Genomic DNA, 144,179 nt, shown 5'->3' on the forward strand with positions numbered 1-144,179 from the left:
TTTCTAATTAAAACGCGTCGCAAATTTCCAACTGAAGCGCAATTTAGTACACATCAGAGACAAAATAAGGACAAAATAAGAGAAACGCAAAATATTTTGTATATATCGATAATATTACGATGTTTACCTGATTGCAGTAGATAGAATCTAAGTGGGGTCTCACATTTTTAATTAAAATCTTTTTCCCACGTAGTTAATAACGCACATACGCGTACTTATGGCATTACAGATACGAGAGAAGTAAGTAGTTTAGTGTATTTTTGTAACATTTCCATATTTACATCATTCAGTTCCACGTTTTGTAAGCGATATAATGCCGAATAAATAAATCACACATTCTTCGAGTATTTAATCGTAGCATTAAATATTTTCAAAGATTTAGTATAGGAAATAATGTGATAAAATGTCAAACTACAATTATATTTATAAATATAATTATATTCAGTTCCACGTTTTGTAAGCGATATAATGCCGAATAAATAAATCACACATTCTTCGAGTATTTAATCGTAGCATTAAATATTTTCAAAGATTTAGTATAGGAAATAATGTGATAAAATATCAAACTATAATTATATTTATAAATACAAAAATACCTAATACGCTCCGTTTTAACGATTCATTCATTTTTCAATTTATTTCATATCGCTTTGTCTACACATGCGATACAACGAGGAAGCTTTGTTTATTCGTCGTTTTTTATTTACATTCGATTCGCGGTTTCAACCGATATATGATAAACATTGCCAGAAACTATTTTTATATCGTCGACGTTCGACCGTCTGGCTACGCCAATGTTTGATATCTTCGTCTAACTATCATCTTGAATGGAAAATGGAGAGTTTAGCTCCGAGGAAGATGAATGGTATGGAATAAATTGGAATGCAACATTGCTACTTTGTCGACGAGGAGACGAACGATGTGGAAGCACTTGATGTGACGGCGGGAGGGCGAATTAGGCTCGATCCACAACGCACACTGTAAATGTAACTAACTTCATATCATTCGGTGTCTTATGATGCAACCGGATTACCAACGTTTACCGATCTATGCGATTTCTGAAAAAGCAAAGACTCGAAACAAGATCTTTTCGTTACAAAAATTTCTATCACGTCGATAACTTTAACGAATACCATCTGTTGTATGAACAAATCTTAAAATGGTTAGAGAAATTCACGTAGAAGGGGCAGGGCAAACGACCAGCACTGCGCGACCAAGCGAAGATCGCATTGGCGTAACAAACTTTGAATCGCTCATGCGGCCAGACGTAATGCTTACCTTAGACGGCAAAGGACCGACTCATAGCATGATATATCGAATAGAGATTGCCATTTATAACTTGAACAAGACAGGGATCTGCTGAAGACAAGCTCCAGACATTGAAGGACTTATTTTTTTGTGTTTCGTTCGACCGATCTCATCGCTGACGCGACGTGTCTTCCTTCTCGCACACTGATCCTCTCACCTTCGCTCGCGCACCATCTTTCTGATACCTCTTTTCGTGCCCTTTTTACTTTGTCGAGTACGCACGTAGCCAAGCCTCTGGTTCCGTCTTGCATAAACGACGATGCACCGGAGCTAACCACTTATCTCAATGTCATTGCACTTACACCTCAAAACCGAAAGGTTCGTTGTCTCTTGAACTTTGATTTTTATCGTCTGAAATAGGAATACCAAATATTTACGAAACTATGGAGTAATTACGATTATTTTAGATACGTACATCAAGTTAAAACTCGCTCCACTTTTTATTAACGGATTCAGTTAAAATTAAATTAGTCTATACGATATGATCGGTCTATAACGTATAGTCTATAGTCGATAAAAGGGTAGTTCGAAGACTTTCATATAATTGTGCCTCGAGAGCAATTACCGTATAAAATTGACAATAAAATGAACACTGTGATAGCTGAGCAAATCTTAAATCTATTTTCATTAATATACACTATCAATAACATTGTCAGGAACAAATCATTCCTGGGTACCTTCACAAATTTTCTCTTCGTCATCTTCTTCGCGTTACTAAGCTCCAGTTTTTATCAAATTACACATAAGTGAACTTCCTATGTATAGGCACTGGCTTTCTGTAATAGAAAGGGGATTACATATTCTATAAAAAAACTGGTGTTTTGGCAGAATCTTTTTTAATAAATTATGTATGTATGTCTGTATATATATATATATATATAATAAAAAATATATATAAAATATATAAAATATATAAAATATATAAAAAAAATATATATATATATTTTTTTTTTTTCGTATATCCGTGCGTACTCCGAGTGGCAAATCATATTTCGATCTTAAAACACGGTGGCTTGACGTTAACGACAGTCAAAATTGAAGAAGAAGAAACTTCGACGCAAGTCAAATGTTGCAACGTTAATCGTGGAATTAGAGAAATATCAATATGATTTCTCTTTTGTTTCCCACGCTGAAATTTCATGACTCTATTCGTCAAGATCCGTTTGGTCGGGTATCTAGCAGGCGATTAATCGCTCGTTTTACGGTCTGTGACCGTGTGTTGCTATTAGAAGACGCAGAGCTACAAACTTTGTGTGTAATTAGTTATGTCACTATGGTACTTAACAAGAGAAAATGATGAGTACTAGGGAGTGCAATAAATTAAGCTTTTCTTACAAGAGTAACTAGTAATGCATGGGTTAAGAAGATTGATTGCTTTGCAACTGCGTTTTCGAGGAACTGACATTCGCTGTAGAATCGTCGGTGCTGGCGAAAGAAAACTTCGAGCAACTTTACTACATCGTAGCATTTTTCTTTGAAAAAATCTATAAAATAAAGCTAAGAGCTGTACTAATACCATTCGAAAAGATCTGGACTGTTCATTTTGTAATTACTTGGAAAGAATTCCAAAAAGATAATGTATTCCATTGAGTATCATTTATAAACCGTATCCTATTATTAGGCATTGCGTTACCTTCGATTCGTTGGCGCATTCGTACAGTTCTGAAACCAAATATCGAATTGTTTCATTTATAAACTAGCTGGTCGCCCGCGGCTTCGCTCGCACAGTATTTGCGTTTATGTTTATTGCTCATTGTTTGAACACTCTTTAAGAGTTGAATTTTAAAAAACGGTCCAACACACGTTTATTTATTTTTAACGAGGAGTTGATATGTCGAACTTCACGTTTCTAACTTTAGTGGACATAGAGATACGATTATTCTGTAAGAAAAGTTTCACCCCTTTTTGTTCCTCCAGGGTCTCATTTTTATTTCCACAAATCCTTTCTTATTCCATGTCCAAATTTTACGTATCTAGATACAGCGATTTAGGCTGGGCGTTTATAAGTAGATCAGTCATTTTTACATTATATATAAATACATAGAGATGATTGAAAATCCAGCAATTACGATGCAAGGGGTCAAACTCAAACCGTTTGTGTTTCACGAGGCTACGTGGAGCGGACGAGAACGAAGCAATCAATGAATGCGAATACCGGAGTCATGAGGACAAAAGGGTAAACGCGTGAACAAGCGGCAAAAAGAGAGGAAAAGAAGGCACGGTGACGGAGGAGAAGAAATACCGGTAGAATTTGTAACCTAAGACGGTGGCAGCATTGGCAAAAACCTCGACGTAACAGCGACATGAATGTGTAAACCGCAGCAAGGTATTTTATTCCAGAGCACAGAACAATTTACGATGTTGCATGCCTGTGTTAACATATGACTACGAGATTGTTGTATGTTCAGGATGAGCATTGCACGAGAATGCAGTGACCGAATCGTGCGTATACGTAAGACAAACATGCGATCGTATGTGCATGTTTCCCGAAAAAGATCATCTTTGATGACACTTTATAAGTTAGCGAAGCGATAAGTAAAATTATAAATTGAAAGATCAAGCAGTGACATTGATTTGGTCAAGAGTCGATATTTTATTTCTGAAACACATTTTTATTTTAAACAGTTGTCATTTTCTAAATGTTCGATATTTTGCAAAGTCTATATACTCCATTTATATATTCCTTAATCAGTGTAATCATTGCGTACATATCGTTCCTTAATGATCTTACCGTTGAAATAACTTGATAATTATTAATAATTCGTGAATTATGAACAATTTGACGAAACTGACAATATCGGCTACAATTCGTTATGGTCACATCGATGGATTAATACGTTCCTTGTATGCAAATTATAAACCAGTTCCTGCGACTACTTTTTTTTTTTATTTAATACGAAAGCAAAAGTCTTAAATAGCAGTAGTGAATATAATCATCTTTTCATGCCAGATTATTATGTTTGAATTATCAGAGACGGTTGACGCGAACGATGTAACCTTAAACTTTGGATATACATCGATGGGACGTAATTACCATTATCGCTTCCTGCGTCTCTGATAAGACACATTCTCGTTTCTATACCACGAATCGTACTATCAATATCGTTTAGTTGAGTTGTTAATTAGATCTTGTTATGCATAGTTTTAGATTAAAATTAACAACAAACCTAATGCCCGTGAATTCAAATAAACTAAAATACTAATTAAATATTTATAAATATATTTATAAAATAAAAATATTAATTCTGCAACTAGGCTATTATACAGATTACCCGTTTAGTAATTGTACACGTTTCATTATGAAACCATTCATAAATATATTACACTTATACAAGATATAAAATATTCTATTGTATACCAGAAGAGAAATTTGGCCCATCTATGGTAAGATCGTATTTTATTTGTTTCCACACTACGAAAAATACAGAGAGCATGTTACCTCCGGCATTAGAAATTTGCAGTAGGGCTCAAAGAATTTTTCCGAACGATCGAAGTTTTTCTAACGAACGATGAAACATTGTATATCCGTTTTTATAGATTTCGTCTAACGGTACACTGTATTCTTATTTCGTATAAAAAAGATGCCAAGTAATGAGAAATTGTAAGATATTAAAAAAATGACATTATTTGTAATATCATCGTTTTTCTCAATTTTTCAATTTATGGAGTTGATCGTCATGGCTTCTGAACGGCTCAAATACATATCGATGATCGTTATTAGCACCTCTACTTGTCGAGTGAAATAAAGATACTTATATGTAATTGGAGTTCATATAATAGCAGCTCACGTTCAGATAAGTCAATTCGACCAATATAATCGGGCATTAACTGAGATTTCGTTTCAATAAATAGAATTTATACGACTATACGTAATTAATCGTCTCCGGATACGGAATAATTTCGCAAGTAGCAATCCTAACACTCGAAGAAAGTCAAAACAACGTTCAATTTCCAACTAACGACCGACATGTCTAAACTCTGAGTGTTGTGCCATTCGAGTAACATTTTACAACCATGTGGCGTTCGTTCTTCGAGTAAACGGACACGCTTCGTTTGGGACGTATTCTGCAACCTGCAAAACAATTTATGAGACGCGTATTGTCCCTACACGACGTATATACCAAGTTGTCCGAAAGCTTTCTTACGTTTTATAAGGAAATAATAGGAAATAATAATAATAATAAATAATGGGAAATAATAATATTTAATAATAAGATACACAACATTTTTTGTTTTATATTATAAATATGTTGTTATAAAATGGATCATACATAATTCAATAAAATAATATAAAACAAAAAATGTTGTGTATCTATTATTTTCTTATAAAACGAAAGAAACTTTTAGGACAACCTAATATATATATTATGACGATCCACGTACATTACGTTTCTCGTTCATGCAACGGGTATGTATAATCCACGTTAAACGAATCAAATCATATACAACCAGATCGGCGATCAACTATTTCTGCCGGTACAGTCGTGGACAAAACGTAGTCAACGTCACAGGTGATCGTCAGCCTGTCCAGTTCAACCGCGACAGAAAAGTTATATTTTGCCGCCGTGTGATGATTAATCATTATAATCGGTACTCTTTCTTTTACTTTTCAACCTATTCTTAACTCGCGTTCACGACCCTTATTCGTTTTGCAGAAATAACTATAATCGAGACGAAGATCAACAATACGCGCTGTTTCGCGACCATCTGCAGTATTTGCATAGCATCGTGTGTGTCATCGATTCGAATTGCGGGAAACGCGTGCGAAGAAAAGAAGAAGAATGAAAAGAGAAGAAACGAAAAAGTCAAACGGTGTTATTAATTCGATTGCTACTCTCAAAATGTAAAGTTAGCGATCTATGGGAAGAATTAATAAATAAAGTAAGATTTCACAAATACATATCTACGTACTTCTTGCATATAAAAACTATGTAATTGTTGTATATATTGCTGAAGAGTGGCAAAGGGCTATACGAATAATTTAAATTAGAATACTTTTCTCTAACCTAGCCTATTTTCCATATGTTCCGATAATCCTATTTTCCAATAATGGTGGAAGCAACTTTTATTTAACGTTACACAACGTAACGACACGACGGCACGATACTGTTTTATCATTGTGCGAGTGACAAATGTGTATTCTACAAACCGTAATTTTATAGAAAGCATGTAGTTTCGAAAAGTCGACATTAAGAGCAATAGACAAATAATTGAGAATGATCCAAATATTCTGGCAATGAAGTGTTTCGCTCTCCCTTTATAACTGCACTAGCTGTGCCAGACATACGCACATCGTATAATTGATACAACTGATTGTGAGTGTAAACACCAGATGAACAGGTGACAGATAACGTTGCCAAGTACAGGTTAAAACAGTGTATAAATTTGTTGTGTCTAATACAGTATACAGTGACTAAACTTGGTCTGCGACGTAGTTATGTGCTGCATCTTCATATCATTGCGCAATTTTATTTACCATTATCTTAATACACTATTACTAGCAATCTTGAAATAGTTATTTATTATTTTCCATATTGTTTCACTGTTTCTTTTATTATATATCAATATTAAGTCGCAACGAACTAGCTTATTTGTTGATAGGACTGTACTGACAATTACACCATTTTTAATATAGTAAGATGTTAAATATGTTATAGTTTGATTAAGAGTTCTTTTCTTTACAAATATTTCTTATGTACTCTTGCTTTCTTTTCATGTTTTTGACAATAATTGCCAAAATACCTTCGAAATACATTGGACGAATTATGGCTATCATTCTCATCATAAATATAATATTTATCAAAACAATCAGTGCTTAAAGAGGTACTAATGAATATAGTAAACAATAAGTAAATGTTGTTTGTTAAATTGTTAAATTATCTAGCTGGAAAACAATACACTCGAAACGATAAACTAAATAACATGTAGCTCATGTCCGATAGCTTAGTATTCCACAGATTCTTGGAATCAACAATAATTCCAATGCACGACAGCAGTCGTCTAAATGCTGGCTTCGTTTAGGTGCATCTGGTATTGACAAGAATACACGTAAGACACTTGTAATTTCATACCATCTCTACCATGTAACCAATCCACGTTAATCTACAGGACTTTGACCTTGATTTGCGTAAATTCTGCAGAAAATAAGCACTGCCCACACGAACAACTGACGCTCCAGTGCTCGTCAACTTTTTTCTTTAACGTCGTTCATGGAGATACAGCGAGACCACATCGCAGAGAAATACGTTCACCTAGAAAACATAGTCGATCGAAGGACATATTTTGTCACATTCAATATACTATACATGGATTGTAAACTGTTCTACTCAAAACAAACATAAAAAAAATAGTTTTGCACGATGTGATAATTTTATTTGATGTTTCTAATAACTTCAAATCACACGTAAAGTCGATTAAGTCAGCTATAAATGAATTAGATTATTTGGCAGAATATTTTCTTAGTCAAATCCTTGCAAAAATAAGAATTTACAATTCGTACTGAAATACAAAAAATTGGATATATAAATGCAAATCTAGAATTGTTTTAAAGTAAAAATATAGTAAAAAAAACCACCGCGTATCTTCCTATGTTAAATTTGCATACGATAAACATATAACTATATACAATAAATATGAGAATTCTAAAAGATCTATAAATTATTGGTTGTTTAAGGGAAGAGTTAAGAGGAAAATATATGCCCAATATATTTTACCATTTTCTTCTTCGATAGTACACAATATTATTTTAATTTTTTTAAGACACATATAGACACGTTAAACATTCTATATGCAACGAAACACGGAATGGCTGTAAAAGTGATAAAATCTGATAAAAATTCATATTTCCATGTACGTAGGTAACAATGCAATTTATATGTCACCGAAATGCAATATACATTCAACATAAATTACATATAATTGAGAGGGATGCAAAAAGACACAAAGAAAATTGAAATGCACTGGTTCGAAAACATATCTTTAAGCATCTGTGCGTGCATACGAACACGTATATGTACATAAACTTGTGTAAACGTGTAATATCGCATATACACATGTTGGTTGTTTATGAGTAACAAAAAGGCAAAAGGTAAGATAACAGAGTAACTGGAGAGAAGGAAACACGTAAACCTTACAAATGGTGTGTAAGACCCGAAAGCAATGAATAAAACGGAACAAAATAAAGAAAAGAAACAGCATTTCCAAAAAAAAAGTAAATACAGAGTTAAGAATAGAATAGAAGGGGATAGAGAAAAGAGAGAAAAAATTGTGACAAATAAGCAAAACAGACACGAAAACTATCAATGGATAAACAATGTGTTCGATGGCAAAAATTGTTTGCAGCGCAATATACACATCATAGTTAAAATATTTCAACGTTAAATATACAAGATCTTTTCAAAGATCTAAGTTCCATTAATATTTGGTCCTCGCTACATCGTGCAATTTTCTATCAAAAGAGAAATTTAAAGGCGTTTGGTTTTTACACGCGACTCCTCTCGTGCAGTTTCTAGATCGTCAAAATAGAATTGTCTACTATCACGCAAACTTTAATCAATATCTTCTTGTACATGTAGCTATTTTAAAAGCTATCTTTTAAACGGATTCATACAACTTTCTCCTGACTACGTATCTCATAACTTCGTTTATTAGCATCATAAAAAATAGGATTGTTATTCTTGATATATCAGATAAAGATTAATTGTTTCGAAAGGTAATAAATTCCTCAAGTCGTAGTTTCTATCATGTAAATTTGAATTATTTTGTATTGTAAAATATATAATCAAATATTTGTATTACTACCTAACTAGTAAAATTTATTATACAAGTTATTTACGTTGTATTATGCAGGACATCTTTTCACGAATTTGTAAAGTACACGTTATGGACCGGAAAACGTTAAAATATGATACTATAATAAATTCGAAAGTAATTTTAAAATACAGTATTATATCATTAAAGACAGTAAAATAATTTGGTAGAAACAAATTTTTAACGAGTAAAAAATATAATTTAAAACAATCAAATGCACAAAGAAACTTTTGCACTTATAATATCAAGAAACAATTCAATTGCCAAGTGGTAAAACCCAAAATATGCCAGTTTTCATGTAGTCCTACAATTTCACATAATCGTCGAGCAGCAAATAAAATAAGCTAACTCGACTCGCCGCTGTGCCGGAGTCTCCGCAGTTTTGTTGGAGCCAAAATATCACTTCAATTACAGGCGTCGAGATTCTCATTCTTTTTTTTCACGAAAATCTTTAGCCATTCGTATCGCACGAAATATGCTGCGTTGTCATTACACGCATGAAGAACTTTTATGCCGATTTTGCTAACATATTTTTCTTTCACAGTTTAATCACCAGTAATTTATAATAAATTTATAATTTTAAAAGATATGGTTACACAGATTGTTTCTTGATTAAATTAAAATCCTCCATAATTAAAGACGGATAGGAGATTTTGTAAATACCAAATCTGATAAAAATAAATATACAGTCGGTCACAAAAAGATCTAGACACTGTACAAATTTAATTTCTAGGTACTGTATTTTCAATAAATGCACAAAGACCAATAAAAATGTATATCATTGTGTTACGCTACATTATATAGATAATAGTGGAAAAATCTTCCGAGTTATTAATTATCGTTGTTTAAATATTAAAATAAAAACTGAAAAAGGACGCATTTTTCCGTCACAAAAAATTTCGAACAATTCAAATGGCAATAAAAGGGGATAGGTCCTTATTATTATTATTTTTTATTATAATCCACCAGTATCAGAATTGATTTTCAATAATTTCGATCTCAAAGACGCAGCACGTTCTGGAAAGCCAGTTGAGGCTAACGAACACGAAATAAAGGCATTGGTCGAAGCAAATCGTCGCATAACAAGACGGGAAATTGTTAAAAAATTGAGTTTACATAACTGAATAAAACTGAATAAAAAGATCGTCTTCCATTCTCATACAAAAAAAAGAAATTACATTCCAAACAACTCAATAGGTGAACTGCATCATCAAGTATCGTATTTTTCAAAGCATCGTCCCAAACGATACAATTTAAGTAGTTACACACTCCAGTGTAATCACTACGTTTGAAATCGTACTTATAGGTAACATTATTATTAGTAAACGTTGCGTAGAGTGATGGATGAACGTGCAATTGCATGGTTAAGGCAGGATAGTATAAATCACATTGGAGTAAGGGATCGACGGATATAGATATCACAACGTCATTGATGTTAGAGAAACTCAAATCCAAGCAAAAGGCAAGAGAGTTCCACGTATGGTTCATTTGGGCTAAACTGCACCAAATATCCGGGGAAGACGCTATCCCTCGAGTAAAACCGAATTCTAGTGGAATTTGACCACTCCACTTAACACAGGGCTGATTAAAGTCACCCTATGTAAATACGTAATTGTTAAAATAGAGGTCAACAATCTCGATAATACTATTGGAAAAATCTGAGTATAGGGAAAGTGGTGATGCTGTAGACAGGAATAACGAGAGAGAAAAAGCAATAGAAAATGAGAGTCATTGAAAATTAGAATAATATATACCCAAACATAAATATAATTGTACACCAACACATACGAGTTACGATGTCAACAGAGTCGAGAAAACAATGGCGAGTTACTGAAAAAAAGAGTTAAAAGGAAAAGAGCAGAAAAACTGAGTATTTAGTGACTTGTGATCGCACCAGCTAATTGGATCAGAAATACCATTGATATACAGGTATACCAGAACATAATGAAGACATCCAGGAGATGTTATCACCATATTGACGGGGTAAAAAAGTATATGTAGTTTGAGCACTGAATAGCAATCGTGACAATAATACGTTAATAAATAATCGTGAACTACCTACTAGTTGAGACGAAACTAATTTCATCTGCCAAATCTTTTGATCCACACGAAAATCGATAATTTTTAATTGCGCAAGATGCAATCAGATTAGTCAGAGGGATTTACGATTTAACTGGAAACAATTTGACGTAAGTGCTCCACGTAAAGATTTTTGTCACTGATCCGGCATCTGTGGAATGCGTAAAATCCGTTTCTACCGTAACGACAACAATTGTCGTGGTTCAATCAGTAAATTTAGTCGCAAGTAAAGTACTGCCGGGATATCGCATGTGCACACGTATCTTTCGTTGGCTATCGCACGGTGAATCCACTCCGAGAACGTTTTACGATCGTCATTTCACCCCAACCACTAATCCTAACTTCCAAGTCATCTAAACTCTACGTTCACCCCTGCAACGTTCCTATTTTCTCAAGTCACTAGTTAAGAACATTTGCTGTCCTGTCTTAATTACATATATGCACTGACCTATCTAAGTGATAAATATCGTAATGGATTCAAACCAAACTTTGTGATAATTTGAAAATTCTATATATGATCAACGTATTTTGTGGATTTTTATACATTGTATGAGTTAAATTTCATACACGCTTACAAGGTAAGCTATTCGTTATAATATTTAGTAAGCAAAACAAATTTTTGCCTATGTTTCATTTAATTTATTACCAATTGATAAACAAAAGTACTGGCATAGCAGGGATTTTCGTATAAAATTCTTTGTAAATCTATATATCTATATATGGATTTATATAGACAAACACACAGCCTATATTGTTGGACAATGGATAATTTTTAGTACATCGCACTGTACGATCAATTTAGTGATCAAGTATACTCTTACGACTTTATATCGAAAAGCGTATCCGAGGAAAATCAATATTTTTATAAAATTAATTTAAAAAATAACAGTACTGTAACAAGCGTGTGTTAATTAGACAGACTTAGTTAAAAGATAAGAATCAAGATTTATGTAGAAATTTGTAGCGATATTTATCTATTTAATAGTAGAAAAACAGTGGCTCGCATGTCCATAAACTAAGAGAAAGATATATAAAATATTTTATTTCACATTGAACGATTGCTATAAGCGCTTTGGTTAAGTACATATCTATAAAGCAAGAACGCTAGAACGAATAGAGGCATCGTTTATATAAAACGAAGGAAAGAGGGATATTAAATATAAAGCTGATATACATATATCAAGTCATTTTTGTACGGCAAGATTCGTTTTATGACTTGCAGCTTGTTTGCGACCACATTCGCACGTACATACTCTGTTTCCAGACTTGCAATCTTAATATCATCGGTAAATAATATATAAAGTTGCGTGAACTGTGTCATTAAAATGCATGTCACGTCTATCGTGATAGATTTGAACGTTGAAAGAGAAATTCATTATTTGCGTTACAAAATGTGAAATATTGCAATATCTATGTATATTGCTTATAATATATGAACAGAAGTATTATGTATAGTATACCTTTTCACACAAAAATTAAAATATTTATAAATATTCTTAAATAGGAATATTCTTTTGATTGAAAGAGAAAATTTGTATAAAAACTATATTTTACGATTTACAAATTATTTTAGAATATTTCTGGTTCCTTTGCAAAATAAAATGAATAGCTAATATTTAGGAAATCAAGTTCTATTGCTTTAGAGGAATGTTATTATTCCAAGCTATGAATATTCCCTGTGTGAATAGAAGTAGCAAATTATAATATTTAACCTTTTCCTTGACTTCAGCTGTATTTATTTAGACCGTCGATACATTGCAGCGTTTCAAAACACACAAAGATGTACAGCAGTTGTAAGAAGTTAGTGTATTGCATAATTAAATTAATTTTACATTTATGGGGAAAGTAATTATATTGTTACTCACTCAGGCGAATATTATCAACTGCACAGGTTACTTCACAACGGCTTCACGTAATTACATTTGATTTATTAATAAACTACATTTATGGTATTATCGAAAAATCTATCTTTCTCGTATCGTGTGATTTAACATACTACGATATTTGAAACTTTATTCTACACGCCATATTAACAAAATCTGCTGCGATACTAATCGAAGTTGATCTCGATGGCGTTCGATATATCATCGAGTTCGTTTGCTGACGATAAATGATGCATTTAAAGACGCAACACTCTTCGCGCGCAAACGAGCTTCTTACTTCTTACCGACGACACATGCTTTTGTGCACGTGCGTCAGTCAGATAGATTCAATCGTAAAAACTTGACGTTCATCTAAACCCGCGTGCCACCTCCATTTATCCAACCACCACTCTCGATCGAAAGACCTCTCGCTCTCCTGAAAGCCGAGTGCCCAACGTGCCTCCTCCCAGTGCCAGAGACGTGCCCCCTCCCAGCCGGTACCCGCGGGCTACCATGCACCTCGTCGGCGTGCCGCTGCTACCAGCACTCTTAGTGAGTTACGGGCCGCATGCAAGTGCGCATTAAATGTGTCGGTAGTGTGTCGTATTCGTTCCACTCGCACTTTTCCACGTTTCACCATCTAGATTCTTCTCTCAGTATATTACCAAACCATCGCTTTTCATTCGAACGTATTCCACCCGATGGAGCTACATCAGCCGGATACTCGGCGTGCTTCTTCACGCTCCTGCACGCTGTTGTGCGATGTATCGTGATATTTCTTCGCTATAGTGTTAGAAAGCTTTCCAAGAAGAGAAAGGGATTCGCGTAGAGCAATACGGTCAATTTTCTATACAGACTCGTAGTCTCGTGTTTTGATGGACATCATCGACGAAAAAAGATAAAACGAGAATCAATTGTAATGTATTCCAATGGAGGGAACTGCCGCTTCTCATTACATGAGGGGGAGAAGCAGAAGTAGGAGGAGAATAGAGTAACACACGGGCATGAGAAAGACGACGGTACGGGACGAGACACTTGAAGTGCGCGGCGCGCAGGCGGAAGTTCGACGTGCGTTGTTATGTTTTTTGCGGAACTAAATGTGCGACGTTGTTATTTGCCACGGATTTTTTGATCTGTCGTTTTCATTTCAAAACTAGTGTGTGGTGTTGATGAGATCATGATCTTTGCTTGAATTGCCTTTATGAATCGTTCGAATCAAGACAGAGAGAGAGATAATATGAAAAGACTGAGCAGTGCAATAGACCAGCGAGACAGTGTAATAGAAACAATTAAAAAATAAGAGAAGGTGACAGAAAGAAGAAAAGAATATTTGCCAACGAACCGGTGATCGCTATCGTATTACGTAGTTTTGCGTTTGTGTTGTTAATAGCAATGTGCATGCGTTGACGTGTACGTGTACGAAAAAGACAAGACAGAATATAGAAACATGTCGGTCTGCTGCGCGCGCATGTGATTGTTCTCCCGCGAAAATGCAATACAAGGTTAGTACTCATCGCATGGTATCAACTAGTATACGTATTTTTATAAAATGCGTGTAACGCGTTATTTTATCGAAAAAAACTGTCATTCGGTGAACACATAAAATTGTAATTCAAGGTTATGTGTAACATAGTGTTTTCCTAACGGTTGTGTGGTTTTATACTTCAAGCATCAGCTTTCATTGGTTGCCAAGAACCTGAAAGTATAACAAACAATCTCGTCGGAAGCAAATTTTTACTTCGATAACGTTGGGTAAGATCACGGTATTTTGTATTTCTTTTTGCTTTGCTTTTGGTTTCTTTTTATTCTAGTAAAGCGTTGATCATATCTCAAAGTAACTATCAATTTCATGGCCGTTCATTTAGGCGTGTCGCTAAATTGTTGGTTTCTGTATACGGTAGCTGAGTCAAAGCTCTATACATATTTTGTACATATAGCCAGATGCGTCTGAGTTGGTAATAACTTTCCCACGAATAATGCATCGCAACCATTCGTTTTCCCTTGCGCTATTGCAAAGTTTTGAAAAGGAGACACGACTGCAATATTATTGTAGCTATGTACACATATTCAAATAGATTCTTTAAGTGCTTCATGTGCAATATACACTTCATGATACGTAAGGAAATTAGGGAAAATTATCATTTACGTCATATAATAGTATTCTACATACACATAATTCTGCATTCTATTCGTAATTGTAGTCCCAAGAAATTTGACTATTAACTTAAACGTATACTATCCGCAACAAAATTATAAAACATGTTTCGTGTTTCTTAGTCTGTTATTTACCAAAAATTGTTGGTTAGCGCTTCTCGGTGTAATAAAGTGACAAAAAAATCAGAATGAACAAGTTAAAATATAATTTTTCTTTCGTCGACAAAATTTCTTGTGTTTTTAACACCAGGTACAATTTTTTTTTAACTTATTATATAGAATAAATTGTAATAATTATATTGTGAATAATAACATTTGTATCGCGAAATTGATAGTGCTATATTTTTCAGCTTATCTGAATATTTTGAGTTTTATATTACGGAAGAGTCGATTATTAAATACATAAACTAACTTTAAAGGAGATTTAAAGCATTCACTACATCGCATCATAAAATTATCAAAATTATCAGGGATACATCTTTTCAGAAGACAGCGTACAGCCAGGTGTCTCGTTTCTGTTAATACATACGTACGAACTCGCAGAAAGATATTGAAATGGAAATAGAACGCTAAGTCGGAAGCTATTTGTAATTATTTTACAATTTTAAATAATATCTATTTTCCAGTTAAAATTTTTACAAACGGAAAAATTATCTGTAAAAACTTTAATTACGCTTTGATAATTTTGCAATACTATGCAATTATGTAACGATAGTTATTAACATCATAGATCATACATCAGAGTGTTTTTACAGAACTACTTTGCTATCAGTTAATGTGTTTAGTAAAATAATATCCCGATATTACTTTTTACATAATACTATCTGTCATCAAAAGTGTTTTTTACACTTGCCACTAATATATCCTTATTTACAATTACAAAATTTTATGCTCCTTTATATAATCGAATTATAGATACAGTTGACCTTTGACCGATCACTCACGAACCAATCTATTCAACTTGTTTAAAGTTTTTATCATGACAAATAATGAGATTGAAAGAAATTGAAAAGACCTGTGTTACTTATAGACTATTAATTGTAGTCAATTTAGCAGTTATGTTATTAAGCGAGAAATAATAAGAAAAAGATGTAAGAAAGAAATAGACAAATGAAGAATATAGAATGATATCTTTCATTTATTATCGTAATCTTCAAAATTATCTGTATTCTTAGCCATTTAATGAGTAAATAGTATAACTAATGTACGTTTTCTCTTCTTTATTACTTTCAAACAGATTTCTTTTTTAATTGTGGGAAATATTTTGTGTTTGACTAATTACTAATGATATTAATAGATAATTCAAAGCAGATATAATGTTAAAATTTAAGAGCAGTTTCACCAAAGACAAATATATTTATCATTCAGTCAGTTAATAAATTTTAAAAGACAATACTATGTATTGTGTATACCCAACATTGTGTATAAAAGTTAATTTGTTTAATAATGCTTTTTTCAAAATTTACTTTACTGTAAGAACGCAATATTTTATTAATAGCATAGAAGCTAAGCCCTTTGATAAATAATAGATTATTGTAGATTCATTTTTAAGGAGTAGAAGAAGTCGTCACGTGTTTAAATCCCGCATTATTCAAAAGTTAAATATAGTTTTCAATATCCTGAATATCTTAGTGCCAATCATGTGATGTACCTATTTATTTCCGCAGAAAGCATTCTTAGTAATAAATGTGTGTATGTTAGTTATTATAAAGTTTAGATACGTAGGTTTATGTTGCATTACAACATAGACGGCTAATAACTGTATGTATATCAGAGAATATATCGCACTAAATGTAGTATATCACTTTTGTATGTTTGTTATCCATATTTGTTAACCCATTAACAGAATCATCCTTTAACCAGAAATTTTTGGTGAAAATCTCTTTAGAATAATTACAAAACTAAAAATTAATAAAAATAAATCTGTTTTAGTTAACAAAAGCGAAGATTTGTTTCACCGTTAAATATTATAACGACTATAATACACGTATTTCGAATATCTTGTAAATTACATAGATAAATATAGATAACTCATTTACCTCGGTTAATAGGTTAAACCGGGAGAAAATATTTGCTGATAAACATTTTTGCCCTATTCTTCGTATCGTATCATCCCTTACTAAACGTTGTTTGGAGCGTAGCTAAGTTGGAAGAGAGAGCAGGGACGATTAATCATGGTCTTGCCGAAACGAAGCGAGAATCTGCTGAATGTATACCTAACATGGCGCAACATGTATTTCTTGCCTCTGAGAGTGCGGTTTTTCGATAGAGTGAATCTTCACGGTGAAGATTCATTGAGAAACAAAAAGAAAAAAGAACCGAAAGAATTAAACTGGTTGATATATAAAAGAACAAAACGAACGAATGAAGTATTCGATTCGCGTTTCGTTCGAAATTGCCCGATACGGTTTGATATTGCAGAAAGAATGAAAGAGGAGGAAAGGCAGTCGATAAGAAGATTGCGACGTTACTTAAATAAATTTCTGTTAGTGGTTTTTAATATTGTATGATATATCCAAATCGCATGATAACGATAAAATAAAAACAAAAAAATCGATAAGTAAAAAATTGTAGATACAATTGAAAGAGCATTTTCTTTTATGGCAATTTTATAATTTTTTGTCAGATCGAATAATCGACTAATTTATAATTTGTAAACTTTACTCGTAAAGTCTCATTTGTTTTATTAACAAACTTGTTATTGTTACGCAAAGACATTTATTAATACTAACAATTAGTGACTTGTAAAATTTCGCTAACAATACTGATTTAATTGTGCGAGACAGCCCTGACCGTGTAAAAATATACTTTTTCTATTGTCACTTAATTGTCAATAAAGTAAAAGTAGTTTTTGTTTATATAAGATTTTATTTTGATTTAAAATTGCACTTCAGAAAAATGTAAATAATGTTGGTCGCTACAGTAGAATTTCTCTCTTTATTTATCTGAACGATTTTGATTTTAATTAATTGCCGGTTTACTGAACTACCGATTAAATTTATTTATCCGAGCATAAATACCTATTGAACGAGAAATTATAGTTATTTTCTGTAAAATCGTTGTTTCTCATTCAATAAACATTCAAAGAGGATACAAATAACGAAAAGCTCTACATATACATTTATTTTATATTAATAAATTTTTAGTATCATATTCTTGCAATCAGGGATATCTCAAAACACAGTCTGTTATCAGAACTGTTTTTTTCATGACTGTTGCAAGTAATTTCTACAGATATTTATAGTGTGTTTTAATAGTGATAATTCACATTTTAGGACAAAATCTGGTAAAAGCAGAGTCTCCATATTTTTGAACAAATATTTATACATACTTTTACATGATTTTCGCGAAGTATATCAACAAGAAACATAGTTGGCGTTGGAGAAGACATTGTTTATTTCGTGACCGTTGCAGAACTCAGAAGAAGGTTACTCGTTTGTTTCCTTTTGTTGGGCTGGATCGCCGCCGGCACCTTTGATGCTGGTACCCGAATTATGTATCATTTCTATGAAAATGTAAAGGTTATAACTACGAAGAAGGCAGAGAAAGAGGAAAGAAATAAAACAGTAGTTCTGTGACATTTTATGTTTCCGGATTCTTGTTTTACCGTATTAAAATATAATGTAATTTTCTCCAAAAATCATCTTAAGACTTCTTTGTTATCTGAAAGAAATTGTAACGAGTTGGTGCAAAATGTTTATACTATGTCCAATGTTAATGGACAAAATTCAACCAGATAAGATATTCGCGTTATAAGATATTAAAATTCTTTATTACCTTATTTTGTTCTTGCTCCTATTTGATACTCGCTACTTTACGTTTCTTTTATGTTGTTTTTACCGACTAACCGTTCCACTGCGCTTCCTGTCGCATTGTTTTTTAACAGCAATAATTGTAGGTAAGAAAATACGTTTCAAAGTATGGCGATTACAAATTCCTGAAAAACATGTGCACGAACAATTGCGATGAGATTTTGAACAAAAGTGGAATATGTACCTTAGTGTACAGATACATATATGAATTTAATTGTAATTCTGATTTCATTCATCCATTTATCATTATGATTTTTTTAATGGAAATAATAAAGAATAAAGCAAGAAGAAATAAAAAATTAGCCTTTGACTTTACAGACAAGTATGAAATTTAATATAGCGTTTACTACATAGTGTAAATTAATGAATAAAATGTCTTTATTAGTTGAACACTTTAGTACTAAATATTCTAGAATATCTGATTTTCTGAAATCGAAGCACTTATGCAACTGAATTGAAAGTTTTCACTCTTAAATATGGAAGTAGACTAAGGTTTATGTATACAAGATACAAGCAGTTATCGATCCATATGTGTATCGTGGAAACCGAGACTAGCATGTATTTTATTACTTTGTTCAATGCGATAAGATAACTTTTTTTAAATGATTCCACTATTGATAAAGATTTTTGCAAACGTTATTTGTAGTCATCGAATCATAGACAAATAGAAATTTTCGAAATTATTTCGTAAATCAGCATAATCCATCATCGCTATCCACCAGCATTTCGCAAAGTACTTCGTACAATTATAATTATTACAAATAAAATAAAGAATTTCAGTCGCCATAATTATTGTTTCAAATATTCTGCCATTTTCTTTGAAATACAATTTATTTCTCTTTAAAAAATCATTGGTCCTTTTTGCTTTTTAATACTAATCTAGGTAATGTACCAATTTTAAATGAAATTACGCGATACAAAATGCTATATTATATAATACAATTTTATCGTTATATTCAATGTGATTTTAGCTTACGATATAAAATATATAAAAGAATAAGGAATCGATACATCTGAAAATTATTCAATACGAGGTACTGACTCATTTTCAAAGATTAGTTGCTGAAGTGGGGAGAAGTTGAATATAAAAGTATTATTACTGTAATTTAAAATGTAATGTGTATTATGCAAAATAGCAATTCATTTTTTAAGAAATGCTTTGAAATAAAAATATATATTTATTACATAAATATGTAAATATATACTTTTACGTGAATAAAGAAAAACAAATATATGCAATACATTGTGATTACGTCAATTGATGTTAAAAAAGTTTAGATTTTAAAATAATCTTTCCAGTTCCAAGAACGAGTGACAATAGCAACGACTCTACACTGATTCAGATACCATAATCCACAATTATAATTTACAGTTAATTCACAGTTAATAATGTTCTGTTTTCAATGTAATCCATAATAGCTATCTATTTACGTAATAGTTTAATTTATAATATATAATAGTTCTGTTCATAATTATACAATCAGTACAAATAGAACAAACTCTAAAAAAGCTACAAGGGTCAAGACCAACTATGTGCTATATGTATCAATGAAATTATATATATATACATTATATATGAAAAATATAGTTTAAAGATATAAAGTTCAGGTTTCTCTTACATTAGAATAAAGCAAGTTTACCAAAGAACTAAATGTAAATAAGAATTTATTTATTAAAGCAGTCCCGAATTTTATATTTCTAAATTCTTTACGATGCATCTGACGATACATCTGAAAACATTTCCGAGACGCATTATCATTCGGTCAGAATAAAACTGAAAGCGACTTACTTGACTTTATTAACATCTAATATCGTTGCGACCTTCGTCATTTCATCCGATGATTTTCTTATATAGGACAATTTATAGATGGATATTAGACTGTATGTTAGATACTTTGCGGTTAATAATTTATCTGTACCTTCCGTGTAAGTTTCCAACTCTCGGCTTCTAAATGCCGCACTTTTTCAACGAGTAAACTAACTGTTTAATTGGATTCTGTGGATCTTGGTTTTCCTCGATACGCGAATAGCGGGTCAGACTCGAAATATTCTCTGGTCACTGGGCGATCGGTGCTGACGCGCTGATTTGCGACGACTGCACGTTGCCAGTCGAATTCGTCGCCAAGCTTTTCTTCGTTGCCACAGTTGATATCTTTCTCCACAATAAATCAATTTTTTTATTGCACTATCACTCATCCTCGTACTAGCGAATCGTCTAAAGTCGTCGTGCTCGTGAAAGACGCCTTTAGCGAAATTAGGAAACTACCAAAGCTCCAATGCTCTTGCTTCGGTCAATAGAAGAACCAGAAATAAAATAAGAATGCCACACGTTCGTGGGTTTAACGTACCTTACGTACTGTGAGTACTTAAATCGAACAATACTGAATCCTATGACGACGGACTAGTACTGCTTGTTGATTGGCTATGCTTCAGGATTATAATGTATGATTACTGTGCAAAAGTCTGTGGTAATAATAGCAACAACGATAACTTGCATAATCTCTTTTTTCTGTAGATCTTTCTGTAGATTTTTAGCTCGGATATAGTCAGAGTTACGTTCTATAAATAGGAGAAAAGAAACTACTTGTGAGAAACTGTTATGCTATGTAGTTACACATTGTTCGTAATATATGTAGACATATATGTACATACAAGTTACATATGCTTAGTATTCAATAGGTTTCAGATTTCTGCCGAAAATTCTGTTAACCGCTGCTACAGCCTCTCTAAATACATACTTGACAATACTTCTATTTGGTTGTATGGCACAAGCACTAGTTTCATTTCCTATTGTATCTTTTCGATAAACCGCTGTCTGCTGTTTCTATTAACCATTCATAAATTCTGGCAGGAAGCTTTCATTATGCAAGCATCGAACTTCGCGTTTAGCTTTTCTGTATCTTGACATTCACGCTATTTTTTCTTATCGATGCTACTGTTTATCTCTTGATACACGTTTCTTTCCTTAAAACGAATTTTCTCAGTATTTTTTTGTTTTTAAACGAACAGCGAAATTGCTATATATAGACGATGCCAGTTCTTAATGTTATCATAACGTAATATCAGTTAATGGAAATTTTCAAGATACTTTTTCATATGGTATATATTTTTAAACAGACATAATAATAATTAAACACAAATACTTGCCAACGTTCAGGCATAAAAGAAGCACCATGTGTTTAATGTGGCAACATTTGATTGGACGGTTCGGTTGTATAGTCTATCGATGTTTTTATCATTACTAGGTATTTCAGTGAAAGGTAAAGTTGTTCAATTAAGCGGTCTTTCGTCTAGCTGGAAGTAAATGCGTTTGTACAATTAAAAAAATATTTCTAGATAACACTATTTGCCATCATCTCGGTTCATGAAGTTTGAACCGCGACCTTTTGGGTTGTCAATTGAGTAGACTTAACGTAAATAATCAACGCAATGCAATGACACTGATGCGACGAATGAACTCCATGTATAGATATCGTAATTGAACGAGATTGTTATTATAATCTTTTATACATTTTGTATTATTTATAACATTTTATAAATACCACTATCGTTGTATTTTTAAAATAAAGTAAACCTTTACGTAGTACACGTATCTATCGTGAAAACGCCACAACCTTTCGGAACTTTTTATTCTAAAAGATATATTCTCCTTTTTTCGATATAACTCCTAGTAGCTGTCGCAGATAGTAAAACATTAATTTGATTATTTGTGACACCATATCAATCGCTTATCTACAAAAATCCTGTCTTTTTTCATGTTGCAGAATGTGAAACTCGAATTGGATAGGAACGTACGGTACCGAGGATCGATTCTCCGCACCTCGAACGAACGATACATGTAATGTACATCCTTTCGACAAGCATAAAATATTAGAAGATTAACGAATCGACAGCTTAGCGTAGAGCTGTGCTTGAAATATCTCCTCGAAATTATTCTTTGTAACGAGAAGACTTCGAATCGAGGTCACCTATGTACCGTGAAGAGAACGAGCAAAACAGAACCGCAAACCTGGTTCCCCAGCAGTCAAATGGTGCAAACACGTTTGAGCATCTGGAACATTCGCAGGACAGCATGGAAAACGGGGACGAGGTGGTTTCCACACGGGTCCAAACGGACGCATCGTCGTCCACCAACAGCACGCCAAGACCACGTGCACCACGAAATTGTGCCCGATGTCGCAATCATCGGCTGAAGATCACTCTAAAATCGCACAAGAGGTACTGCAAGTATCGTTATTGTAACTGTGAGAAGTGCAAGATCACAGCCGATCGGCAACGAGTGATGGCGCAGCAGACAAAGCTAAGAAGACAACTGGCGCAGGACGAAGTCAAAGTCAGAGCGGCAGAAGAGGTTAGTCTTTTTCTTTTTCCTTGTAAGTACACTGGCGGGCATATAGATAGCAATATTTTGTTTTCATAATTCGTATAAAATATATACTATTTATTCCTAAAGTAATATTATTACACTATAGAGTAAAATATTTGCAAAACTGTAATAACTAGTCAAATAATAAGAAGGTGGTGTAGGCAAAAATATATCTGAAATGTATGAACAAAAAATTATTTGCTTTATTGTTAGAAAGTATTTACTTACACCTATCTATATGCTTGCTAAGTATCTTTGTGAAGATTTTTTGTTATTCATATTAGCGAGATGCTTTTATCTTTTTGAGATTTCTTAACATAGATAGTTTTTGAATACTTTATGAATTCTATGAATATCTCTTCTATGAATTTTATGCTATGTATACTATGAAAATATCTCTTTTATAAATTTTATGAATTCTATGAGTATTCATCAATATTTGTGTATCTGTACAAATTGATTGAATATCTATACAAATTAAGATAAAATGCAGTCAACTCTTCTTAGATAGAATTATGTATTTGATATTCATGAGTTCTGCTCAGTTTAGAGTCGAAATGTATTTAATGGCTCTGATCGGAATTTCAAAATTTATAGGTTTCCTATTGTCTTTATAATTTTGTATTATTGGAGTAGATTTAGGATTTTAGATCTTTCACTACGCAGAATTGTATCGATATCCATATATTTCAATATTTTGTGTGTTATTATATTGTAGAAATTGAAGAAGACGAAAGTTTGGAGATCATATGAAACAGTAGGTACATTTTTAATTTACATATTAGAAATACATACAGAATTTAAAATTTACGTTATTATTTAAGATATAAAAACATCAATTTTTTATGTCTGCTTTCTACAATATAATAAACAGTATGTACTTGATCACAATGTAAATTGAATGTTACACATATATCTATACATGCAATATCTTTTATTTACTTAGTATGTGAATGTATCTATTAACCACTATACGTATAAAGAGAATTAAAATTTTCCTAGTTATAACTATGATACAATTAGTTGGAGCTTCATTAATATCATCTAATTAATTGTAGTATACATAACACTTGAAATAATAGTTTCATGCAATGTTTTATAATATTTGAATAAAGGTGGAATTTTCATTCAATCACATATGAAAATACAACTTAAAATCATATATAAATAACAACTATTTTTTAGAAAATTTAATTCAGAAATATTAACTAATACGTAATTTTGATCTTTCAAAAAAAAGATTGCACAAGGTGACAAACTTGCAACAAATTTAAACAATTTAAAGGAAATTGAAGAAAAGTATTTTTTAATTTTCCTGATGAAAATTAATCATTTTTATCAATAATTCTGTAAATAGCTGTATTTATATATATTTCACACTCTCGTTTCACCCAGACGTTCTAACTGTTATCACGTCTGACAAAGCGAATAGGCCAGATCGTATAAATCTCACGGAACCTGCATGCCTTTCAGAAATAAATCATCTGATTAAGGAGTACACCATTGGTCTGAACCTTTGAAACGTTGATTTGTAATTGCTGATACTGTAATTGCACGAATAAAATTGCGAGAGGCTATGATTATTTCGTATTTCATCACGCTTTTAATACCGGGTTAGGATACTTGTAATAAAGGAAAATTGCTATTATGTTTCCTGTATAGCTCTCAGCTGCTATAATTTCAAACAAGTCGCTTGTATCTTGTCAACTTCCGATCGTAATTGATCTTTCCTTAACAGGTGGATCCACTGCCATTTGGTGCAGAAAACGATCGAGTTTCGTCTATTCCTCAGCCAGCTATAAGTATCGAGGGTAGTTACGATAGCAGCAGTGGCGATTCACCGGTCAGCAGTCATGGTAGCAACGGCATACACACTGGTTTTGGTGGTGTCATCAGTATTCCTCCTTCCAGAAAATTACCGCCGATGCATCCCCATACCGCAACGATCTCCCACTTGCCGCAGTCGCTAACCAGTGAGTAGTAATAATCTTCCTACTATTATTTTATCTTTTGAGCATATCGGTATTACGTACAATGAATTAGTTCCTCATATTGTGTATATTGTATTAATGATATCAACGTATTTTGCTATAAACTTGCTTTCAAATAGCGTATGGTTAGAACGATGTGCGTAGAATTTGATATCGGACATTTATAGAGGTGACTACATTGCAAAATATTATTGCAATATATTTTACTAAGAATAAACTGCATTTTTAGTTTTTTGTATAATAAAACCGCAAACTTCTTTAATGAAGCTTTAAAAGTTTCATTAAATGTCACGCAAGCGCGTAATAATCAAGGACTATTGTTTGAGAAGCTCGTTTCGCCAATTCATTCGTTCGTCATCTTCCGAATCGCAGAACATAAATTACCATTAAAATTTGAAAGTGTCCATTAACACAATATTTATAATACGGGATCGTAGTATGGTTGACTCTCCATTTGCATTACTGGGTCATTTTCGAGCAGTAATTTTAAATAATTTTTCATTTTTTCTATATTTTCGTTTAAATTTCAATCTACTTAAGAAAAATAAGGTAAAACGAAAAAATAAAACCTATTGGATGATATTCTAGAAATTTTGAAAAATATTCAAGAATTTTTTAAAACATAAAATCCTAAAAGGGACTGCATGAACTTAAACGAACCAGTATGCAAATGATGTCAGTAAAAATAAGATTACAGACGAAGGGGATGGGTAAGGGAAGGATACATTTAATACGCATGCTCATAACCTATTTACTTCCATGTACTTGCCTGTTGATGAATATACATGTAATGTGTACGTAGATATATACACATTGAAAACCGGGATTACCTACCTGTTGCTTGCGTTGACTTTTAGCTATGACTTTTAGCTCCCCTCTTCTTCACCTATGAAACTTACCCTCCATACACAGAGCAATCAGTCTCTGTTGTTTTCATTATCTCGAGCTCAATAATAAGATTGGGGGCATTACTATTATACATACTATCGCACATCTCGTTTCATGAAACGTTAAATTTGTTTATACACGAGTATACATTAGTATATATTATACTGAAAGTGATGGATTTCAATCCCATTAAATTATTCCAAATTCCATTAAACACATTAGCACATTACTGGTTTAAATTGTATGGGGTGTTTTGTTTGTTCCGAGTTTCTTTAAATCTCTTACATTAAAATAAAAATAAAAGTCCCTTAATACATTTTTTATATGATTTTGATCATTTTGCTGTGCTTCAAGTAATTTCCTTAATAACGATAGCGTTTATAATATAATATACTTCAATTATGTTCGAAACAGTAAACGATCATTTTTCTTGACAAATTGCATAGAAGTCGAAATTTGGTTGATAAATTATTAGCCGCAGGTTATTTTAAAGTTGCTATAAATCAAACTGTTTCTGCTTATTTTAAAACATACATATATACCGATCGCTTATATTATTGCTAATTGTATCCTCATGTTCATTAATTGCCTGACTGTTGATTAATTTGTTTTTCAATCTGACTTTCCAAATATTCATAATTCTCACCTGATAAGTAAAATCTATTCTTGGCTAAAGGAGAGATAATTAAATAAATGAACCAAATTATAAATTTAATTTACATTTTATGTTTGATATATTTTTATTTCTATATTTATTAAATCGTTATATCTATTTTATTGATCGGAATTACATTTAAAATAAATCTGATTGTTTTGTAAAAGATGTTATGAAGAAGTAATGAAGACATTTTATTACTTGAGAGGATGCATAAAGTGTGAATCATTTACTGGTTAAAGAGCAATTGGTACTTTCTCATTGCTACTTTCACATATTTGTATCGCGTTCTCTTCATAGGTAATCTTATTTCGCTTAAAACAGTGTACCTACATACTACTTACAAAGTATAGATGTTCAGATAGTTTGAAACTACTACAATTGAAAACAATCTCAACGACTTTCTTCCATCTTGCAGTTCCAACGTGTCAGTCTTTAACCATTCCAAACTAAAACGAAATAATTGTAAAAAAATTAACGACTAGATAAGAAGACCTCCCTTGTTGGAAGACTTTGAAACAAAGACCAGTATTGAGTAGTCGTTGTCAGAAGACTATTACTTAGCTGTGTATGCATACACGAGCTATTATATCGATTGCAATTACCGTATAAAATATTATTTGAAGACGTTCAGTTAATGAAAGATCATTATTCTTCTCGAACACAATTCGACCACTATACTCCACTTCCTCGAATCGAACGTTTGTTACTGATTACCTATAGCTTTCGCGTCTTACGACTTTGACCGACGTCATCTTAACGACGAGAGACATAAAACGGACCAACTGGAGGAAGAATATTCTTATGGACCGAATCTTCAACGACATAACTTCAAACAGACTACTATTAACTCCGTTTTACAAATGAACAAGCTTTTAGAGCGCAAATTCGAGATAGAGTAATCGGTGTATCTGAGTTTATAAATTAAACGGTTCATAACACAAACGATTCTTGTCCATGTTTGATTGTAAAAGCAAAATAACGTTTTGTAGTATCTTTAATGTTTCTTCGATAGGTTTCACTATCGAAGAGTTCGCGGCAATAAAGAGACTCGAAAGAAACTCCAATATTTAAATACATATTCTGTAGATAATTTATTATAATATCGATTTGAACCATGTTGCGAGTCTTCTTTCTGAATACTAGAATAGGTCTTTATAAATAATCGAAAAATTTAGCAAGACCCGTGTTCATTGAAATACGACTCTCTTTAATTGTTAACGAGCTTTTCTAACGTGTTGTGACAAAATTATAACACGTGTCCTTCCACGCATTTTAAGTAATGACGTTAGAAAGTTGAGAAATTTATGATCGAAAGCGATCTTCGATTCGGAGATTCGGTGGCTCTAATTTGAACAAAAGCCTCGGAACGCTGGGTATAACCGAACGAACGTACTTATAACGTCGTTCACAGTGATCCCAACGAAATTCAAGCCACTCTTTCACTTGACAACCCGACCGAATGTTAACCCTGGGTTTACGAGCGTCCCCATTGGATGGTGAGTCGTTCGAAGCCGGCTAATATAATACGAACTTATAACCAAAGCCGAAACCTGGGAGCTCGCTCTTGCTTTTACGATCTGGCTCGTTTTTAAAAGTTATCGTTATTTTGCTCGCTTTCGGATGAAATAGTTTGTTCACGGACGTAAACGGTTCGAAGGAGGCTAAAGTCTGCGTGCGGACAAACCACACTAAAGTCGAATTGACGCGCCACCGGCTTGTTCCGATCTGTCTAGACGGATCTCAGCACGCGTCCCCTCACAATATCTCAACGAGATAATGCATGGACATGATGCTAAAATTTTTTACGAGTTTGAAACAACAATCAGCCACTCGTAACTAAATTATTTCCTTTCAATGTTGTACGTCCGTTCATTCGTGAACAAACTCCCATGTATGTTCTCTCTACCTGTGTACATATATCGATACTGCGTTCTGTTTCACTTCAGCTACCGATCAAACTAATGGCCAATTTTGCTTCAGTAACGTTGCTTTACTTATCGAGCTACGTTCTGATAAAACGAAACGAATCCTTATTAGAAATAAGTTCACAATTGATCGATAGTGCGTTGAGTATTAAAATTGCTTTCTTATAAGCAATGATAGATATCGCTATCATATTCTTTTGCTGCGATCGTCCTATAACACATCCACCGAAATTCGAAATATATTACTTCTTCTCTGTGTTATCAATGCGATTTCGTTTATATCCCTCTTACAACCGGCTTTACGGTAAAAGTATCGCGACAAATAATACAATAGATCATTTCAAACGTTGCTACATAAATAAAAGATTCGTGACCATTCCGGCCCCTCTAATAATCACTAATAATACAATTTTTCTTTGATCTATATCCTTGTTCCGTGGTCCTTGCATGGGACCTGGCAGATCCAAATTTTATGGTTTCTCATAAAGAGTCATGAATCTATTGATTGATTTCCAACTGACACGTTTCCACGGATCCGCGATGATGAAATTAATACAAAGGGAACGGCATCGCTGTATCATAGTTGGTAATGGAAAAGTGGCATGGATCCAGCGATATCGTGAAAAGTTGAAGCGAACGGAGCATAGGGAATCGTTCCTTTAGCACAGGGGTGATCATAGCGAGTATATGGGGTTGTAAAGTCAGTCTTTACGAGCTTGCACTTTGAAGGCATCGAGCACGGACTTTTAATAACGCGTGGCTCGTTGTTACGCCGGAGAAGGATACGTTTGGTGAAAACGTAACGTCAATTCGCCAACTGTACGTGTACAGAGGACATTGCGCCGTCGCCATTTTGAGTCCCATGTGAAGTCGTGCGTCTCGACCATCTGACGCGTGACACTTCCAACTTGCAACTGCCCGTTCTCATAGTTACTTTTCCTTTTTCAAGGGTCTTTTATAATTATCGTGCCTTTTTTTCTCTACTTCACAAGACACGCATTTGTCCAGTAAGCACGTTGAAAAGCATTTAGTAAAAACCCGTGAACTTCATTGAGAATATTTTTACTTTTAACAGATAATAAGAGTGTTTTTCATACTAGCACGATGCGCCGTAGAGATAGTAACTTCTACGTTTGTTTTACCGAATAAGCATGTCAAAGTAGATTCTATTTATGAAACAGAGTTTTTATCACATCGCATCATGAATTCCAGATAACCCATGCGACACGAAATATATGGAATATTTTAAAGCGGGCCGTAAGCAGAATTTATTCGCTCGTGATAATATTTTACAAGCGAGATAATTTCTGTATCGAGTAATTAGTAGTTCCGTGCGTGCTGACGGACTTGTGAAATGCAAGAAAGAAAAAGGCATAGTAAGTGGCGTAGTACGGGAGAAGTAACGTACGATCTTCATAGGCAGCTAGCCTGAGTTTAATCTGTCAATAAAATCAGACCATGGTTCTTAACGTACAGCAAGCGTTTGATCGATTGTAGTAAAGATTAATGTTCAGAACTAGATCGTGCAAGATCTAGTTGATTGCTTAGCAAGAAATATTAATTCTTCGAATAACATACACGATTTCCACGAAGATAACGCTCGTGATAATAGGACGGATTTAATGCTTTTTTTTTAATGCTTCCGTCTTCGTGTACATGTTTCTTCCAGCGTGTTCCAACCATCGTCGTACGATGCTGCCGATCGTGCGGCACGTTAGCATAATGCAATTAGGAGGCCATAATATATACGTAATATAGACATACATGTAAGATGTTATGTTTGTCGAATATACGTGTAGCAAACATATTCAAACTTAATTTTCCCCAAGATAAGATTTAAAACGTAAAACTTTTATGCTATGTTTGAGAATGTAAAATAACTTTTGTCGATTCTCTAATCCTGTGTAGCTAAGAATTATGAATTTCGAGAGATTTGAAAATTCACGTTATGTTTGATAAATTTCCAAACTCGATTTTTTTTTTTTTGACAATAGAATTTCCAATGCGATTCAGTTATTCTTGATTTCCCCTTATTTTGCAATGCTCGAATGTCTCCTTAATTTCATTTGTACTACGATGTACAATTTACGATCGTTCTAATATCGATGGGAAACGTGAAACACGAGTTTACGCTCGAGTTACCATCTTTCTAAGAATACGAGTACGATAATCGAAATAGAACGGTTTTGTGGTTTGTCTAAAAAAAAAAATTTCACTTTTGTCACGAAACTCTTGAAATTTTTATGACTTCGGACCTTCGCTCGTAACAGTCACCTTCTCGAAATCCTAACTCGTAAATCTTTGTATCGGGCCGGAGTCGGCTCCTTTCTTCTTTTTCAGTTACCGCGATCGATGACGTACACATTGACCACTTACAAACTCTCATCAATTATTACCCTTTTATAGACCTTTGGTACGTTGAACTAAACGCCTAAAGGGTGGCCTCTCTTATTACACGAAATAGCATGGTGCAGTGTTTTCGGGGGTCGTGTGGCACTGTGGGGTAGCATTTACGAGTTTCTTGGGTTACCGTTCTGGTGCGTGGTGTCATGGATACAACCGAGGATAGGTCAGGACATGGAAATCCATCCTAAGCACCTTGATCCTCTCGTTTTACTTGTTGAAACGATCGAGATTGCTTTTTGCTGTAACTGGTGCGATGAGTCAGTTTGTCGGACAAATTTATTTATCGACGAATGACTCTGTTGCATATCTCTTTGCATAATATCGTTACGTAATTAATAATTACGTTCGATTAAAGTAATTTATTTATTTTCTCTGTTATAGAGAAATGGGTTTTATATTTCAGGACGTAAAACATCTTACGTAAAATAAATTATTTAGGTGAATAAAATATTTTAAGCGACCTTATATTAGTTCAGGTGAAAATTCTCCCCATAAGTAAAGATGTAAATTAATAAACAAAAAATGACATTGTATGTAGATTACCTATATTCATAAAAGAGATTAGCGTAGTTAGTCATATAGCGTCTTACTTTGATCGATGATAGAAAGATTTCTTAACGGAACAAGTTATTGTAATACTCTTACACGAACAAAGAACGCATAAGACGGATGGTTTATAGCTTCATTGTATAAACACTATTAACAACCAATAATTTCACGATTAGTTCGGGGCGAATAATGACTGTTCCTCCCTTCACGCGAAGATACTCTGTATAAGGGGAATGCAATTTACGATTAACACTTCTGTAATACAACTGGTTTGCGTTACGCTACTACTTTGTAGAATAAATTGATCGGCGCAGTCTTCACACATGAATTATTTATTGTTATCGAACAGCTTAGACACCATAGCTCCTAGAAGCAAATCTTATAATAAATAGTTAATTTAATTGTTACGAATAATTCCATACTTTCAAAACTAACAAATGCTTAAGTGAGGCAGAATTTTCAACATTTCGAATATTTTTTTTTATGCATAATACGATAAATCAAGTATCAATGATTATTCTATGTACAACATTTCTATCGTTAACAACAAGAATTATGTGAAAGAAATGGTAACGAATCGACTGCCTGCGAAATCTCTATAATACAGAATATAACACGTTTCCCGTATGCCATTTTATTGCGACTATTCGGTGACCGTATCGAGAAAATGATACCGAATAGTTAGAAAATAGCACTAATAATTGATAAAATAATGCAATTACTGATTGCATATTGCACCATTGCACTTTAGGAAAACAGCATTATCCTACGAATATAGTACTCTTTGAGTCACTCATCTTTCCCCTTTGACATTTTTCTGTAATTGTACTGGTAACGGAGTCGTAACATAAAACAGTTACGTAGATCACCCCTGTATACATAGTATAATAAAGAATGATACATATTCTTTAACATTTTGATGATACCCTCTAACAAAGATAACGACAGCTTCATCGGAATCATATTCAATTTTAATACTCAACACGCTATCGATCAAGCCCGTATTTTCTACAATGTTATTTCGAGTTTGATATCTAACAGATACTTTGTACGCTTTTACATCAGGTTTCGTTGCGTTTTGACAGACTAAAAACGAAGCTATAAGTATGCTGTAACGTTACTAATTCTGCGATATGTTTTTTAAATATATTGCGTTTATCGAGTTGATGTATAAATTACAGAACAGTATGAATACATATTTTGTGAAAAAGTTGGTAGAAACTTTCACGATTTCAATATTATGCATGCGTTTCAATGTATCAAATGCATGGGCATTCAGCGTGTTAACATTGTCACCTTCGGTTTAAAACTTGTACATTCGATGCGCATTATTTTACAGTAGAAATTATTCGGTTTTTATTATTATTGCATTTTTTAGCTTTCGCAGCAACGTTCTCGATTTGATACTTACTACATATAATGCTAGCCAAACGTCGTAACCGAGGAAAAGGCAGTTTCACAAACGTAACTGATTAGAAATTAGAAAGTAACTCTATAAAACTGACAACTACTTGGGAAAGTAATTTTAGTTACTGTCAAGCACAAGTCGTTGAAACAGTTCAGAAACTTCAATTTATAATACTTTGACAGTATTTTGATACGTTACATAATTAAATAAATATGACACGTTGACATTAGTATGGTTTTGTTAATAATTTGCAGGTATGAAATTGCATAAGACATAGTATTTTAACGAAATACATTTATTTTTGTGTTATTAATATGTTCTAGCAGAGAGAATTATATTTACATTTGAATGAATTTAAGAAAGAGGATCAACGTTGTTACAAATAAGCTATGAAAGACCATTTCTACAATTCTACAAAACTGATATATACTAAAGTTTAATTTTTTTCTATATTTTACACTTCTATTTCTTATATTCTTAATGGCATATCCGTTCAATTACCTGATTTAATCACTACAGCTTGCATTTTATGACAATATCAGACAATTAAGTGTTAATAGGTCCACTTTCAGCTTCCCATTTCGTTTTACACATCGATACTTTTACTATTTTTGGACTGCTTTTTACTTATTCTCCAGCATATATAGACCAACATTAAATATTCCAACGCGCTTTCTATTTTCTCTAACGTAGATAGTTTAACTCGAACAGATATCCGATACACCCGATGATTTTCTTACTTCTGGCAATATAAATGTAGTGTAAAGTTATAAGTAGAAATTAAAAGTTCAAACATGTATATATAAGCGTCTATCTTTTTCGTGGGCCAAGTTTTCTCGTTAACGTCGGTGCCACTTTCACGAATTACCCCAAATGCCGAAGGAATTATTCGTTGCCGCGTATATTGCATCTCTGTGACGCGTAAATTCGATAGAAAGTTCTTTTATGCCGAGATGATCTCTTTTAATGTTTAGACTTGGTTTGTCTGCAACCACTTTTCCCCATTTCCTACGGATTTTAGTCCGCGTTCCACGAAAACGTCCGGCTTCTAACCTGGGCTATCCCAGGGATTCAGTTTATAACCGTAGACTCTACGAGGTTTTATTATGCCTCCCTTTCTCTTTCCCTCGGCCGACGCGACGCATTCTTACGTCACCCTCCGATCCTCTTAAACCATCTTCCCACTATCGCTGATTGAAAGTTAATATGTTTATTCTTTATACGTTTTGACAATTATGAGCGAAGGATTTATCGTATTTATCGCGATGGTGATTGTTCGCTTCTTGTTAATACTTTCAGGGCGGAATCTTTTAGCTTGCCAGAGAACTTCTTTTTTTTTTATTAATTACCAATAATAGACACATATCTCTTCGTTTTCGGTTTCAGTTTCGTAAAGAAGACACATATTTTAAAATTTGACAGTAGCTTCATTGGAAACAGATACATTTATCGGGCAATTAATTAATCACTCGCTAAAGCACAATGTTGCGTTTAGGTCAAAGAGATGATATTCGATCGAAATATAAATTGAGATTTCTCATTTTCAAGCGTCACTTTTCTAATACATACGTGCTATTTTATGATAATAAATGGTTACCGCTTATTTTCTGTTACATTTTTCCGCTTTTGCGCATTTTTCAACATTTCTGTATATTTACATCTATATTCTATCACTCTTATCCAACGAAGCTTCCTCAAACAATTTTGTTTTACATAGAAAAGACAGTAATTGTTCATGAATTTACTTAATATTTATTTATAAATAAATGTTGCATTTTCTATTTTAAAATTCTCTGTGATATGTAGGTAATATCCGTAGAAACAGTCTTTCCTTCATTTTCACTCAATTCGAAATCTGTTCATACCAATCCACTCCATTACATTCCATTTCGTACTGGTGAAAATAAAGTCAAATTACAATTCACATTTGAGGTTTCTGTAACAGCACGTGCCTAACATAAATGCACTGTGCACGCGTGTTGAATCTCTAATCAGCACTACAATCTGTCCAACGAAGCGAGACTAGAGACATTCGATTGTCACTAATCGGCAATCAATAGCCGCAGCAATTACGTTTTGTTTATGTCTACTCCTTCGTCTCGTTGGACGGTCTTATAGTTGTAAATGTGAAAGGGAGATAACTCTAGATTAGATTACTTTCGTTTGATGAACTAATAACAACGTAAACGAACAATCTTATTCGTGGCAAGATTTTTTTTATAGAGGAAAGTATTTTGATAAACAAAGATAGAATAGATAAAATTGGTATTTTTAAAATAATAAAATATCCTTTGAATCTCATTTATAAGTTGTACTTAAACATTTTTTCACACAAACTTTAATATATGTATGTACCCACATGTATCGAAGAAGATCGTAGCAATAAAAATATTATTTTCAATATATAAACGTTATCGCGTGCGAGTATCATCAGATATTTACTTGATCTATCTTTTCCCTCATTTTTCCTTTCAGTAAAACAAGGACATTATTTAATAAGAATAATAATAATAATATCAGAGTATCTTGGAATTCATTTCGCATACTCTTTTCGACTTTTTTCCTTTGAGCGAAATTTTCCGCTTGCCTGACTCGTTTCTAACCGATGATTGACAAGTATACAATACATGCAACTGCTGGCAAGCTGAGTGCAAAGTGTATAAATAGGTAACTGCAAGTATTTAAATGTAAATAAGAACGCGAAGCAGGTCGAAGTAAAGTAACTGCGGTTACATTTAAAGCTTTCTGTTGCTCGGCTACACAATGTATGTCACGTGATGCTACCGCAATTACCAGAAAACTTTGCATTAAAATATCGATTGCATGTGTTTCGTCCATTGCACCGAGGCATACGTCTTTTAATATCAGATCGTTTACGTAAATAGTGCGTTCTAGATACAACTGCGATAAATCCATAAGTACTTATTATATACGGGCGATGAATGTTCATCAAGTTATACTCGTCAAATTGTGTTGACGTCGATTTCTATTCCTTCGAAGGCGTATTCTTTCACTATAGAAACGATTCTATATTTTGTTCTATGTATAATGCAAATGTTGTTCATAGTATATATTTTGTTTATTATATCTTAGTCAATTAGCAAGATTAGGAAGTAATTATAAACTATAATAATATACAATAAATCATACAAGTATTTTATATTAGTTATATATAAAATATATAAAATTTTATTCATTGTTAAGCTAAACGTAATAACACTGTTTCTTTTCCACCGAAACTTCAATTAATATGTAAATACTGATAAGAATATATATATATAGTTAAATTATACTTGTCTCATGTAAATACCAAAATGCTGCCAAGTATTTGCAAAAACGATTAAATAAATACATACCTGTAGGTTGAAGCTAAAATTGCAATACCATTTGAAATATAAATAAATTACTAATGCTCGCTAATCCTTTAGCTTGTAATTTGATTATAACTGATATGAAATATAAACCGATTTCTGGATTAAATCTAAGAACGTAAATAACGAAGATTAAATTTGCTTTGTACGATATCATTATTTTTATATTTCTCATTACTGCACTAGTCTTGCAATAGATTAATTTCAGTCATATTCTCTAGCTACGAATTTAACGGTGGAAAAGTCTAAGCTAAATTGCGCGAAAAGACAAAGTAACATTTCTCATACGTCAAGCGTTCGTTTCCTGTCGTGACAAGCTTCGTCGTCTTCGATATCGCGTGTTCTGTCAGAAGAATCGATCGATGTTACTAAACGTACTTGGAAATCATCAATACTTAACTGTTCTTGGATTTTTACGCGTAAAAAGTGTAGATTGTTTGATATAATCACGTGCATACTATAAAGGGTACAAGACTGATGATGCATGAGACAGCTTATGACTTTTTTTTAGTCTGTATATGTTAGAAAAATATGCGATATAATAAAAAAGACATTAACGTTTTGAGACTCGTACATTATCAAAATCTATTTTGAATAGGCGAACTCAACGAATTGTTAATGTCTCTCTAATGCTATATGGCAAGATATAATTTTAATTAATTAATTTTTTGCCTTTCATAGCAATATTTTCTTCCTAAACTCTCTCTTGATTTATCTTGATCTTAAGAAAGTGTGAAAAATTTGACATTCATAGTAAAGGGATTGACTGTTAATAGACTTAAATATAGTTTTTCACTCTCTTGTTAAAAACAAATTAGTATCATGCAGAGCTTCCTACTTGCTGTATATCGAAGGTGACTTTAAAATTTCAATTACTTCACAACTGTAGCTAAATATAGTACACTAGGATATTCCTAGACTGACATTGTAACGAATATGTATAACTTTGTCTTTCTCTGTTTCTTCAGATGAAACTGTCGTGCCAATTAAATTAACCCTTTGGCAGTGTAACAAAATAACAGAGAATTTAAAATGACTTAGATAATACACAATTATATATTTTTTTATCGTCAAGGTTGCTTGAATTTTTCCTTGATATTTCTAAAATAATCTAAAAATAATGTTTTCATAAAATACTTAGTTTCAACTTTTTAAAAATATTACTAACTACGCTACGTATTATGACACTTCAGATGTGAAATTTATATAGCTACTACGCTATTTTGTAGTTACAGTGTGATTGAGTTAAGCAATTAATTTTAGTTAGTTATATATGACTGTACGAATTAATAAAATTCGTAACTTTTTATATCTTTTCCTTCGTCATCAACATTGAAACACAGAATTCGAAAGAAACATTTAATCCTAGTAAATCTATGCAATTTTTATCCGCTGGAACCTTATAATTATACTTTTTTCAGAATAGAGAGATATTCTATCACGTACGATTGAGTTAACAAGAAAATTTATTCTCTTCGTTGTTTTTGCAAGTTATATTAAATGGAACATGTGCTTAGGAACACAATCGATCACTGTAACCGTGGAAATGGTTGTAGTATACGAACTGATGCTTTTGCTTGCCGCTTTCACATTTTGTGGTAGTATAGCACAAACGACATTCAAAGGTGTTCGATTTTCCGCGGATGTTTGGTAAATCAAATTTTTATAAGTTGAGTAAATTAATACGAAATACTATTCGATTAATAACGGAGTCGTATAGACTTTCCAATACGAATAGAAAGAGTAGTACAAGGCATATAAAAATATTTTTAGAAATGCTATTGGTAGATTAGATTAGAAGTTAACTTCACTTTTGTTTGTTGTACATTTTTTGTTAGTAAATCAAAAGAAACCTACATAAATAAAACCTTATCTTGTACGGTGATTATATGTCGACATATTCCAATTGAACATACTATTTGATAAAGAGAAGCTATTTGTAAATATTTCAAATTATGTAACAGATAAACTCGCGCAAGTTGCAAACTATTGCTCACTGGTCACTTTTCACAAAAGTAGATCCACCTCTTAAATTAATTACCAGTAACACAGACGAAAAATAATACCTTACGAGATCTTACGAGAAAAATAATTAAGAAGGTAGTACTTCTGCTTTGGAAAATTAAATAATTAAAAAAATAATAAACATGATAAATTATAAAAATTTTGTAAGTTATTAGCACCCATTGATGAACCAAAAATCTACGTAATTTCATCGTCGATCGAACAATACTCCTTGTAAATAATTTTAAACTTCATATTAAAAAGTAATGTATACAAAGAACGTGTGAAATATCGATGCGTGTGGCCTATGCTATACATAGATCTATCCTCAATACGCAATAATACCGTTCGTGACAGTATTTGTTGCAATGGTACTTTTGAAGTTCCTTGCTTTCAGTTTAATACATAGTTCAGAGAAAAGTTATTTACGTGAGCTTTTTACGTTATTAGACAGTTGTTCGAAATGTCGAAGTAGCGTTTCAAGCGAAAGTTTTACGATGTTCAAACGAATATCTAATACCCAGTATTTGTACTTGTCATTGCTGTTATGAGCTTCTATACGTCCGTTATCACTGCCAACTATTCTACAACTAAGTTAACCCTTCTATTTTCTCGGTACTATTACATAGGTGCACACTCGTATTTCACACTGTGAAGTAGAATATTACTCTCGTGTTATTTTTAGAAACTAACTACATAAATACAGTTTTATTTCACTTATCAATAATTCTTATACGTTTCTAAATGTTAACATGTTTGTGCATTGGATAAATTACAAATATTTGTGGCTGTTAAATAAGTTGGCAAGGAACAAAAGAATCGATTCGTGCGTATCTTAAACTATCGACTCTGAATCTAAATCGGTCTTAAAAACAGCGTGGTTGTAGTTTGCAAGGTTTTGGTCAACCCGCCTGAAGGAAGGGTGGATTGTAAAGTTGGTCACAGTCTAGTGACTCGAGTCGGTCTCTTTTACGAGGCGACAGGGTTAAATGATCTGTCACTTTCACCCTCGCTGTATCTGCTCTGCTCAGTGGGCAGCTTACTACTATCACAAGAATGCCATAAAATATTATAGCTGCCATCAGTGTTGGCGATCCACACTTGCGCATCAAGCAAGTAACTTACGACTCGTATTTCCTCGTTATCACTCTTTCTTTTCTATGAATGTCTTCCTTTTATCACGTTGCCCTTTAACTGTTTTTATTCCTCATTTGTACACCTACTTACGTGTTAAAGCGAATTAAGATATCTCAAGTTAAACCTACAGAGGCTACCGAATTTTGAAGCTTCTTTCAAAAGGTGTATGCCTTCTGCCTTATAGAGTATCAATTTTGAAAGCTCATTTTAATTTACAATATCGTAATTTTGAATATTTTTACTGTCCTTGCTTTTATGATAAGATTAGATCAGGCCAGGAAGTAGGTAAAAGTGTAAAAGGTAGATATCTGATTTTTAAGGCGGACTACTTTCAGGATACTTTCAAGGCTTCAAGACATACAAAATATATATACATGTATATATAAAAGCCTTTCACTTGCTCTCAGATAAATTTTACCTTTACTATAATTTCGATCTCGGTTATAATTTCTTTTACTTATACTTGTCGTTTTATAAAAGTGATCTCAAATTCTAATGTACTATATCTTCCTTTTTCAAATATATGCGACAAAATGATTCAATTCGCAAATAATTACAAATCACAATAAGAACCGAGAATAAATGACAAATCGATCCTGTAAAGGTTAATATTAAAATAAAAGAATTTTGTTCGAAATAAAAATGCAACAACATTCGTTCGGTGTTCTGTTCTTCTTTTACGATCTTTCTTACAAGGAACCACCCTCCAATCTTCCATAGTGATCGATATCCCGGTAAAATTCGAGCGTTTTGTCAACGAGTGTTCTGTTAACCGAAAATCTACTGTAGTTACATCAAATGCATAAACAAAATAAAATCTGATCACAGAGATTCTCGCGTGTTTTTCCTAATTATCTGATAAAATCGGAAGAAAAATCTCGCAGAAGGGTGGAATTCCAGTGAAAGGAACGCGGGCAAGCAGAGTCGGTTGATTTTCGTTGTTGCATAGCGCTGCCGCCGCGTCAGCCAACATCTCATGTCCAAAGAGTCCTAAAATCTTTACGGCCTTCTACTTACTTCTACTGTGCACCCGGAGGGCAACGATCTTCACGGCATCTCGGCCAGCCTTCACAGGGGTGTTTATGGTCTTTCGCTCTCTCGACTTGCATTGTACGTGGTGTGTCCGCGCAACGCTAGTATGTCTGCGTGTAAGTTCGTCGCGACGCGGCATGTCGGGCGTCGCGTGACGTCATCGTCTTCATTTCACGAAACTGTTAATCCAGCCACGGAGGTGTATGCTTACTTATTGCTAACTTTTTCATCGCATGTGAATTGTTCGGCACTTTGCTGTACGGCCGAGCTATGCATTTAAAATGCAAAAAGTTCACTGTTTCCGAGAATTTTGCATGTACGTACATGTACCTACCTCCGAAATGGTGGGAATCGAACGTTTCCAAATTGAAATGTTGTTATAACGTAATTATAATTGGGATAGTAATTTGTACGGCTAGCAAACTTCAACAAGTGGAATTAGTGATCGAATCAGAATCAATTTCCGAGGACCAAGTACATAACTATTTGGCAGGCGAACGAATCGAATATATAAAATAAGCTAATGAGAATGACGTGTAATGTCACATATTTTATCGCAGGTACACTGCGATACAGATACAGTGCAAGTCAGTTACACAACACTCGCGAAAACTTATATATAAGTATTTCCAAACAAACAATAGCTAAAACTGAAGCTGTAAATAATTTCAAAGAAACAATTATATACAAATCATATAACAAAGTCGTTATTGCAAAGTGAAAATTGTCTTGCAAGTTAACAAAAAATAAAAAGAGAACTATTAGTAAATTACGATAGAAAGCAACGACAATAAAAAGTACAAGGGATATCAGGATAACGAAGATTACTTTGCTAGCTTGTTCGGAAGAATTTACCAGGTACATACATTTTTCCATTTATTATCTAAGATCTGTTATAACTATCGCACAAACATCGCACATGCGTATCCCAAGTAATTTTTTTAAAGGAACGAGGAATACGTTCGTCTGTTTGCAAGCAATGGCCAAAAGCGAGCAAGGATTTTATGCGAACGCTTGACAGGATAGAATTTTACTGCTTCCGAAATGTCGTGTCTCGTAAAAGCTGCCGCGTTCACGACCGTTCCTTCATTCGGCTCTTTCCACTGGAACTTATTGCGATTTCACGTTGACTATTTTTATAGGCGAAGAAGAATTGTTGCAAAGGGTTTCGGTTATACCGTTTTTATTGAAATACACGTAAAACGTCAAGTACAAAGCTTCCAGTGTAGCGAGGAGTTGCGTAGGCGATACGTCGTCTGTAACTTTCCTTTGCTCCGATCCTCTTGTCTTTAAAACGTCGATGGATACCTTAAAGTTGATATTAAGGAAGTTTCTGGGTAGGAAACTTTTATCATGAACGAAGCGGATATGTAGGTTCGTGTTCAGAGTTAGCGATAAGTATTTCGTTTGAACGGTTTGATTCTGTTTCATCAATAATTTTTAAGCGCGTTAGAAGTATGTATTAACATTGATTCCAAATAAGAAAGAAAATATATTTATTACGAACCTATGTAACTCAATTGTGATCATTTCATTTTTCTTATTTCATTTTTTTCATTTTTTCATTTTCAGTAACTACAGATATCCGGAATTTCATTGTTTAGTTCTAACAGACACATTTTTGGCAAAGTGAAAATTTTACAAAATTCGTTTATTCCTTATTTTCATAAATATCAATTAATTAATTCCTTTTACTCTATAGACACCGCTGGAACTTCATGTCCCACGATTTCTCAATCTAAACTTCCAATTCAACGATCTTTTTCCCATTTTACCCAGAGAAACTTCATCATCGTTGGGAAGCGATAGCGAGAAAGATTATTTTCATACGTTCGTCTATGTTAAATGAAATAATAAAAAAGATTTTTTTGTAACATGATCAAAAGGTGTCCCGCAAGGCGTAAAAGAGTACTGAAAGTCTGAAAGCTTTTGTTCCGGCTGGCAAGAGAACATCGGCCCAGTGAATGATACTCGGTACGATACGACGTGTCTTTTGTCATTGAAACGGCCCCTCATCGGTGTACAGGCCAGGGTTTCAATTACGTGGCGATACAACGGTATCATTGCTACAAAGCCCGTTTCTAAACCATCCCTCGTGAGAGCTATGTGTGCCGCGATGTATGTCCATCGAACACACGACCAGTGGTCGAAATGTAGACGGGGGTTTCGCGTTCCTCTATGTAACACGAGATCCTCGCAGGGACCATCAAGCTGGAAATTCGTGAAATCTCGTGTTTACGCGCTTGTATGCGATCCCTGGCAAAACTCTAGCTCGTAGTTTTCTTCTTTGCGCATAGGCACTTGTGTTACTTTAGAAACAATTTCTTTTCGTCAGATAATTTTTTTCCGCAAGCTTTTGCGCGTTCCCAAGCACTTGGCGTATTCGAGTGATTTTAGCTTCGTGCTTTGGGATATCGAGCAAACTGCTTCAATGTGATTTAACACAATGACACTTGAAAATGTATTCTACAAACATTTTTATTCGTGTCACAGGTTAAGCGAGCTTGCTGTACGATTTGTGTGGGATTTCTAACAATGTCACGGTTATAGCCTTTGTTCTTCGGATACCAGAGAGGATATCGAGTTAACGACCAATTTCATGCAATCAAACGCACATCTATAAAATCATATAATCGTATTCGTGTGGTCAGAATTGTCCCGAGAGAAAATTCTGTGTTAATCGGTTATCATTGTCGCTGATGGTGTTTGACCTTTGACATTGATCACGAAAGCTTTATTCTTCGGTTCTTACGATGATCGTACGAATATTGTATTATTAATCTCGATATGGTTGTTATTCTTCTACGAGGGTAATAGCAACATTATTTTTCTACCTATTTTGCGATTCTTAACAGTATCATTCACAAGTAACGTTACTTTTTCATTACGATAGTTGGAATAATAAATGAATATATACAATAAAGTATATGTTAGAATTGAATCTTAAAGTTAAGATAAATAATCTGTGGAAGACACAATGTTTATGTTAAAATAATATTCGGTGATATTTATTAAACAGAACTACAGAACCAAATGTATATAAGCGAGTGATATGGTATAATTAACAAAGTATGCAGGTAAAGAATTTATGGATCGTTGACAGTTGGTCAGTTACTCTCAGACTGACTGTAGGTAGTGATCCATGATCTCTTAAATATTTTGAACTCCACTCTCTATACAGCAATGAGTATGGCCTGTGTAAGTGTCCTGTTCAAATGCCTGTGTAGGTGTCTGTATAAGAGTATTTGTGTCTATGCTTGTAATAACGTTGTATTCCAACAGTATAATATTTTTTTTTTATTTTGGTTTTTTACAATTTGTCCTTATGGACATTTGGTAAAGTGTTATATCTCATTGGTAAAAAAAAATAAAATAAAAATAAATATAGCATATGGGTGGCTACCCCCAGCTGGGTGCCATCTTCGTGTTTGCTAGGTTATATCTTTTATGAACTGCAAAGTCAATGCGCGACTCACCGCGACAGATCAGTCGCGTGCGACTATAAAGTACAGGAAACATTCGATAATTGCACAAAAAGATCCCTCGCATAATTGTCCAGTCGTCATCTCCACTATGGGGAGAGATTCCTTTGACACACTGCAGAACCTGACGGTCCGCGAGTCATGTAATACGATTCAATGTCGGATATCAGCGAGACAATGTATCTAGGCACTAATTCAAAAGCGGAACATTTTTATTTTTGACTTTTTTAAAATTAATCTTCTACTGACGTACTTGCGTGATCTGTCTGATTAAAACGAGACCAAACACGATATAATTTGAATTATATTTGCTTATTTATATGTATTTAATTATCATTTATTAAGCAAGCAAATATGCTTCAAATTGTATCGTGTTTGGTCTCATTTTAATGAAAAAAATGTAAGAAATACGTTGGTAAATTTTCATTCATCATAAATCAAAAATAAAAGTGCTTAATTTTTTTTATTGTAGTTAAAGGTATCAGTTGAAAGTCATTTTGCTGCTAGAAGTGTGATGGATTCTCTCTGAAGACATTTCAAAACATTAACTTATAGTACTATATAATAGTATTTAGTAATAATATATACTAATTGTAATAATAATATATACTATTAATATATACTAATAATATTTAATAATTATTATTACCATTATATATAATATTCTAATTTATAATATCTTGAATATAAATAATTAATATTACGATGATGAGAAATTTTCTACCATAATACTGCACATATTATAAAACACAAAATTTAGTTATTTTATCTATGTTTCTCAGTTTTTCCAAAACTTTTTGTTCCATACTAACAGGTTTTCCACATGTATAAGTTACTAATTTTTTACAAAGAACATCACGACAGGTTCATTAATATGTTAAAAAGTGTATAGTCCATTAAAAAAATAAAACTGACCTTTGTTCGGCGTCGCGCGCGATTCTTGGCAAGTCGCGCTACTAGTTACAAGTGGAAAAGGACCCTTACAGAACAGCGACCTGATTAAATAACGTTTAACCCAAACCTAATTCTTATCTCTTGTTTATAGCTTATATATGTTTGGGTTAGGTGTCGTTTTATCCAGCCGTCGGCAATTAAACTGAAGCGTATGCTGTCACGGATGCAAATTATTGCTAGAATTTGCTATAGTGTTACCGACTATGTTTTGCGAATATCTCGGAAACTAAGACCGAGCAGCGTATACACATATTACATCTATAAGTAAACCCTGTTCAAAATGTCGATTTCTACAACATATTTAAAAATCATCGAAATCGGTGAAATGGATGAGATAATTACCAATTTTTGGATAGAAAGATTTCAATGGTACATTTTCTATAAATCGAGCAGGAAATAACCAGAAAGATAATGAAATATTTATAACACTTAGATACAGACTAAAGTGATCTTATTCTATTCAACAGTTTCCCTAATTGTAAACATAGATGTATACATCCGAAGGCCAAACATTTGTTTAAATCTCATTTGTTATTTATACCTTTATCTTTATAAATATACGAGAGTTTCTGTCGAAGCATGCTGCGTATATAAAACAGTATTAACAGTCGGCATAATACTACGAGTGATTGGCTTCAGCAGCGTCACACAATTCGCGGACTCGTATCAAAGTTTCTGTTATCGGATATCGTTACGATCACTACCCCTTTCTTTTTTTTTTTATTCCTCTCAGACTTTGCGAATTATACTCGCATGTTTCTTTTACGCCGTGTATACCTCAGCGTGGATATACGATATTATACTTCATATTACGATATTATAATTCGTGTTTCGCTGTATTCTGTGAAGCAGTTTCAATCGAGGGAGAGTCGTGCAGTATCTACTAGTATAGAGTACCAACATCGTTAAATACGTATGTTATATCGTTATATATATATATCGATACATGTAAAAATAAAATTTGAGTAAAATGTATATTCCAATATGTAAATGTCTTTTTACATTACTAATCAAATTAAAACCGAAAAATCTATTAATTAAATAATTAATCAGTTTTGGATGACTACTTTTTCTTTCCTACAAATTACAACACCTTTACTCTTGCAAATTGTCAATTCTCATTATTGAGTTTCATAAAATGAATCTCCCTCCTTCTCATTTGTACCGCGAAATCATTTTTTAAATTTCACTTTTTACTGACATGTTGCTCAAGATGCAAGAAAAAAGCTTCGAACAGCGAGTACTGCGTGACACTCTGCTACTGTTTGACAATTTAATAGTTCATTCGTTTCTTTCACTTTGATGTTCAAGAACATAATTTTTTTGTATTTATCGTATCAACGTTATTTATTAGTGTATGTTTATGACACTGAGTAGTTAGAATGCACGTATTCTTTTATTTTTTTTACGATAAAAAAAACGTTAATGGCTCGTTTCATAATCGTTTTGCGTAGTAGACGATGACAAATTGGTTTTTGTTAAAGTTAACTGAGGTAAAGAAGAGTGAAGCGAAAGAAACTGCTAGCGAAATGACAAAGCAAACAATTTGCTTGTAATTATTGTAATAGTATATACCGATCTTAGGACAATTCTGATGATAGCACGTAATATTGATAAGTACTTCTCATTAAACTGCCGTTTATTTCCTTCCGATAACAATGCATTTGCCGGAAGTTTTTTTTTTATTGCAGACACTTTGGATATAAACCAAAACACTAAATTCTTGAATAAACTGGTAGACTATTATATTTCCGTGATATTACAATCTTTCCCAGCGATACCATAAACTAGATATCACTATCACGTTTACGAGATGCTGTCAGCTTCTAAGTTTCCTTATTATACATATACAAGGTCAAAAGAAGGAGTATAGTTATAATCTGTTATTTATATTCATTTATGCAAAATTGACAGAAGTCGTTAAAGTAAAAAAGTTACTGAATTAATTTATCTTGTAGCCTCGTAGTATTCTTAAACGGAAAATTTGAACTGCACGTCATTATTATTTAAAACGATTGTAAAAGAATTTTATTACAGGAAATACTAAATACCTCCGGAAAGATAAATATCGAATGATTTGTTTAGTATAAAAATCAGCCTATCAAAAACCCAGCAAACGTTATTAGTTTTTATTTATGCTTCATATTTTACTTGTACTTTGCTTCTTGTTCAGATGTAAAGTGCGCGATCTTACGAGCCATTCTAAACGTTAGTCGTGAAATTATGTGTTTGGAAAATCAGAAGCATTCTCAACTCTTGTTTTAAGGAACATATGTATATGTCGAATTTAAGCAATTGTTATCTTACAAATTTTTACTGAGAAACGATACGAAAGTCGCTCGTAGTTTCGAGCACAGTCTGACTTTTTTAAAGTTCTGTATCTTATTTTTGAATCCTATATTTCAAATGTATATGTAGGAAAATTGTCTTGCACTGGGTATGGAAAAGGATTGATCAGCGTCGAAAATGTAAATAGCTCTGCTTCGATCAGAGGTTTTCCGGATACGTATATGGAGATTTGATGAGAATGTGAAAAATTTAAACAGGAAGGAATAAGATTAGTTTGCTCGAAGAATTGGATACACAAGTTTTTTCTAAGGGTCGTGGGAACACGACATCGTGAAGTAATCGGAGCAAAATTAAACAGTATGGCGATTGACAGGATGCAATCTTATAAACTTCTTCTGTCCCCACGCGTTGGAGTGTGTTTACTCTTGAAGTTCTTGGTACCGATTTTATCGAGAAAGACTTGTTACAGTTCCACTCGTCGGTTCTTGCCCACGAAACTATTTATTTATCATTCGATCAGGAATAATTGTTTACGATGATTGAGCGGATTAAGTAACTTGGAACCTTTCACCACTGTTATATGAGCACTGTGTGTATTCGTATGCTGGCATGTGTTTCTTTTCTTTTTCAACTGTGCGACTCATTGGTGCACGAATATGAAGCAAAATTATGCGTTGTCAGCTCTTTCTGATATTTTATGATTGATGACGGTTTAAAGTTACGATACTGCTTTAGTAAATACAGTAAATGCTACGTGCGAATATTTTATCTGTTGAGAGAGTTAACTATCCGTAGATACGCTTACACACGTTTTCTCGTACTCCGTTTGCGAATTAGATCGTTTATATGCATGTGAAAATTCGATTTTCCTCTAAGAACGCTTTAGAAGAACTCGAAGAAGCGAGTGTTTGAAATCTTTTGGTAAAAGTAAAGATCCTTTCGAAGAATCTTACTTGTCAACGATCTAGTTTATGTGTGATGTGTGAAAATATGAATTAAAATAATAATTGTTAAAGTAATTGTTAAAGTAGCAGTACCTACACCGATAGATTCCCCATGCATGTTCAATGCTCCAATTCATGTTGGATTTTGGAGAATTTTATAACCGTAGATTTCTTTGTCATAAACTTCAATTTCTTTCTTAATAAACGATAATTACGTTGTTATATGTAATTTTATTAATTTGAGGTGAGAATATAATGATAAAGTTTGTAAGAAGAATTATCTATAAAAAGTTATTTAAAGAAGTGCAAAAAATAAGGAGATATTAACATTTCAAAATTGATCTATCGATTTCTTGACGTTTTCTATAATTTTCATCTTTTAATCATCAACCCTCCATGGACTAAGGAAATAATAAAAAACACACGTTTTCTCGTACTTCGTTTGCGAATTAGATCGTTTATATGCATGTGAAAATTCGATTTTCCTCTAAGAACGCTTTAGAAGAACTCGAAGAAGCAAGTGTTTGAAATCTTTTGGTAAAAGTAAAGTTCCTTTCGAAGAATCTTACTTGTCAACGATCCAGTTTGTTTATGTGTGATGTGTGAAAATACGAATTAAAATAATAATTGTTAAAGTAGCAGTACCTACACCGATAGATTTCCCATGCATGTTCAATGCTCCAATTCATGTTGGATTTTGGAGAATTTTATAACCGTAGATTTCTTTGTCATAAACTTCAATTTCTTTCTCAATAAACGATAATTACGTTGTTATATGTAATTTTATTAATTTGAGATGAGAATATAGTGATAAAATTCGTAAGAAGAATTATCTATAAAAAGTTATTTAAAGAAGTGCAGAAAGTAAGGATATGGTAACATTTCAAAATCGATCTATCGATTTCTTAACGTTTTCTATAATTTTCATCTTTTAATCATTAATCCTCCATGGACTAAGGAAATAATAAAAAAGAAAAGTAAAGAGTGACATTCACTGCAGACGCACATCAACTTTGGAGTCGATCCACTTTGCAGATATTGTTACCAATGGAGATTAAACAAACGTGCACCTTTAGCCAGTAATTGTCATGTCCTTTGAACACTTACAGTCTTAATGATCCAGGAAATTTCAAACGTACAACGTTTCACGCGCAAATCAAATAATACTTAAAATTAGTGACGAATTAAAGATAGTTAATTCTTGCAGTAAATTGGAATCAGTATAAATGATAGCAACGTCGAATTCAGTACACGATTATAGTAACTTCTCAAAAAGAACGGTTAGGTTTGCCAAAGTTAGCCAGACATACTGACACACAGTTGCACATTTATCTTCCCTTGCTTGCACGTCAAGATATAATTAATGTCACTGGATTTCAGTATCGAAAACTATCGTTGATTATCGTCATACTTTAAACCACGAAATTAGCGTTATTTGTCTTACTATATTAGGTATTATTGAACAGCGTGCTTTCTCAGACAGCTTTTACTTCCTGTTACATTATCGATTTACATATCATGGATCAATCGATGGAATGCTTTCGCCTTATTTGCATACGCCTCGCTTATACGTGTTCAATCGCAAGTAATTTAAATATAAACCGTCTTGCGATAGCAAACAATCAAGCATTAAATCTGACATTCTCTTTAGCTGTTTCATGTACGTCTCGATGCGACACCATTATTTTGCAATATTAAATTGCAACATGGAAAGCCTTTTGCATTTACAAAGCGTAAATACAGAGTTTCTGACGTTTATTGCCAAACTCGACTCGTTAAACGATAATTGTGCTTTTTAACTATTTTGGATTAACTCGTTCGAGCAAATAGCTAGAAAGGGGAGAGGGAGTTTCCCGATGATTTCTCGAAGAGGGACAAGAATGACTGAAACGCGGGACGCATCGTCGACTCGCCAGAAAACAAGAAGCACCGGCGTGAAAACTAACGACCATAGTCGAAGTTCTTCTCCGGTCAGAGGGCAACCCCTCTACTCGTTTCTCGCTCTTTTTCTCCTCTTTCTCTCGGTGGCTCTTCTCTTGCAGAATTTCATCCTCTCTCGCTCCCCCGCGTTCGCGTTCGCGTTCTTCGCTCGTGTCTCGCTCTCTAACGAAGGCAGCATACCTCTTCCAAAGAGAGTGAGCACGCATACGCCGCGGGTACGAAGCTGCAGCACCTGGTTGGCCGGGTTCACCTGTGCACAGAAAAGGAGGGAACCAACGCCTGGCGTCCGGGTGGCGCGGCACCTGTGGTCCGCGTCGTGGTGTCTATCCGATAGAACGCCGGGGGATGGCAATACGGGAGAGGGAGACTCGGGTTTGCTTGGAAAAAGCGACAGACAGTGTAGTAGAAGGGGAGACAGCAACGGAACGAGGCAAAAGAGAGTGTACAGCGCAGAGCTATAGCGGCAGGAGGGGAGAACCATTTCCGCCTTTTAAAAACGATCCAGAAGGCCTCTTATATAGGCGGAGCTGTGGCGAGCGGACGCGCTACTATTGGCTGCTTTAATATCTAATATATCATGTCATAACGGCTGCAGAATTATTGTCCTTGTACATGTTCGCCAACGTTATACTCCGCGGTTCCATTTCTCTTGCAGGAACTAACCGCCCCTCTACCCTATCACTATTTTCCCACCCCTTACGGCCAACGCTGTTATACACTGTAACATCAACGGGAGAAACGAGGCCGTTGTTCGTTGTTTAAAATCGATATTTACTTACTTCCACACGCGTCTACTTGCCGGTTACGTACGCGCACGCTCGGCTCGCGCTTTTCGGCGGCTTCCGATCGGCGTGAACCGAAGACCACGTGGAGTCACATAGATATGCATTTCTGTGTATGTATGTACATATATGTACTGTGAATAACGACTCGATCAGTGATGGAGAAATATATATATCATGAAAATAAAATCATGTCAGATTGTATCGTATCTGACCAAGCACAGCTAGTAATTAAATTATATGTATCACGTGCATTTTATTGAAATGTTTCAAAATATGACAAAAAATCATGGACACTTTACATTCGTACCGTACCGGTTTGTCTACGTTTCAAGCAAAATTATCTGTGGATTTATTTCAGCTCTTATTAACTCGTTGATATTTGCTGTGAAAAACGTAGAAAGTCGTAAGATCTTGCATAAAGAATATGTATGTTCTTTTCTGAAAAATCTACCAAGTTAGTAGTCCGTCGTCTGAAAATGTTTATCATACACTCTCAACTTAGTTTCAGAAATTACGAGCGTTGTCAAACGTGCAACGATCCGATATTCATATAAATAGCAAAATGAATTTATACATGCACGTTAAAAATTAATCACGCGTGTCGCAGATTGTGCAAGAATGTTTATGCTACAATTTGCGTTTGGAATGCTTCCAAAACAAGGATTACGTATTCTCAACCTTCGTATTTCATATGTTTATTACGTGTCACTATTTTTCTCTCTCTTTTTTTAATTGCTTTTCGCACCTACAGGAATTCACATTAAGCGAATTCTTCGTTGACTTTTATCGATTCACAAATGGATTAAACAAAATGTATTTGCGATAATGTACTGACGTATCGTTGCGTTGCTTGGTATTGCTGGTGGTATAGCTAAAAAAATGTCAAATTTGCTGTTATTGAGTGACAGACCTATTTATAATTCCATCAGTTTTGCATCAGAGGACAAAATTACGATGCATTTACGCCGCTATTACCTTGGCCTTATTTTTACGATACTGGCTCATTTTCAGTTGTTTTCTGACGCTATAAGTGGAAGATCGTATTGCTTTCGCAAACACGCAGTGACATATCTCGCGTGAAGTCAGCCTTCTAACGTCCTTAAATTTCTTTGTAAATTTTAAACAGCCTCGCCTTTGCAGCTTGAAGTTTTTAACTCGTACCATCACCTATCGATGCCAAGTAGCGATACGATGTTTATTATTATGAATATGATCGTATATAATATGTTCGTAATATATCACAGGTATATGGCATAATTTTGTACAATAGAATACTTTTACATAATACAATATTTCTTAATCTTTTGATGCTCAAACTCATAATGTTCGTAATATATTACAGGTATATGGCATAATTTTGTACAATAGAATACTTTTACATAATACAATATTTCTTAATCTTTTCAATGTTCAAACTCATAGAATAAAAAATTTAATGGTGACATTCGTTTTAACAATGTACGATGTTTGGATTGTGTCGCAGGTGAAAGCGTGGAAATCCTGCTGGAACATAGTACCAAGCTCGTAGAACTCTTCCAATATCCTTGGGAAGCGATATTGTTGATGTACATCAATTTAAAATATGCAGGAGCTAATCCCGAGGAAGTCGTGAGGCGCATGGTCGATGGTAAAGTATACTTTGTTCTGAACCTGCCTTCGTGTTTCTGTTATAAACGCGTTAAAATCATGGAATTTTCAGTAAATTATACAAGTATATTATCGAATGTACAGAAAAGAATTTACTATTATAATTCAACTTTATCTTTATTTAACACTCAACGATGTCATCTTCTTCTCTCTAGCTTCCATAGTCTTCTGTCCGAAAATCCACAAATTTTTTTTGCTTATCGTAAATTTATGGCCTACTTGAACGCGTTATGCCGGCAAAAACATCTCACAGGCTTTTTTTATATGATTATTTGAATTTCGTAAAGTTTTCTTAAAAGCGATGTCGATGGAAGATTCCTTTTCCAATTTGTCGCGTGGAAACGAACCTTTTGCTTTCTTGAAGTTTTCATTGGAGAAGCGACAAAGATAAATTTAACAGTGATTCAACGATTGGAAGACGATTTTCTTTTCTCGCACGCGGAAGTTGCAGCGTGATGAAATTGGCAACATTTAAAGCGATAAACTTCCTTCGCTATAGTGGTGCTACATCGTGATATCATCGTTCAGAATTGATTTCATCCTTATGTTGATTTCCAAATTTTTGTTATTGTTTTACAAAATTATGACATGTTGAGTTCCCCGAAAAATAATTCAGAGTCGGGGACATGAACCTTTCAAATTGTTACGATAAAGAAATAGTTCTGGACAGGATAAGGTGAATAATCCGAAATAGCATCGCTTAACGCGTTATAGCGTCTTCGTTCGTTTCCACGATATTTACGCTGCCAATCTCCTGCTGCTAATTTCGTTACATTCGCGATTCTCCACTTGTCAAGAAAATTTTCCACCTATGCGTCTCGCCGGTTGAGTTACGAAATCATCGTTTTTGAAGATCCTTTATGGTCGAAAATGGTCCTTCGATGATTTCTATATTTGCTTCAACACTCCAAGATTCGTTATCATTTGGTCTACATAGGAAGATTTGGTTTAATATCACCAAGAAGATGTATGTTGAAATATGTACACTATACATATTTGCGAATAAGCCACGTAAGATAATTTGAAATGGAATTCGAAGAATTTAGAGGTATGTATGATATTCGCAGAAACGAGTAGATCGAAGATGTTTAATAATTAATTTCTGATTGAGGTTACATTTGCAATTTTTATATATATATATATATACACATGTGTTTGGTGTTATTTTAATCAGAAAACTCTCGCAAGTACGTTAGAAAAAGTATAATTTAAATAACATCAAAAATATCAGAAACGAAAAAGTTGCATTATTGGAATATTACCGTTTTTTATGGACGATTGAATTTGGTTTAGATGTTACCTCTCAAAAAGTATCTCTTCTGGAATATATATATATACACACATGTGTTTGGTGTTATTTTAATCAGAAAACTCTCGCAAGTACGCTAGAAAAAGTATAATTTAAATAACATCAAAAATATCAGAAACGAAAAAGTTGCATTATTGGAATATTACCGTTTTTTATGGACGATTGAATTTGGTTTAGATGTTACCTCTCAAAAAGTATCTCTTCTGGAATTACCTTATGCCTGCAACGTGTAAATTATGTTGTAACTATAGGCAGAATAAAGTTTAAGAGGCATATGTTATTATAAATACCGAAATAAATTATTTCCTTTATTCATAAACATCTTCACTTTATCTACTGTTACGAGTACGCGCATACAACGTATTACTAAATTTCCAGATCATTCTTAAGAATATCTGCTATACGGGAGGTTAATTTTTTCGATGTCATCGCATCGTAATTGATATTTTCTGTGTTGGTCGGTATTTTATGAATCACCGTATAAATCAGTGTGTCATTAAAATACAATATTTTACACGCGAAGATTCGAGCTTGAGAAATTCCTGATTCAGTCAAATGGAATTTGCGACGATTATCAAGGTAGGATGTTATATATTATTTTGTAATTTGTACCTATGATTAATTGGGTAATATAACTATAACAACCGACGACGACGTATTATACAATATGAATGGAAGGCGTAAATTAAACTCGTTATCACAGCTTTGAATTTAAATATTTTACGTGAAAATGAATTTTAATTGCTGAAAGTACAAAATACTTGACGTAAAAAGAAAAAGAAAAATAGTTACGTACTGGCTTTAATATTTCGAAAATCTTATATAGGAGCGTCTTTTGAAATCAGAATATTTTTCGTCATATTACGAATAATATATTAGCTTCACATTCTGTAACTTATAATTTAATGTATTCTGATTCGCTAATTGAGATAAATATATCTACGTATAATTTAAGCTAACGATATAGATAAAATATATGCTTACATTGTAATACGTAATAATTTACAAACATACTTCTATCGAAAGAATATTTCTCCAAAAGTGTCTCGTGATACATTTGCTGGATGAGTTACCCTGACAAGGGGTTGCTAATTAAATATATCCAAAAGTAAAATCGCTTCTATTAAGGTACGTGTTAATTCATTTCGCGAGGAACTTGGACACATTAGCTGGATGGATGAGTATTTTCCAGATAACACGGAGTAGAATACCATGAAATGCGACATAATAACCGGTCGGGTGCGTTCACCCTCTGTCTTCCTCTGTCTGACAGGAGTAAAAAATTATAAAGATGGGGCGATCAAGCAGGCGTGAAAAAGGTTGAGGCATAATTTATTAAGTAGTTTACTTACTTGACTACTGTTTGCTCGAGCCAATCATTATAAATCGCTTAAGCGTGCGGTCTGTAACTCGTAAGTCATAATATTGCCATCAGGAACCTGTGCTGGCCTGGGGCACGTATCATCGTTGATCATCGTGCCTCTGTCTTGTACACAAGCTCCTCCAAATAAGCTGCAAATAGACTGGCCAAATTGCCACTTCATTGTTTATTGAGGTGTCTTGATGAGTGACGTGAGATGGCTTCGTTGCTACCCTGATGTACGTTTTTGTCGGGCTTAACGAATTAGGTTCACGCTGCACATTTGGTGTGATAAATTACCACTCAAAAAGCATGTTATAAACTCAGGTAGAAATTGGGAATGATTAATTTTAATCCTGATGTTTGACCTTTTATTTGGACTTTTGTTAAGACTCTGTCTGCTGCTGTTGAAACGTGCAACCACAGCATTTTAAGACACGAAAGGTGATTTTTTTTTTTAGATGGTATTTATAGTTGCTTCTATCGCTTACACAGGCTCTTTCTCAGAGACACGAACGAACAAAGAAATTACATAAAATTACAAATTATGTACTGGGTAATTTAGAGTATCTCCACCCATTAAGAGCCAAAGATGTGCGAACGTTACCTGTGTAATATTTTTCAATTAGTGTACATAATCGAATTCTATCGAATTCACATTGCAATTATGAAAAGGAATTTCTAGAATTTCTCCAATATTGTTTTTATTTTAGATTCTATAATACATATATATTATGAAATTTGAAGAAATAAAACTATATTATATAAATCCTTTTTCTCTAATTATTTTTCTAATTTTTTAATGGACTATTATTCCAATATATTTATTTTTTACGTTTTGACAAAACATCAACTTATCCTACTTTATTCACCTTTGGCCACATTGTTGCGCTCGTGCAACATTTGTACATTGTTTCACTGGTTGATGTTTAATGGATTAAGTAACTTAACAGCTCTCGTGCTGATTTATTTTCTAAATTCTTTTAATTTTTTATGGTAGATTTTATATCGATCCGTTGTCTCGTTCGTTGGATATTTCTTTATCGATCGCGCTTGTCTTTTTCTTTTTCTATACGTTTGTTTATTTTCTTTGTTCTTTCAAGAATGCGCATTCTTAATTTCTTTATGTACAATGTTCCGTATGTAAGTAAAAATACAAAAGACTTTTGTGAATGACTCGTGTAACGTAGATAATAGGAAGGTATATAGCGAAAAAGGACGATATTAAGACTTTTGACAGTGGATGAAAATTTTCAATGGTTGGAGAAAAAAAGAACAATTTTTCTAAAATTGCAAGCAGAAGTTTATTACTCGCTGTCGAAGCAAACGTTCATCGTTCGATCATTCGATTCGTAATATTTCAAATATTTCTGTAATTCTATTTCTGTACACAATGTACTATTTAAAGATCATAATCTTTAATAATTAAGACGGTGAACCGTGTTAAGCGGGTCTGAGACTTAATACGTAGCAACGACTAATAGCTTACTCTGAATTATCGGAATCGATATGCGCGAAGAAAGACTATCTAAGCTATCAATTACATTCAATAATGAAACAAGCCGTACTCGAATGATTTAAAGCAGACATAATACGGGACTGATAAATAGCCGGCAAAAATCTCACCAGTTTACCACTATGTTACTATCATATACCCGAGTGCCATTAATTATTTCATTTGAAGCGTGTTGTAGATTTCTCGTATTTATCCCCCGCGACACTACAGAAATGGTAAAAAGGAAAAGTTGCAAATAAAAGTTGCATGCAACGCGTTCAGCTTATCGGTAAGAAAAATAAACTGCGCCTTATGGTAGCTGGAAATAGATCGTACGCGTAGTACGTTATTAGCTCGAATTGCGGTACGAGGGAACAGCAATTATGGTGAAGATGTCGTGTTTCATGCATGCCAACACCGTTCTAAGCTAGATATATATATACACGTTCGCACGGAACTGAAAGTCGAGTTGGATACTTTTAAGTCTATGTAGAAAGTCGCATTCCTGCAAGTTTGTTGGAAAACAGGTAGACGATTTACAGTTATAAGTTGCTGCGAGTGGTTAAACTGTTGCTAAATATGCTGTTCGATTCACTCTCGAAACGTTTCGTTGTTTTCAGTTCTGTTGGTTCGTTCATTCGCACCGAAATTAGTTTATCAACCGTAATTAGATACGCGATTGTGCTGTTGAGTTAAAGATCGCTTTATAGTTTAGTCGTCTAAACACGTTAAAGAGATGGTCAGACAGAGACACTTACGATTAGCAGTTAGCAGAGATTTTCACATCTGTGTATCACTTTATGTGTAACAGCGTTGGATTATATCAAGCTATTTTATAAATAATTTCGTGTTTACGTATAGAAAATATCTCTGCACGGCCTAATCGCATACAACAATACACTCTTCGTATCGAGAGAATCGACTAAGCTGTTTCCATTTTACGTAACTTCATGAATTCAACATCAACACCGAATTCACATATCTGAAGCGTGTAATCTGTACGCACAAGCATTCTTATCGACTCGATTATCCCCGTTTAAATCCTCACTTTCTATCAACTGAAAAAAACATAACACAACTTTCGATATCTTTCGATACCACATATTCTTCACTGTTCGTCCAGTGTGTTATCTACGAAATCGCGAGACGTTAGTTGAATACTCGTGTGCGTGAAATACATGACTTGTGTGCAGTCCAAGACGCGCCAATTGAATGGCGAACCTTTACACCTAGCCACTCGAGGCAGAGATTAATGACGCCCGGTAAAAAGAAAAATGTTGTTGCTGGCGCAAGAACGCCGTTTGCGGTCAGCCTCGAGCAAATAAATATGGGCGTGTAACGTCGGTGTACACAAGTTATACCTTAATTATCCCGAGGCATTACCGCGACTAATGCCTTTAAAGAGAAGAGTAGAATGACGCTTGTCGTCACGCTGCGCCGGCGGAAATGTCGTTTTGTTCGTTGCTCCGTTCTGTTTCTCGTACTGACGAGAGAATGCGACAGGTTGGATATCGAATTCGACATTCGCCCGTTCCAAAGAAACCAACGTCGTTCAAGCGGCACGAATAATTTCTGTTCCGAGAAATAAAAGGATAAGGTAATTCCAGAAGTTACAGTCCTCGTTTTTAACCTTTTCAAGGATGAATCTTTCAATGCCAAAGAAATAATTGCCTTCGCCCTTTTTGGGGGATAAGTAATGTATAAGTTATGTTTTAAATTCATATTAAATCATATTCGCGTTAAAGGAAAATTGCTGATAACGCGCTATCGTTTATTATTTTTTCCAGCGACTTCAATAGTCGATGGAGATTGTTTCGATAGATTTAAACGCTGCTCAGCAAGGATCAAGCATACAAATAATGCGTCAGATTTGCATAAATCTAAGGCTCATTGTCCATGAAGCGTTAGTCTACTAGACGTGACTATACGTCTATGCCGGTGTTCAGAGTACGAAGCGTGCAGTGAGATATATTTTATCTCATTATGGAAACGTCGAGCCACGAGGAAGACGCTTTCATTCTATATCAAGAGATTCGTTTATAGCTCCAACGTACACCTCGCTACTGACGATGTTAGCGCCAGTGGTCACGATGAAAACGCGCAGCGACGAAAACAGTTCGTTGCTGTTTCGTGGACAGACGTACAAAGGTCGTTGCATAGAAGCATAGAGAAGCATCTAATACGCGTCTATGAAGCGACGCTTCGTCGACAGTGGACTCGAAAAAGGGCTGTTAGAGTGAGCCGTTAGGAGACGTAATTAATTCAGGCTTTGCTTTGAATAAAAATGTATTGCTTATCACGGTACTACGATATCTCAATTTCTTTGTCTTCCATAAAACTGTGGGATTATTTACATAGAGCTAGATGATATGAACTGAACGAAGAAAGATTCTAAATGAAATATCGAGTAAGGTAACGTCAACTTACTTAACTTTTATAGTAGAAGTAAAGATATAGACCTAGTTCTTTTAAATTATGTAATTATCGTAACACATCTTTATAAATACCTGCGAGGATGAGTAAAAATTTTGGATTGTGACTGTCCATACTGTTACATCTAACACGTATAGACGTTAGACGTAATGCGCGTTATTTTGTATTATGATGTTACGTACAGTCACTTAAGTGTGCGTTGCTAGCAGATTTATGATTTCCATGGAACAGAAATGGTTACGTTGATACAACTTCGCTTAGAATGGAACGTTAAGAGTTAATTTTCTATACGCGAAATACGTCTGTCGCGTGGGTCGTGCATAGCTAGCTTCGAGATTAAGTCACAAGACAAATTTATAGATTCACGTTCAAATCAAGAGGGCGTAACATGAATATGGCAGGTTACTATTTTCCTATTCGTTGGTCAATTGAAAAGACCGATTCGATCTTAGTTGTACATATTTCATGCAAACTAAGCACGTATTTGAAGTGGCAAGATAGATCGTAAGATTGGAAGCATTTTCTTGTTGGCTGTGATGTAAATTTATTGGTTAATGCCTTCGTTATTTCGAAGAAAAAAAGAAATACGGAAATCAAATGTTGCTTTTTCAAAAAGGAAGGTTAATGTTCTAAGAAAATTCTCAAACCAAGTGAAAATTTCTTACGCAATTACCTTCTGTGATTGGTACGTTATGCGTTACGTTAAATATTAAAAGGAAATTGAAACTATCAAAAATTGTTTAAAACAATCATACCCATATTTTTGTTTTTCGAATATCTGGAAAAATGTATCCATTTTTTGTTGTTTCCTTTACGCTATTTCACATTTAATATTTTATATATTCTTGCATATTCAAATTTTTCATAAGTGCATGAACATCTGCAGGCTAATTATTACTGCCATCGTATTTGTTCAATCGTTGTCTAGCAATAATACAGGAAATATTCGATAATTGCACAAAGAGATCCTTTTCGTAATTACACGGTCGTCATCCCTACTATCGAGGTGAGGTTCACCTGACTCACCGTGAAACTCGACGGCTCGCTGCGATCGAGTAGTGTAACATGATTTATTCCTTAATAGATTATCTCTTATATTCTTATATTTGTATTAATCAATTCTGATGCATTCCTCGTATTTTATTTCTTTTGTTATATATTCATCGAAGATTGCGAAGCAGCAATTATTGTTCCACAATAGCGTGAATATTTATCCGGTGCTTGCATATATTATTTTGTGTAATTGACTTAATTACATCTTTAATTTAATTTACCTACTTTCACAAAAACCAGGCAATGCTCCGCTTCGTGCATCGACGCGTTCACCCATTAGAGATCCTATTTCAATCGACGTAATACATTAAGGGAATAAAGCGAGGCCAGATAGCGTTTAATAAGCCTCTGAAAGACCAGAACAAAATCCTCGATACTTGTGGTATGTGAGCAATATACATGCAGTTTCTTCTATGTTGAAAATGTTACAGGATCAGTTCTATCCAATTTTACGCTCTTAAGAAGAAAATTGAATGTCTAGACATATCTCCTTCGATACGTTCGTCGATATAAATAATACGGTCTACGTATTGACCTGATTTTTAACATTATAGTGTTTTTAAACATCAACGAAAAGTGTATTAGTATAACAAATTGAAGTTATTTATAACAAACGTAAGAATTGTTTGTTCGATATAGAGTACTTTCTTAAGCTTAAGTCTACATATATATAGCTTTTAGCTGTTATCAATATCTCCAGTTGTTTCTAAAAAAATTGTTTCAAATGGATAAAGTATTTATAAAAATGTAAGAGTAGTTCAATAAAAAAGCTCCAGATTTCGTTCAATCTTTGTAAACGTGTAAAAGACAGTCACAAAATTCACATTGTGTACCAAAATTATTAAAACTGGCTCAGATTATAATCTGTCACAAACTATTAATTTACTTATTTTACAAAATAAATGAAAAATGAATGTGTGAGAAGCTGTTCGTATCTTATTGAATGATCAAGTTATTTATTCAAATGTATCTTTAATTATCTCGACGAAGGCATTCGAATTACTTTGCAATTATTCATTCCTTCTACAGTATCGTTCATTTGAAGTATAGAATCTCGTTTCTTGTCATTGTTTTTGCAACAATTCTATATCTATATCTCTGTACCGACTCTTTCTGTATTCTTATACCGATATATGTATAATCACGCGTCAGTAAGACAAATGTTTCATTTGTATTTGCTTATTTTTCATTGTGAGTGCAATTGGCAAGTTCACTACTAATCGCGGATTAAAAGACCAAGCGAAAAAGTACGATTAATTAAGATCGCTACTCGTGACTTAGTTACATTGTTAGAGGAGTCAGGCTTCGGTGATTTCTTGCGTGTTGACCTTAAGGAACGTACATATATACACATATAGCCTTCTATAGATAGCGTTGAAATGCTCTCTTTCTCTTTTCAATTACTTCGTACGCGCCTGCATTGTTCTGCACTCTTAATAAATATACGAGGCGCATGCTGTCAAATATATTGCACTTGAATCTCCATGATAATTATATTGCGAGAAACCAGTGAGTCAAGTTTCTACTTTTAGCCTTCTTATGTCCATTTGTGTTTAATTTGTAGTAGCTTAATGTATTCGTATTGCAAGTTGCATGCAGTGATAGAGATCTTAAATATACTATATCATGGATATATTATAAACTTGAATTATCACATTTCACGTACATTTAGTTATAGAGAATTAAATGTTAAACAAGGGGTAATAATAAAAAGGCTCATAAAATATACGTATAATATATTGTAACTGAATTTTAACCAATCTGTTATTACACAAATTAGTCATCACGAACTCATTCTAATAGTTTAACGCACAAATGTTTTAAATATAAGCTCATTGCACCATATATTTTTTTATCACATTCTGAAACTGCCAACGAAGTCTTTTGCACTTTTTTGTACTTGAGTCTAATTTCCATTTTCCTATTCGCTATATTTTCCAAAAGTATGTTCCATTTGACTACTATGAATAATTTTTATTTTCTTCTTTTCATATATACTTGATATAGACTGTATGCCTTTGGCACTTTTTTGTACTTGAGTCTAATTTTCATTTTTCTATTTGCTATATTTTCCAAAAGTATGTTCCATTTGACTACTATGAATAATTTTTATTTTCTTCTTTTCATATATACTTGATGTATACTGTGTGGCTTTTGCACTTTTATGTACTTGAGTCTAATTTCCATTTTTCTATTCGCTATATCTTCCAAAAGTATGTTCCATTTGACTACTATGAATAATTTTTACTTTCTTCTCTTCATATATACTTATATACTCTATATTTATCCTTTTTTTTCTAGAGATAATATATATTTTTGTACATCTTATTTCTTACCTACCTATCCGTGCATCACTATCAGATTTTATCACTATCAGCATTTGCGACTCAATTGTTTAAATACTCCTTTCGGTTATCCATTGAAAGGATGTCGCTTCAAAACCAGACGAACAAAACAAACGTGACATTCATTTATGCAGTATAAGAAAAAGGTGATAACGATAATGACTGCAGTTAGTTAATTAAATTACAGAACGATTAATTAAACATCCACGACTAGTATTCATATACAATACAATGCATAAGAATGTAACCACATGTATAGACCTCTATTGATATTAACACAAGGATAAAAATGATTAATAATACGTCGTTACGGCAAAGACTCGTTTTGCAGACGATCATGACTGATGGCGTTCCTTGAGCGTGAACAACCGCATCAACGATAATGCTTCGTGTCTGCTTAAGATCACTCTCATTGACGTTAATTGTAAGCATCGATATACACTACTGACAATAAGTCACTGGACGCTTAATAATGGAATATTAATTTGAAAAAATGCAAAATATGTTTTGAAGATTGTTATCGTAAAGTTACTTTAATTTAACATTAATTAATTTAACATTATGCCTGAAGTTTACAAGTTCCCGAGAATGTACGTATTTCTGGGAATCTATGTGAGTCATGCACATCGTTTCATTTCCTTCAAAGGCTAACCTTTTCTATTGAAAGAACGTGCACGCAGATGTTACAGTTGTATGTTAGTATGTCACACGCTACGGAAGGCAAAAGTTGCTATTATGTTAAAACGGATCGTTTTTGTAGAAGGTGAGCTTTTACAATGACCAAGTTAAAAGTTCACGAAAAGGAATCAGTTAAGTTTTGTATATATAAATACGATGTTATTTATTGTTAATATAAATGAAACGAGACGTTAAAGAGTGAGAAATTGTTAAGTAAAAAAATGGTTAAGACCAACACACTGGCAATTTGATTTAACTTGTCTTTTCCGGTTAAAACTAGAGATACCTAGAAATAACTAGATAAAGATTTCTTTTATTCTGATATTTTTTTAAAGTACACTTTTGCTATGTCTTAAAAACAATTCGCTAATATCTTAGGCAGAACACAGAAACTTACTTAAAAGACAAAAGCTTTTAGAACAATTATATTTGCTATCTGACTAATCTTTCTAGCGCAATCTTCTTCTTAACGGAATGACTGTCGACGTTTTGCTTATGCACTTACGGATCGCTGTTGTTTACTTACAATTATAATATATATTTTAATACTTTACATATAGTACCTTAATGTAATATCAAAAATGTTGCGAATTTGACAAATATATCTCTCTCTTTAATTTATACGTTTCGATCGATCCCAACGTAGTGTCCGATTTCTGTTAACTTTCACATTACGCAAACTGTTAATAAGTTGATACATTCGTTGCTATTAACGTATACGTCGCGTTGTCTTGATGATGTGAAACTTTCTTAGCTACTCGACTCTGACAGGATTACCGGCATTCTGAGTTATTGCGTTTTAACAAAAGTATTGAGTAAGGAAAATAAGACAGTCCAAGCAGCTTACTGTCGAGTCTATCCAAACTCTTTGCAAAAATGTTAAGCAAACGCCTGCATACCATATTGCACGAGACAATGACGCTTCCAAATCATCAATTTGGATTTCGAAAACGGCATTCAACAGCTGAACGGGTACACCGTATTACACGTAATATTAGCCAAGAATTGTAAAAGAAAAAATATTGCTCAACAGTATTCTTGAACGTTAATCCATTTGCATCCAAGCGCGGATTAATCCGCGCGCTGCGACTGCTTCTTTTTATTTCCATTTTAATCTAAATAATTTTGTTTTCAAATAAATAATTTTTACTTTCTTCCTCTGTTATAAAGAATGTAAGATGCGATGTTCGCCAAGTAACATTGTCTACCAGTCGTTTTGAACAGTAAATTTTCGATAAACTCCATGAAGAATTCGGATGTCATTTACTGCACCTACGACCGACTGCGCGCGGTGATAGGGACCAGTCCTCCTAAGTGGAGCCATGATGCAAATGGGTTAAACAAGCTTTTGATAAAGTATGACATGTTGCATTGCTATAGAAGCTCAACAAAATTTTACTTCGTCGATGCTATCTAATCATGCCTCCTTACCTAAGCAATTACCTAACAACTTAAGGTTAGACTTTTAGATGTTACAACTCCAGTTTTCTCTGTTGAGGCTGAAGTACTGTAAGTGTACTTGGACCAATCTTATACTCTATCTATACGACAGACCTATCCACTTTGGCCAACGTCGCTACAGCTGCATTCACCGATGATATTGCAGTTCTAGCAGCGGATGAAAAGCCCGAAGTAGCTTCTTCAGTCCTTCAAGAGCACTTGGACAAAATTGTGAAATGGTGCCGTGAATGGCATATTAACATAAATGAAAGCAAATCAGCGCATGTTACGTTTATCTTACGCAAACGCATCGGTAATACTAAACAACGCAATAATTGCAGCTAACAGCGATTCCAATTAAAGACGCTAAGACTTATCTGGTATGTAACCAATGAAGCCGTACATAGAGACTTAAGAATACCAACGGTTAAGGAAGAAATTTCTAAATTTAGTAACCATTACCACACACACGTTTGACTAAGCATTCCAATTCTCTAGTCACCCAGTTTCTAATTTATTGAGATATGTATCGAAAGAAGTAACCTTACCGTAAGGTTACATATCATGCTATGGAAACACGACATTATAATTATTAAAAATTCTCCGTCAGAATCGATTGTAATATTTTAACTCCCCCTCACCCCCGAAAAAAGAAAAAAATATTTAGATTCATTAATAATCAATAATATTTAAAACTTAAAATTCTCCGTCAGAATTGATTGTAATATTTTAACTCCCCCTCACCCCCGAAAGAAGAAAAAAATATTTAGATCCATTAATAATCAATAATATTTAAAACTGAAAATTCTCCGTCAGAATTGATTGTAATATTTTAACTCCCCCTCACCCCCGAAAAAAGAAAAAAATATTTAGATCCATTAATAATCAATAATATTTAAAACTTAAAATTCTCCGTCAGAATTGATTGTAATATTTTAACTCCCCCTCACCCCCGAAAAAAGAAAAAAATATTTATATCCATTAATAATCAATAATATTTAAAACTTAAAATTCTCCGTCAGAATTGATTGTAATATTTTAACTCCCCCTCACCCCCGAAAAAAGAAAAAAATATTTATATCCATTAATAATCAATAATATTTAAAACTTAAAATTCTCCGTCAGAATTGATTGTAATATTTTAACTCCCCCTCACCCCCGAAAAAAGAAAATAATATTTAGATTCATTAATAATCAATAATATTAAAAACTTGATATTTAAAATGATATTTAAATTAATAATCGATAATATTGAGATTGTTAACGATTTTTTTTTTAATTGAAGCACGAAAGGATTGTTAATACGTATTATTTCCTGTCGTTTCGTGTGTTTATCTTATACTGCGTGCGTGTCGATGATTTTCATTGCAGGCTTGTGACACTTGATAATAACTGTGAGCTCATTACACGTGCAATACGAGGCCATATCTAGATTTTGTTAGCCGGTAAGCGTGGCCATTATTACAGATGCTTTGAGAGCTTGCCGCTGGTTCAGAAATTTTGCACGTAATTTACCGATGCGAGTCTGTAATTACGATCTGGTCGAGAATCGTCCGATACGAAGAAAACAGCCCTGAGCTCGTAAAGTGGGATCAAGAACTTCTTGTAAAAAAGAGGGAACACATAAGGTACAAAACAGCCTCTGGAATATTTTCGGGACAGAAATCGAGATAAATTCTTACACGACAAGACTTTATTCATAAAACGAAACTTGGATACAAAACTGAGAATTAGCTTAATGATTGGTTGTTACCCTGTTGAGGATACCTTAACGTGTAAGCTGCGAATCTTACACCTGTCCACGGATACCAATTATACCGTTAACTTAGCGGACCGGTGATGAGGTTCAGCTTTGAGAATATTCACTGTCTTTGAACGGAAACATTTTCGGAACCAACCCACAAACCTATGAATCGTACTTAATATAAATTCGATGTTTTCCATTTTCCTTTTATTTTCTAGTTATCTCATTCTAAAATGTTATTTCAATTGCATCATACGATGGTTCGATAGATCTTTCGCTTTATATTCCAAAAGCAGCATTTCCAAAAATTTTAATTAACAATTATCTATCATAATATAACGTTTAAATAATGTATTTCTTAGAGTTTTCCTGTAGGTATAAGGAGTATATAGATGTCCTAATATATTTATACACGACTATTACGGCGCATAATTACTGTTCTTCTTACGACGAGGAGAAGTTATTTTCTTCTTGAAATTACGAACATGGTCTTACATTAAATTTGATTAACAGTATTTGGTGAATTCTTGCTCAGTTGGACGAAGAAACGAATTTTTGCTAGCAGTATTATGGTGCACAGGACGGCAGCCGAAACCTGAAATCGACATCGAATTTTGCATCGCATCGGTGTGAAAGTGACTGCGGCAAAACCTGTTTACCACGCGACAGGTGTCTGCTTATGATTTATCGAAGCGCTTGCCTTCTCTTTTCTTATTTTTTCCCAAATGGGGTGTGGCGGCAGAGATGTCAATTGCGTCATATTTTATTTTTACGGCGACCAGCGTATACCTTGTTGCTCCGTTTTAATTAATCGCCATATCGGGACCTGGTGTAATTAATTAGGATTTCCAGCAATATCGTATTTCGAGAGACCAAGCTGAGACTTAAATCGGTGGTCATTTTAAAAGGGCGAGAGATGCTCCTTTTAACGTTTACATACTGTAAACGTATTAATGTTTTTATAACCAACTCCGTTATCCCATATATTGTAGAGTGCGAACAAACTTGATTTCGGAACAAAATTATTTCATTCGAAAACTCGTGTTTGAGAAAATTGAATTTAGAAATTTAAAACTTTACAAAATCGAGAAATTTATGATTCAATTATCTTTCCTTTCATTTATGTTTACTATACTTCCTTTAAAAAAGTTAAGTATATTACTCCATTTTTTAACACAATGTTATTATTTACTGAAATTTTGCGGTAAATCAGGGCTAAGCAAAATGTTCATCTGGAGGCACAAAGAAAGTTATTTTATCTTACATTATCTACAACTTTTTTATTCATTTTCATATTCATAGTTGAATAGTAAACCATTTTCATTTTGGATCATTGAAGCGTGTTGTTTTTAAAGCGTGACTTTTTTTACGGGCGAATGGAAGAATAATTTGCATATTTCGTACGTATCACCTTAGCGTGGAAAAATTATCTCCAATGAATCTACGGGTCCATTCCAATTTCTTCGAATATTTTCCTACGAAGAAAAAAGTGCTCATCCGTTGGATAAAATATTCTTGTGGGCTTTTCTATTCGTACAATTTCAATATTGAGTGCAATCATATGTTTTATTAATATTAGTTAATATTTTATTCATAACGTGGCATTCAGCCAGCAAAGTGTGAACTTGCAGACATTTTAGATTTAGATTTAGACATTTAGGTTCGACTAAAATTTGAGAAAATATACTCATGTATTTCATGTTTTTCCAAAAAGGTGTGGTACACGTTAGTATTAAATAAAATTAACTACTCGTGATAGAATTTTATCATAAATCTGTCTTATTCGTCATTGTTAATATACATACAAAACTTTTACTGCGAAAATCAAAATGAAAGTTACGGTAGAACTTCGTTTATCTGAAACCCGTTTCAATCAAATTTTATTTAATATCTGGTTAACTGTACTTCCATCGACTAAATTTACTTATCTCGATGTAAATTTTGATACCTCGAGATAGATAATATACCACATAATTTTTTATTTGAATCTAATTGACTACATGCAATCATTTCTTTATCAATTCCGTTTTATCGAACAGTATTACAAGGTACATATTTCCCGGAAAAATACCAACCGTAATTATTATTACCATTGGGATTAACAATCAATTTCTGTCAGCGAAAATAGTCAGGTAAAAGATAAAAATATTCAAGCGTTTAAAATGCAAGCCGGTAATGTTATCGAATCAGGTTCCGCCGTTGAAAAATATCAGTGACAAATTTAAACGTGTGGCTTCAGCGAGAATATTAAAATTATTCGACTTGCATACAGCACTTTCTACATATAAATTCGAGTAAACTCAATGACATTGATAGAGGTTGATCGCTTATCGACCTCGAGATATCCTTAACGGAGCGTACGTTCGAGCTTGCATAAAAATCGATGATTTTTTGAAAGCGTAAAGCATCTAAATTTAAAATTCTTCAAAGATTCTTGGAACTCGTGTATATTCTATCAAAGAAGAGTCGATAATATCCTTCGTGATGCAGAACGATATCCAAATGTTCTTCGACTGTGACAGCGAGCTATATAATGCAATCCAGTATTCGTGTTTCTACTAAACTTCAGCTTTCTTACATGATACTGCAAGTGCAAGGTTACAGCGTACGTTCTGCGATACGAGGCGGTTAAACGTTCAACTCAGCTCATATTTTTCACCGAATAATTGCAGCTATTCCAGTCGTTTCGTATTTCATAGGAATTCTAAAAAGATATTTCCAGCAATAAACTTTTGCCGACCTTAGTAATTAATTTCTACTAATGAATTGCCATGCAATTTGATTATATCTCGTCCAAATAACTTACGAATTGCGTTATTCGTTCAAAATTTCCGTATACAAGATGTGCCTTATGATTGGAGTATACAGGTATATTACTATAAAAATGCTTCGCGCAGAAATTTAATTGATCGTATTAATTCAAAATTTTACAAATAAATTATAAATAAATTTTGTAAAGAACGCCCTTTAAATTTTTATTTCGAGCAATAATTACTAAACTAAATTAATTTGATACAAGCAATTTTTCTATTTATGTGCTTGTCACTGTATATTCACTGAACTTTGCCTTATGCAAATTTTCGCCTATCTTCTGTCGTGTTAAAGATATTTAGGTTCGATTCGATGCAAGCGATGTTTTCTACGTATGTAAATCTTATGGTACAAATACGATATTATGGTCACCATCACGTTATACTTCTCTTATCCGAATTTTACAACAAATTAACATTCTTTTCGAATCCAAACGTAGTTGTTTTCCCTGAAACGTCAGGTTCTGTCAAAATGTTTATTTTTGTCGAATTATATAACGCGTTAAATAAGGCTTTCCGTGACAGAGTAACTGGCCGTTTTACAAAATCATTATCTTTGTTCCTGTTTGTATTTCGCTCATATTTACACGTAGTATAAACTCAGTTCCATAAATCTTGCTAAGATATTTAATCAATTTATCATTGTTATAGCGGTCGACACGTCTCTTCGGATAAATTAACTGGCATATGTCGGTGAATTCTATTTTGAATCGTAGGTACGTGCTGTATGCAATACAGTTAGTAATTCACTTGTTCCTAAGACTGACGTACGTTTGCTGGGTCACCTTTTGCATGTAAGCGTAGTGTGTTGACGCGCACGTATATTTGCATATGTATCGCGTGTAACAACGAAATAAGTATTTCTTTTAATATCCATTTTAAAAGATTCAAATTGTTTCCAATTTCTGTTTCAACGAATACCAGAAACTATAAACTAAAGAGTTTCAAATAGCCGTAGCACGCGGCTCGTCGAGTTAGCGATTAACCTGACTAACTCGAAAATCTTTTCGCGCATGACAATCATCGCTTAGGATCTGTATAACACAGATACGACGAAAGTTACACCGACACGGCGTCACGTCGCCGCAAGATGATGCATATGCGTGCCCGTGTATCTAGAGACCAGCACAGTGGTTCGCGCCGCGTATAGACCAGCTCTGGCTGCTGGCAAGTCTTCATCAACGTAACCATTCGTTTCGCTCCTTTAACGCACACGCACGTACATACATACGTGGCGTACTTTTGCAACAGTGTGCAAAAGTTACAAGAGCTACTCATCATTGGCTATTGCACGAAACAGAAAAGTAAAGAGAAAATCCGAATAAGCGAACTCGTTGGTACAGTCTGACAAGAAAGTCGCGGTCAATTCTAATTTTGTCAATGACGCTTGGCTAGACAAGAACTCCGAAACATAGCGGACAACTGTGACGATTTTGCGGAAAACTACACGAATTCTTAATTCTTCGGTGTAACTGGAGAATGACTGGACCGAAGCTTTAGAATATTTCGTGAAATTTCTGTAATTACGCGAAGGAAGACAGAGACTGTTTTAATTATACATTTCATAGAAATAATATCATAAGCCATGATTTTCTAATTTTGATACTGTCAGCTTACTTAAGTACTGGCATCTTCTATTCTCTTCATATGGAATTAAACTCCTCGAATTGTAAGGCTTACAAAATAAATTCTATACGCTGATTGATACAATGATACTGATGTATAGCGATACATCTTGTTGAGATTTACAAATTTCGTGTCACGTTCCGGAACACGTTCCGTATGTATCAAGAGTTCTTTTTTTTACTATTTATTAGATGCACTCACGGAATAAGCGAAGAGATGCGATTTGATTCCTGTAGATAACGCGGAAGGAGCCTACGGTGATCGGTAAGATGACGTTGCATGTGATACCCTAATGAAAATGGTATAAACCGTGAACGAACGAGGAAAATTAACCTCGTAGACAAGGATAGGTGGAGTGTAATCATCTTGCATGGTTGTATTTGTTAGATAAGGCGCTCATTCGCGAAACAGCAACGCTTCACCTCCCAGGAAACTTGCTGACATGAAAATTATCGCCATAAATAGAAGAAAAATAATTATGGAAATAAGCGCTTCTAGGTTGATCTATCTATATCCTATGCTATTTTACAATACCATGTATATCTTTATAATTTGCTAAAACATTTTACATAAATCAATTGATACAACTTTTTGGAGTAGTTGAAATATCAAAGCAGAAATTTTCCCCATGCATCTTGAACTTCTTTAAAGTGATTGTTTATAGTCGTCCACTGTAACATGTTATCAACGACACACTTGAAATTATAGGTTGAACGTTATTATGTTTGGAAAAGATTGGTTTGTTTTAAAAATGTTGACAGTCATGACGTTTTATTAAAATTTCGATTATCTTCTTACGGAAGCCGAGTTTTCAGTTTTATAGAAAAAGAAGAACTTCGTTTTCTATTGGTAAATTCTCCTAACACACTAGATAAATTCCATATTAGTTGTGTCATCGTGTTTCAGATACGATCGTGTAATTATCAACAAAGTAATAGACAATTTCTGTCTTTTCATTCGCGATAACGTTATGCAATTTCACGGATTTCCCCGAACATATCTACACTATTATTGTTCATAAGTATCGGGACACATACTCGTACATGCAATACATTCTTTTAATTGAAATACACTCATACCGATGTAAATCAAATTCTCATAATTTTAATGCAAATTGTTATAAAACTTTCGTTATATCTTTATAAGTGAACCGAAAGTTCATGAAAGTTCATGAAAATGAATTTAAAGACGTAATGCCAACTTGAAAGATTCTACGCGTTAGCAAAGAAATAGAAAAGGGAATTCTATTTTGTATGTAAAATATTCCTGTGCAATTCTTATGCGATCGTAACGCGGTGTCAATGGGTCAGTCGCACGCATGACACACTTTTAATCAATATGAAATGATGTTTCAGTTACGCGTAAAGGTAGCAAACGCATCTAAATCTAACCATTGTCGGCTTGTAACCAGCTCGCATATGTATCAGCTATATCGCAAACAGCGACGGCATAAAGTTCAATACGCGCTTAGAAATTCTCGATTAATTTTCAAAGGAAAATTACACTTTATGATGTTCGATTACTCCAGATAAGAGGCGATAAGTAAACTATGTCGAAAGTTAAGTGTACAAATTTATTTCTTTAATATTAGCCAATACATTTAGTTTGATAATCATGTCTCTTACCGAACTTTGTTCTTTTATAACTTCACTTAAAAAAGAGCCGGATATCTCTAAATATTTCAATATATTTAAAAAAATAAAAAACAAATGCTAGGAACAGTAATTTAACTAAAAAGGTAGAATATGGCCTACTTTCGGAAAGCATTCAGAGTTGTTAAAAAGGAGGAAGCGTTCGAAACTATAAAGTTAGTTTTTAATCTACTTGAAATGTAGTACTTAGTCCCGTCGCTATCTGTAACACACGCGTGGTCGAAGTGGCTCGTATTTTCATTTATGCAACGTCACTTGCGACTCGCGGCACACGAATACCGAACTTTGATACACTGACAACAACCATCGACGATCTGCGCATCCAGACGTCGTTTCTATTTCAAAACGTTGTATGCTCTCAGTTGAGTACATAGTTACACACCGCGGCGCGTCTAGCAGACGATTATTTTCACGGTCACGTAAGCAATTTAATGAGCGTACCGAGCACCCAGGGATAGAACGAGAAAAAGAGAAAGATGGAAACACCGGCACCACTATGTCAAATCACTATGATTCCGCGTTCATGGACCAGAATTAGAACTGGAACTGGTTCACTCGCAAACTCGCTTGCTCTTGTTCATTTTAGCGGTGAATTAGTCCCTGACGAAAGCCATTAATACGCGGTCAATTTGTATGCCGCCACTCGATTACACTTCAACTTTTCTCGTTTGAATTAACGACTTCGATTCGTCGGGTATATTATACTTCTCTTGTTCTTGTTAGAATTTCGTGTGTTGTTTCATAGCTACCTCGTAATTCCTGCTTCCGTTTCTCTTCTGTGTCTGTGCTTTGCCCGCCTTTTCTCGTGTTGCTATTTCTGTTCCTCGGCATATAGATTAATGCTTTTTCTTACTTTTCTTGCTGCAATCCACCGTGCAAATATGTTTTGTACAAATATCAATTTTCGTATGACGCGCGAAAGGAAAATGATAGTTTTTACCATAAGCGTACTGTTCTCTTTGACGTGTGTGGTAGAGCTTGAATATAAAATATCGTGTCGTTAAATATCCATAAAATAGCACAGTCGAATTGAGTAATAAGTTTGTTCGAGTTTTTTCAATTCAGCATTTACCATTAATATATTTTAATAATAATATATTTGTATTTCTTATGAATATGTATTAAATACTTAAATTTGTCGCTCGATGTACTTTAATATAACTGCGATAGTCGATATATTTTACTAATATGTGTAACTTCGACATAAAATACCAATCGTAAAAAGACAAATGTGTATTTGGCGTTAAACGATTATCGAGATATATTCAAACATTTCTGAAAATTGCATAGCGATTGTTTGCTATTGTGTGAGATTCTACTAGCTGGAATTAACTTGCTAGAATAATATACTATGTTCAATTGGCAAATCGTTTGTGGCTATGGCCGAAGAAGCTTTTCTTTGAAGCTATTCTGGTTGCTGAATACTACCAAGTATTTTGTAGATTATGCAACTGTTTCTGTAACGATAGAAGGATAGATTCTTCCTTTGCTTGCAAAATTATTTTCTAAACAAGCATATTAACATGTTTCTCCGAAGAACTTTCTTTAATCGTAAACGTAAACTTTTCTACGATACTCTATTCAAGGTGATATTATTTACCGATAAGATAAATATTTTATTTGTATAATAGATATCTTTCTCGGATATTTAAAAAATTGTTTTTGAGGATTAAACGCAGAGGATTAAAATATGGTAAAAGCAATAAATCTTGCTTGTTAAAGAACATCAGCATCGACGTGTCCTGTTTTATTTATTCGATTTTACCTATCGCTGATACTAATCGCTTTTAAACTCTTCCCCACAGTCTTCTCCATCAATCCAGTCTCTATCGAACTCACAGGGAATGAAGTCGACTATGAAATAACGTTTTATTACTACCATGACTATTACAAATTTCAAGCGTTCTCGCGTCGAGGACAACGACTATGCCATGGATCAATTTATTGTGCACAACGCGCAAAAATAAAGTACTCCGTGAGTGGTAGGTGATTTTGTTTTTCTTGTGACACTGCCACGCCTCGCTTCCATCATTCCAAAAATGTTGTATTCATTTTACATCGGGTGGACGTCGTTCAAGGCGTTTCTTTGATCTTGCGATTACACTCGACCCATCTTTATAAAAATGATTTTATTATAGTAGCTGGATATACCAGCGGTAGTTACTTCGTAGCGTTTTTCTCTCTTTTTCTCGAATTAATCGATAAAGTGGATCGTTTCTCAATTTGATTTTCGTGTAGTTACGAAATTAAACGTTAATGACGACAAATCGCGTAATTTTAAATATATCGATTTATTATTCGTAATAATACAAATTACGTTTTACTCCGTATAAAGACTTTAAAACGAAAAAATGTAGCATTACGACAGGGATCGCTATAATAATTTAATATTCAATCATATAATCCAATCAATTAGATTAGACTCGTGTATAATGTTCATCGATTGACTCTTGAATGCTTTGAATCATAAAAAAGGAATTTAAAATATTCCACTTTACGTGTGCAAACATCTAACGTCAACAAATAATGTTCGCTTTTATTGAGATCGAATTAAGATTATACGTATAATCCCATCCTATCTTCACCGTACGATTTTAATTATAATTATTTATACACATGTAATATATTTAGGAATATGTATACATTGAACACTGATTCTACAATATTGCTGCTATATTGAAAAATAGTAGCTAACTACGTTGAAGATTAGGAATTTATTCGATAAATATTCGTTCGTATTTTAAGACCATAATAATTGTTGAGCTTCGTTTTCGTATTAAAAAACTAAATTACATTATAATTTGCTAGATTTCAAGTTTGTTCATTTTATTTTATTTCGTAATTAAATTCGTAGAATGTATCTAGTCACTCGTTCGATTAAGGTTTTCTTCATGGGGTTTCTTTATTTATTCCTGGAATTCCTTCCAAAGAAAATATAGCCGGTTTAAGCGAAGATCGATTAAAGCCAGATCGGATAAGTGAGATTTCATGGAATGGTGTAACATACGTTTAATAAAAATATAAAATATACGCATAAATATATGCGTAAATAGACGCGTTCAAAAAGAAATAATCCTTAAAAAAATAAATTACTATTTGAAAAATATCCATAACCGACATGACAAATTGTTTCGTCTATGCGAGTTAATAGGTTGGAAACAAACTGGTTACACGTTATTCATTCGTATCAAGTCAATGCTATCCAGTAGTTGCAGTGTAGCGATCCTCTCAAAGTTATAACGAGGAAATCTTCTCTTTAAATATGTACGATAGTTTTGAGAATCTTTGAAGTAATATTGTCGGGTATATCCCACAAGAATATTTTTATAATTATAACTTATTAAAATTGTTATCATTGTAAATTGTTAATATCATTTGCAATTATTAATTGTAAATCACACCTCAAATTGGTGGTAATTTATATATCTAAATCTGTCTAAAATTATAAAGAAAATTACAGCTATTTGAAAATATAATTGTTTATATCAAAAATATAAATGTTATCAGGAAAAAGTCGTATTAAAGAGCAATGATTTGCTATATCAAACAATAATGCCATGTGTAAAGCACTCGTAACTATCAGTTGACAACATATGCGTTAAAAATCGATTTATAGATAAGTTACAAAGTATTACCAAGGAATTATCGCCCTCCTTCGAGGGAAGAAAAAAAAAAAAAAAAAAAAAAAAAAAAAAAAAAAAAGAAAAATTTCACGCCTATTTTAATGTAATTAGATACAATCATTATAATTTCAAATATTTTCTAAAACGTTCAGAATTCGTGCGAATTATTTCGCACAAGTGAAATATTTCTCGATTATACTGCCTATAAAGTATAAAGGTTTGTGCGTTATATCCGATGATGTTTCTCTTACGAGAAGTTGAAGTAGAACGCCCTGTCTGGCAATGAAAAGAAGTCGGAAGAAGACGTGCAGAAATGTAGCTCAGAGGGGGCAAAGATTTGTGTGCGACTGAGGTGGCACGCGAAATTATCACCAGTTAACGTTTTTAATCAGATATATGGGAAAGATGAATTTTTATTAATAAATGATAACAATTGATTAGAAAAGAGAGTAACTGCAAAACGATATAATAGCAAAAAATGCAATAGTAACGGCGATCTTCGAGCAATGTAGACGTAATCTGTCTGAGAATTGGCAATTTTTACGGTAGCCTTGCGTAACTGAAAGCTTAAGATTAAACCAAGACGAGTGATAAAGCGAGATACGTTCCGCATCGCGTTAGAAAAGGATGCTATGCGACATGCGCACTGACACTACGAACGATGGAACTATCGTCGGTGTGTTTGCACGAGCGATAGTTACTTGCAGCAGGTAATCGAAGCAAGTTGATGTAAAATTTTGTCGGTGTTTATATTGTTCTTACGATTTGAAATTTCTGAAAATGTAAGCCTCGTCCAATAGAAATTATATCTCGATAGCTTCGCCAATATTATAGCTACGTAGCTTCGTTAGTTGCCGAATGACACACTCCTATGTATACACATTTATGTCTGTTTTGCGTTTCAATGTGATATTTGCATCTTTTTATGATTCTTAACAATACGATTGTTTTTTCATTCCTTCTTGCGCTTTTTTTTCTTTTTAAGATACACGTCATATATATATATACACACACATAATAGTAGTAGCCTTTATATATGCAAAATGTTTGCACAAAGTGCTAAAATTTTGAATTCCAGTTTAGAAAAGTAATTTTTGATTGTGGTCTTAGTTCCTTTCAATTTCTGCGTCGGAATTATTTTAACTGTCAACAAATTAATTTATAATTTATGATATTATATATCCATATGTGCACAGAATACACTGAACGAGGAAAAGTTATACAAGATAAAATGTTATCGTTATAAAATAAAATATTCGATGCAATAACGATCCAGTTTCGGCTATACGAGAGTTAATCAATGCCTACGCAAATTTCTCATTTCGATCGCTCCGATCGATATCGTATCATTCCCATCGCTAGCGTACGGTTTCCTCGGGGCGATCACGTCTCGTGATCTACTAATTGTAAGTGTATATTTTGCTGTGTGCAGCCGGTTGTGTGCTCTTACGCTCTTGTATTCGCATAGACGCGAGTGTAGAACGTACAGTACATGCATAGAAGAGTTGAATTTCCTTGACATTAGCCGCTACAATGTACGTTGCAGTCGCTTATCGCAAATGCATTCGCGGCTAACTATAGCACGCGTATTTATCAAGCGAAATGTTCAACCGTTCTGTCACAACTACAATTTGGAGCGCTTTATCTGATATTTTTATCAATGTCACTTATGACTTACTTACATCCTTCACAATGCAATTGATCGGGCTTACGTAATGAACATCACGATCATTCAGCTGTTTTTGTGCAGTTTCACCTAACTATTACTAGAATTTGATGTATATACGAGAAAACAATTATAAGTGATTGCTTTCTTTGTTTTTAGTCTAGAAACAATTATAAGAAAATGAAAAATTTTCTATTACAACTTTTATATATATTTAAATCTTCGCTTGCGTGATCACCATACATGCAAATCGAATTGAACCGGTTATACTAGTTAATATGTAAATACCCTATAATTATAAATTAGTAACATTATGCGAAAACTGGTTTATAATATTTACTGCTATATTAGTATAATATGAAATTTGCAACAAGTGTCTGGTGCTTTTCAGCTGTATTTCTTTACATACACTCGAGGCTCTTTTTACACGGCTTTTTTCAACACGCGTTATTAACTTTTGTACGATTTATTTAACATGTTTTCGTTGTAGTCATACGACTTTTTTAAAACACGTTTTATTATTTCACTGTAATCTCGAACGTTCTACACAATTTTAAAGAGACTCGAGAACTTCCATCAAAACAAATTTCCATTTAGACTTCATTTTCTCAGCGATATTCTCAAAATTATGAATTGTGCATAGACATTTTCATAATCGATTTCATTATAATAATACAAGTCATGGATGACGTTAACATTTTTACAACTGTGATTTTTTACACGTTACGTTTGCAGAACTCTATCTACTTCTCAGCGGTGGTAGCGTGATTCCCACATCATCCCGTGCTCTACAACTGTGCGTGCATCGGCGCAGTTTGCGTAATAAGCCTGTGATTATGCGAAGATAGAACGCCTCGAGTCAGTCTCCGCATATATCAGTCGCTGTGTTATGAGTTGTTCGTTGATTCTTATCACCAATTCATTATTATCGTTTTTTCCTTTTCCGAGCAATTTGTAATACTAGCGAACTTTTTCAATATCGATTATTTATAGAACAAAAACATCATAATAAACAGCGAATCGTTCGAATCGTTCGATTAGCAAAAGAAATTGTACATTCTACGTAAAATTACGCGCACGTGTCGACTGTTCATCTTATTATCTTGAAGAAAGATCGTTTATACAAATTTTATATGTTTTTTTGTACAAAAGGGAAATGTTTTTATTGCCACGTACAGGTGTTTACGTTTTCTAAAATATATTGAAAATTGATGGAAAAATAAATTTCTCTGAAAAACACCATAGGTAGTTATGGAAATAATATCTCAAAGGGAAATCTTACATTTGTTGTTTTTTAGTTTAATGTACGGTATCCAGCTATCGAGAAATGAAATCGTATCAAATGAGATTGTAAATCAAGCAGTAACCCATTTCACAGCAGTTCGATTTCTCTCATTCGATCGAACAAGTTATTCAGAGACTGCTTAATAAATTTGACGATTAACACGTCGCTTATCATATACAAGATTTATGTTTTAACGTCCAACTCGATGATTAAATATCCGTTTGCGAGATATGTGCTACTTTTAATCTGACGCGAACCAAATAATACTAGTACCGGTTGTTCGAAAAAAGTTCGTGGCAAAGCTTCGAAAAGATTTACAAGCAACGTATCTCTCATGAAACTCGTATTTTATTGAACAACGTATATTTTTATCGTCCTTATTGGTAACTTTTAACCATCTGTTGAATATTTTCACAATTATTTTCACCTGCTTTGAAAACTTTCGTCTTTTCTGAATCGATCGTTAGAAATAGAATTTGCAGAATAATTTCAAAGGATTCGATATATTTAGGAAATTACATGGAACGTGAATTTTTACATTTTGTTATAGCACGAGATATAAAAATTATATTCATAATTGTACTCTAATTGCGTTTATCTCGAGAAATGATACAAGAATTATTCCATTAAAAGTTTCTATCTATATGTAGAGACTTCTTCAAATAGATCATGTTTCTCGTACGTAGGTGAAAAGGCTTGATTTATTAAAGAATTATACCAGAATTGTCTTATTATAAATTTCCTGTGTTAATTATCAGAAAAAAAATACAAAGTCACTGAGGCATAAAATCTGGTTAGTCTTTGTATATCTATGTATATCGAATGAATCATTTAAATTTAAACAATATTTAAACAAACATTTGTTATTAATGCTCCATGAAACGATGAAAACACTATTCGCTCGCTTATTCCACAGTTGAAATTATCGAACAAACATTTTCAGAACATTCTTTCAGATGTTCGATTTTTAATTCAACAAACAATCGCCGAAAGCTAAAAGATTCCTCGTTTTCGCTTGAATTTTTCTAAAGAAAGGAAAGAACAGAGCATTCGCTCGCTTGATTTGAGCGTATCTTTAAACGATTTCTCAACAAGCGGCACTAATTAATCGATATTGACGCTTCCTTATATATAATTTCATAGGATGATCATCGGTGCATCTTCTTTTCTAGGCCGCGTACAAGGTACGTGAAGGCCCTAACGATACATGTTTTATCCATCTTCCGGCCGGGAACAATATACACGATGCGTTGAGAGATGATTCCTGCTACCGATACGCACATACCTATTGATAATGATCTGTGCGTCCGCCGAATACTAATTAATTTTGGCTATTGTGCCACGTGTACGTATTATATGTGTACATTGTGTTGCTTGCAATTAAAGATGAAGAACATTTGCTTTGCCGATTATTAGTTTATTTTAATTACCACCGACGAATGATTAATGAAATGGATAAGCTGATCAACCTATTGGGGAAGTCTAGAGTTTTTATACTTGTAATGACTCCCACCGATGAAATTATTTTTTCTGTAGCCTTAAACTGCTACAATCTCCGATCGTTCTTATTCTTTTTTAATGAAACGTATGTTAATTAGCCTAGTAAGTTTCATGTATATCCAATGTTCCTTTTCCTCCTGCCTCCCATTATGAATTTATATGCATAGGTTCAAATTAAGATTTTAAGATCCTTCAGAGTTAGTAACACTTTTATAAGCGTCAGCTATAGCTTCTTTTATAATAAGTATTCGTGAAATGATAAAGACAATGAAATTAAAGTGTATGGTATTCCTTGCGATATATCCTGTAGATGTAATCAGTATCCTTCTATGATGGATTTAAATAAAACGATCGTAGAATTAAATTAGTATGTTACTAATCTCTAATTGCTATATGTATAGTTGGGTTACAGGTATCAGAAGAGCGTGGATTAGATTCAAATTAAATCATTTAATTTTAACTCCTTCTGATCGTGAAATTCAACTTGGCATCATTAGTTTAGCAATTATTTATTATCTATAACTCATATTTACAATTTACACATGTATCCTGCCGAGTATCATTAAAAATTTGTTATTCTGAGTTATCCTGTTTTGACAAACTCTTTAGGTTCAAGAGCATTAATTTATATTGCACATACAGTGGAATATATCGTTTCGTAAATTGAAGAGGATATAAATTATAAAGTTGAAATATTAAGTAATTAGGGGAACTAGTGGGACGTTTTAACAATTAGTAAAAAAACTGTTCTGCATATTGAACAATGTGTCTGTTCATAATTTACACCTGCGAGTGTGCATTCAAATAAAAGAAAGGAAGACATATCGAAAGCTTCTTCTAAAAGAGGCAATAACGTATTATGCTTTATTCTGACTTTTAATTGACATTAACGATATTTGCACTACGGATATTTACGCGAATTCATAGTTTTATAAATATATCCAAAACAATGGGACTTTGGTAGAGAATTGTTCGACCTACCGAATATTGCAAAGAGTGTTATACTTTCGATATTTCATATTTTGTACGTGTCTTGCTCATTCTGTGCATTTTTTCATCATTAAATTTTTAATTTTTATTGTATTTAATTTAATAAAATTAATGTAGCTTTTGGAACAGAAATTATTGAATCCCTATGTGATCAGAAATTTTTACACTCCTCTATAAAACGATACGATCTTTGATACTTTCCAGTGAATTTCACGTGACCACCATTAGCCCTTATGTTATTAAGAGTGACTGTAGTTAAGTATCATCGAATAATCGTTCTATACGAAGGATGACTATGTTTATACGTCGTTGAGCGTTCGCTGTGGTTGGGAATGGTCATCGTTACCATCGAAATTTCTTCGTACAGTAATACAGTTTGGTTCTCTTTTGCTTTTCTTCATAAAAGATACGAGCTCGAGTGGTCGAGAATTCTTGTTCCGTAAATTGCGGAAAAAATAAGGTATGCGTGCTATCGTAAAATCAGTCTTCGAGGAAAGAAAAAAGAATCGAGATAAAACATAAAACCATCTTCTCCGAAATTAAAGCTGTCGAAGGCAAGAACTTAGGTCGGTAAGGTGAATGTTGCCATATCGTTCAACGCTCCTTTTCTCCTTAGACTCTTTAATTAACTTTTGTCCTAACGACTTGTAACATGGCAATAGCGTAAATTGTGAAAAGAAAATAAGAAAGTGAATGTAAGAGCAACGAGATAAAAAAGTAAGTTGTAAGGAGAAAGGAGAACCTCGTGTTACATGTTATTCGTAAAATTGGAAATTCGCACACACGTATAATCGATTCAGAAGCCACAATGATCAACGTCAAAATTGGAAAATATATACAGAAGAGTAAAGTTACAAGCATCACTTTTTAAAATTTACCTTGGAATCTCCTGTTACTTGTGTTACAAGCTCCACGATAAATAAACTTATGGAAGTAAATAATTTATTTTTGGCAGAAAAGCAGAGGTAATCAACTCACATAATTCCGAAGATTACAGTTAGGTTGAAGAGATTTTTTGATAACTTTGCTGAAGTCTTTGCTACTTTTTAAAAAATCAGTTTCTTATTACTTTCTTAAGTATAAAGTATTAGTATATCTGAGACATAATCGAGGCATACGTCTTTTAACCATTTCTACTCCAAAAACCGATATCGTATATTCAGACAAAATATAATACCTGAATTTGCGAACGAATTATCACAAATATAGAATTTATGTGTTTCGAACAACATATTCGCTTCTCGAGTCACTTCGTCGAGTTCCTCATTTTCGTCTCAAAGATGATAAGTTTTGGGATTTCCTTTTTCTCTTAATTTCAAGGAGACTTCACGATAGAAAAGGAGCGAAGCAAAAGAGGGGTAGTGACGAAACGAAAGAGAGAGGAAGTTTAAATGACCGAAAGGCATAAAATGGTAAACGGGCCTTTGCACGCCGGAGACATAACAGCAGGCGAGCCGATTTATATGCATTCTTTAGCTCGTGCACGCACTTTACGATATGTAAAACTAAGAGGGCCGGTATTGTGCGGCGTCGGTACCCTGTCGTAAAGTGACCGTTTGAACCGCCTCAACTTTGAAAGACTTTCGAATAATATGACAAGTTTTCAGCCATTTCGTGCCGACTTCGGCTATTGTAATTTCGATGAACAAGCTGAAAGGATAGTTTCGTATGATGCAACCGGTCACTGCTACCTCTACTTACGATTTTATTTGATTGTTTTAATGTTTCTATTGGTGCATAATTTATCATAATGAAATTAGTACCGTATATTTTAAGAATATTTTTATAATAAATATATTTTATAATAATAAATTTTCATTTCTTTTTTTTTTTTTACGAAACCCAATCAAAATTGCAATCGTTATTTTCGATTATCCTGTTTCTTCTGAAACTGATTAGTTCAAATAATCAAGACTCTACTATACTACAATATAAAACAGATTACAAAGATGAGTAATTGAAATTAAAGTGTACGGTAAACTGCAACCTCGTAGAAAGATTGGAAAATTTATTTCTTTGAAATATTCGATCTCATTTCATAAATCGAATATGAGTTAAGAGGTAGCACAAAAAAGCGCGTAATTTTCTCCTGCATTGCGATAAATCGCTCAACTCGGCTATTTATACAAATGGTTCAATAGTCGCGTATAAAACATCTACACGGTTGGATACACTGTGCACGGAACAACTAATTAACCATTGAATCGTAAATGTTCGACGACGCCAATGACCGGTAGTTAATTCAGAGCTTTGAGACGTTTCACAGCTATACGATTACAAATAGTAACACTCGCTAGACGCAGTTGAATTTGTTTCTACACTCCGTGCTCAGCGGATGCTTCTAATAATATTAGCAGTAACATTATCAGGATCCTCTTGCAAAGTTAAAATAATATTATTTGCAAAGTTGTACAATTCATGAATCATAAATTAGGAGCAATACTATACTTTCTTATAACATGGTTATATACACAGTAATAAATAAACTGTGGATATTTATGTAAATTTATATTTTCAGAAACCTAATTAAGAAAGTGTGATTCAGGCAGAAATTTGTTATGACAAATTTTAACCCGGTCATGCCCGATTTCTTTCTAGCTTCCGAGAAAGATATTTATCGTTTAATTAATTAATTATTTATTACAGTACAATGTTTTAACAATTAGTTGATAATTTTCCAAGTAAAGTTTATGTGTCTGTATATATCCTCGTACTTATGAACAGGAGTTGTATGTTATATTTTCCAGTAAAAAATTAGAAATAAAGATAGAAATCAATGTTACATCGAAAAGGAGGGTGTGATTCTTGGAACTTGTCAATGTGACGCACTGGGCCACGTGACGATAACTAGTATAGCTACTTATAAACAATAACACAACCGTGGGCGAAGGGAAAGAAAAGAAAAACCGTCGTTTATCGATACATTATATTTAGAGTGGTGCTACTGTTCACGACGAATCGCACTTTAGTAACGCCACGCGATTGTTAGTATTACCGGAAGTTATGGCAATTACCGCAAGCCGTTGCAAGCGCGGGTGCAGCTGCGAATCCTATTTTCGAAAGCGCTCAGCGATATTTCTACTCTCTTTTTCGGCCGTGAAACAGTATGTTTCGCGTAGAACGTGACAACGGATATCCGTTACAAGGTCGGTGCTTATTCTCGAATTTTTGTAAGTTTGTAACATTAGAACTAAACGCAAAAGAACAGATTTGACAACATTTCTCATTTGCTACTATTCGATTCTATATTTTTTTAAAGTTATTATAAATTCTATACTTCTGTAACGTTCATTTCGGGTCGTTTCTCGATTTGATTTATTCAACAGAAGCTCCTTCTTTTTTCAGATCTTCTGTTACAATCGTATCAAACGACAAACATCGTAGCAGATTATTAGCCACTCGGTTGAAATTTTAAGTTGACCTTTTATATGTTTTGAGAAAGATTGATTTGCTTAAGAAATTTTGAACGAAAGGACACAGAACAGAACACAGGATGATTCTCTTACTAGAGTTTTTCCTTAAAAGGAATTACGCTTTACTGTATGTATAAATATGCGAGAACTGAAAATGACACGTTGTCACTTGCGAAGTTGCAGTGTTCGATCAGCGGGTTTTTTCGTGATCTCCAGCGAGAGAATCTTACTATACATTGTATATGTTGTTTGTTATTGAACAATGTCTGGAAGCATGTATCAAAAGAGGCGGGAGGTTGATAAGTATTAATAGTATATGTCTGACACGTAATTAGAGAGCGCATGCTAGAATTACAATTCCTTCTGGTGACATTAAATCACCATCCTCGGACAGCCGACCGATAATTTTTCATCGAGGACTAAATTATGAATTATCGTGGCTCGAGCACGTATCGAATCAAATGACGAACGATAAGAGAGCGACAGTCGCGACGCCAGAACGGAATTAACCAGCGACTGTGCATGCGAAGCCACGCTATTAAATATAATTTACGAATGGAGCAGCTTTTTTATGTACGGCTTTCGAACACGTCAGATTCATCTGGCCGACCGGAGCCTCGAAATAAATCATTCGATATTGAACGAAGCACCGATGCCTGGAAAAGAGAAGGAGACCAAGGAAAGGCGAACCTCCGTCTGGAACACTCCTCTTCGACGGAATGTAATTTTCTCTCAAGTTATCAATGCTAATACCATTACACTATTTAATATAATGGCAAAAATTATTATGGTCGGAGATAGCACATATTTTTTTTAGCTACGATATCTACCGATGCTAGTTCGATTCGCGGTTCCGCGTCAGTGTTTATGGAAGTTAATAAATTAAAAGTTAATAAATAATAAATGAAAGTTATTTGTATTTTTGAAATAATTGCTCAACGATTTCGTTCGATCGGACGAAAAATAGGGATAAACGCGTATGAAACGGGTATTATTTATTTTACAGGAATCGTCTGTAATTATAAAAAAAGAAGGAGTGGCCAGACGAAAAATTGTGTTAATGTTCATTAGGACGAAAAATTATTTACAGTTTTAAAAACATGAATCTTTATCGCTATTTGTTGTATGGTACATACCCATGTCCCTATAGTCCTGAACCTATGTCCTTATAGTTCAGAACTCTTTTTCTTATCTGTATGTTTAAATACAGGGATTAATATTTCATTTTCATAAGCTTAAAATATTCTAGTTATGTAAGATTTCAAAACGATGCAGACTACGTTTACACCTTGACAAGAATGTGTGTGTGCGCGCGCACGTGTGTGTATTTATTCCAAATTAAGGCTACATCACGCGAATGAGATGTACGATGCGATTCAAGGTCTTTTTCGTCTCAGTGCACGCGATCTGCAACTCAGCTTTCAACTTCTCGGTTACGTGGTTACGATCAATTCTTTCTCCCAAATGCAATCCTGTTTCCTTTTTTGAAGGGTGAATTGATCTTTTTTTTAATGATTTCCAGTTCTTCCAAATAAGAGGTCCTTACTCTTCTCTTTTTTTCTTGACCTTGTCGATTATCTAAAATATGACCGACAAAGTGAACATATTATCACCTCGTATCACTAATTCTACGTCTAATTGAGATGATTTATAAAAATGCAGGTCCTTACTCATCTCTTTTTATCTTGACCTTGTCGATTATCTAAAATATGACCTCGTATCACTAATTCTACGTCTAATTGAGATGATTTATAAAAATGCAGGTCCTTACTCATCTCTTTTTTCCTTGACCTTGTCGATCATCTAAAATATGACCGACAAAGTGAATATATTATCACCTCGTATCACTAATTCTACGTCTAATTGAAATGATTTATAAAAATGCAGGTCCTTACTCATCTCTTTTTTCCTTGACCTTGTCGATTATCTAAAATATGACCTCATATCACTAATTCTACGTCTAATTGAGATGATTTATAAAAATGCAGGTCCTTACTCATCTCTTTTTTCCTTGACCTTGTCGATCATCTAAAATATGACCGACAAAGTGAATATATTATCACTTCATATCACTAATTCTACGTTTAATTGAAATGATTTATAAAAATGCAGGTCTTTACTCATCTCTTTTTTCCTTGATCTTGTCGATTATCTAAAATATGACCGACAAAGTGAATATATTATCACCTCGTATCACTAATTCTACGTCTAATTGAAATGATTTATAAAAATGCAGGTCCTTACTCATTTCTTTTTTCCTTGACCTTGTCGATTATCTAAAATATGACCGACAAAGTGAATATATTATCACCTCGTATCACTAATTCTACGTCTAATTGAAATGATTTATAAAAATGCAGGTCCTTACTCATTTCTTTTTTCCTTGACCTTGTCGATTATCTAAAATATGACCGACAAAGTGAATATGTTATCACCTCGTATCACTAATTCTACGTCTAATTGAAATGATTTATAAAAATGCAGGTCCTTACTCATTTCTTTTTTCCTTGACCTTGTCGATCATCTAAAATATGACCGACAAAGTGAATATATTATCACCTCGTATCACTAATTCTACGTCTAATTGAGATGATTTATAAAAATGCAGGTCCTTACTCATCTCTTTTTTCCTTGACCTTGTCGATCATCTAAAATATGACCGACAAAGTGAATATATTATCACTTCATATCACTAATTCTACGTCTAATTGAAATGATTTATAAAAATGCAGGTCCTTACTCATCTCTTTTTTCCTTGACCTTGTCGATCATCTAAAATATGACCGACAAAGTGAATATATTATCACCTCGAATCACTAATTCTACGTCTAATTGAAATGATTTATAAAAATCCTTACTCATCTCTTTTTTCCTTGACCTTGTCGATTATCTAAAATATGACCTCGTATCACTAATTCTACGTCTAATTGAAGTGATTTATAAAACTGCAGGTTAAAATCTATTAAATTAATAGTCAAAGTACTAACTTGTAGATAATTTTCAATTATGATTGCATTGCTGCACGCGTTCCTATTTTGGCCTATACTAGTTGGCCAGTCATCGAAACTACGCCTTTTTCGAAATAATAATTACCAATTAAATTAAAACTAAATTATTTTAATATCGCGTTTGCACACATTGTAAGAGTAGCTTAGCGCAAGGTAGAATTACAATGTATTCTTGGTTAATGATAATTGCATAAAATCGGAGGAAAAATTCTTGCCAAATGGATATGTCAAATAAAAATAGTTTGAATAGTAATGAAAATTGTTGAAAATGACAACGTGAGTTCGTGCTCGCCATCCATATGCAGATGTGCTAGTTACAATAAACAGTAACTAGAAGATTGTCCTAGATACAGTCGATAGATTTAATGGGTAGGTTTAAGATGTTCTCTTGTTTTTATCCCTAGTCCATGTAAGAATGTTCAATAAAGGTTTTTCAGCTCAGAACGGTGCGATAGATTTATCCAAAGAATAAAATAATAGCAATTGTGATCCTACCATTGGAAATAGAAATAACAACAAAAATAGCATTAATTAAGCCAATTCTCGGAATTACTTTTCACAATCACAATGAGAATTCAATGGACGATATGAATTGATCAAATAGAAATTATAAGCGCGGTGTTGGTCCTTAACGAGTTAAAATGAGAAAATCAATAAAAATTCATCGGCTGACGGATATTACGTAGACGCGTTTATCTTCTATTATCGTTTCTTTACCCTGGAACGAGTCACAAAATACAATGGAAACGTCGGAACGTTAGATTAACTCAGCTAACGTGAAAGTTGGCAATGAAACAGAATTAAACAGAAATAGCAGTAATTACGTGGTAGAACGGTAGCACGAAATCGAACAACTAGCATTGTGGTCGTCGTCATGTTTGAGTCATGGGGTGGTAGGTTCTTCCGCAGTTCCTCTGTGTATGTAGTGTAGCTGTTGTGAAAACCACGCCTCGAATATCGGCCATTTTGATGCATGAATGGGTGGATTCCTATTGGTTATAACCCGCTGGAATTCAGGGTGCACAGTTTTTAAAATCCCCTTTAGACCCTTTAGGGATGATCTCTCCTTGCCTAAGTTCTATTGTGTCGAGAACAGCTTGAATGGTGAAAGCGGTTCCCGTCTATTTCACACTCCGATGGCGTCTCACTCCGATCCATTTTGTCGGCAGACGTGTAAGAAACACGGCCTTGCTTTATTTGCCTATTAGATATTCACAGAATAAGATCGTCCAGTCGTTTTTATTCGACTGAAATCCTCTGCGATGCTCAGGAAAGACAGACACGAAGAAAGGAAGACGATGCTATTTTTAGTTGTTTTATTTACGTGTATTTCTCTGAATAATTGCTTATTTTTAAAATGGATCCTTATATCTTCACCAATTTTATTATCTTTAAATATTCGTGTCTGTATGTAACACATACGTCGGATATGATACACGTACGTGTGCAACTTAATTACAAAAAATACGGAATTTATTGGTTACAAGTAATATAAAGCGTATTCTATATAATTTTGTGCCTCTCCAAATTTTACTGCCACCCTCTATAATCGGGTAGCTTAGTTTCTTCTTTGAAGTAGCTTTTCCTTATCCTGATCAAATTTTCTTTTGCCCTTAATCTCTAATACGATGAAATGCGTAACGCGATACTTTTCTTTACACTGTAATCCGAAGCAAAGTAAAGAGAAGCTGCATCTCTAACGAAAAGACACGTATTGGATTATTTCGCACAGTATCGTTTGTTCGATAGTGTAGTTAAGAGCAATTTTATTAAACAATTTAGGTAGTATTTCGGTTATAAAATTATACTTCGTCTTTGAAAAGATATAAGACATAAAAACATCGGAATAATTTTTATAGAATTTTATACGAGGAAGAGATCCAGTTACGAGTAAATTGAAATGATACACTTATTTAGCTTGTTACTTATTTGACTTATTAGAACAGAAAAAGTAAAAAATTAAGTACAAAGTTACATGAAAATAACAAAAAGTTATTGACTATTTTAAAAGCAATGAAAGCTTTTTGGAAATATTAGCAACGATCGGTCTACAACGATTATTTACCGTTGTATATCGTTCTTGTCGAATAAGCAAACATCAAGTCTGATATAATAAAATTTGGTATCTCATAAATTTCACTTTAATCCTGCTACGGTTTTAAAATCGTTTTGTCCTGGTTTCACTCTCGTTCCAACAAATAAAGAAACATTTGATATTTTAACAAAAGCTTTGAAATTGAAACGTAAAATCGCAAGTATTAGTAATGACTTTTTCGAAGCACGTTAGAAAATGACGATTACGTCGATAATGATCCGAAGGAAGTAGCAGGATTAGACAATTCTATGCAAGGAGTACCGCGGATATCCGATTTTTAATTCGTTTGTTTTCTTTAATAGCTAGCAACGAAATTCGAAATATGCACTTCTGGAAAGCAGTCAGGATGACCCAGCCTAGTCGATCGTTCCGTTGCACCGCAGCATGCACTGCGCCTACGGCACCTCCGACAGGACCGCCAACTTACGAGGGCCACGTGCCTTACATAGGGGTTGTACCACCTCCGAATCCTGTCCACTACAGACCGTTTCTGCGGCCCGAGAATGCTCATATACCAGGAACGAGAATACCATCGAGCCCGGATGGTCCTCCAGAACATTCAACGTAGCCTCGGTAAGTCTCCTTTAGCGTTCATCGTTATCAGTCATTGATATCAATGAGTATATATTTGAAGAGTTTCTAATTTGCGCTGAAATGTACTACATCGATACGATGTAATGTAATCTGTTGGATTAAGAAAGAGATGTTTAGCAAATATGCAGAAATCTAAAAGAATGTAAATTTGTTTAATTGCAAAGAAATACGATTAATCTTGCAAAATTCGTTTATTTGTAGAAAACGATCGTAATTTGAACCTACGTTTGCTATGTGCTTACTAAAAAGTCAGTTGTACTTGTAGAAATGAGATCAGTATCAAAATAGTTATCAAACAGCGACAAAATTGCGAAGAACGAAACTGGTACGAATTTCCGGCGGAAACTCGCAGTGGAATAAGTTTTCGTTTTAGAACATAGAAAGTTTTCTGTCTTCCTTCCATGTTCCATTCCCTCCTTTCCTCTCACATCCTTATTTCGTCTAGATCGTTCGAAGCCGAAGTCGTAATCGCAAATCCGGCACACATAAAACTGATTCTAAGCTATAAAATGCCCTTCCATTCGAGAGCCAGTCAGACCGCATCGCTTAGACCAGAAAAGTATTTCTCGGTTCCTTTATATTTCCTTCTTCCGTTCCTTTCTCCTTCTTCTTCGTTTTACGTTTACTGTCTATGCGGCTTACTTCCTTGACAATTTCCACCATCGTCGTTGAAACTCGCGTATTTCTTCGACATTGTTTTATTACACCTTTTGAATTTAGACAAGTTCTGTCGGATGTAGCGTAGAGTCCTGTGTATGCGCTAAATACGTATGCCATCATTAAACGTAGTACTTTATCGAAGATCTCATTAAAACGTGAACGTGTCTTCTATCAGGGTTTCGATGTACAATTAGTCGAAAGGTTTTGTAATATTCTGGTTTCTTCTGCTAAATTTTCTTTTGGCTCTAACAATTTGAAATGACAAGAACTACAGAGCATATACTCGCATTTCGAACTTATTCACTTTAATATATTTGACTGACTTTGTATCAGACAAAAATCATAAACCTCTTCATAACAGAAATAAAAGAAATTCGTCAATTTTAATTTTAGGTGGATATTCTCATAAGACAATAAAATTGCTCCTCTAATTTAGTAGACAGAACCACTCGACGTCATTCGTTTCAGAACGGAATTACATATTTTTTTCTTCAAAATTTGTTAAGGAAACTATATTATTTTAAGAAATGTTAAATTTTTTGAAATTAAAATACTTCTTTTTAATGGGAGGGTTTAGAGTCGCATTAGCACCGTAGTCTTTTAACTCCTTTCCAAAACCAATGATACATATATACGCGGATAATTCGATACAATTTTTTCTTTAAACTCGATGAAATAGCGTCTCGTAATTGGATTTTATCGAGACCAGCAGCGAAGCGATCGTGAAGATAAGTTTCTACCGCGGAACGAAACGAGTCCAAACTGCAAGGAAATGTGTATGTATACATATATGCACCGTTTATAGCAAGAAATTTTCGAACCGGGACGATGAATGCATCTGACCAATTTCATCAAAGCTGCCGCTCCAAATGAACCTCTGCGGCAACTTAAAGGTGCGGACTCAGTTTTAACGATGACAACACCATAAAGAATCAAATTTACGAGTACTCTTGACTACCCTTCTTTGGGTGATCATCCCCACTTCACTGGGATTCTTAGTTAGTCCTTCTTTCCTTAGCCTTAGTGCATCTCGGAGGAATATTCGTGTTCCACGATTGGGCGAAAACGTGTCAGTTGTTGATGATTTTTCACATACGTTATTCTTATATGTATGTATATTACTTAAGTAATTATGCAGCTTGGCGATTTCTCCCAATTTTGCCTATGTAACTCCAATTCGTACATCTGGAATATCATTTAGTAACGTGACTACAAATATTTGATACTATGCAAATGAAACGTAGAATCTGATAGGAGAAGGTTTCGTTGGAAGATAAGAATATCGTAAATATTTCTTGTAGTTGCTGTACTTATCTAAGCAATGGATGTTTTATTACAAACTACTAAACCACTGAAATCTAACAAGTGAAATCGGCAATCAAACACGTTTCATATAAATAGGTACATACATCGTTATATATATTACAGAAATACGATCTACCGAATGCTTCAAAATTTTTAGTACTTGCGATAATTTCTCATGATTTAGATCGTGTAATAGTAAAAGAAATCTAACAAGAGAGGTCACGGTGTTGCGTCCGCCATGGAAACGGTGAATCACGTGCGTCAGACGAGAGTACCGTTGGACTGTGGCCAACTTTAAATCTTTAACAGAGCTACTTCACTGAAAGATATCGCGAACAGATACGATGGGTCAATCTTATCTCGTTTGTACATGACATTGATGCTTTGTTTTAAAGAGGGAACAGAGTCAATAAATTCAGGACTATAAAGGATATGTCCGGACTGGCATTTTTCTCCGCCAGGGATGATATAAAGGCAACGATCTGGGTATCGTAACTGAGAAACGAAAGCAGATTTCTTTTCGTGTTTCTGTTGATAATACCGAATTCAGAGCAAGCTTTTATCTATTCTTCTATGGAAATTGTATTTAGGAAACAATTTGTTTGGGCTTATTAGTATTTTGCGAATAAGTTGTACGTAAATGTTATTGGATGCAGAACTTCTATCTTCTAATGAATGTTTTGTGTTGTAAATGTATTGTATCTACGGTACTGTGCCGATATGTTAGACCTTTATAAAGAAAGATAAAGATACTCGATATTATTTTAATTTTCTTGGCAACAAGAATTTTTTTCGGGAAATCTTGCCGAACAATTTTTCAATATTTTCATCTGCTACCGTCTTCCATATTCCTTCTTTGGTATTTCAAACATATTTACGTTCTTCTACTTTTCTTCTCATCTGATCAAAAGCAAACGCAACTGCAAATAACCATAAATCATAAAAGACCACAAAGAAGATTATCCAAAAATTGATTTCTGCAAAATTCATTTTATGTTTGTGGAAATATTTCCTAAAAATGTGATTGCGCTATCGTTATGAAAGCATTACTGCAGTTATGGACACATATATGTACATACGTATAGACTGCGTTTATGGGGAATTTAAAGATGCAAACATGCATACAGCGCATGTAGACGATACGCAAAAATATTTACAGCAAAGTATCGATATGATATTTTGGTAGATGAAACAGATCTCCTGGCTAGGAGAACGTTCTCCTTTATTATTATTACAAAATATTTGAGAAAAGGAAGAAATTGATCGTCCCAAGGTCTCAAATTCTACGACAGGGTCGAATCATCATTGTACTTTTTGCACACAGAACAGATCAATGAACGATATATTTGTAACATATGTCCACAGGGACAATTCTTTTCATTGCTGATTCGAATCGTCCGAGGCGTTTACGAGCGGGCCAAAGACACGAGGACCGCGAACCCTGGCGTATCCTCGCGAGGATCGTGTTTGTTTCGTGATTCGCGAGACGATTTCGACTTTGCTAGTGTCTGTCACATAAACTCTGCTAGTTTACTGCAGCCGAAGTAAAATAAGTTGGAGTCAGGGGTGCGCCTCGCTTACGACTTCGCGGTGACGGATAGAGAGGAAAGAACGGGAGAACGGACAGAGGAAGCGAAGCAAGGGGAAAAGGAGAGGAAAAAATACCGCGAGTTGTAAAGCAAACCGCGTTTACGACCGTCGTTAAATTCGTTCTGAGAGACCTGTCCGATAACATTGACGCTGCCAGCTGCAGAAAACAGAAGTAACCCTCTCTGCCGCGATATGCTTGCAATTCTGATCGAATACCATGATCGATGAGCTTTTACTGCTTTTTTTTTTTAAGACTTTTATATTTCTTTACACGTACATTAAAGTATACACATTTTATGAATCGGATGTTGTAATGCTGTTTTGAAAAGTGAATACTAGGATAAGATAGGTTACACTTTAGCGTGATATAACGCCAATGCTATGCAAATTTTATAAATATTTAAACGAATGTGAAATGAAAATTAGTCGTTATCATTATATGATACGCGTAATAGTTACGATATCTGAATTTTTTTTTTAATTAAAAACAGATCAAAGCTATACCTTTACATCAATTTCAGTAATAGGCGATTATAAATAATGTACAATAGTTAATCAATTAATAACCGAAGGTTACGATTGATATACCTAATCATTAATTGCGATGTAACGTTTAAATTAGCTATTTATTTATTAAAATTCTCCTTGTCTCGTGAAATGAATATTTGAATCTTTCCTTAGATCTAACAGGTGTCGAATGCTTCTTACGTTTCTAAACTCCATCAGTTAATAATTTCATGATACTGAAAATTGTTTCAAATCCAACAAATTCGATAAATTTTCGATGAGAATGGAAACTACTAAACGGTATCTGAAAACTGTACGATAACGTGAATCTCGACAAAGGAAAACTTTATTGCTCGCATAAATTCTTTCTTACAATTTAAATAAGCGTGCTCAAGATTTACAACTGGACGTGTAGAAAATATCCTGTAAACGCGTTAAAGGGTTATCGACGCATGGCGCTATAGCCGACGAAACGGCTTATATATTTTATCTGATATAAGTGTGCGACAATAAAGATCTAATCGTTGTGTGCACATTACAAGACAAAACCGCTGACTATGAGCGCGTATCTTTTTCGTACACGGGTAGTAAAAACGCACAGATTTATGCGCCGTTCATTGATGAATACCTTCGATGTTACAAAATATTCATTACGATCGTTGAGTGCCTTGGGATCGCTTTTTAATTTGATATACGACTGTGCGTTAAATCTTTTTGTCTTTTGTTAGGTTGAGTCGCGTCGCAAGTGAAAATCTTTGCATCAAAGAATTGCAAAGCATTAAATATCATACTGCGAATGTTCGGTAAAGATGTGATAACTGACGAACAAGGACTGATAGTCGATGAGAAGAATATGGCTTTTGGAAGATGTAAAAATAATTTAGACTCGAACAGTTAACATTTTTCATGTTTGTCAGGCTTGTAAATGCTTCCACGGTTATAAAAAATTTTAAGATGCTGGCATATGCGGATTATACGTACATGGCATATAAAAATATATTACGTATTCAAAGTAAAATATGCTCTATAACATTTAATATTAATGGATAAAGCAAATCCCTATTAAGGTCGTATTTTGTTACTCACATTTATAAAAATATTAAATTAAATAAACATAGGATATAGGAATGATCTTCTTGTAACGTCTTTCTTCCTGAAAAGCACAAAGAGCGATTAATGCCAGACGTCGCACGTTTATGAAATATAGTTTTTTTTTTTCACGAAAATTTATTGCTGAAATTATGTTCCATGATATTTCCTCGGCTAAAAACATTAAACTTTCGAAATATTTCAACACTTTAACGAGCTATGAAAGGGGAAACTACTTGATTGTACAACTTGTAAGAAAAACAAAAATCCTGATTGCGTTCCTTGCCGTGGATTATTGAAATATAATTTATAGGTGCAATAAAAATTAGTTTCAAATTACACGTGTTGAATTACCTATATTCCTAAAAAGAAATGGAAATGATCGAGCCAGTTGTTCTGCGCTAAATAGTTGGTAACGATAAAACATTGATATTGTAAATCACTTGTAATTGATTATTATGTTTATTTTTAGAAAAAATTTATATGACTCGAGATAGATGTATTTAAATATCGTACAACTCTTTGTCTATTTATCGCACGATAAAGGAATTATTTTTGCTTCGAGGTTTATTAATCTCTGATACTTGGGCATTAGCATCCTTGTGTAAATAAACTATAAATTTATCAATAATAAAATAATTTAATGAATAATGGCATGAAACATTGTTATCTGAAGGTTCTGTTGTACGATTATGAAATTTACTATCGGCGAGTGATATGACTTTCAGATAAATATCTTTTATTTAAAGACATACGAAGTAACACATTTGCAATTTTTATGTACGCTAAAAAGTATCCTGACACGTGCTTTTCTTTGTCAGAATGTTGTTCAATCCCACTCTACGAAAAAGGAGATTTACAGATATTTTGTCTTTTATCGTCGTTACAGTTATGGTAGTAGAATATTACTTGTAATAATAAAATTTATGACACGATGAAATTACTTTTTCAAAGTTAATTTGTAACAAATTTTAAGTCGTAATTCTCGAAACTTGTAAACTCATTATATTGCTTAAAAAGCCCTTTAATTTCAAATTTTTTAATTCTCTGCATAATACGCTAGGGAAGAAAAGTCCTTCTACTGACACGAAGACTATTGACATTATTGCAAATATGTACAGATATATATATATTCATAAAAACTAGTAAGTATTGCTGCTAATCATTAATTTGCCATTAATTCGACAATTCGATGTACCTCAAGGTAAGTGTCCCATCTACGTAGCATAAAAGGCATCTATCGTAATATTGTATTGTTTAAAAAGTTGGTAGTGAAATCTAAACCAACATTTGAAAGCTAATGTATTTTTATAGAATTAATAGTTTATTAAACGATATATATATGCACCAATAATAGTTTATGAGGTAATATTTTCGTCGGCAATGATCTTTGAATCGGGTGTTTGCAGGTTTCTAAAGTATTAATTTCTTTTAAACAATGGGAAGTATGCATCTCTTGTATCTAATAGCAGAAATGTAAAAAATCTTCACGATAAAAGAATAATTATTTTCTAACTGGTTGATTCTAAACTTTTCGTTATCTTATTATACCGTCGAAAGAGAATGAATCATTTCTTGGTCGCCATATCTGAAAAAGCCCCTTCATCAACTCAAGGGAACCTTGGTCGAATTAAAAATAGATTATTTAAACTCTGCAACAAATTAAGAGAAAGATCGGGACGGGTGTATAATAAAAGGGAAATCTGAAAATTGAATTCAACTCGTGCAAAGTAATTAATGCGAGGATCGTGAGAGAAAGGGAAAGAAAGAAAGAAAGAAAGAAAAACGTAGATAAACGTTGTGAGACCTTGACGGCGATCGTCGGCCCTATTCTCTAAGAATGGAGGCGCAATTCCCAAGACAAAGCAATAATTAACAGCAGCTAAGTGCGTGAGCCGACGCCGGCTCTTCTTCATCCTCATCATCGTCGTGTCTTCCACGTACATGCGCCAAGAATCAGGGAGCGTTAAGCAATGTAACAGGCCTGACTCTGCTGGCAAAAGGAGTTTTACTACTTTCTAACCACAGTCGCGGGCTACAATTAAACCCCCATAAAACCTCGTCGTAACTTTTTTAAAAGCGACCGACCATTCTCTCGCGCGTATCCAAGCTCCCTTCGTTTGCTGGGCAAAAACCACGCTATATTGCATCCTTAATGAAGCCTCGAGACGTTATGGGTATCGACGTCTTCCGGTCAACCCAAAACCGCCATGTTACAGCGTTGCGTTGGTTTGTTTCGGCCTTTCCTCCTCCGATAGAGTCCGAATTTCACGAAAACCTTAAATTTCAGGAGCTTGAACTATATAGCGAGTCCAAAACAGCTACTGTACTAGATTCGATGAGCGGAGCGAATAGAATCGAACATTTCAGCTATTGTCTAATGTAGCGTTGGCTTAAACCTTCCCATTTAAATAGATATTTGACAGAAATTCTTGATAAATAACCCACTTGCGATTCTGCTTAATAGAATCGAATCTCGATAATCGAACTTTTATCGCGTCATAAACCTTTAAAAGGCTACAATTTTATTCATTTCGTCCCGCTCCGCTCTGAAAACTTTTACAAGTAACATAAACTCATTTTATCATGAATTATTTTCCACGTATTTAGGTTACTGTTACTTTACCTTCATAAATCGAATTAGAAGAAGTTCGATCGTTGCAAGTCAAAGTCTGTGCTGCTTCTACAATTCTAAATATGTAAGACGTATACATATATGCAGATATACACCTTGTAATGAAAACTCGGAATCAACGTTCTTAGTGTCCTCGGAAGATAAATAATCGACCTGTAATGATTGAACATGTCTTTCTTTGAGTTTGAACAATGCGTAAAGTATTGATCGTTGTACAAAGCCTCCTTAAATCGTCCTCGTTCGTTAGATCTTTTATTTGATAAAATTTCCATAACTCGAACATTTTGCTTCTTCCGTCGAGATTCGAGTTATCGAGGTTCGATTATTCCAGGGTATATTCACAGTAAGAAACGCAACAAAACATTCCGTAAAGCATATTTTTTTCGAAAGCAAACCTGTCTTCTCATCCGCGGCTAGAAGCCTGGCGCTAAACGTTCGATCGCTTCGTACGATTTTCATCATACGGTGATTCGCAGCGGGAATCGTTCGATCGCCAGGTGATTCGTCGACACATTGCACGGTTAAATAAAAGTAGATAAGAGAGGAATCGCGAGATGTAGAGCCACGAGACGCTCGCCACGAAATTAGCCCCCGCAAGAGAGGACGCGAAGAAGAAGAGAAGAGGAGCTGTTCTTTAAGACTCTGGCTAAGCAGGCTGTGGAGAACCTCGAAACCGGCCAATTTCTCGGGATCTTGAAGCAGACAGCGTGCACGCAGTGGCTCGACGTGGGAGCCGGCGGTGGGCGGGCAGGGGACGTGTAAAAAGGCGAAGAAGAAGGTTAAAGAAGGAACCTGACAAGCAGCCGTGCGGGGCTTTAGCGGGGACTGACGTTTACGGCCCGGAGCGGTCGACCTAACGTCAGTAAAACTTAAGAAGAAATACAAGCGAAGTCCGCATCGACAGTTAAAGTCATACGCGCGAAAATACAACCGGGCTTCTATGAAATACGACGTCTGTTGAGCGCCTACCTTTGGCCAGCAACAGTCAACCGAGGTCCACCCAGGATACGCGTCTCGTTAATGAAAAGAACACCGCCTCCTACCGATCCTCTCATGGACGATAATCGAGTTCTATGACCCAACGAAATCGAATGGCCACCCGCGATCAAGAGATCGTTACAACTTTCGTTGTCAACGAGAGAAAATTCTGTGCTCGGTTTTTGAAGTCAGGGATCGCGAGGAGGATGCAAGAACTGTGATCGCGTCTGTACGTCAAGGGAAACGTAAAACCAAAGGGTATTCGAGCGAAGCGAGTAGTTGATCGCTTCCTCGAGGCCATCTCTTTACTTCGTTGTTAGGATTTCGAAGGAGACCGTGTAGAAAATTGGACGTGCCTGTGGCTCTTTCAAGAGGCTGACGAATGCTATGGATAGAAATAAATTGGTATTAGTTGATTTTTTATCGGTTTTTCTTAGCGTATAATCATTTTTACAAAATCATCCGAAAGAATATTTTTTCAATACTCGTGAGTATGGGAAAGAATTTTCTAGTCTGTATAAATTATATTCTCTTACTTGTCAAAGCTTAAACATGCTTAAAGTAGCAATACTGTTCGAAACAAGATACATATGTATATAGAATTTCAATGTTCTTAACGAGTAATCGTTCATTCCGCCATAAAGATATCGGACAGGAAACATGACCGAGCATTTGTTATGAATTAACAGGTTGCTGTTCTAAATGTGCCTTTTAGAATTAAATAAGCACGATCGAGAACGCGATACATAATAAGAGCACGTAAGTAGGAATAGTAAAAGGCAAATCGAAATGATAGATCTCGCTGTTTCGCAATAACTCTTATTCTACAAATGTGAGTAAAATGAGAATTTCATTTGATCACGATAATTACAAACGTATGTATGTATCCTCATTACAGATGTGCGAATACGTACATGTAAGATATCGCATCTGCAGATAACGCGCATTATTTATTACTAGATCGAGGATCTTTATGAAAATTCATATTATTGCGAACGTAACTAGAGCAATAATAACCTAGTAATAAAGTAATAACCTAAATAGAGGTTTGCTTTCTTTTTCTAAATATTGTTGTAGACGTTTCGTATAGTTTTGGAACTTGCATGTATCCTATGTACATTTGCACCTTTACATTTGCCATAAACGAGTAAATATCCGCAGTATATTTATTAGAAAAAGAAAGGAAGATAGTTACGAAGAAGGTTGAATCTGTGGCCGAAGTGACCAGGATTCGCTAGGATAGGTATTATTTGAAGCATTCGTGCTGATTTTATGGTCTTCCTGCCCCTTGTGGAGGACGCGAACGGGGTAGAAGTGAGAATTCGCGAAGCACTTACCAGCAGACGATAAACTTCCAGCCACCGACTCCACAACCGCCGTAGCCGTTTCCATTTTAGCTACGTGCCTGGATGTGTCTTCTTCTCCTTAGATCTCCTTTACGACCAGCCTCCTCTGGTCCTGAAATCTGCCTAGATCAATCGTCGGATGAAAGTCTTTGTCCAGAAACCATTCAACCGTTCGGTACGTTCACAGCTTACGGACCATCGCGATTATTCCTTTTCATTTCTGAGTTAAACTCCTTTTAAAACTATGTCGTACGTTGACACACGGCACGTAACACCCGAAAGCAATTTATTTTTATGCGACTTTTAGTGTTGCCATGGAGATAAGAAGATCCCTCGTGATGGTGTACGTCTAATTACATACTCATACACCGCAGTGTTATTGCGACCGGTCGATTCCAGTGGAAAATGCAGACGCGATTCTTGTCTCTTCTTTAATTACTCGCTATCAGAGGACAGGCCACCGGTGATTGGATTAAGCATCCGCTACTGAATTACCGAAACAAAATGTAAAAGGCGAAGTAACTGCGAGTTGAGTCCTTTTTTCTAAGTAGGGAAAGACAAGATCGTGACACGGTGGATGCTGCAAATAACTTGAATATAACTTGATGATTGAGCATAGGGTGTTCATATGGTTATAATGGTGTTACGATGGTGGAAATGTTAGTTGGCTGAGTAATACTTTGCTATGAGTTTCTTGACTTCTCTATGATTCAACTCGAATGACTTTTCGTATCAATTACGAGAAGGACTTTTAATGCTTTGAGGAAATCTTTAGTGTAAAATTGAAACCAGAGATCATGCTTATTAACAACGATTCGTTTATATTTTCAACAATTGATGGAACAATATGTTTTGAAATGAGATCTGACGAAATGAGTAGGTAGTTACAATTTATATTACCGAGACCTTTTGGGATATGAGACACCATTACGAATGGAACTATATAATCCATCAAAAAAATTGTGATTAGTTTATATGTCTTCAAAAGTGAGTCTACTATAGTCTGTACTATTATATTATAGTCTCCGTTGCTAGAAGAAAAATCCGTCTGAAAAGGGTTGCTCGAGAAACTTTTTAATAATAAAAAAGTGAACAAATTCGGTGCAGAGTAATGCAAAGAACATAGTGAACGAAATATGCAATTATTCAAGTAATTTGTGTGGTAAAAAGAAAAACATGCTTCGTCAATTTGCAGGCTATTATGCTATCATGGTGTCATTAGCACTAGAACTCCGGATGCAGATATTTTGACTGCTGTTAGCTTTCTCTGCGCTCAATATTTTGATCCTCGGTCTCAAAACTTTGATACCTAACGAGTTTCTCACATTTTTGTTGAAACATAATGCATATCAAATTCTATTTTTATTTTTTAAGTTTTATTTTTATAAGTAATTCTAACGCGTTTTTATATTAAAAGAAAAAGAATCAAGTCAAGTTGAATTTGATGTAATGTCTTTACCTTATTTATGTATCTCCTTCACACTGTATGTTAAATTGTTGTTAAATAGTCTACTATGATTTCTGAAAATTTTGCTAATATTAAAATGAGACGTGGCGCATCTGAGATATCGCATTGGGTAAGAAAATTAGGAGTACAGTTATAAATCAAAGTTTTATGAGGCACTCCATGGCCAGTTGGGAGAAGAAGGCCACTCTACAAATGAATGGAACATGAACTGTGAAGCGAGATATAATCGCAGGTATCTCGGTTTCTCTGCCACTCTTCCAATAGTCCTGTCTTCTTCCGATCATTTTTCGATGTTCTCGTGGCTTAACTGTTTCATCTTAACCCGCAAACATCGATGGAGCTTTTATGACTTTGTAATTACGAGCAGGGTCTGAAGTTAAAATACCATAACTGAGAACAACCCTTTCTTTTCTTTCTTTAAATCGATGCCAAGATTATTCGTCTCTCTTGCGGATCTATCATTTACTCGTTTAATTGAGAGATCTTCTTCCGCTCGATAAATCGGTTAATCAAACGATAGTCAAGTACGCCAGGGAAACGGAAATTATTTAATATTTATGGTATTACGAATGATGATATCATGAAACCGTAATTAGGTAGGATTCTGTATCTTTTTACTTATTTATTCATAGAAATCAAGATCAAGATATCTACGAATTAGAGTTCTTTAAATAATTTCGATAACGGCAATGCTTTCACGTGATTTTCTCTTTGACGGTAACCAAAGAATATGTTTGGTAATTAAAGGGATGGCCGTTTAAGATGAAACCGATATTCAAAGAACAAAGATTAGTCATAATAGTAGAAATTAAATTAATTAGAAATTAATTAGCTAATTAATCTTTGTTAGGACAGATTTATATCGATGGGATGTAAATTAGCGTACGTAAAAAATTGTATTTTTGTGTTTGTTAGACAATTAAACGTAGAAATTAATCTATAATATATTCAATTCTATCTCTGAAATTCTGGAAACTATTTTAATAATTGTACATATTTACATATATCGCATAATCCGTAAATAAGATTTGAATTTTATTTAAAAAGACATCGAATTAATTTACACGTCTAATATATTCACCGCACATCTCGCGCTCCGTTTTAGCGTTCAGACTTGTCCCGTGGCTTTACGATTCGTTTTCATGACTTTTCAGTGCAATGAGATACGCGAAACCCTTCTTCCGTTCCATCTTTCCTCTCTTTTCTCCTCTTCGCAGCTGCGAAACGCTAGAGATACTATAGTTGATTTTCTTTTATGACTTTTTCAGTTTTACTCTTTCTTTCTTTCCTTTCTGTTTCACCCCCTTCCCTCCTTTTTCCTCCTTTCTCACTCTCTCTCTTTCTCTCTCCCCTCTCTCCCACTCCCCATATTTTTGAAGCAGTTTTATTAAGGCACGCGTTCCGCGGAGAAAGACACGGGCAATGGGCTATATAATTTCTTTTTCTTTAACGACGTGTCGTTGGAGGCGTTGTTTAAAAAGCACGACACAGTGTTTAATACTAACGAGACAGTGTCGTATTTCTTCGTTGATGAACATAGAAAGACAAGGAGTACGTGTGTAAATGATTCTGTTGATTGATGTTTGTAAAGAAGTTAAACATCAAGGATTCATTAAAAGGGAGAAAGAGTCATTTTCTTTAATGACGTTGCTTGATGACGCATATAGTCGAAGATATTTTAGAACGAATTGGTCTAATTAAATAATCGAAGCTTAACTTATTTATAAATTTAAATCGTATTTTTATTAAACTCATATATCACTCGATTAAATTATAAATTCTAATCTATAATGTCGTAGAAAATTGAAATTAAATTATATTGGAAAGTCGAAGTAGCATTAATTCCATTAATTTTAACATGGAAATTTATAATAAACAAGAAAAAAACTACATGTATAAAATATTAGACATTGTTACGTTTAAAACAGATACCAATAAGACAAGAAACGTGACTTGGAAGAAATTGTAACTGAATGGTGCACATTACATAGACGAGGCTGCTAAATATATTTCTAAACATCAGGCTCTATTCACAATCTTCGCGTTCTAGATTGAAAACAAAGCTCATCAAAATTGATGATTGTACTTTCTACACATCCTATCGCTAAATAATGCATAACTAAGATGTCAAATAATTTTATGGGACGATCGTTCAAATTTTATTCAACGATAATAATGCTTAACATCACCGATTGTTTTTTTAATTTAATTTAATTCGAACGTTGACTCTATGGAATTATGAGATATATTTGTATATCATTTTCATAAATTATTATGAAAAGAAAGATTTTCCCAAATTATAGTACCACTTCAGAAATGGCAATGAGAGAAAACAATAATTACAATAATTCGTTAGCAAAAAATTGAGATTTACACATTTGCTCTTTTCTTTTACAAATATTCTAATAAAACAGCTATTCTTTTATAGACTGTTTTATCTCGTGTAGATTTAGATAGCCAGGAAGAGTGGGAAACTACAACGTTCGATATTTAATCCTCCGTCAAAAAATACTCAATAATTTTTACAAGTAGAAATAAAATCTTGAGCTACGTAGGTGAGTTAAAAACGTGCAACAATTGATATGTTCGTGTTGCATAAGCAGTACGAGTTCCATTAACCGGTTCTTGTTTTCCTTCTATCGTTCTTCGTTCTTCCGTTGACTGCCATTTTACTTTTTCCGTTCAACCCGTGTTCTTTATCTGCTCATTTATTCACTCTTCTGAACAATTCTCTACCAACTTCCGATAAATACTGCAGATTGTGTTGGATTATATTCTAGATTCGAATGATCTTTCCTCGTTTCTTTCGAGGATTGAATTGTAAATTTCTTGGTGGTTTCTTTTAATTTTAGCGAGTGCATTATGATTTGCGTTGCATCCTGTTGCATAATCTCCCTTTTTATTATCTAAAAAAACATTTAAAATAAATAAATGTTATATATATACACACACACACCTACGTATAAAACGACAAACAAGAAATAGAATATATCAATATGTTTTTACACCAAAAAGGTAGGATACCATCTGTACTTCGTTCAACTTCTAAAATCAGTCGGTATCTTTTAATCGCCGCGTAAAACAGAACAAATTTCAGTAAATAACAGTAAATAACCTAAACGTGAATTTTGAGTATTATACGTGCGGTAACGGCCGACCCGGTTCCCAAGAACGCGGTGCGAGATTTTGGTGTCAGAATGTTCCAGGAAGGACCGTGGAAATTATTAAATGGGAGACGGTAGTTAACACGTATTTTGCTTCGCATATTCATTTTCGGCGTCTTTATGCACGATCACGGATTGGTCTTAAAGACCACACGTTGGACACGGTTGTTATCGAAGGAACACGAACGACGATTAAAATGACTTCTTTAAAAAAGGGATAAGAAGCGTCTACGAAAATCCTTCAAGCGTCTATCCGGTAGAAGGTGGTCTTTATCGCTGTGATGCTTTTCCAGACGTTATACGTCGACGAGATTCGTTTTACGATGCGGCCAAGTTTTAGTGCCGAACGAGGTTCCGCTTCTCTGGCATTTTCTGACTTTCGCCTTTTAGTTTATTCCTTCGCCATGGTATTTTCGCGAATACTGGCCCGAATCCCAATTTACAATATCATTGTGCGATTCTAATCTTTGTCAAGGCATAGAAATATTAAAAGGCGGATGAATATTTTTCTATGACGAAAACAATCGGAGTTACGAGCTCTAAAATGGTTGTCGAATGTTTTCTGGACCTCGTTGATGTTATGTTTGCTTATAATTAATTTTATAAGATATTTTAGATGCTATTTGATACACTATTTTACAGAAAGCTAGATATGCGATATTCTGAGATTGTTGGAAAATATTTTAGATATCGTTTTATAGGAACGTGAGTATTAGATTATATCCTGCAAAATTTTATTTTTAATGTGCTTTCTTTATTATTTTCCCATGTTAGAAGTCTTTGTTTATACTTGCATGGGGTGAAAGAAGTGTAGCTATATATTATAAGCTTCAAAGGAAGCCAGATATGTTATAGATAACACGTAATTAGTAACGGTAGTTATAGTAAAAGAAAATATAAAAAATTCTTCGAGCTTCATATTGCGATATTAAATCGTTTTACGTACAAAAACGGAAACTTCGATATTAATTAAGTGTAGAAAATACTGAATGTATGTAATTAATTCGGTTGCACATAAAAAAGTCCCATCGAAGCGCAAAATTATTTGACGTACTCGGTTCATTTTTATGTAAACTTCATGTGGAAATCGCAATTACTTATATTATGAACGCGACTGGTCTTAATTCACTAAGGTAAAGTAAATTATTTAGTTTACAGAAGACATTTATCTTCGAGATATAAAAGGCATACTTAAAATTCTCTTTACGCTCTACTTTGCACCGACTTATATCTACATTGTCGTCGTATTATTATAACAGTCGAAACGGTAATCGCAAAACAAATGACACGGTATTCGGTTAAAATTATTTAATTATTTCCATAAGTTGACGCAAACTTAAACGCCAAACAAAACCCTGCATCATCGCATTAAATCTACAAGCTGCATGAAAAATGTATCTACCCTGGTCGCTTAAATTCTCGATATGTATCTAACCAGCCAATCATTCCCTGTGCTTACTATCAACCAAGCATATCGAAGTTCGTCCATGTATCGCGTATCGGATAAAAGAGAGGAAAAGACGAAAAATCTTAAATTGGCGTGATGCATCCCGAAGAGGAACCAGCGTGTCTAGACTTTCGAAAAAGTCAGCTACGATCCCTTGCCGCTGGTGTGCTGAGCAAGAAACCGAGTCTGGTCTGGCCGGGTGAATGGCGGGTGGGTGCACGTATGAAAACTAAGTCCGGGTTTCATTTGACTGGCTTTACGAGGGAGACATAAAATGGATTTTACTGTCGGCTAGTTCGCCAGTTCTCAAGTTGGTAACATTGCTTTAGCGAGCATAATATAGCCCCATGCCTTTCTTCTCCTTCTCCTCCAGTTCTTCCTCTTTCGTCGCCATTCCTCTTCTCTTTCTCTTTCCCCTTTCTCTTATTCGTTTTCTTCTTTCCTCGTCAGGACGCACGTCCCTTTCGTTGTCGTTTCAACGCGACTCTTTTCTCCCTTTTTCTCCCTTTTTCTTTTCTGCCCTCTTCTTGTCGGTACCTTTTTCATTTTCTTTCTCTTCACCTCTCATCCCTGTCTCATCCACACTGGCCCCGTGTATTCGACCAGTCGAATCTTTAAAAGTCATGCTTCGCGGTATGTTTCCGCCCTGCTCGGCGGAAAGTTTTCGCATGAGAAATGTCTCGCCGACGGATTTAATATCCGCTGGATAAGACGGCATGCTGGTCATTAAACTTAACTTCGAATTCATTTCCTGTTCTGTTTCGGTAGCGGTTAAGGACCTTACGGCATTTTGTTACCTTTTCTTCGGTTACCAGACGCCATTATCGTTCGTTTCTGGCCCCATACAGACGTTTAATGTCCGCGTATTTGGTCGAGACACTTATACATGCATTAATTTATTTCTAGCTTTGTTTATTCCTTATTCCTTGGTTACCCTTCGCTCGTTATCGTTACTTTTACGAGTAATCCAGGATAACTGCACATTCCTAATTGCGATATAATTCTAATAATTCTTCTTTGCATGTAGCGATCTTGAATCTGGATTCTACATAATGAAATATCATTTTATACTGTTCTATTCCTGTAAACTTTTATCGTTGTTGAACAATTTAACGTGGCATTTAAAAACGGCATAGAAAACGAAATAAAATGTTAGAATAAATAAGAATCAAATATAAGAATAATAAATAAATAAGAATAATAAATAAATAAGAATAAATAAGAATAAAATCTCTATTTATTTATTTACTAAGTACAAACAATTACGTTCCATTTCTTTACTCAGAATAGCTACGAAAGTGAAAAGTATATGTTAAATTTGCTATCGATTAGTAATACATGCTTCCATATTGTCGCAAAAATTTCATACTATGAAAATCAAGCGTAGAACCAGATAAATAACGCTTCATTGAAAAATGGATGTCTGTGTAAATACTTTTTATAATCGTTATGTGTTCACAAAAATATGAATCTGTATAAACATCAACATCGATAATACACAAAGATCGGTTTGGTAATCATATTGAAAGTAAGATCCTATTAAAGATAGGCATCGAGTATTCCTTATGTTTGCGTTGAAATGTAACGCATTGCAAATCTCAGGTGAATTTTATTTTTCTGATTCTAGATCGATAAACAACCAGTGAAGTAAAACGTTTGGAAGAACAGATCGAACCCAAAGAGAAACGAGTATGGCGAAGAAGAAGAAAAGAAGAAGGGGAATAAGCGTACGTAAAGGATCTTTGAGGAGGGAAACAACGAGCGAGTGGAATCTCTCCTCCATCTCTTCTCAATGGAGAATGTTCTCCATTTTATCCTAATGTGCATTCTCTGAACAGTCGGTTTCGCCACTGCACCAGTCGAATGCCGAGTTCACTATTATGTGGAACCTTTGTACTTTTTGGAAATAGCCTCCGGCTATGTTGTTTGGTTCTCTCGTGTCGATATTTATCCGTAGTATAATACGCGAGAAATTTAGTCGTTCGATACCATGAATGGGTCGACACGAGAAAGTCTCGCCGACGGTAAGGCGAAATTAGGATTAAGAGAACTAAATTTTCTTACTGTTTCGGAAGAAAGGAAGGAAATACTAGAGCCTCCGAACGATGGAAAAGGATGCGTATCATTCACGGACGATCGATAAAGGAAAATAACGCTCCATGGTCCCTCCCCCGTTCGAACAACAGTTTTGCGATTCGAGTGCCGTGTTCCGAACGCAAAAGAAATTCAGTTGCAAATAAAATTCATAGAGCAAGAGAGCGTGAAAAAGAGAGTAAGAAGAGGAAGAGAGAGAGAGAGAGAGAGGGAATGAACGCAAGAGAATACGTTGTGTTTCGCAGGGTTCTTCCCGTTGTTGTTTTTTTCTAGGCTGACCGAGAGAACAAGAAAATCATAAAGGTTTTTGTGAGTGGATAGTGGGATGCCGAGGTTCATGGACAACCTATACCTCGGGCACCCCTCGTCCTTGCACGTCCTTCGGTTCGTTAATCGAATCTTGCTCGCTCCTTCTTTCTCTTGTTATATTTCATTTTCTCCTCTCTTTACGTTTTCCTTTTCCTTCCCACTTTCAATTTGTTCCTTTCATTAAATAGTTTCCCTTCGAGTTATTCTCTTCTCTCTTGCTCTCAGCGCGGAATAACAGAGCGCATCATGTTGTCACGACAGGAAACGAGGAACGCATGTTGGAGCTTGTTCGTAAGATTACGAGAGACGACCATCGCCGACCGGTTGCTAAAGCTCAGTCGCCCGTGAACGAGATCGCTCGACAGTCTTTTCGATGATCAAGTGTCATCGTGTGCTATAAAACTCGCATGTACGGCCGGCCGAGTTCCTCTGGCTTGGACTACATATTTTGAAACTCTTCGTCGTGCTCGGCTCCGCCTCGTAGTTTCACTCATTTCCACAGGAAAGTGCTTTCGTTCCGTTCGCGGTGGATGACAAGTGTCGATGATCACGGTTCTTGCCGGCTCTTGACACACGCACGACAACGTGATTCCAAGAAACATACTATCTTCTCACGTTCGTTACAATCCTTATCTCGACAAATTTCTAACGTGTTATCTCCAACTATGCTCCTTTGATAACCATGTTAATCTTGGATGCTTAATACGAACCACTATGGTACCAATCGAACGAAAGACAAGCGAACAATGAGAAAAGAAGGTGAGGCAAGTGACGCGTTGGAAGATTCGTAGCGAATGGATAACATATACGTGCTCGCTTAAATTTCAACAAATTGGGAGTGCGGATCGTAGCTTTCGAAGGATCGATACCTATTTTATCCTACGAATATTCGTTCCTATTTCGATAACTTCGAATCCCTCGGCTAGAAAAAGGAATAAATCTAGCGAGAACAAATATATTTCTCATTTATTCACGCTATTTTCTATTCGCTTCTTTCACAAATAGATTTAGATTACGCGATTGAAACAGTTTGGTAGAGTTCGAGTAACGGTCAGTAGCGGAGCTGGATGATTTCGAATTTACGTGAAACAATTCTATTGGAATCTAAGCGAGCACTGTTGTACACACGTACGAATGAACAACGTAATTAAAAACAAGGTAGAAAATGGTGTATTTGAGAGTAAAACGGGTGAATTGAAAGGAGATCGCGCGATTAATTAAACGCGTGCGTGCATGTTCCCGTGATTTAACCGCGGACACGTACATATGTAAGCATTAAGGTCTTATTTTGCGGGCGAATCTTGCTATCTTGTCGCGTGATTTTCGTTCCATCAAAGAGCAACGATCGTCGATGAATTTCAGCTAGTCGCACGCTTGGTCAAAGTCGGATCTTAAAGAAAACCGATTGCGATAGGAAATCCTGACAGAGCGTTGAGAATTGCTTTAAAACTGCCGACAGATATTTGACATGTTATGGTTTAATCGTATCGTGCGATTCCAGTAGTTCCTTTGCTCGATTCGGTATGATATACGAATTCTCTGTGTTTATTCGAATCGGGCAAGTTTCGAAGTATGCGCAAACCTGATTCAGTTATGTTAACCAGAGAGCTTTCCGTTGTTGCCAAGCGTGCTATTATATGCGAAGATCGATCATAAACGTGTTTGTATTACGCGGAATGGCAGAGCTCGCAGCACGTTTTCTATGAAGCGATAGATTATAGTAACGCGAATGTTCGCGTCCTAAACCTACGGGTAAAGAGATACACGGACGCGCAATCAAGAAATAGGTGGATATTTTAGTTGCACGGACGTGATGTGACAAAACGTTGGTTGAAAAACTGGTCGTTCCATTTCTCGGCAAATTAATTTTCAAATAAGAACACCGAGAGCTGTCTCTTCGATATGCTGTTTCATTCTTACCTCCCTTTTTTCCTCTGCACTCCGCCTCGCGTCGGTTGGTATCCTCCTCTTCTTTCCTTGTGAGAAACACACCGTGATCCTTCTTTCACCCCTTCCTCCGTACCTTCGTTCCTTCTTTCTATTTTTCTCTCTTGCTTTACCTTCTTTTTTTCATATCCATACCGCGGAGAACACGTTCCGAGCAAAAATCTGATGTCGAAACCTAATTGGTTGTTATCCGTACAGAGCTTAATGACTTGCTCCGAAATGACTCGCATTTAAACGAATTTGCGCTCCTATAACGAGTATGCGTACCATTGACGCTTACCACTTCAGAATCAACGCGCATCATCGGCCTGTGCATTTCATTTACACGCCAAAGCTTACAGATATTTTTCGATTTACCTTCGCGACAGAGAATTCGATCAAAGAAACGGTCTATCGATAGATCGCATTTGATCTAGTTGAATTATTATTGAGCAGATATGCGGAATTTGTTGATAATCGGCAAATGAATATGTATATCGAGCAAAAGAAATACAGATCGAGAATATAGAAAAGGAGAATAATCGAGGCGTATTAATGATGTTACGAGGATTGATCATGGATGTACGAGCACTGGTCACGTTTCGAATGCGTGTGCATGTATAAAATTACGCCATGAAATTAAGAAAATGGCGTGTTTCGTGACTGGTATACCGGAAATGACACGGTCGTACGCTCAAAGTAAAACGAACGGATAAATCCAGCCTTCTCTTGCGAATGAATTGTGGGGAAGAACGATTGCGGTTAAAATATCTTGATGGATCTGACAAAAAGCTACGAAGGTGGTCGATATCGGAGGAAATATCTTAATTTCGCAATTTTTTCTTTCTTTCCTCTTCTGTTTGTTTTTTTTTTTTTTCTTCCTCAAAGAATGGAATCGATACACGAAAGTCGCTGAGGTGCAAGATGTATTCAGAGAATTTTGTGGTCGGTTTGTAAGCATCGTTTATTATTTGTTCGTGTTAATTCGGCTTTTGCCAGACTTCTGAATGATTTAGATTTAACAAAAGACGGGTTCTGTTTGACAGGATAGTGCATTATGAAAGAGGACTGTTTAGAAGATTGAATTTAGAGACTACAATAAATCTCATCTGATTTGAAATCCTTGAAATAATTGTCTAATCCACACATTCTATTAATCTGTAAATTATTATGACAGCATTGAATTCTATAGATAAAGCGTGAAAATGTTTATATCGTTACGAATGTTACAGAGGTGGTTGAGTTTGTATGCTAGAAAATTATTTCTACATTGAATTTTTTTAAGTTTCTCGTGTAGGTAATATTTCCTGTTTTTTATTTAATGTGCACTTGTTTTAGAAAGGATTTTCAATATGAAGCTTAAGTTTTTACATCTGGTATACATTTATGTAAATTTCTAGAAAGTCTATGCGAAAAATACAGTTCTATGCAGGAACTTTTCAATCGTGCACTCGAGATTCGTAAATTTGATTTCGTGACTGAAACATTGCGTTATTGGTCGAACATTTATTGCTCGTTGGAAGCTTTCCCATATTAATTTAGAGTCATACAAGTGTAATATCTATCTAAAATAAGTAGTATACGTTATTGAAATAAAAATAATTTTGTTACAAAGGAAAAATCGATACGGAACAATTTTATATATATTTATATTATTAGTATTAATCTTGTATAAAAAATTAATTCGCAATATAATTTAAAAACTTTCAAAATTCTTAGACGTTTCTTCATATTTAATAATTGTGATTATTTATATTTACTTGTTACGATTTTTCGTGACGTTGTTTCTGCGTTAATGAAACCATTAAAAATATCACTCTCATAATTTATAAATAAAATAATTAATTAGTATGGTTTCCTCAGTCGTCGACATAAATTAAATCTATTGTAAAAAGTGTTTGTAAGTAGAAATTACAGATACAACGCAAGATGCAGGTTGGCGTTATGATATATTCATTTTGAAATTCAATCAAGAAAATATGCATGTATAACACACGTTTCCAAATCCATTCTGTTCAGTTATGGAACGTTCTAAGTGTCAATTTGATTTGGCATGTATCATTGAAAATACCACCTCGAGGCATTCGTATTGGTTTCTGAATAAACGTAGAGTCGCAGATACATCTCGCGATTCATACACCCTGCTGTTTTGTCGTCTTAATGCTTCTTGTATCTAATGATATGTCAGATGTTTCATGCACACCCGAGCCCAGTAATGTTTAGCATAAACGATCGAAACACGGAGGGAATCGAATTAATGCCCTGTAATTTCGTACTTCCGGCAGCTTGTTGCCTAAAACCGTCAACTTCGATGGAAAACTTTTGACATCGGCGCGGTTCCAGGTGTTGAAAGATAACGAAGAGAGAAAGAAATTCGCTGGAGCGCGCTCGTTTAAACGGAAATATGCTTTACGTTCACGCTTTCGGTAATCAAATTTTACGTGTTATCGATGAGTAAAAATTACCATGGTATGCACGGAAAAGCGTGCAGATAGTGTTACGTATATTAAAAGCGTAAGGGAAAGGCGGGAGCTGCAGACTCAGTATGAAGATACGATGATCTAATGGAAAAAATATACGTTACAAAGGAATATTATTTAATACTATATAGAATACTATTTAATACTATATTACTATAAGAAATACATTATATATAATATATATATAATGAGAGTGTAAAAAAGTTTCTCTTCGGAAATATTTAGTTTATTAAGGAATAAACTTGACCTCGTTATACAGGATAAGACAAAACTCGGCGAACATCGACTCGAGTTTTAATATGTAAAGCGTGCTTTCCTTTAATTTTTCTTTTGTCAAGTAAGGTGGATTGTTTCAGTTTTTTGTAAATAGGTTATTTAATTAAAGTGACCAAGATCCCTTAATACATATCTTTCTGTTTCTGTGTTTACTTTATTTCTGTAATTCGTTTCATCGACGATCTTTAGTTATTCTTCCATTAGAATAGCTCAATCTTCATATTTTATTATAATTCAATTCTTACGGTATAAATATAAGTCAGCTTGATTTTTCTTAAAAGCAATGTTACTTCTAGTAAATTCATTATATTAGGTCATGGTTAAAAGGATTAGAATTTCTCAATATCGATTGTATCTTCATTACATGTACAGTTCATATAATTGTCATCATTGTTCAAAAATTTTGACGATCGATGAATTTTCAAAGTCTGAGTCGATATCTGAAGCCGCAAATAAATCGACGTGTTACTCTCCTTCAAAAAATCAGTTACATATATTCTTAATGATTTTACGCTGTAAAGATAGCGAGCGAATATATCAGCTACTCGATTTTCATAATCTTGATGCAAGACTAGAAAAACGAATTTCTAAGATTTCTTTATCGAGGAGCAAGTCAACCTATCTTTTCTTGCAATCATCATCATAAGATCAACGTATTTATTTGTTACAAAGCGTTCGGTTATCTTTCACGTTATCACGAACAACTTTCTCTATATGTATAAGAAAATAGTTTACCTTAATTTTGTCATAAATCGTTTAAATTGTAATAAAATTTCAAATGCTTCGGTGTAATAAAATCCTCTAGAATGTACTTACATTTGATGCGCGATTATTCAGAAATGGTAACGATCATTTATTGCTGAAATATTATTTCTTGAAACAAATACTACACAAGTTTCCAGATGTTCCGCGTCGTATTTAATTCCGAATTGATCGAGTACCGTTTATAGAACAAATTTCAAAGGTTCCGTTTAATAGTCGTCATAAAGGAGCATGCAGTGCGTCTGCTTACACTAATTTCTCTTGTGAAATGTGAATCCGTTTGCAATGATCGCGTACATTTTCCCCTCGAAATACGCGTACATCTCAGACACACATTATTTAAGGTTATTATGCAAGGTTCAAGCAGATCTAGATACGCTCTGCGTCACTTCGATTATGAGATTTATTAAATAAATTTTTATTTTTCCCGAAAAGTGCTGATAATTTGCACAAAGTGACATAGGTACGTTTTTGTAAGTACGTTCACCTCGTGGCGTGTCTATTGCCACCATATCCTTGTTTTCTTTTTAATCCTCATCATACTTATTTTTATTGCACTATGTTCTAACGATGTATAATAAATTAACAATGGATCGTTCGCTTTGAACTTGAAATTAAAGGGCAATTAAATTCGATAATTCAAACAAATTCGGCTCGACGATTTCGACCACACATTAACGTTCCTAGTCGCGCAATTGTATCAAACGAATGTTACTAAATTGACGAAAATATACGTTTGAAGAATACGAAAGAAGACCGACATAAATCGCATCTTTTTTTTATTTTATAAGAGCGTGACTTTCATATTTAATACTTGTTCAACTGATTCTATGTTACCAAAAGATTTTTATTTAATTTTTATACTAAATTTAGCTTTTGCTCACTATAGGCGTATCGAATATCTTTAGAAGATCCTTTTCTTTGTATCAGACGTGATTTTCTCTTTTCAATTATAATTACGTCGCATTAAACTATTTCCATTTGAATATAAAATGACACTAATGTCAGACAAATTAATAGAGGTCGACTTATGAAATTTTCTCCTGTGATCTTTATTTGTATCGTGTTTAGAATAATCATTTTCTACGAATACAAATCTAGAATGATTCAAGCAGCACGTTATTACTGAAATGTTATTTATCTTTGTAAATATTTATATCTTTAATGTTATTCATTAATTAAGTTCCAAATTTTACTTTCAACTTTTATATATTGGTAATAACTTTACCAATGTTTAATATTTCATATTTAGAAAAAGAAAATACTGTTAGTCTGTAACCCTTTCGTTACTGACGGTGACTGCTATATAGTCATTCGTCGCTGGTGCGTTCGACGAAATTTACAATGTTTTATGATCTATAATATTTATTTTTAATACACTGACTGGTTATCTTTGTAAGTAGCATGTAATTATAAATAAAAGATTACGAGGTAAATCACGTATTTTTTTCAATAAATCGAGTCAATCGATTTTAGTATCGACAACCTATTAATTACAGTTTTACCGCGTGTACATACGAAGATTTTGTATCGAGTAGGTATATAATTATTTCCGTAGCGAAAGGGTTAGCGACAATGTATACCTTCGATACAGTTATAAAGTGATAATAATTTAATATAATTGTAAATGCAAAATTGCACACAATGCACATAATATGAAAGAATACATGAAATGTCCAAAATACACTGCTTTTTATAATATTTGACAGGTGAAACAATTTTCCATCGAGGTATTAACTACTTAACTTACGCAATAATAATAATACGTCATTTTTGAGTTACATTCTCAAAAGCATGAATTTCCATACAAATTCACAGTTCGATAATTAAGTACTTACTAAGGAGAGCGGAAAACACTGAAAGAAGAAAACTGCAAGAGCAGTGAAAATGGCTGTATTTACGGTTCTAGCGTGAAAAACATACAAGAAGCTAAAAAAGGAAAAGCGAATAACGTGGCTTACTATCACGGTCGTATACTATGTATTAAATCATTCCGGAAGCGGAGATTATAACGGGGCGTAATATGGCGACCGAGTGCCAATTTCAAAGCATAATGTCATCCACATTTTTCCTCGTCCATCCTTTCTCCCTCTTCCCTTCGTAGTGTTTACGTGGATGTAAACGACAGCGTGTACGAGTGGATGAACATAACGAGAATTTTATAACATCGTGGCCGGTGACACTTTTGTTTTTACAGCTTGTAAGGTATCGTGTAAAAGTGTCCGGAACGATGGTCGCCAGGAGTATCGTGGCAGAGGAACGAAACAACACACGAGAAGAAGGAAGAGAGGAAGAGAGACGATAGCCAGAGACCGCATTGTATCCAGTTTATCGGCATTTATCTACTCGTATCGATCGATCTGACCATTGTAGTTATTTATCTAACGATCTATAAATGAAACGGGTGTTGCGCGTGCATCGTGAAATTCAAACTTTTACGATTTTTTTTCGATAGATCGAAAAAAGGGACAAACCAGGTATGGTCGAACTACAAGTACGCGAGGCGGGACATCGTGAGCGCAATTTTCGATAAACAAAATCCCCGAAGCATGCACGTATCGTTATTCGTGAACTCAGTGTATTCGGCGTATTTAATTGTTATACTATAACGCGTTAAATAAATGCTGATACGATTCATGGCGTTACTCAGGATGCGTGAACTTTCTACTCCTATCCTTGTCCTCCTACCGTGTTATAGACGGTATATCCGGTTTAAATATATACACAGTATCGTCTCGCTAATTACTAAAAATGCGAAGAAATATTTTATATAAAAGAAGCTTAATAAAATATTTACATCTCTTTTTTCAAATTGTTACTTATACAGGATTCGTTGGTATTTGCAGGCCATTCAAAAGTACTCGATACATTTTTGTTCAAATTATATACATCGGTGAAATGATCCTGAAATATGTAATAAAACGTGTGGTTCCATTAAGAAAATTTACATTAGAATTTCTACAAATAATATTTCAGAATATTTCATGTTTGTTTCATGTAGAATACCGATTGAAGTTTCACGTTTAATCGGAGCATGAATCGCTTTGTTCTGTCGTTTTTATCGTGTATTAAAATTTCCTTTCAACTACTATATTACAGTTTCCTATTTATGTTCGTAAATGTAACAGATTCACCAAATGCAACACCAATATCTCTTCAGTTTCTCATAGACAGTTGCAAAATAGTTTGTCTGATAAAAATATAATTAGTGAAATATTGCGCTTTAGACTCGTTGAAGTCTGGAACTATTCGATATTGCATATTACCATATTCATTTTCATTTCAGTCTAGTCATTTTACCGTAATTTATAAAAGTCAGGAGTGTGCAGGGAAAAAATTTCTCTCTTAAAAAGATTTAGCAATAAGAAAGTAGTTCACTCTGACGCGCAATGTACATATAGATCAGCCGGGCTAGGACACAAAAACTTAAAAATATTATAAAAAGCGGTTAAGAGACGAAAGGCCAGATCGATTAAATTCTGATCGGCCAAGACCCGAGTCTGCATCCTTCTTTCATCCAGTCACTGCGCCATAACTTATCGAGAAACATAGGAAGTACCTTTTTCATATCTTTATCTTTTCACGGTAGTTTAAAACTGGACAGACGATGAGGAAAATTGACATCGTTTTGTCTATAACAATCCTGCTGCAGTCCTGTTTTGCGGCCAAGTTTCAGGACAAAAAATACAACACAAACAAGAATACACAAAAGCTCCGCTCCCCAGCGGCTAAAATCCAAAAAATAAAAAAAAATAAACACAAAAACCGTAAGACCACGACACATAATATAGCGTGGCTACGTCGTAGCGTCGCGTATCGGTACTTTTGCCTAACACGCTTTACTCTAATTCATTGTTTATTGTGAATTTCAAAAATGTATCAAAAAAAAAAAAAAATCTTGGCAAAATAAAGGATTTAAAAAAAAAAATCCTGCTGACGATATGCTAAAATTTAAAACGTGGTTAGCAAAATTTTATTTCATATTCAAGAAAATATTGTGCAGCTCAATATCTGAATTAAAGCTTTCTTAATATATTTTACAATTTTGATAAATGTAAAAGATACAGTCGTTAGGCCGACAAAGTGTTCAAATCATTTGCATAGATATGTCGAGTACGTTTCGTAAATACGTTTGTCGTATTACTTTGGACGCGATTGAAGAGGAAGGATGAACAAACGCATTGAACAGAGGCGTATGCACATACATAACGTATAGTACGCATACAGAGTAACGTACGTGTACCGGTTCCATTTCGCAATGTAGATCGACGAAGAAGATGCGAAGAAGATGGCGAAAGCTGAAGAACTGACTGATAGTACGATTTATGCAGATTACACGAGACTCACCGGTTCGAATAATGTTTGAAATAAGTTGAAGGACTCGTCTTATCTTTCTTCCGATTGCTTCATAGTTACGTACGTATTTGTCGTGGCATCACGACTTGTTAAGTTAGGGCCTCGTTGAAAATTAGTCATTTTACCTGCAGATATTCTCTTCTCGTGCCTTCTCGCATTAATTTATGTAGAGACAATGAACATTTAATTAATGCATCTTTAATGACTACAAAGTACTTCGTTATCTTGGAAATTATTTACGGGGACTTTGTGTATTACAATTCGATTGCTTAAAAGAGAAGCATCACGATATAAATATTGTTCTATGTAGATTTGAAGCGAAGATATAATTTTATTAACGTTGATACAACGCATATGATAAACCACCACGTTTTAAATATCGTCAGCAGGATCTTTTTTTTAAATCGTTTATTTTGCCAAGATTTGTTTTCTTTTTTTGATACATTTTTGAAATTCAAATAAACAATGAATTAGAGTAAACGTATATATTAAGATAAACAATAATTTAGACCTGTATCGAACAATGTAATTATACTACAGGTATGCTATATCATACTATACTATAGATATCAATTATTCGATAATATAAGACATATAAGAAATTACGCAGCAGATAGTATCTGCTAATAATCTAAGTATTTCAAACAGTAAATAAAGTAAAAAATATAATTAGACTTTACTTCTTCATTAGTCGTGTAAAATTAACACTGGCTATACATTTAATAGAGTCGTGATGAATTATCAGTAGAAATAAAAATTGTAGTATCTTCAAACCATCTAATAAATTCTATCGGCATCCTTGCAGGATTATTATATCAGTACGTACATATTTCCATGCAGTTTCCTTTACTTTTAATTTCCCACTAATTGATTTATCTGCGTTAATAATCCATAATTTTCTGTTAATTGTCTCATTTAACTTCACTTTTACACTTTCTACTTTGGAGCCGGATCTTTTTCTAATAACTCATCACGCGTTGCATTATCTCACCAACGTAACAGTATCATTCCCCACCAATCCTCTACGTTAATTAACAAGGTGTTCCACTTATTTCAATTCTTCGACAGAAGGTACAGTTGTTTGTAGCGTGGATAATTGTTTCTACGAACATTGTTCTCGCATCGTGCTAGAAACAAGTGCGACTTGTTGCTCGTTTTAAGATCAAGCTCGTTATTATTAAATTCTTTGATTTCACATTCTTCGGTTTCTTCCTTACACGCGATCAATTTTTCCTAAATCGTTTCTTCGAAGATGAACGATCATTTTTCGTCAATTAGGCTCTAGCTTTCGCGTGCACGGATGTCATTTGTGAGTAATAGCGTGCATGGAGACTTCTGTGCGCTGTAATTTATTTAAATGTAACTAATCTGTAGCTAAAGCTAGAACGATGATAATAACACGAAGGAAAAAATCTCACGGCCCTTCGGAATAAAAGCTTCGAACGTCGATCGTCCTTTTTCGACGTTCGAGAAAGGACGGTTCGTCGTTCCTTGCTATTAACCCATTAAGAGAGTTAGTATTATCCCAACGTTGCGTGAATGCAATTTACGTTACCGAACTCCGTTTTTTAGGTTACAGTTGCGAAAGGCAATTTCAAGAATTTTAGTTCTTCCTTTTGCTGTTTCTTTCTCCACGTAAATCCCATGGTTTCCAAAGTTTGAAGCAACTCAAGTATTTATAGCGTTATGATTTATAATAATTCGCTTATGTAGATTGTGGACTTTTACGCATTTATCAACAAAATTAAACATGCAAAAATGCATAAAATGTATACATATACGCAGAAGTATATAAAATACGCAAATTATAGTATTGGTTATGATATTTAGCTGTTTTGTACCTCTAATTAGTGTCTACATATTGCACTAATACATTTTCCATATCTTGGAGAAATAATGTATAGGGTGATATATTAATATTTACCAGTAACGAACTAATCCGTTCGAAATTTTAATTTTTAGGTACATGGTATCGTTTTATTCTGAAAAATGTATAGTATCGATATCATGTTAATCAAACATGCGAAACGTACATATTTTTGTATACTTTATTTTGTACTTACCTACTTACGATTTATATATATACATAAGGTACAGTTATACATTATCAGGGCCTTATGCACGTTAAATTATTATGGAAATTTAAATTATATACTAGCTGTAATTTGTTCGCATATACCGTAGAGTTTTAATTATAGGGATAGTAAGGCAAAACCATACATTTTACATATTTTCTATCCTAACAGAAACCAGCACTGTAAAAATGATATTGGACATCAATGGGCTGAATGGGAGTTTTAAATAAATTTTAAATAACAAAAAACCTTCTTTTAACACAATTATTTCGCTAAAAAGGAAAATACAATTTTCGGTTGCACGAGAATATCTAAAATTTCCTACGTAAAGAGATTTAGGATAATAAAAATGTTTTATTTCTATCGAAGCAATTGGAATCTACACGAAGAGATTACTTTGCAATACAGTGTACAATTTTACACATCAAGAAACAAATGACATACGATTAAACAATTTTAAAATGAAAAATACCTGTTTTATTTGGTTTCTCCATTAAATTTGTTCCACCGTCCTTAATACTTAAAAAATATCGATTATAATATTTTTACAAAATCTCACGAGTCTCTCAACTATTTTTACATTTCTATCACTTTTGATTTAGAATTGTTACTATCAATTTCTATATTAGAACTACTATGCTTCTTTTATTAATTAGATTCTGAATTCGAATTAACATCAATTAGTATGTAAATATGTATCTTATATTTCGTAAAAAAGATCCTCGTACCTTTATTATAAGACTTTACTTCTTTCTTATGATTAGAGAATTAATTAATCCAGCAGTGTTCACTTTTTTAAATGCTTCCAAACTTTTCAGTGCATGAAGAGATAAAAATATGTTGATATAATATCTGGATGCAGCTTCTCACTCAAGGTTGCTTTACTTTTTTTACAAAATAAGGCGCGGTTAAGCATTGTCATGGTGAAAGGTAAACCCGTTGCAGTTTACCAAGTATAGACGCTTGTTTCTTACAGTTGAATATCATCGGCAAGATGTCTTACATATAATTATTTATTTAAAATTTTCAATAACGAATTAAAAACGGTCAATAAAAAAAAACAGTTTCTAAAACATCTCACGATTAATTCCTTTATCACTATTCACCCAAGTGCTCTAGAAAATGAATTTAAAGTTATAATTATCGTTTCTGATCGATAATATAAAATGTGACATATCCCTTCAACGATCTGTAACGATAGAATGCAAAAAACGACATATATCTGGTGAATAGCCGCAGCGACATAATCGATAACGCGAGATATCTCGTACGCAATACTAATTGCAGTAACTGTAATAAGTATCTAATTTTGATCCGACTACATTCAACCTATTATGTTACGTAATCTACACGTATACATGTCTCATTAACATTTGTCAAGTATGCGTACATATTTGAGACCATCGTGATATTACAATGTTCCATACTTGCAACGAAAGATAACTTAAATGCCATGGTACATAAAGATGTACATATTACAACTTTACGAGTAAAATTAACGAAATAACAGTATGAATGTTAATTCATTGGGAGAAGGAGCGTTGAAATTTTCAGCAAATCGTTTTTCCACAGAGATCATCATTGACAAACTGCACATTGTTCTTACCTAAGTCTTATTTATTTATCTATTCTACTCAACTCGCTGTATCGCGTTCTATCAATTGATAATATCAACACGAAGATAAGAAAGCGAAACGCAAGAAACTCTGTACCTTGGACAAGAAGAACGATCAAAGAAAATGTTGATAGTGGAGGGAGAGACAAAAAGCAAATCGAGAAGCTAGGAAATTTCAGTGCGGGAAAACCATGAGAGTTGGTCGGTCGGTACGAGACGTATGAAAGCGTTGCATCGCCTTAGCCGCAGTATATTTCTGCATTATATAAGCAATATAGTCCTTAGTTTATACCTGGGACGCCGCAGTTAAACGTTGCGAAGACTTTTATAGGCCTATACGTGAATATTCTCGTGCATATACCGGTTACAACGCCTGGCGTGTTTCCACTTCAACGCAGATATACACATTTATACACGTGCGTCCTTGTGTCGTCGTTTCTTGTCAGCTTCGATGGGAAACGTATTCGCTGTGAGATAGGTGATTGCTCGGTGTCGGATAACGAAGTGTTAACCCTTCACCGGTAGCATATATTTTTTACGACGACCAAACCTCGGATTCCCACGTTGTTATCTTGATAAAGAGTCATTTGATTTTCAGTATCGCATAATATCCTCGTTCCCTTCCAACTATAAGACATTAAAGTTTTATCAAAAATTGAATACCTGATATTCGTTTTCCGCCTCCTTTAGGAAATGAATACATCTACGTAGAAAATAGTAATTATTTATAGTTGTTTAAATATCCACACGTCGATTTTTCCAACAATTTGCATTATTCCATCTTTCGGAATGTCATTTCATATTTTATCTGAATTAATGGTTTCTCGTGTTGTAATAAATGTACGCGAAATGTATTAATAGATTTTGCTTTTTCTAGTTCATCCGCTATAGTAGCTAGAACCGCCGCTATCTACCATCTACATCGTCTGTCATGGTATACTTTATGATAATTAACTGATTTCCGTATCCGTAGCTATAAATAATTTTATCAATAATAATCCGTATAATATATAATAATCTAAAATAATATAAAATAATAATATATAATAATATAATAATCCGTAGTTATAAATAATTTTACCAAGTTTCTATGCATAATATATTATGATATTTTACTAGAATCGGTGACTCACATACAAAAATCCTATATACATATTGTCTTGAATCTTGAGAATCGTCTTAAGATCTGACTGTGAATGTTACATTTACGAGAAGCACTTTTCGTTGCTTCATCTTTCATGTTGTTCCTGTGTAGTATAGTATAACGTAACTATTATATAAACTACGTAATATAATATAGTATAGCGTAGTATACTATACAATGCAGCTATTATAATAGGTACCGAAAGCTCTGAAATTACATTTCTTAAGAATATTTCGTACATTTTTTTATATTACCTATATATTGTAGATTTCTGAAGATTTGAATATTCTATAAACGAGTAAATATCCGCAACCTGCTTACCGTAATTATCATTGGTCATTACGGTATATAACTTCTAATTTCTACAATAATTTACTAATTAATAATGTCAGCGAATTGGCAAGTGACAAGTTACAATTAACAAATACATCGGTATATCCTACGTAAAGAACAAGAGAAAAATATTAAGTGGCTGTTATCTATTCCTCTAAATAGTTAGTTAGCAATAAGATCAATCTTCCTTGTCTACGATTTCATGTCCCTAAACGATAATGTCATCTCTAAGGAAAGTAGCCCTTCAACCTGGTTATTATCTCAATTTCCTTTCAGTTTCTATCGCCGTATAATTACGTCGATCGATGCTCATTCCCATTAAATTAGCTGTCAAAAGTACACTGCGTGTAAAATGTACCGTGGAGACCAGTACATATTGCTAATTCATCCTCCGATATACCGGACGCGATTTTACAGCGTATACTTTACTTGTAACGCGTGTACAGTGTACACCTGCACTTAGCGTTATTTAAATATAAATTAAATATCGAAAGTAGTAACGTAATTAAATATCCGAAAGCAGACACATCCATTCATTAATGAATTTAACGGTACTTGATACACTTTGATTAATCCAAGATCAAATAACAAAATTATATGCAATACGATAAAATCATATCGCATATTTAAAAAAAATTTACATTCCAAATTCGGTTTTCTTATTACGTATTATGATTCACCCTATAGTACGCCGAACGCGATGTTTTGAAACTCCTCTATAGCTTGCTATTTAACCGACCCTCATCCTCGACATTGTCAATAAAACGATTCATTCTTTTACCATTGTGAGTATCTTATAGTCACGGTCAAATTCAACACAATATGCGCATCGCTTATTTAAAAAGGAAACAGCAATCTCACCACGATATAACGGAGACTTCGTTTAAAATTTATTTGTCATGCTAGCAAATTGCTTCGTGAATTAATTAATTTACTTGAAGCTGCTTGATTGGCCTTCAAACCAGAACTCACAACAGACCTTTTATCGTGAATGTCAAATTATTATCTTTAAATATATATTACGCTACTTGGTCCTTTTTATCGATACACGATTATGTTCGAATCTAATTCTACGTATAATTCAAAATGTAATTCTGTAATTCTATAGAATTATCATTGACAATTTTTCGAGTTTGTAATTGTATAATTAAAAATTCCGTAAGTCTTCGATTTTACAGTTCAAAATCCTGTTCGTCTACAATTTAGACTCGCACGTTCGTCCTGTGCATAGGCTAAATAATAAAAAGTACATTGCAATCGTATATCCTTGGTCTGAATTTTCAAAACTCCGACCCCGGTGAATTATCGCTCGACTTGTCGAAAAAATGGATACATATCCCGATACGAAAGGTGCACAAGGGATAAAGTTATCAATATGCATAAATGGTCCTTATTTCACCCGAAGGTGATCAAGATCCATGCAAGCTGGTTCGGCTTAGCACGCTATTAAATTGATGGAATTTCTCAAGAAACGATGCTTGTTCGCCTCGATGAAGGCTAAGTAACGTAGGATCGAACAAAGCATTTTATAATGTGCATCTTCGAAATTAAGAAATGTTTTTACTCCATTATATCGCAGTATCTCTGTTCTCGAGCCGATATTAGCCAAAATCACTGGATTATGGATAACCAACACGTGGAACAACTGTCAACGTACGTATAGGATTCCTAGGTGAAATCCGTGGCTGTGGATACGCACCAACGCTTACCAATCTTATACTGATACTGCTATAAGATTAATTTGAGTATTTCGAATCTCGATAGCCTTGATGAATCTCAAAAGTATTATAGCATGCAGTTATTCGTATCAATCATCGTTGCGGAATGCGGTTTATTATTTATTATGATTCTTCCCCTATCAAGATTGTTGCAGAAGAAAAGAGACTGTTCTTCTGTCGTTTGAAGTTTTAAAGAACTAACTAAAAGAAATATTTTGCGCGATGAGTAGACTGTGGATTTTTATGCATTTATGGACAGCCTAAAGGTACACAAATGTACAGAATGCACGTATGATATAAAGATATTGTACGATATTATTATTAAATATTCAATGTAGAATACTCGTTCTGATATTTAATAAGCGAAATATATCTCTGCTCGTGCTCTATTTCTCTACTAATAAGTTTGGTCGCCAAGACCGTTGCGAATTTATGCAATTTTATATGCTCATGGATACAACTGGAGAAATAGAAGTTATGCAAATACTTATTTAACGCATTAAATATCGTAACAAGTACTATAGATACGTGTAGGCTTGGTGTAATTATTTAAGCCGCCAGAAGACGGCGACAGCTTTCTTGATAATTACTAATCATTTCTACACGAATGTTCATTTTATTTTAAAGTTACTAAGATTCTTCCGATGAAAATGAGTCTAAGAACAATATACATAAATCAGACTAGTTTTAACAGTATCGATACACGGAATATGGAAATGAACAGCTTCTTTCACTGCTCGTCCATAGTGTTTTCTAAATTGCTGATTATAGGAATTATCTGCGCGTGACTGAATTTACAGTACGACCAGATGGGCAAAGGTAAGCGTGATCGCAGCGCGATCACCGGCAACTATGTTAATTTACATCACGTGCTATCGCGCAACGACACCAAACGGCCATGGCACTCCCAGATTATCGAATTATCGAGTCAATTAATAAAATACTAATATGGTGTAATGGTGGCAGCTTCTCTTTGGAGGTCGAGTCCGAATTATTAAACCTTCGTCCCGGTCAATTCATACATTTTAATGCAACCCAGATATGCGCGCACTATGACGTCTACTTGCGCTTTCATTTGACAATAATAGTGTCTTTAACGGGACGATAATACGCATCGAGGATTTCCCGGCGATTTATCAATTTCCTAATTCGACGACGAGTGTGGCATGTAGAATCCTGATAAATATTATATTTAACAAATTTAGTTATTGGAAACATCGAAATCGTCTGATTTGTAAATATTCGTAATTTAATGTACTGTAAAGTAATTTCTATATGGATGATTCTAACTACAAATTTAATTATGAATAACAGGTTTAATACGATGTCCAGCGTGAATAATTCTAATGTTATTAAAAAGGACCATTTTCTACTTTAATTTACCTTAATCTTTTCTGTAAAAGTTATAAGAAGTATTTTGTATAATTTTTTAAAATATAATTTTCCTTTTTTGCGGTAGGGACCTGTTTTACCATTGAGACCGTAAGAGTTCCCAACATCTTCCGCTAGAAGCATATTTGGCGCACTTTCACGAGCGTATAATTAGCTGTGCTTTGCAAATATAATAGTGTATTTTATTCGAATAATGTGTATTTGTATGATTTTTGTGTCTCCGGAATTTTTGGTATAAAATACTGCATTGTGTGCGCGTAATATAATTCGCAATTGTTTAAAATGTTAGAATAAAAGCTGCTAGTTGATTATTATGTGTATATTAACCTCAACAGTCGTTGATATTTTATTTCTGTATGCGATTAATTGGTCATAAATAGCACAAAGTGAGTGTTTTGAAATAATCTATTATTTAGATTTATTTGTAGTAAGTGTATCGGATAATAAATCGTACTTTTTGTGCATAGCAATATTCTATGAAATTATCATAACCTATATTCTATATACTTACACTATTTAGTTTTCTTGATATTATGAAGTTTATAATAATATGAGATGAAAATGGAACATTTTTGTAATTTTTATGTCGTCCAGGCTGCTCAATTATGAATCGTGAAATTCAGGAAAAGATTTTCAAGTTTGAAACGTTTGTCAATGAAGTGTTGAAGAAAGATCTTGCTAAATTAGAGGAGAAAGTCGATACTAAGAATGGAGAAATTGCAGAGTTTCTTCAATTAAAGAGTGTGATAACTACCCTCCAAAACAATGGCTTTGATAAAAGTGGCTTTAAAACTCAAGTAGATATTGGACAAAGTTTCTTTATCGAAGCACACATCCCCGATGCTTCTACAATTCTATTGGATATCGGTTTAGGGTATTATATGGAATTTTCTTTATACGACGCTCTGGCTGTTATCAATGTTCGAGTCAAACTACTGGAACAGCAAATTAAACATTTGTATAAAGAGATAGCTAATACAAATGCTCATATCAAACTAATTCTCCTAGGCATTAGGCAATTGCAAGGGTTTGATGACTGAGTACAAAGCATATTTTGCACTGTGTAATTTTGTAATCCTTCGTGTATACATATTTCTCTATTAATTTTTGTATATATTGAAGCTTTAAATAAATGTCAAACGACATTGAAACACTTATCTTATTTTTTGAAACTCTTTATTTCCAAGATCGATGACGTTAGTCAATCACAGCGAGGCTAGTTTGCATAACGTATTCGCGCATTTAATCCAATGCAAATCGTTCGCTATGTCCCATCAACTTCGTACCCCGAATACCACTCTTTTGTTTCCTTGTTAAGCGCAATTGCGTAAATTTGCGAGGACCTTGTACCTCGCTTATATATGATAGGGGCCAATCGCGAGCGAATCAGTACGTTTTTCGCTTCAACTTTGTTTTCTCATTTCACTACGTTTTTTGACGTGAAGCGTTCATTTTAATGTCGGATTGGCGGAGTACACCATGCGTCGAAAGGCACAAAGAATTTCTCGAGAATCTTATCACAACCTTGATCGATTGCACCTTCGAAAGTGTGTCCCGTGAAAATCCTGTTTTGAGATGGAGAGAACCGGGTCATCTGCAGGATATTATAAATCTTAATTTGCAGGAAGAGCCCCGTAATCAAGATTGCCTTCTGGAGGTCGCGACTAAGGTTTTTAAGTATAGCGTTAAGACAGGCCATCCTTATTTTATGAATCAGTTATTTTCCGGGTGAGATATCGATAAAAGCATAAGTCTCGCTTCGAATAGAAATCATTTTAAAAATTATTTATAATTTGCAAAGAATTGGATAATTTATGAACGTATATTCTAACGTCTGAAATTCTTTAATAGTACATATTATTATTTGTATTGTTTTAGATCTGAAAAATTTATGAGTCAGATCTGAATAAACAAAATCTAGCACCTTTTATAAAGTGTTGAATTATATTACATTTATGAAGTTTCCTTTTTTCCTAATGAAAGTTCAGGTGTACATAATAAATTCATTTTTAGTATTAATTAAATTCTGTGCCTTTTGTATATTAAGATTATATACTACAGAAACAGAAAGTTATGATCACTGATTTTTAAGTATATTTACTTCCATATTGCATGTATGTTAACGATACTTTGAATTTTATTTTTAATACTCGCAAAAGCACGTAACAAATTGATATGTAAAATAATTTTATGTATCTTAACATTAATATTACGATTTGTTTTATTTCCTATTAAATATGATTAAGATTTAAATGACATTTTTTGCTAAGGTTTAATCATTAATATGAATAATTAAAAAATTTGGAACGTGACTTTGTTACTTGCTGTTGAAATTAGGAAATGTAATATATGCGCGTTATTGGATAAAAATTGATTTAGATTGGATCCATACGGTTTAGCCGGACAATGGCTCACAGACGCGTTGAACTGTTCAGTGTATACTTACGAGGTGGCGCCGGTTTTGACATTAATGGAAAGCACCGTAATTACAAAATTATTAAGCATGTTTTACAAGGAAGAAAATGGTACTACTATCGGGGACGGTCTTTTCTGTCCAGGAGGTTCCTTCGCTAACGGTACCGCCATTAACTTAGCTCGATTTTGGTTCAGGAAGAAAGTTCAATATGTGAGTAATTATTACTTTAATAAACAGCGCTGATATCGCATCGTTTGCTTAATGTAGCAATAAAACCATATTCTAAATTATTTAACAGTATTGCTTGATAATAACCGTGGTATCCATTGGAGATGCAGATTATTGGTCATAAGATTGTATGATAAGAAGGAATAAATGGAACAGGTTTTTTCACGTCCGTGATAGTCACTTATTTTGTAATAATAGTTCTTAAAAATTAGAATTTTTTGTACAGAGTGAAAGATGTACAGAGTGTCTCGATAATTCCGCTACAAAATCATATCTCCGTTAATTGTAACGAGGAATTAATTAGTTGGTTCGAAGAGAACACGTTTGCTGATGCGAGACATTCTTTTTCATGATCATATTCTTCATTAATTATTATGTATTTGTGTCTGCAAATGCTTAATTTAACAAATTTTTTAAAGTTTTTTAAAGTTTTTTAATTTTATAAAATTTTGCATATGAGAGACAAGGAGACATACTGAGCAGTTTATCATGTCCTACTGTCTTTCAAATTTGATGGAATTACAACTAAAATAACTTTTATGGTAAGCATTTCAGACACAGGTATCTTAATCTTCTTGTACAGGGAATACAAAAAACGTGGAATATAAAATATAGGAAATACAAAAACGAGACACCCTGTATATGTATCTTTATCTTCGACATTTCATTTATTTTATATAATTTAGAATTTTTATCTTCGATATATGTAAGCTATAACAACGTTTAATAATTATAATTAATGGTTTTAATGCAATAAAAAATAACATAAAGTACATAATCTGAAATTTTTTTACGTATTTATGAAGCTTTGTAACTAACATTTTGGATCTAATATCTATACTCTGTAATAACTAATATTCATTATCTTTTTGTGTGTTTTAGAACAAAAATATACCATCTATGAAGCTAGTGCTTTTCACATCCGAAGACGCGCATTACTCGATTTCAAAGTGGGGGAACGTTTGCGATATAGAGGTTGTTCTCATAAAGACTGATGATTATGGCAGAATGAATGTCAGTGATTTGAGATTTAATATATTGGAGGAACAAAAAAAGAAAAATTATCCCTTTTGCGTTACTGCTACTGCAGGTTCGTCGAACGATAATGTAATAGCGATATGTAATATAAATACACGGGTTCAATCGCTAATAAGTATGTTTATTTTTAGGAACGACGGTTTTGGGCGCGTTCGATCCATTGATCGAGATTGCAGATACTTGCCAGGAATTCGGTATGTGGTTGCATGTAGATGCAGCCTGGGGTGGTGGTTTGATATTTAGCAAAAAGCACAGTGTACTTTTAAGAGGAATACAAAGAGCAGATTCTATTCTATTTAATCCGCATAAACTGTTGGCCGTTCCTCAACAATGCTCCTTACTTTTGTCTAAACACAAAAGCATTTTTAAGGAAGCTCATTCTAAAGAGGCTCCTTATCTTTTTCAAAAAGACAAATTTTATTCCAGAGATCTAGATGTTGGGGATAAGTATTTGCAGTGTGGACGCAGACCAGATGTGTTGAAATTTTGGTTCATGTGGCAGGCTAAGGTAATTCAGACTTAACCTATCTTTGTTTTTATAAAATCATTTAGTTTATTTCTAGCAGATAATTTCTGTTCAGAGATACTCTTTCTTTGAACTCCATGCAAGGTTTCACATGCACCGAACACAACATAAGTCCTACTTGTATGATACATAGGTACCTGTTCTTCCCTTATTAATCTTTAAGTGTTAACCACTTATGCAAATATGTGAAAAACTAGCCTTGGTAGCACTTTTTCCCCCGATCTTCCTATAATTGTGCATCTTGTACTTTGTGGTTTAAGCAAGTGCTACGATGCACTCCGTATGAGATAAGGGTCTGTATGCTATGTTTCAAGTGTTTACCAGTATACTTGTGCATATATTAACTTCCCCTGTTAGGAATGAAGAATGTTCATACTGCATCTATCTCAGTGCATTTTCAAGATCATAAAAGAATCTCCTGAAATTCTCAAGAGAGTCTGACGATAGCAGTGGATTTAGACGAGTAACTTTCAAAGTTTTCATCCCTCACTCACACATATACATATTATAATATTCTTAATATATATATGTATATATTAAAGATTCGAATAATAGATTCTTAAATCATAATACTGATGTTTCATGAATGCTTAACAAGTAGCATTCCAATCTGTATTATAATTCAGATTTTATTCTCAGTAATTCTATCAAATTTAACATGTCTCAAAATTGAATCACAGATAAGACTAAGACAGAATGTTACTATAGTTTAGTGTAACAGAGTTTTGAGTACTAGTATTTTGTATTTATTCACAAATGAAGTTGTTTTACTGACTCCTATGACATTCGCCAACATACATGTCAATAGAAAAACTAACGTGTATCTATACTCTCGTTTCTTCTTTGTTGGAAACACGTAAAAATTTTATTATTACTTTTTATCTGTTAATAGAATATTATTAATGATAATTACTAGAAAAATGAAAAATGTTATTGGAAAATATATATTTTATTTCGTTAGTTATTTCGAGATATGTGTATAGTTCCTTCTTTTGACACGCTGCAAGAATTAAATGAATTGTGATTCATCAATACATCTATCTAAGTGTCAAAAATTTATTAATAATGATACAAATTTGTTATTAATAGTAGTTACGTTAGATTGGATAATAAGGATTCCCAAATTCTTATATTCTATTCTTTTAGTGCATGGGAAGTCGCAATTTAATGCTACTTCTATCATGGTTTAAAAGTACCATGCTTAAGAAACATTAATGTTTTTTAATATAATCAAAGAAGAAACATTTAACAACTCAGTAATTCTAACTTTCTTGACATTTTTTATATTATATAAAGTCGAAATAATTTCTGCCAGCATTTATTTATTTCTTGAGAATTGAATGTATTATTTACAAAACTAATGGCTAATTTGTTTCAGGGTACTTCAGGATTTGAAAAGCATGTCGATCATTTAATGAAACTTTCAGCTGTCTTCAAAGAAGAAGTTGAGAAAAGAGATGGCTTTAAATTAGTGACGGAACCGTGTTTTATAAATGTGTGCTTCTGGTTTATTCCACCACATCTAAGAATTCAGAATTCCGTTTACGATTACAAGAAACGATTGAATGAAGTAAGTTGATTAAATTTTTGATATTTTGATCCTAATGTTTAAATACTAAAAAATGGGATGTTTTAGAACGATGAAATATTCAAATATAATGTATAGAAAATTATTATACATATACACATATTTGTAATAAAACATTTAAACAGTTTTTTAAAATATACTTAATGTTCTAAGAATGTTTAGAATTACTTTAAATGTGCATTTCATCTAAGTTCTAAACCTTTTTTTATAATATATAAATTAAGTCACCGACAATAAATAATGTTAACAAACTTTAGTTACTTATATAAATTCGTAAAATGAATTTTTTAATTTTACATACAATTTGCAAATCATTTTCTACAAAATGAAATTAATACTTCTCTTTTTTATGCATATTTTATCAGTAATATATTTATAAGAACAGTTAAATTGGAATTACGTTGTATGAGATCATTAAGTATATATTTCCTATTTTTGTAAGTTAATTAAAAAATATGGTATCGATGATAGGTACAATAGAAATCTGTACCTTCTATGGTAGATAAGCAGTCTTATCCTTATCAGATAAGAGATGAAAATTTCATTTTATAGCGATCCTTTTGCTTTTACTAGCAGTTAATAACTGACAACCTAAAGATACGTATGTATCTAATGTTGATTACCACTCCTATCGAACAATGTTTGTTCTTAAAGATAAATCAATGTATAAAGCTTAAAATATTACAAGGATAATATATCACGAAAATATATCTAATAAAAATTTATTTATTTTAACAGGTTGCACCAAAGTTAAAAGAAAAAATGATCAGAAGGGGTAGTTTGATGATCAATTACCAACCACTGCACAAAAAACCGAATTTCTTCCGTTTTGTTATTCAGAATTCTGGCGTAGATATAGAGGATATTCTCTACGTCTTTGACGAAATGGAAAACCTTGGAGAATCTATGTGATAATTTACTGTATATGCATAACTCAATGTTATGATCCTCTAGATGGTTTATATATAGTTCTTATTTAATTATATCGCAATTCAAACAAAAGATTGTGCCGTCATATTTTTATTTCCATTTCACCTTTCAATTTGCATTTATATAATACGATTCGCTATAATGCTAAAAGATTGATTCTTTGTACACTGTAATTAAAAATATTGTATCGCGTTCGACAAATATTCCGACGACAGAACTTTATCAGGTTGCCTCCGAAAGAACTAATGAATTCCAGCCACGAAAATCAATTCGTCTCGGTTAAATAGGCGAAACCTAGTAGCCGGTCGATCTGATTAAGGAAGGGACTGCTACTAAATTTCTAATATCAAGATACGAAGTTAATTGGTGACTGCCTTCGTTGTAGATCGTAGTGCCGCGACGTACCGACTAATCCTGATTCAAGTGACAGCATATCGAGAAGCCCTATATGTATCTTTAATACTAAGTTTGTACTATGTGGAGCATACAAACTACTGTTTGCAACCATCGTAGCACAGTTTTTCCTTTGAAACCAACAGAATCCTTTGACGCTTAATCTTGTCGAAATGGAACGCTTACTAGTACTGCAAAACTTTTAGTAATGATATTTTCATGTAATGTTGTTCGTGTAAATACTTGACTATATCATCTCAGGGAAAGAAATGGACCGGTAATTTCATTAATTCCTTGGTGTATAACATCATTATCGTTTTATTTCAAGTGCGTTTTCATTGTTCGTATTTGCGTTTGATTCGCAATAAGCCGTGTTAATGAAATAATGTTTAATTACCAGTATCATTGAATCATACTGGGCAATTTTAGCAAACAGTATAAAATATCTGTATGCATAATTAATTATAAAAGCATGTGCAACGACTAATGGTCATGAGATTTTGCAAAACCGCGCTAACTTATAAATTGTAAGATTAAACGAATTTGTGTTAACATAATACTGACAAAAGACTATTAAACATGTCAAATAAATTCTTTAATTTATCATTTCGTTTCCAAGGAACCATGTGAAATAACAGAAATAAATTTACCTAATATACGTGTAATCGTAATCCATCTTTATCCTTTTACATTATAAATACTATTAACGTTATTAACTTAATATTGTCATTAAAGTATTCATTACGAATGCATTTTTAAATCATTTGTTTCACGTATTCATCTCGCTCTAGATTTACATTCTTTAATTTTAGATTAGCTACGAAACATAAAGCTATCGTTATGTTATTATAATTCTAACAAAAAAAAAAAAAAAAAAAAAAAAAAAAACTAAAAATTATAGGAAAGATTTCTTAGAACCAAAAATTCCATATAACTTAGTAAATGTTTGTTCAAATTTAGTTCTTTCGTAGTTTCAACATTTCATTTTAATCAACTTTCGGCAAATCCTAGATTTAATTCACCATCTATGTGTAAGCAATATTTCTTGTTCTACTAGTCTTGAATGCGTTTCTTTATCGTATTAAAATAGGGTGTGCGAGAAACCCTTTGCAGGGAACTGTGCTTGTGTGTTACGTTCCTGTTCCCGAGTCACTGCTAGGGGTGCTTGCCCTGCGGATGAACTTAGACAGTAGGTTGCCGCCACGAAAGACGGTGTTAACGTCGATAGTCAGTCACTATTCGAATCGTTCAGTAACCCGAATGTCAGTCGATATCTTCAAACTCGACGGCCAAGATGGGAAGGCTCTCCCAATTCATGTGCCACAGGTATTGCTTTTTTCTTTTATTTCTAAAGTCTAATTGACGATAAAAAATGTTGAAAGCCAGTTACACTTGTCAAAAGTAGCAGTTGTCGAAAATTTCAAATTTATTTCGAGTGAAATAATATCGCATAATTTTGGATAAAAGTTGTGTGCCGATTTTTAAGAAATCGATCGTTCAAGCAAAGTGTTATAATTCGGATTATAAGTAAAAAGTTGCGAGTCGTGGTGAATTTAATTATCGTTGTTGGAAACACAACGTATTTAGTTTTGTATTTATTACCGTGGTTTTCCAATGTATTTTGACTTTAAGGGTAAGTATAATTCGATATGATTAATTTCATATGGTGATAGTAGTAGTGATAGCAGGTTATTCGATCACTGTCATATAACTACATCAAGTACAATCGTAACGTACAAATATATCATCATATAATACAAAGTCATTACTCTATTTAATTAACTCTTAGTTCGTACTTTTCTTATTTCTGTGACGTTGTTGATCGTTTTTCGATTAATAAACTAGCTCGTCATTTTTTCGTTCTACAGGATTGTACTTGATCTTTCTAATTATCTGTAAGATCGTTTGGGATATTTTCTTTGTTATTTGCAGAAAGTGGGCTTCTTAGAAACGTATCGTTACATCATGGAAGATGCAGCAGGTTAGCTTCCTTCGATTTAATCGAAAACATAGAATATTTTAAATACCGTGGGACCTCGTTTGATCGACTTGGCTCGACTTGAGACTAAAGTAACCTGGATATTGCCTGAATATGCTAGAAAATTGCCATAAGTGTTCTTCATTTTATGAAATATCACTAGCACTGTAATAAAACACGGTTGTCGTGATTACAGTGACAAAATTTACATATAAAACTTACAAGACATTTATTTTAGACATGTACTTGGCAAAATATTAGTATATACAGTATGAATAAGTATTTTAAACATATAGCTAACGTTAAAAAATGGCTCCATTAAATATCGAGTAATACTACCGCAATGGATAATTGACCGAATAATTATTTAAATAATTGTGCGACCTCCGCTCGATCGAGGCTCCTTTTTAGTTTGTAATTATTTCTATATTATTCTATATTATTAAACGTAGCTGAATAGCGAACGTAGAGTTGGAGAAATCTCAAGTTGATAATTTAAATTTGTTAGACCTGTATTTTATAATATACACATTCTATAATTAAATAGCACTGTATATTATATTTTATGGCCTTTTTGAATCCTCCATTTTAGATTCCAGAGTAGCAGATTGGTTCTTAATGGGCAGTCCATTTCCATTGCTAGGAATTATATTTCTTTATCTGCTCTTCGTTCTTCGCTTTGGGCCTTTATTTATGAAAAATCGAAAACCGTACAATCTAAATAAGTTTATGATTTGTTATAACATCTCTATGGCCATCGCGAGCGCAACTATATTTTACGGGGTGAGTTCGTCCGAAATTACTTACTATATCACATTCTATTCATCAGAAATAGTCTGACGTTGTTGTAGTTAATCGTTGTTAATTTTCATATGATTTGGAGAAATAACTTATTCCTTATCATCGTTACGTTACCATTACTGTTCTTCAGAACGATTAATATATTTTTATATTTAAAGCTACTTACTTCGGGCTTCGCCACTAAATTCTCTCTCGGATGCGAGACTCATGTCATTTCAAACGACCCTGACTCTTATCGCGTAAGTACCACAGTCATTAAACAAACGCGAATTTCGATATTACGAAAGTTATGTCGTATTTAATAGACGGCTCGATGGGTATGGAGACTCTTAATGTTGAAAGTCCTCGAGTTGAGCGACACCGTTATCTTCATTCTCAGAAAAAAATACAACCAAGCGTCTTTTCTTCACGTTTATCATCACACGTCGACCGCTTTTCTTTCGTGGATAGCCTGCAAATTTGTCCCAGGTAAATCTTTACACATACGCGTAAATTTATCTTTAACTTCAATTTCATACAAACGATTATGTTCCTTAAATATATTATAGTACTTAATACTTTTACAGTCGACGATTTCTTTATCTCATCTCGTGAATCGATAATTTCAGTATGTTTAAATATAAACAATAACAATTGAAGTTTTTCCTCAAATCTCGTAGCAGTAACAAAGTTAGTAATAAAGCAGACGAAGTATTATAAGTAAATTGTATAAATTACGAGTCATCCGACTACTCTATTTGTTTCGACATTATAAAATCGCAAACGAGAAATCTACAATCTGCAATTTGCAACTCGTCAATTCGTTATATATCGTTAGTTGAGAAATTATTACGCAAGCGTATCTTAATGCTTCTAACTATATATTATTTGTCGATTCTACAAAAAGCTAACAAATATTACTTCTGGTCATCGTAATTTCTTTATTATCGTTACTACCGTATAATTGCCGATTTCAAAAGATCTCATTATACTTGCAAAAACTACGATTCCCGTAGTTATCTCTCATAGCTTTCTAAATGGTTCGCGCAAACAATTTCATTTCAACTATTACAGCACACCGAGCTTCCCGAAAAAGGCTCGTATGAGTGGAAATTAAATTGCGCCACGACGTATCAAATTTACCTATTAAGCCGATGCAAAATGGTCATGGTATAAAACACAGAGGAACATGTACGAGCGAATTTCCAACAGTCGTAAATAAAATTCTCCTCTTGCAAAAAATTCATTGCGCGACCATGTAACTTTGTTACAGGCTTCCAACTATTTTCCATCCCTTTCTTCCGAACGTGTTAAACGCTCCTTGTTATTTACAGGCGGCATGTGGACGTTCACGATTATGCCAAACTGCATCGTGCACGTGATTATGTACACCTATTATCTGCTCGCCTGCTTGGGCCCACAAGTGCAAAAGAGGATCGCGCCTTGGAAACAATATATTACGGGGTTACAAATGGTACGTTCCCATTTTCTATCTGACTCCGCTATCTGCCATGCTACGTACACATGGCCCGCAATGCATATATCGTGGACGGTGTTTCGTTGCGCTCGCTGAATTGCCCTGCTGGAAACGTTATTCGCTCATTTCACCGTGCACCGTCGCGTATCGCGTAATCGCAAAATTACATTCGCTGTCCTGCAGCGAATTTTTTAAACGTGAAATTGCTATTGACGTTCGACCGTCGCGACAGGTTATACGCAACTGGCTAAGTAAATTAATCTATATAAGCGAATAACGCGGTGTAGAAAATCCCGATCCACCGTGGACAATTCGTTGATCGATTGGTGAAACTGTTTGCGAAACTGGTCGATTGGATAATGGTAATAGTATAGTATAGAGTTAGCGTCGGTGCGACGGTGAGTCAGTGAGAGGAGGGGGTGGAATTTATGATGCGTCGAGAAGCTGCGAATCCGTGTCATTCGAGGGATTCGATATTAGTTAGAATTTTACGATTCAGAGCAGTTTTTATGAAGAAGCGCCTTGTATCTCGACCTTATTTGAAATTCTAATTTATATTTCGCTTATGTCGAAGCTGCAAACGATTCTCTATTTTTCTTATTTATGAATGTTACGTTTCTTTCGCGTTTCTTTTCTTACATTTCTCTCTACTTTTTCTACTTTACTATTTGTTTTTTTTACTATTTATTTTTACTACGTTATCGTGCATTTAGTTGTACCTCAACTCATGCCTTTAATATTTATTAGCGAATTTTTATTCGACTTATATTTCTTCTCTATATATTCTTATTGTTATAAATTGTATTATAATACAATAATTCATTCTTTTGAAGCAAACTTTGATTAAAATTTTAATGAATATTTAATGTTACTATTGTCACGTATTCTACGTGTTATATACATCTCTAAACACCGCTTAATTATTTAACGCATAAAATTATTATTCACGTCGCGTCGGTATAACGCAGAAACAATTACTTTCAGTGTAATATTTATGCGAGAAACGATATATTCGTTCAGAGATGTATAACGTAGTCTTAAAAGAAGATTGATCAACCGGTTGAATGGTAAAGAATTCAATATGTTCTAACCAAACCAATCGTTATAGTTACACTGAAATTATTCTTTATACTTTCACTGACGTGCCAAGAATCACAGATAAAATGCATATAGCGATAAAATATAAATATCAAAAAGGTATACAACGCTTACAGAGCAAGGAAGTATCGGAAATAAATCACGTTTCTATGCAAACCTTTTTGTTTTATCTCGAATTCATCTGAATATCACGTTGCCTGAGTTTGTTTGACGAAAGCAATTTTGTATAATAGTTCTAACGTTTCGTATTACAGATTTTGATTTTCGAATAAAAAAGGAAGGATCATTTCGTAACGAGCAACTCTCTTTCCAAGAATTCCTCTTCGTTTGCTTAATTAATACGATAATTAAATCAGTTTTTGTATATACGAAAATAATGTGATTAAAATGATTGTTTCCTTTTCTTTTATTAAAGCCTCGAAAATCAACAGCAAGTCATTATTCGATGTGATTGAGATTATCGATTGTTCCGTTTCTTAGCTATCGAGTGATATTTAAAATTGAATTTGATAAATTTACGTTTCAATTAAATTTGTAATACGTGAATTAATATCCGTTTAAGATCGAGTGAGGCATTGTGGAAATGCATAATTTTATCTAATAATCCTTTTAGTCACAGTAAGTTTCTTCAATTATATCAACTTTCATAATTAAGAGTTCCAAATAACTAAATAAATAATTACGAGTTCTAATTTTCTGCTATTTTCTAACTTCACACCAGGTTCCTTTGCACTTACATTAGAAGATTTTCTTAACCCAATGGCTTGATTTATTTAACAAATTTTATTCCAAATTTACCATGTTCGTTCAAGAAGTTTAATCCTCCTGCGGTTCCCTGATAAGACATCACTTTCGTCAGCACGCGAGTCTATTTCTAAAAACTTTCTAATAATGCATCAAGTTGGTTTTCTAGTCGATATTTCCTGCAATTTCTATTTCCATCCATTAAATTCGGTGTCCCATGATTTTGGTCAAATACTTTCGTAATATATCGGCAAACCGTACGAACTATTTTAGAAAAATTAAACGTCTACGCTATTAAATATTTTAGATACCGAAAGAAGTAATATTTAGAAATGTTGGGTAGCTTCTAAGAATATATTTCTTACTATAGAATTTTAATAGTGGTGCTACCTATACGGTACCGTCAAATTGTAAAAGGTGAAAATACTTTCAGGGTCCTCTTTCACAGTAATTTATTAAGCAATAATATCAGTGAATTAAAGAGTTATAATACAAGTTATTTGTTACAGTATTCTATTCTACAATAATTTTACTTCTTAATTTGCAGCTTGTACAATTTCACGTGCTTGATTAATAAAGTCACTATGATACAAGGGAATTTATTAATAACTTGTAACTTATGAATTATCAAATTTTGTTAACAGTATTATGTTAGTTTAATCGTACAGGAATTTATAATATCGTTATAATATTTTAAAATTCGAAAACTGATTTAATTTTCATTTATTCTTAGTGATAATACTTGCCAAAGAAAGAGAAACGACAGCTGCCAGATTTTTCACCGATGACATTATTACTATTTTCAACGAAATTGTAAAAAGAAAAATTCCTAGACACCTTAATCGAACAATACCGATAGTCAAATACCGCGCTGTTATCTGTTATCGGCGTGCTCTTAGCTAAAGTGATTGCGCAATTGAAAATTTCATTCGAGTCACCGATTAAACCAGAAATCGTGGAAAAATGGATAAAAAGCTGTTCGAACCCCGTTCGAGTACTTTGGGAAACAATAAAACGCGGCCACGCCTTCGACCACCGAATTTCCATTGTTAAGAGATGCAATATGTTTTCGTGGACGAGAACGAAAAAGAAGAAAACGTAGGTATTCGTTACGAACAGGTTGTCGAACTAGGTATACATATGTATAGGGTGTATCAAAATAGTTAAGCAGAAATTGGAATATGGAATGTTAGGCGGGAAGAAAATAAGAAACTTTACATTATCGATTCTAACGTCGATAATTTTGAGATATCCGCAAAAATTATAATATTCAGCAAGAAGAAAGTTAGAATTCGAAAACTACTTTAATCTTTCTATAAACAGTCGATAATAAAGTACTTGTAAAATTCCTATCAGAGTGACGATATCCTGTCAGAATGACAAGTATACGAAAAAATAAATGCCAGAAAAGAAACATGCTTTCACCAATATATTTTGCAAGATCGTTCAGATCCCTTAAAAAATCGTAGCAAGATTATACAATTTTCATGAAAAATTACAAATTGATCTTAACGAGATCTTAATCGTTCTTCTATAGTTCCAGCGTTTCTGTCCAACATTTTTGATATACCCTGTATGTATGTTTCGCGTTTAGTCCGTATATTGGCTCGCATTTGGCTTTCCTAACTCGATAACCGGGTTTTTGCACAGGGAGTTGAAAGGGTTGTAAGTGCCCGATGTGGAATTACACGTGTACTGGCGGTGATTCGATTTGCGTTTCGAGTCTCGGCAGGAAACAACGGGTTAGGCGCACGGGAAAAGGGGCGACTGTTGGGGCTTTTTAATTAAATAATCCGTTGGTGAGCAACTTTTATTTCTCCGCGAGATATCTACGCGACGATTTATCGGGTTACGCGGTCATTTAATTTCGAGTTGAAAACGTTTCATGCTGCGACGAGTGGAACTGCAGCTACGAATAAAGAGTACCGCGACAGACTAGAGTGTCATTTTACTTACAACGCGATGAGAGGCCTTATTAAGCTTTGCCGTGCATGAACAACGTTGTTTTTGTTTCACGCTTCTACTTCGAAACAACCATTCCTTTTGCTCTTATTGTAGGATTCCTTCTTTTCTTCCTTTGCCGCTCTTTACATTCCAAATTTTATATTTTACTTTAATAGAAAACTTTTAGCAAAAATCTTCAATATCAGATCGTCCTACACATTCACATTCGTGTCATGATGCTGATACACATACGTGATATCTTCATATAGTTTATACATCTAATTTATATAACCAATATAGTTTATGAAGACAGTGATAAGTAGGCTGCAGTAGACTACAAAAATAAAGAGATGCGTTTCATCTACTAAATATTACGATAAGTACATTAGTCGTGTTAAACTATACTTGATAAAATTTCAAACTCGATTTTTCTCCAAAACTAAACCTTAAACGAACAAATTTTATTCCATATTTTCTTCTTATTTTTTATAAGGAATCACCTTGTGCCCGTTTGTACGTGTTATTCGGCACCCTGTATATAATTCTTAATTATGTGTATTACATCAAAAGTAAAAAACGTTTTCTTTTGTGATTTCAGTTCCAGTTCATAATCATGATATGTCATATGTTCCAAACTTTGTTACCTACTTGTGAGCCAAATCGGAAACCAATAGCTTATATATACATGTCGCAGATTCTCGTCATGTTTTGCATGTTTTGCGATTATTACAAGAAATCATATCTCCGAAAAAAGACGGAATAGAGATTTAGAGTGACACAAAAGTTGGGGTAAGTTACGACATATTGTATAATACGTATTTCTTTTTTCTTTCTAACAAGAATTATTGCTTCATTAAAATTTTGCGAATAAACAAATTATCAAGCATTTACATAAATTTCTTGTAAATTTTACCATTTACAAATTTTATATATTTATCTTAATCCAACGATATATTTTAGAGAATCACATTCATTCATTGCTGAACATAATTAGTTTTAATAGGATTGTTTCAGTAATTATACAGGAATACCATTTCAATCGAATATTCTTAGTCAACCAGAAACATATTTACATTATTCAGCCTTTGTTTCACGTGCCTGTATTACGACTCAATTAAGCATAGAATTATAATTATTCGAAAATGATATTCCAATCGTTATTATGGCAATAAATTTTCACCAAATTTGCCAATTATTACTCCATATATCGATTATCGTGTAACTCTTACAATTATTTCATTACCACCAATGTATCGATTACGGTGTTTTAATTTTACTAGAGTATCAATTTCATATAAATTAATCGCCACAATAAATTCATACGCATGTACCATAATGACCATTTCATTTGAATGGCTGCCTTTTATGCCGGCAGGTGATTTCGGATTACACGCTGTTCGAATGCTTCCTTCAAATTCGTAGAACCCATCGTCGAAGAGGCGTCTCTGCA

The 144,179-nt window shown here is 33.9% G+C and overlaps 4 protein-coding genes and 2 long non-coding RNA genes across 14 annotated transcripts in view; 5 read left to right on the forward strand and 1 right to left on the reverse strand.

Annotated features, from left to right (window-relative positions):
- Positions 1-670: 670 nt before the first annotated feature.
- On the reverse strand, positions 671-21,362 carry LOC132913007 (uncharacterized). Of its 2 annotated transcripts, XR_009659311.1 has the most exons (3): positions 20,814-21,362; positions 18,544-18,717; positions 671-1,659 (listed from the first exon to the last, which is right to left on the reverse strand). It is a non-coding gene; the product is annotated as an uncharacterized LOC132913007 (long non-coding RNA). The 2 variants fall into 2 exon arrangements; XR_009659310.1 differs by lacking the exon at positions 671-1,659 and having other exon boundaries at positions 18,495-18,717.
- On the forward strand, positions 13,452-114,326 carry LOC132912979 (doublesex- and mab-3-related transcription factor A2). 7 transcript variants are annotated; one of them, XR_009659300.1, is made up of 8 exons: positions 13,452-14,560; positions 22,789-23,375; positions 24,109-24,147; positions 25,129-25,363; positions 52,638-52,781; positions 52,957-53,849; positions 54,489-54,689; positions 90,629-90,766. XR_009659300.1 is itself a non-coding variant. In XM_060970849.1 (7 exons), exons 2-6 carry the CDS (start codon positions 22,995-22,997, stop codon positions 90,892-90,894), a joined length of 1,065 nt encoding a protein of 354 aa, XP_060826832.1. In that variant the 5' UTR covers positions 13,454-14,560; positions 22,789-22,994; the 3' UTR covers positions 90,895-90,899; positions 108,737-114,326. The 7 variants fall into 7 exon arrangements, 3 of the variants coding, with proteins under 3 accessions (XP_060826832.1, XP_060826834.1, XP_060826833.1); XR_009659303.1 differs by having other exon boundaries at positions 54,634-54,689; XR_009659301.1 differs by lacking the exon at positions 54,489-54,689 and having other exon boundaries at positions 90,629-90,764.
- LOC132913010 (uncharacterized) lies at positions 69,679-71,723 on the forward strand. The gene is made up of 2 exons (XR_009659314.1): positions 69,679-71,248; positions 71,331-71,723. It is a non-coding gene; the product is annotated as an uncharacterized LOC132913010 (long non-coding RNA).
- A 13,367-nt stretch (positions 114,327-127,693) lies between the features above and the next one.
- LOC132912997 (protein UXT homolog) lies at positions 127,694-128,740 on the forward strand. 2 transcript variants are annotated; one of them, XM_060970880.1, is made up of 2 exons: positions 127,694-127,975; positions 128,110-128,740. In XM_060970880.1, exon 2 carries the CDS (start codon positions 128,195-128,197, stop codon positions 128,627-128,629), a length of 435 nt encoding a protein of 144 aa, XP_060826863.1. In that variant the 5' UTR covers positions 127,694-127,975; positions 128,110-128,194; the 3' UTR covers positions 128,630-128,740. The 2 variants fall into 2 exon arrangements, with proteins under 2 accessions (XP_060826863.1, XP_060826862.1); XM_060970879.1 differs by having other exon boundaries at positions 127,696-127,975; positions 128,184-128,740.
- A 225-nt stretch (positions 128,741-128,965) lies between these two features.
- LOC132912974 (cysteine sulfinic acid decarboxylase-like) lies at positions 128,966-134,387 on the forward strand. Its single transcript, XM_060970842.1, has 6 exons — positions 128,966-129,317; positions 129,969-130,215; positions 131,116-131,323; positions 131,403-131,779; positions 133,176-133,367; positions 134,124-134,387. Exons 1-6 carry the CDS (start codon positions 129,046-129,048, stop codon positions 134,295-134,297), a joined length of 1,470 nt encoding a protein of 489 aa, XP_060826825.1. The 5' UTR covers positions 128,966-129,045; the 3' UTR covers positions 134,298-134,387.
- A 1,197-nt stretch (positions 134,388-135,584) lies between these two features.
- LOC132912985 (elongation of very long chain fatty acids protein 1-like) overlaps positions 135,585-144,179 on the forward strand; it is an 8,988-nt gene continuing 393 nt past the window's right edge. The window contains exons 1-8 of the mRNA XM_060970862.1: positions 135,585-136,034; positions 136,641-136,689; positions 137,279-137,469; positions 137,646-137,726; positions 137,793-137,955; positions 138,801-138,940; positions 143,328-143,518; positions 144,105-144,179. The exon at positions 144,105-144,179 is cut by the window's right edge and continues 393 nt beyond it. Of these exons, the coding sequence (XP_060826845.1) occupies positions 135,885-136,034; positions 136,641-136,689; positions 137,279-137,469; positions 137,646-137,726; positions 137,793-137,955; positions 138,801-138,940; positions 143,328-143,492 (939 nt within the window). The 5' untranslated portion in view covers positions 135,585-135,884 and the 3' untranslated portion in view covers positions 143,493-143,518; positions 144,105-144,179. The remainder of the gene's footprint in view (positions 136,035-136,640; positions 136,690-137,278; positions 137,470-137,645; positions 137,727-137,792; positions 137,956-138,800; positions 138,941-143,327; positions 143,519-144,104) is intronic.

The sequence above is a fragment of the Bombus pascuorum genome, chromosome 12 (assembly GCF_905332965.1).
Source record: "Bombus pascuorum chromosome 12, iyBomPasc1.1, whole genome shotgun sequence".
NCBI lineage: Eukaryota > Metazoa > Arthropoda > Insecta > Hymenoptera > Apidae > Bombus > Bombus pascuorum.

Excerpts from the sequence above, each read along its gene's own strand:
- LOC132912979 (XM_060970849.1), top strand. The coding sequence starts at position 22,995 with ATGTACCGTGAAGAGAACGAGCAAAACAGAACCGCAAACCTGGTTCCC. Across the intron at positions 25,364-52,637 it reads CTTGCCGCAGTCGCTAACCA|GTGAAAGCGTGGAAATCCTG; the intron begins GTGAGTAGTAAT and ends ATTGTGTCGCAG. Across the intron at positions 52,782-90,628 it reads CGTGAGGCGCATGGTCGATG|CTAGCAACGAAATTCGAAAT; the intron begins GTAAAGTATACT and ends TTTCTTTAATAG.
- LOC132912997 (XM_060970880.1), top strand. The coding sequence starts at position 128,195 with ATGAATCGTGAAATTCAGGAAAAGATTTTCAAGTTTGAAACGTTTGTC.
- LOC132912974 (XM_060970842.1), top strand. The coding sequence starts at position 129,046 with ATGTCGGATTGGCGGAGTACACCATGCGTCGAAAGGCACAAAGAATTT. Across the intron at positions 131,324-131,402 it reads TTGCGTTACTGCTACTGCAG|GAACGACGGTTTTGGGCGCG; the intron begins GTTCGTCGAACG and ends GTTTATTTTTAG. Across the intron at positions 131,780-133,175 it reads GGTTCATGTGGCAGGCTAAG|GGTACTTCAGGATTTGAAAA; the intron begins GTAATTCAGACT and ends AATTTGTTTCAG.